The 103,237-nt window shown below is 38.9% G+C and overlaps 1 protein-coding gene across 6 annotated transcripts; it reads right to left on the bottom strand.

The window, feature by feature from the left end:
- Positions 1–3,371: 3,371 nt before the first annotated feature.
- Positions 3,372–96,645, bottom strand: kcnip3b (Kv channel interacting protein 3b, calsenilin). 6 transcript variants are annotated; one of them, XM_041788373.1, is made up of 11 exons: positions 96,555–96,645; positions 91,493–91,573; positions 82,262–82,354; positions 43,797–43,971; positions 36,525–36,527; positions 10,275–10,399; positions 10,101–10,170; positions 9,369–9,547; positions 7,088–7,192; positions 6,916–6,978; positions 3,372–4,644 (listed from the first exon to the last, which is right to left on the bottom strand). In XM_041788373.1, the coding sequence occupies exons 2-11, from the start codon at positions 91,517–91,519 to the stop codon at positions 4,597–4,599; spliced, it is 888 nt and encodes a 295-aa protein (XP_041644307.1). In that variant the 5' UTR covers positions 91,520–91,573; positions 96,555–96,645; the 3' UTR covers positions 3,372–4,596. The 6 variants fall into 6 exon arrangements, with proteins under 6 accessions (XP_041644307.1, XP_041644311.1, XP_041644313.1 ...); XM_041788377.1 differs by lacking the exons at positions 36,525–36,527; positions 43,797–43,971; positions 82,262–82,354; positions 91,493–91,573; positions 96,555–96,645 and adding exons at positions 11,771–11,773; positions 29,936–30,057; XM_041788379.1 differs by lacking the exons at positions 36,525–36,527; positions 43,797–43,971; positions 82,262–82,354; positions 91,493–91,573; positions 96,555–96,645 and adding exons at positions 11,771–11,773; positions 24,183–24,475.
- Positions 96,646–103,237: the final 6,592 nt, after the last annotated feature.

Consider the following 103,237-nt stretch of genomic DNA (forward strand, 5'->3'; position numbering starts at 1 on the left):
GTGGCTTTTACAGGATTATAAACGGGGTCTGTTTTCTCACATTCCACTCATTGTAGCGTCAGGGTCAGTATCAACAACACTGCCATCTAACGGGTATTATCCACACTGTTTTCATTGCCCTACATTTACACTTTGGCTCTGGTAGTCAGCTGACATAACCCTGTGGCCACAAGGTTTGATAACAGTAATACACCAGCAAGTTTCCCCCCAAAAAATATACACATATAAAAATATACAAGGAAGGACCATTTGCTGGAGGAATAATTCATTCATAACTTTAATTTTAAAATATAGTGTTAAATTCCCTTTAACATCATCTTCCTGGATAACCCAGTTTTTGTTCTTTGTAGAGGACATAGTTTGTAGGGCAGATTACCATGCAGATTAATCATAACATTACCTAAATTGAAAGGACAATACTTTATTATGAAAGCTGTTGTTTAAAACAAATTGGTCACTTGGGAGCAAGGGGACTTCCAAAACAAGCTGATACTAAAGCCCTGTTAGCTAGGCTACCAGTAAAGTGGTTGGCATGGCAGGTTATCAAACACAATCTAGTTCACTATTGGCACGCATGGAGCAGCAGTAACAGTTGTTAAAATCTGATGTTAAAATCTGCTTGTGTCATTTCTTTATACATGGAAGCAGTATAACATGAGATATGTGCAAATATGCAAGTCACTTTATATTGTACACTTGAACAAGAAGACACCTGAGCTTGATTTAGTGTTCTATAATATTCCCCTGAGGTTCTGTATGAGACATTGTGCAATGGTTCATTTAGAGTTACATGTGCAAAAGATGAAGGCCCATATTTATGAAAATAAAATAACCCTGAAATCTCTTCAAGGAATATGTTATCTACACTGGTTAGTTACACTACTTTTATTCTGTTTGTAGGTATTCAGTGAAAATAGACCAGCCATTGCAGATATTTATTGGTTATGTGGAACAGGCCTGCTCTATCAGATAACTTTTTAATAACCTTTTCAGCAAAAATTAATCTTCTCAGAGTAAGTCATCTACAAGAAACATTTAAAGATATACATCAAGATGACATCATAAAAAAGCTCACAACATCAGGAGAGTTGCAACAAGACAGATGACTTCAGATTGTTGACTTAGAAGAAAGTGCAACTCTCACTTGAGAATTTTATTACACTAGGAAATTATAAATAAATGTCAGCTGTTGAAGTAGAGCTTTTGAGTTATTTGTTACAAATGTAAATGAAAATAAATTGTATAACAACTTTTGCAATAATTTTCACAATTTATGCATTGTTTGATTTTTCAGTGATAGATGCGACCAGGACCTAGAGCCCAAAGTGATTCTTTCACCGCATTTGTTTTGTGCAAAATTTTTAATATTCAAAATTGTTTCAGATTAGCTGCTAATCTTTTGATTTGTGCAATAGGGAAGCATGAGACCTGCTGCATGACAAAAAAAAAATCACTTGTTTCTGGAAAAGTCATTTACATTCATTTTTGTACAAAAATATCAACCTGTAACAGAATCTGTGAGACAGATGAAGGAGAGAAAAGGTGAGCCATTCCTTCCTGTATTATAGTGAAGTATAGGTACCTTAAAATTGTACATGTGTACCAGGGGCTGGATGGAAGTAAAAATTCTGTGGGGGCTAAGTTAGAGTTGGGGTTAACAGGGTAATTTTGTACATTTTGAAATGTACATTCTCAACAGCATGGGCAGTATAATTTAAAAAAATAAATCTTATTTCTTTGTCTCTCTGGCATATATGAGTCTCCACAGACAGTCTAAGGATGGTTAAGGTTTTAAGAAACCTGAGTTAAATAATGCAAAATCCCTTCTGCTTATTTCAACTTTTTCTAGCTTTCACTAATCATATCAACTCCACCTGATCAGTTACTGAACTTAGACTGACTACATCTGATACAGCAGCCTGAAAATTCTAGTTAAAGCAACAGCTGCTATTTGTTAACATCATCATCATATTGTCATCATAATCAGGCCTCCATGTTTACCTGCCTTCTTCAGATCTGCACCTTTACCTTCATGATGACATCACCATCACATCCACTCCTGATTGGACTGACATAATCAAATAATATAAAATTCCTGCAACAAGTAAATAAAAATGCACTTGAAAAGTTACAAAGAATAGTTTTAAGACACTAACTTCTGTGCAGAAGAATTTTAGCTCTACTAAGCATATTGTTATGCTTATTTTTAACATGTCTGTTTTATCAATAAGATCTAAAATGCAGGGCTTATACTTGAAGTAAATTATCTAGGGTCTTTTCTGACATTGAAAAGATTTTTGTGAAAATGGATATGTAAGGTGTATTTATTTATCCCACCTATTCACCATTTTGCTAAAAAGAGCTATAACAAAAAAGGCATTTTTTTCCAGTAAAAAATAAATTCCAGAAAACTACAGTACACACCCAAATCTAAAGTTATTATACCTTAATACCCAGTGGTAACCTGACAGGCTGGTAAACTGTAGTTCTTCAAGTGTCCTCTAGAGGCTGGCTGCAGAAGCCCTAGAAGTACAAACACACTCTATGTTAAAATGCCCATTTTGCAAAAGAAATAAATGTATTTACAACCTGGTTCCAAAAATGATTGTGGGTGGAAAGGTTCATGCCTTCATGTGTGCACACAGTGTAGGGAGTGATTTAAAGAAGCTTCCACTTTTGTGTAAATAAAGTTAATGATTTCTGCATTATTAGGGACATGGCTGACTTGCTGCAAGCTGATATGGTGTAGCTGTTCGTCAGCAGGCTAAAGATCCTCCTTCACATGACCTCTTTGTGTCGTTACTAGGCTAAAGTAAGGTTACTTTGAAACAGCGTTTTCAGTGTGGAGGCTGCCTCAGACTGGACTCAAAAGGCCTCTTCAAACAGCTAACATCCCTCAGGCTTCATATGATATTTTCTGCAGTCTATAATTACAATTTACAATCGCCACTTTGTAACATTTTACATTTTTTTCCTTATTCCATAAAATGTTTACACATAGTAATCCACCAGTTCATTGTTTTTGTTATATCTATAGAGATCTTTCAATCTACAGTTTGAAAACACTGTGGAGCTTTTTTAGGGGCTTGGATCCTTCTCACACATCGTGTTTATCAAACCAACTGTGTTGGATAAAGAGGACAAAAACAACCTAAAGAAAAGTGCTGAAGCACTTAGTTCATATATAATCAAGTTTCACACTTCACATTTGCTGACAGAACATCCTTATTTTAGCATGTCTCTGTTTCCCCACTGATCAACACCAGTTCACATTTCCTGTTTATTCCACCAGTTTGCTGCCTCATCATGTCAACTCAGGAGGGAAATGTAGTGAATGGTGGCATTAAAACAAAAAAAAAAGACAAATCACAGCTGTTGACAGTATCTTTAATTAAACCCACATCACAAAGGTCCAACTGTACTGTTCATAATACTGTGGCACTTAGAGTCGGCATGCTCACAGATACTAGAAAACCAAATAAAAAGCTTTAGTGCAGCATAAGAACACGTTTAACAGTCCTTGTGTTTTTTTCACAGTACTGTATGACTCATTTGTCCCAACCTGACCCATTGAACATAATCTTTTATCTCCTTAAATACAAAACAAAGAAAAATAATAATGATACATAATATTTTGATGTAGAACTGCTATTGAATATGGAGATTTCTAAAACAAATATTCAGTTCTGGTCCTATTTCATCACCCAGTGCAGCACAGATGAGACCAATACAATGTAGGATATATATAGAACTATTAACTATACATATATACATACACACATGTGTGTATCAGGTGCAGGTATCTACAGTGCCTTTACTCTAGGCGCATATTATACATAGTCATAAAACTGTAGTGCAAGCTAATTCCACATCACATATCTGATGACAAACATGCTTTATTTCATTTCTCTTTTTATGTGTGCCTCGTGATGCTCGTTGCTCATTTCATCCAGTGCTTTACAAACTCTTGAGGAAACAGCCCATCTGTATGTGAGTGTCCAGGTGTTTTTCCACCAAGTGACCAGGTTTGGTTTAGTACCTGATAAATCTTGATCTTTCTTGAGTTTCCACAGCCAACCCTAGTGAGTCTAACTACAACATTTAGGCTCAGATACAGACAGTTCCCCAAAAGAAGCGTGCCAAAAGTCTAGGATGATACAGATCAGTTATTTTGGAATCTTTCCGAACTTTAGACAGTGGAAATGCAAATAATGGCTATAGTATAAAAAATAAACAAAACCAGATCACTTGATGGAATCTAGCTTTAGTGCTCAGGTCAGTGGATAATTGTAATCTTCCTTATTCCTGATATTGAAAACACAAGGAGCTCTTCTGTTTCTTCATGCTGGAAACAAAACACACACGGATAGACAGGGATTTTAACCAGGAAGCTCTTCTTCTGTCTGCAGCAGTCTTTTTGAATCCAAAAGCAACATACAGCTAAATGAGTGCAGCAAGGAACAGAAAAATATCTAGTTCCTGTACTTTTACAGTAGCTACATTATGTGCAGGGGTGTCATGTGTGTGTGGGGTGTGGTGTTTGTGTGTATTGATGTGAGATAATGGAAAGAAAGTAACTGAGAGCGTCTTCATTTGTTATATGACGTTCTCAAACAGCTGCATGGAGTTCATGATGTTCTCGTCCTGGAATGAAAAAGAGGAAGAACATTTATCAGCATATCTGAATGGGTTTCTATTTTACTGTTAGATAAAACACAAGTGTTTTAATCAAGGGGCTACAATATGTCAGGTCTAATACAATAGTCTCATTATTTGTAATGAGTAATATGAATTTTCTGCATATTCTTGTTTTAATTTACTGGATACTAGTTTTACATTACCTCTGTGCGATTTGCTTTGGGATGTTTTTCAGATTTCGAATCTGTATGTGCTGTTTTCTCACCTGTTTTTTTTTTAATTTGAGATTAACTTTATTGTCAATATATGAGTTAACACGCAAAGACACTGAATTTGTGCAAAGCTATCATTGTTTATAAAAGACTAATCAAGAGAGCCATGGGCTGCTGCACCACTTGCTTCATGAGAGAAAATAACCATAGTTGTGGTAGGTGTCCATTTGAATCTGTGCTCTCTTTGCTAGTTTGCGACAGTCAAGAGTCAAGAATCTTTTTTTTTTTTTTTTTTAAGATTTATTTCTGGGCTTTATTGGAGATTTGACGGTGGATGGATTCAGAAACTAGGGAGAAAGAGCGTGGGAAATGACATGCAGCAATGGAGCCACTCCAGTTTAACATTTTGTCATTTATGAACATGTGTGGTGCTTAAAAATCTGCACTTACATGAAAGTTGCCAAGTTCTGTCTTATTTTTGTATAACTGTATTTAATGTTTTTTTCAGTTTTCATTGAAGAACAAGATTGAACTGTTTTAAAAAGTTTTTTTTGTGCTTTTATGAGTAATGTTAGAACAGCTGCAGAAGTTCCAGCACCTGTGTTGCCCAATGTTTGAGTATTCAGAAAATCAAACTCTTATCACAGAACATCTCAAAGTCAGTGCTTACTCATCATGTTTCAACCCAAATGTGAGTAAGAGCTCCACAAATGTTTACATAACAACTGAATACACCACCAGTAACCTCACATTGATGATTCTACATTCTTATAAAGTCAGGATAACTAAAAATCACTGCCTGGGTGTTGTATTCCATTGCAAGGGATAGGACTGCCAACACTGAAAGTACAGTGGTGGGTCAAGAAGAGAGGCTGGTGTGGTTTCTGTGATAGTGAGTTTTTTAAGAATCTTAAAAGCTGAGGACGAGGCCTAAAGGTCTTAATTTTTTAACTCAAAAGTTTGATGAAAATCCCTGAAAGCAGTCTTGAGACAAAGTGTTAACAAGCATGGCAAGGACAGGACAGACAACCTGAAAGCACATTTCCTCTGGCCTCGGCTATCGCTAGCATGGACAAAATAATAACATTACAATCCCAACACTCTGGCAAAAGCTCAGAGGTAAAACTAAAATAAGCTTCCACAACTTCTTCCAACACTTTCACTGTAGCTCAGAAATGTCAGTTATAATTTTACAAGCTGCGAAAACATGTTTGTGTTTGTTAGCTAATGCCAGGAGGAGACATGCTCTCATCACAGTTTTAAATGACATCAGGTGAATATGGATGGTAGGATCATACTTATCCGAACTCAAAGAAGAAAAAAACTGCAAAAAAATGTCTTAAATACATTTTAAAAATATAACTTCATTTCATGGTTTCACAAAACAACAATGCCTCTTTATGCTAACTTAACAAACATGACCATCACTATCAGAGTCAGAAATCACCAAAAATCTGCAGTTTAGACTTGTATTTGAAATGTATGTTTCGAGCTTTACTGTCTTCATCTGAATGGAATGGTTGTTGTTTAAAACTGAAAATCAACAAAAACACTTTGGTTATTATTATAACTGCAATTTCTGCCACCATTAGTAGAACAACCTATGCCTCTAAAAGATCAAAAACTGAAGCTCTTTCTTATTCTTTCTCTATTGTCTGACTCGTTTTCTAAACTCATGTGAATATGTAACGATTGTAATGACTGATTAAAAAAGGAAATGACGTGTAATCTTTAATGATATGACTGCATTTGTGTAACACCAAAATGATCATGACATTATTAAAGGTGGAAGGAAATAAAGAAAGAGATTACATTTAAATAAAAGTTCATTTTTAAAAAGGAAATTACAATAAGAAGTCATTTTGATGTTATTCACAGAGATAACAGGAAATGAGCTGATGACTGAGTCATATTTTACCGTATCTGACAGATAGTCATTAAACAATGACTACATGTTGCCACTGCCACTTAGCCCTGACCTGTTGTTCTCCATTTGTGTTGCTCAGTAACTACGAATGACTCTATTTATAACAGCCTGTATGTGTGATACGGGTTAAAAAGTCACCTTCTGACAGGTCTCAATGAACTCTTCAATAGTCACCACACCATCACGGTTTTTATCCATTTTCTGTACAAAATCAGAGAGACAGAAATAAGTCATTACTTAGAGAACTGTGATATTTGATGTTTTGTGTAGGAATGTGTTTGCGTGTTCTTTCATTTTTATGCATAACAACCTGGAAGAACTTGTCCACGTGTTCATAGGGAGCTTCATCTCGCACACAGGGGTATGTGTACCTCCCCATCATGTCATAGATGGACTTCATGATGGCCAGCATCTCCTGAACACAAGAGGGCAGAAAAGAAAGATTTCAAACTTGTTTTTATTTAGTTCATAGATGTTAAACTTAACCCAGCATTTATATGGAGCATGATACACTCAAACATTACTATCAAATAAACAAACACATTTTTATTTTCATGCCAAATTTTGTATTGTGTCTAGCCTGGAGCTTTTGTTGTCCTTTCTCCCTGTGTTTTTGTTAGTCTATGCTGTCAACAATAAAAAGGATGCATTGCAGGACTAAATGAGCAATATCACATGAAAGGAAGTGAGTTAATCTTCAGGGCGTTATGTCCAAATAAACCAAAATATTTTTGCAGACATGATGTTTTCACTTTATTTGACCAATTAGTGAAAAGCATTTTAACACAGTGTTTAGTACTGTGCTGCCTCTCATGTCTACTTGTCTCTAAGCAGACTAGCAGCTGAAAACACTTCTGCTAATGGCTGTTAATCCTCAAACAGTGCTGAAAGTGTGCCAAAGCATTACGATTAGGTGAAAACTAAAGCATTTATCCTAAACCTACAGCCAGTGTTAAATAACAAGAGCAACACTGAGTTGTGATATCGTCAATAACACAAGACAGTTGAACAACAATTCTTACAATCACAATACATTTCTGGTGGTTGTAACCGGCCATGTAGAGAGGGCTGACACCAAATAGCCAGTAACATCCTGGGCTCGACATCATCCCCACCATTCAAGTCTTTCACCATGACAACCAAATTTACAGAGGACTTTACACCTACTAGCAGGTACGTATTCAAGTTTTAACTTTAGCCTATGATAAAACTATCTCAGCTGCTGCAACACTTGAAATGTTAGTAGAGCATTAACTCCAACACAATTTAAAACTTGGGTTCAATCTGGGGTATGTTTGAACTTACAAGGAGCTGTAACCCATAGCAGCTACTTAGTGTAATGTAAATCCTTTTAATTCTCACTAATCTACCCTCAGTGCCCCATCATGACAAAATGAAAACAGTGTTTTAGATTTATTTTTGCAAATTTATTAAAGATAAAAACCTGAAGTATCACATTTACATAAGTATTCAGACCCTTTGCAAACACTTGAAATTTAGCTCATTTCTCTTGATCGTTGCCTAGATATTTCTACACCATGATTGGAGTCCACCTGTGGTAAATTAAATTGATTGGACATGATTTGGAAAGGGTTACATCTCTCTTTGGAAGGCCTCAATGCATATCAGAGCAAAAACCAAGCCATTAGGTCAAAGAACTGCATGCAAAGTTCAGAGACAGGATTGTTGCAAGGCACAGATCTGGGGAAGGCTACAAAAAATCTGTTGCACTGGAGGTGATCCCAAGAGCAAAGTGGCCTCCATAATTCTCAAATGAAAGAACTTTGGCACAACCAGGTCTTCAAGAACTGGCTGCTCAGACAAACTGAGAGGTGACCAAGAACCTGGTGATCACCCTGACTGAGCTCCAGAGATCCTGTGTGGAGATGAGACAAAGATCCAGAAGGACAACCATCACTGCTGCCCTCCACCGATCTGGGCTTATGGCAGAGTGGCTAGGTGGAAGCCTCCCATCAGTGCAAAACACATGGCTTTCACATGGAGTTTTTTTGCCTCTCCAAGTAAGCTTTTATGTGTATCATGTGTTGTGCAGACAGTTCCATTGACTTCCAGGCTTTGTTTTGCTCTGATATGCATTGTCAGCTGTGCCTTAAATAGAGAGGTGTGTGCCTTTCCAAATCATGACCAATCAATGTATTTTACCCCAGGTAAACTCCATTCAAGGTGTAGAAACATCTCAGCTAAGACTGGAAGAAATGGGAGGAAGCTCAGCTAAATTTCAAGTTGGTCTGAAACCTTATGTTAATGTGATATTTAAGTTCCTTTATAAATTTAATACATTTAAAAACATTTCTAAACTCCTGTTTTCCCTTTTTCATGATGGGGCACTGAGTGTAGATTAATGAGAATAAAAAAACATGTTTTTAGACTGTAGTATCAGGCTGCAACATTGGTAAAAGTGTAGCAGGTCTGAATACTTTCTGAATTCACTGTAAGAACAACATGTTTAGTTATTACATCCTTCTTCTTTTATTACCAGCATTCATGCTTCTTGTTCAATCAGATAACTATTGTTGAATGAACTGTTAAATAACATGGCCTTGATTTCAACTAACTTATCCATAACAAACCTCTTTGGTGATATAGCCGTCCTTATTAATGTCATACAGGTTAAAGGCCCAGTTAAGTTTCTCAGTGACTGAACCTCTGAGCAACACCGACAGGCCGATGACAAAGTCCTCAAAGCGGATCGACCCGTTTCTGTCGATGTCGAATGCATTGAAGAGGAAGTGAGCGTAGGTGGTTGCATCTGTGGACAAAAGGAGTCAAGGACAGAGTTTGAGTGCATTCCATTTTTTTTTTGCAAAGAACTTAAAAGGAAATAATTGGTATGGGTAGGAGGGTTACATCTTAACTTATTTAAAATAAATAGATCCTAGCAGGAGGTTGATCATACCTGCTGCTCATGGGATAATAAGCCTCACAATCTAGTAGCAGAAATTTCCCTTATTGGTGCTTTACATTAATACTATGCTTTAAAGGTGGTGGTTACTTTTAATTTACTAAATTAAAAAAGAAAAACTTGCTTTGAATTTGGATGCTTTTGTTTCTTGCAAGAATTTAGTCCTTTGTATCTAACAGCCAGACAAAAATCAACCAGTGGAAATAAGAATCTAGCACAATGACAGGGCGAAGAAAGTGGAAAATTTTAATTTAACCTGGAAAAAATGCTATTATGGTCAAAATATTATAAATCATCTGTCTTCCTTAACAAAAACAAATCAAACCTTTCCCAACTGACATTTTTTATTCATACACCCAAAAGATATCACAAGAACAGAGAAATTACTCTAACGTCTAACCTCCTTGGGGGAAGAACTGAGAATAGATGGACTTGAATGTCTCCTCATCAACCATTCCACTGGGACACTCCTGCTCCAGAGAGGAGGAAAAGACATACATTAGAAGAATTAATCAGGTCTACTTAAAGCATATTGATGGCAAAGACTAAAAAACACCTCAGCTACGAGACATACGTTTTTGAAGCCCCGGTAGAGAGACTGGAGCTCCTTCCTGGTGAATTTGGTCTGAGCCTGCAGCTGGTCCAGCCCCTCCGGCTGATGACGCACCGTCGATAGCTCCAAATCACTGTCGCTGCTATCTGTGGGAGAAAGAGAGAGACAGAAATGGAAGGATGGGAGGACAGACAGGAAGATAGAAAGAGCACAGAGAAAAAAGAGAGAGAAGGGGTGTTGAGGGGTAAAGATGAGGAGGGAAGAGAGGGAGGATGGGAGCAGACATTGAGTGTGTGGATGCAGGTAAACATTCAGGGAGGGATCCATTTATTAAAAAGGCAGGTGGGAAGAGCAAGCAAGTTTAGAAAAAAATCAGGCCAAATCAAGGATAAAAAAGAAGAGAAGGTACTTTCTTTATGGCGGAAATGTCACCAAACATGTAGTGCTATGATATGTTAATGTTACAATTATAAAAAGCCAAGTAGAAAAACCAGAATTTAAAAAAATTCAAGCCTTTCCCCTAGAAAGTGACCATTGCAGCATAATTGGTTACAAGTTTACACACAATAAGAGAAAGCACTGCACATCTGGGTAAAAGAAAAACATAAAAAATTTAAAAGAGGAGGGAAGTTTTTCTTTTAGATAGTACTGTAACCATACTCACCATCTTTAGAGAGAGAAAAGAGCAGAGGAGGAGGAAGAGGAGGAGGAGGAAGAGGAGGGTGTTAATACAAAGATGGAGTGAAAGAGTAAATGGAGAACAGTGAGAGTGACAGCAAGAGGAAGAAAAAAAAACAAAGAAGAGTCAGATCAATCACTGAGAGGCTTAAATATGATGAAGCACTGAGGGTTGAAGAGGAAAAAGACTCAAGTTATATTATGATTCAACATCCAGCAGAGCACTGAAATATGATATGCTGTGAAAGGGAGTTTCTTTAGGCTTCATTTAAACATTGAGACAGTTCAGTGGCTATTAGGTGAGAACAGTGTTCAGCACATGAATCATCCCATTAAAAAAAATAAGGTCAATTTTTCCATATTTAAACATAAATATCTATCTATCTATCTATCTATCTATCTATCTATCTATCTATCTATCTATCTATATCCCTCAACAGTCACAATCAAATTCTTTCAGGGTTCATTTTGACCTTGAATATTTTCTACATGAAATTTCTTCAACCTAGCTTTTAAAAGAGCTGAAAATTAAATCACAGTTGCAAATAGTTGACCTTGAGTTGATATATATTCTTCTCCAGAATTTCCTGAAGATCTTTCCCTTAGAAGAATTTCTATCAATTCAATTTTTCTCTTTGCACCATTCATATGATATCATATTTATGGTTATACGAACTCCCCACTTTAAGAGCTCCCATAAAACTGGTACAGTTTGACACCTTCTAACATTTCTAAATGTATTTTATCTATTTGATCACAAATTTTAAAAACTTTTCAATTCAATTAAAATGTCCCCTGTAAGGAAATGTTAGAAAAGTACTTATATTTTATTTTTACACCATCTATTTGTTATGTCCCCCATGGCCTTTCAATAAAAGTATACCTAGAATATTACTTATAAAATTAGCAAAAAAAAAAAAAAATCAAAAATTGTTGCCACTAACCTAAACATCTACATAAGCTTTTCAATCAGGTGAAATCAATGGCTTTTTGGTAATGTTGTGTTTTTTAATAAATTCCAGATTATTTATGAAGATATCAGTATTTTGACCTGTTCCTTGGTATCCCATAATCCATTACACTAATAACTCTCTCCCTTATAAAATACTGAACTGATCTTTAAGTGACTTCATAAACCAGAAGTGACATTTTAAAGGCCTTTAAAACTGCAGGAGCAAAAAGACACCAATGTCTTTTACGATTATATTCCAGTCATTTAAATCAAGATATTGTTGTCATCCAGGTTAAATAGTCAACCTGTTACATTAAATAATGACAGAAAACAAGAACTAGTGAAAATTATGTTTGCTGTGTCAAAAAACATACATGACATACTATCTCATGCATGCAGTGTGATCTCCTGTTATTCACCACATGCAGAATAATGGCCATTAAAAAACATAAAACATGTCATACTTAACCCTGTTACTTTTTTTTTGACTATACAGGATTGATTGCTATTGTTTTGACACTTAGATTGAAATCCATAATTATTTACATTAGTTATTAAATGTGATTATTTTACCACATTCATATGTTAAATGTTATGAGGTAAAGTCCCGTGTGGGTGTGGCTGTTCACATGCAATTATGCATGTGCATATGAAAAGCATGCCACCACCTAAAAACAATAAAGTATGAGACTCAGCTTTTCCTGACTTGTCAGACTTGGATAAACAAATATGGCCACCTTTGATCATAAAAAAGTCAGCTTCATGAATAAATTCACATTATTTTAATTAACAAAAAATATCCATTTGCACAGAAAGTAGACCTGTAGTTCCACAAGTTAGCATAGAGCTTTGTTTAATTTATCTTGACAGTCACGGCCAGTTACTGTATGTGTTTTTTAATTAATGTTGTTCAGACAGTTAAGGCGGAGAAAAAGGTTAGTCTTGCTCACCTAGCTAACTCATGTTTGTTACCTTTTAGGCGTAATGGTGTATTGTTTGTTCCATTAACTTCAGTACCGCCTTCCAATCAGGTGAAATCATAAGCTTTACCTCTCATCCAATCAACTGTCACCATTGTATGAAGCAGGAGCTTTCAGCGTCCCAAGACAACTATGCTAGCTTGCCTACTAGCTTCCATATTAGGCATAAGTTTGTTCATTTAAGTTACCTTAAGTCAAATCTGAACAATAGATTAAAACAAACAAGCAAACAAAATCAACCCTGTTAAATCTGCTTAGCAAATTAAGAGAAGCTTATTTATTTTGTAGGCATCTAGATGCCTTCTAGGATGTTTAGTAAGATATTTTATGGAGCCTAGCAGACTTAAAGGCAGATACAGACATGGTAGGGACATGTTTTTATCTTCCAGGCTGCTTATACACACTAGCTGCCAGGCAGCCCATTGGTTGCCTCGCTAACTGTAAGGCAGCTAGGCATAGTTTCTGCCTCTCAGGCTGCTCACATACTGTATACATGTACTTGCTACCGGCCAGGCAGCGGATAACTGTGGATAACTGTAAGGCAGATATAGTTAGCACTTGCCTTTCAGGCTGCCTAAGCATACTGGCTACCTGCATGGCAGCACCTTTCAGTTATCCACAAAACCCCATTGAGCACAATGGCAATTCAGTTAAATGTCATCAGGACAATGCCGTGCTTTGGGTCAGATATGTCAACCACATGTTACCTCTTTTACTTCTCTTTGCCAATACATATTTATTAGTATAACAACTTGTCAGTTTAGACAGTAACTGATATACTAACCTAACAGACTAATGTAATCTGGTGATTTAGACAAATGTTTGCAGCACAATGTTCCATGATGTCAGAATCTTTATATTTACATTGCTATATTAAATTCTAGGTAAGATATATTGACCGCATGTTATCACCTTTATACCACATATTAAATTGGTTTTATATTAGGAGCTTGGCAATTGAGACAGCAACCCAGTACCAACACCAAACAGTTACTGGTTGTAAATGTCAGCAAGCATTGAGATGTTAACCTAGCTTACTCGTTACTAGTTAGCTAGTGATTTAGTAAAATGTCATCATCATAATGTTGTGAAGATTCACGTGCTTTTAGATTAACATTTTTTTAACATTAATGATCATGTTCTATTCAAGACATGAGGACTACATATTACCACCTCTACACTACACTTAAAATTGTCTATACACAGCATTAGTGAGCTAACATTAGCTTGTCAAGACAACACGAAGCGGTTACTGGGTTTGCCGGTCAATGTAAGCAGCACGTCAACCTAGCTAACACATGTTAGCTAATGAATCAGTAACATTTGTTAGCATAATTTCGTATAATGTCAGATTTTACATTTACAGCATTATTTTACTTTATCATATTATAGTTGAGCAATATCAGCTAAATTTGGCCACTTTTATACTATACTTGAAAATAAGCTAACATTAGCATAGATATGCTAACTCAGCTAACTGATATTGATCAATGCTGTTTAATACATCAGTTGTCTATCCAAACTCCTCATCCTTTCAACATCAAGTCACAGCATTAAGTCATGGCTCTGTTATCGTTTAATCTGACACAGTGACCATCAGAACAAACAAAAAGATCATGTAGTCTGTCCTCGGTATTAATAAGTTTATAGTAGCCTTGTCACTGCACTACACAGCTAGTGGATGGTAATACAGACAGGAATACCACAGACCACATTTTGGCTATTATACAGTACAAAACGGGTAATATAATAGTAAGCTAACATTAGCTGTCAGTTCAGATAATAGCACAACACCACAACAGAAGCTACTGGATATAAGGACTATATCTTTGCATACAGGTCTTATACAAAAACAGTTAATGGGTCATAAAGGTCTAATTTGAGTTTAGTAGATAGTTTAAGACATCCTTGTGCTATTTAAACACATCATCAAAATATGGAGGCCTATTTTTGCATCGCTTACAGAATAATAAGCACATGGACTCTGATGATAACACACTACTGAATACTTTCAGCCTTTTTCTTTGATGTAAAATATTTTTTTCTCAGCTTATAAATTAATACTACCACTGAATTCCTGATATAAAATGTGTTAAGGGGTACCTTCTATGTTTGTCTCGTCTTTTGAGGAACCTTGATATCTACTTCTCGAAGTATGCTACCATGTGTAGAAAAACTATAAAGATTAACTAATGAACAAGAGAACTTAGCTTCAGCCTCTTCTCTACATGTCACCATCCTCATCGTCACCCTCTAACAGTCGCCTCACCTGTCTCTGTGATGTCAATCAGGCCCAGCAGGTGCATCAGTTTGAGGAACATGATCACCAGGCAGACGATGCCAACTGTCTGGAGTCCCTCTGTCTCCCACCTCACACTCATCTTCCCCTCTTCTTCTACCTTTTCCTCCACGATCTGTTTCTTTAATTACCCCTTTCTACTACATTATTGTGCACATTATCTGCACACTTTTCCTACAATCCATCTGTCTCTTTCAGGCTCACTCTCTCTCTCTGTCCCTCTGTATCCCTTCCTGACTCAGAAACAGTGTCACTCAGCCGTCACTCATTTTCTGTTACTTCATTTAGCCCTTCCCTTCAGCCTTTTTTAATTGACTGTCTCCCTCCCCTCATTCTCTCTCTCCTAATGGATCTTTCAGGATATTCTCCACAAGTATAAGCCGGGTCTGATGGTCCAACTCTTTTATTAAACTCAAGCAGAGAATAATATTGCCTAAAAAAGCACCCCTACAGTGACAGAGATGAAGAAAATAACCTTGCAGAAAAATCGGGACAGCCATGAAGCGGATGTCAAACATTATCCTTATATCACATATTTCCCCATAAACACTTGCATAAACCTATAGTTTCTAATCATAGAAGACAGTAAATACCTGATCTACAAATGAATAAGAAAACAAATATTTTATTTATTGGTGAATGTGATATAAATAAGATGAGTTTCCTTTAATAATCAGAGGGGGTGGTGACAAAGGTCAACAGGTGTCCTGAATCTCATTTTCCCACTCAGCTCTGTGATCCACTTTCTAATTGCGCCGCTGTCTCTCCTGGGGTCCATAACACAGATTTAATACTGTGTCACACACTCATAATCTTGGAATAAAGTGAAAGAGTGAGCACAAGCTCCCTCTAGTGGACACCAGGGGAACTACAAAACAAGGGACAGGAGATATAGCTCTGTTAGAATTTGAACAGGTAACCTCTTTCTTCATGTATTGTTCTTATTACTCTCTGACCTCTGAAATGATCCTTTTAGTCTATGTGGAAGACTCAGTGCATTGACATTTTCACAATCCTAAATCAAAGCATGTTTGATTTAGGATTGTGAAAATGTTCTTTTATGTACAGACATGTTGATGTTGATTATTAAGGGTTTGCATTACTAAAATCAATGTAACACACTTGTTCATTACCAGTTTATATTATAGAAGTTTTTCATTGTTAAATGGTCTTTTATCGCCATGATTTTTAAGATTGAGGACCCTCTGAAATGAAAGATGACTCTTGATTAGTATAACTTTAATTATATCTTCAATACATTACTTAATATATGATTATGAAAACAGAGAATTTAAATAAAGATTGATTTCACCTATTAAAATGGAAAGTTTTTTTTAACTTCAGCTTGTCTGACTGGTCTTAAATTTCAGAGTCTTGTGGTAAATTATTGACTCTCAACTGACACTGAGTCATGAACAACAGTTTTACTCCCTAGGACTGGCCTCAATAAAGTCCACTCTTTAGTGAGAGTAAGTGGGCTCAGAATATGCTTCAAATTAATCGCTGTTTGCTAAAGTGAACTGCTTTTAAGACATTTTTTAACTTTAGGAGACTTACAATTTACAATTTATTTCATCTGGTTTATTGCCTGGACACTACGAGGAGTGTTTAAAAAACAAAAGCTATATACAGTATGTATGTATGTAAGGATGGATGTAAGGATGGATGATGGGTAAACTCTTCTGATAAATCATCTGTCTGACAAATGTGGAAATTTACCAATAAAGTGAACAAGTGAAACTTTTCATTCACTCATCATCTCATAACAATGTCGTCATGAACTCAACACTAAAATCTATTCTACACTGGAGTAAAAATACCAAATATTGTGGTATCGGACTACCTCAGAATAGGGCTTGTACTTCTCTTTGGACAAGGCTACTTTTGGGATCAGGTGTCAGTCTAAAATAGGACAAAGCTGGACTGAACCCAAAATCCACATCAGATAAGAGGAAGACTGAAACAACAAGCAAAGGCCAGTGGGTTCATTAACCTGGATTTTACTTATGAGGAGAAATGCAGGTTCACAACACACACATACTCACAAAGATAGAGCAGGTTGTTCAATGTGTTTCTTTCTTGAGTGGTGATGAAATAAATAATGCATCAAATGAGCTCCCAGACATTATTGGTCCGCTGATTGATAAAGGACATCTAATGCACTGCTGATGCTAAAAGTGGAAAATGTGTAAACACAGTGTCAAAGACGACCTCCAGATGTGTTTCAGAATATATAAAACATCTGTTATCCTGTATACAACATGCAAATACAAGTACATTTATTGGAAATTTGTCTATATGCAAAACATCAACTATTTCACTAAGAGTGTAGTAAAGAGGGGTTGTTTTCAAACAGTAAGTCACATTTGAGCAGAACAGAATGATACCGATGCAAACTGCAGTTCCTCAATGCGCCACTTGAGGCTGGATCTGTGGGTGGGTCAAGCTGTTGAAAGACCTGAGCATTATGAAGTGGGAAAAATATTGATATTCATCAATTTTATGTCAGTTTTTTGATTGAGGACATTTTTGACAGTTAACAGCTCAAAAGAAACTTTATGCTACTAAATCCTGAGTGTTAAGAGAGATACAAAGATACAACTGTAGAGTCAGCTACTATGTCTGCAGAATTTGTCCAAGAAAAGCTTTTCTACAGGTTCACTGTACTACATCATTTCATATCATATTTTATAGTTTTGTACTGTATCGCATCGTGTTGTATGGTACCGTTTTATATTGTTTTTTATTGTTTCTTGTCCTACTGTATCACACTGTAAACTATTGTATCATATTGAATTGTGCTGTATCGTAGTGTACTGAACCCCATATCGTACTGAATTGTTTCCTAACGTATTGTATCATATCGTTTTGTATCATTTTGTATTATATCATATCCTATTACATCTTATCCTATCGTTTCCATCAGCCTGGTTTGGTTCAGTACAGTATGCCACAGTTTGTTTGAGTAATCCCTGATCTTGTGCATGTTTATTGCAGCCAATATCAGTCCTAGATAGGACTGCTCTTAAAAACAAGTTAATCTTAGGTGACAGTGATGATGTAAAATTTAAAACAATAAATTTATAACGAAGCTGAAGTCATACAGAGACACCCACTGACAATACAGAAAAAATATACTTGAAAGACTCGACAAAATGCTCCAGATTTTGGCTCTTACACTTGTAGTGATAGGAATTTGCCACTTCATAGAGATCTACATCATGTGGCTTAACTCAGTAAGCCTGTCTTTTTGCAACCTAAAGGTTCTTAATTTGAAACCATTTTGGATTTTAATGTTGCTTTCACAAAAGAAAGATTCTCAGATGGGTTTTTTGTTGTTAAAAAAGAGCCATCTCTCAGAGTTGACTTGTTCAAGTGGACACATCACTACTCACTGATCATTCTTTGACTAAAACTTAGTCGTCATTGCAATCTAACTAGTATCCTCTGAAATTTATTTGCTGAATAGTGATCACCATTTAGGCATGTTTTGACAAAATGAAGTAGAAGGGCTGGTCATCTCAATTTGCGTTTGTCCAATATTACCGCTGTAACATAGTAAATTAAAGGGGACATATTTTACCCCTTTAAGACAAGTTTAAACTGCTCTCAGAGGTCCCCAAAACATGCCCGTGAAGTCTGTCGCTGAAAAAACACTCCAGTATTGGATTTTTGTATGTCTAAGAGCCCTCTGTTTCAGCCCTGCTGAGGGAGAGATGTTTCTGTGTCTGTGGATTTAAATGTTACTGAGCTGTCTGACTCCGCCCCTGACCACACCCCTTTCAGGAAATGGATGTGGCTTAATGGGTGGAGGAGGATCAGGAGAGGAGGGAGGAACTTTCCTCCAAGGGAGGGCCAACCAAACCTGGGGGCGGTGCTAACTCCTCACATGACATCATTGGGTAAAATCTGAGAACGGCTTGGTGCTGACCAGTGAGGCCAACATTTAAAGTGAGAGCTGCAAAATGCAAAGAAGAGGAATCATTTGAAAAATGATAGAACTTTACCCAAACCTTCTGGAGAAATAATGCAGAATATTGTATGAGTAACTGGACCAGGGGACAGGTGGAGCAGCAATAAAGGAGTTTTGGCTGTCCATCTCTGATTGCAACCTCTAGGATTAATTTTTTCACATCCAGCCCAATATAGTAGATGTGTATAAGTATGTTGGCAGTGACGGCATGAAGTTAAAAACGCACTGATCTATTTTTATACGTAAAGGGAGCATAAATAACTCCAATCTGTAGGGTCTGATGGGTACGCTTGATACCCCAACAGAAGTGTGCCAAAAAGTGGAATGGTACGACATAATTATTTTGGTATTTTTTCCCAATTTTTGGCAAAGGAAATGCAAATAATTGTGCACCAGACTAAGCTGAACCAGAAGGCATGGTGGAAATACAGCTATACAATATACCATACTGTACCATACTATCTCTATCAAGGCTTTTAAACCATATCACACCTTATCCTATCAGGCATATTTGGAGAAAGAAAAACAGTAATGTGGGCAGGATTTTAACTACTATCCATGGTAGATAAAGTGTATTTTAATTTAATCGTATCATATCATACCATGTTGTGCCATATCATCCCAGTGGGAGATGCTGAAATCATAAAGCAATCATCATGAAGTCACATGAAGAGAATTTTGGAGGCCACTGTGGGACGGCCAGTGTCCTTCAGGGTCCTGGAGGAGTTCTCCAGTCTCCATATTTAGGTGGCCTCAGAGAAAGCCTGTTCGATAGCACATGTATAATTAATGTGAAGTAATGCTAGACCGGGGTGTGGGCGCTGCCACAGTGGGCAGAAGAAAAGATGGGGGGACGGGGGGCGGGGGGGTCTTATTGTAGGAGCTGCAGAATGGAGAAAATGAGATGAGTGATAAATTATGAAACAATATTCCTGGTGTTTTTGCTGAATTTATTACTTCTAATGCTGAGCCATACGAGAAGCACTAATGTGCCGACTGGAGCCTTCCTGCTGTAATTGTCTTGGCACCCTGATGGGCAGGGCACTCTCACTGGCTGGACTTCAGCCCAAAAACTCTGATCAAAGGCCGCTGCATCATTCAGAGAGCAGATCTGATGGCTCTTTTACAGTCCCAAATGTACACAGTCGAGTGGCCGATCAAGATTTTTATGGAAAATCTCTTAGTAGGCAAAATAAAGCATCCCATTAACCTTTCCCCACTGCGACGCCAGCACCCGCACATAGATTTAATGATTCTCATAAGTTATACTGTGTTTCAAATATTTAAAAAATTATGTATGAAACTGGAGCTATAGTTAAGAGCTGTATAGTTTATTCTGGCAGGCAATGAAGAGAGAGTTAGGATGGAGGACGTAGCAATAATGTCAGAGCTGGGACAGTGAGATTAAAAGGTCATAAACACTTCTCAACCTATTCATTTATCAACATCCTTATTAATGTAAAGGTGCTCATGTAAGCAAAAACTTGAAAATTACAACATCCATCTCTGTTTTATTCATCATTACTTTGTGTTTTAATTATGCAACGTTTAATATAAAAAAACATTTCAAGAATGATTTTGGCCTATCATTATCATGAAAACAAGATAAGTGATATAAATGATTACTGTGCTGTGTGCCATGTTGTGCTCCTTTTATCCATAGGTTGTACTGTGCTTGATAAATGTTTCAGCATTGTGTAGTTGTAAACTCATTATTATTCATATTGACTGTACCCATGATTTTTTGCCATAGTCCAGCAGCCCTGTAGAGGAAGCACTTATACAAACAAGCAAAACTAATGTATATTTTTTTTTTATAAAACCTGCTTCATGATGCATAAAACTTTAAGCAAAATAAACCAGAATAAAAACTGATTGCATTTTTTGCATTGTTGTCATCAAACACAGTGTTGTACATCTATGCATTTTATTGTGGTGTTCAGCTTTTTCTGCTCTCTTTTTCTCCCCTTTTGGAGAGGCGCCACCAGAAGAAGACAAAATGTTCCATTAAACCCCTGTCAGCTGTGTTTACAAGGACAGCTTATGTCCAAACAAGAATTCTGGCGTTAGCAGGCTCTTAAACTAAAAACTTAGATGTCAACTGTGCATTAGTTAAGATAAAAAGGCCTGCATTTTATACTAGTTTGATAAGATAATTAGAGGGGGTTTGGAGAGAGCCTGAAACTATAGGGCTGAATCATTTTGAAAAAGGTGACCATGCCATAGCATTTCTTTCTGTGATATATTGTGCGATTGAATGAAAAGTACAGAAGGTTATTCCAAATAAACAAAATATAGACAACAAATATAGGAATCCTGCAATCGCAATTCAATTATTTTTTCTTTTAAGACTTTTTTCTTCATTTTAAGCCCAGACGATATAAGAAAGAATATGATGAGATGTGCAATACTATTTTAAAACACTATGACATTGATATCAGTGTGATAGAGTAATGTAACAGACTTGGTACTAGCTCCAGCTGTAGATATTTGCAGCATGTTTCTACGAATAAATCAAGCATTTTCTACCACTTAACTTACATCAGTTGCTCTAAGCTTCACTCAGTTTCATTGTTCTAGGTAAAAATGGTGTTATAGAGCATACATATGCTGAGTTAGAAAGCTTGCTTGTTAGTCTAAAATACATTTCCTATTTAATGCAATACATGTATAACTTAGCAATGTGTTTATTGCAAAAGCTCATATCTCACTAACTTTGAAATTGCAATTTATCATGGAGCCCAATCAGAAACTCAACATGCATCTTTAGGTAAAGATGTGCAATAAGAAACTTTAAAGGGATATTACAGTATTTTTGAAGTTCAATTGTAAAAAGGTACTTGGCAATCGTGTCATTAGCCTCCAGTGATTTTAGTGTGCATTGCTCCTTTGAACAGGTGCGCTGGGGTAAGCTAGGCTATACAATACCACAGACAGGTACAATTTCTCTGCCAAATTTAGTGAGTCTTAAGTAAAAATGGGCCAAAAAACAATGATGGCTAAAATACATGCTTTATAGAAACATTTAGAAGTATTTTATTTTCCCCCTGAAAGACTCAACATTGCTTTTCTAGGCCCATTTCTACCTAAAACTTGCTATATTACATGGAGAAACTGTACCCATCTGTAGTGCTGAATAGCATAGCTTCATCCATCATATGCTGTTTAAAGGGGCAAAGCACACTGAGGTTTATACCAATACGATTGCCATATACTTTATACAACCCAACTTCAAAAATACTGAAATATCCCTTTAAGAGATACTCTTGACAACCCTTACACTGCATCTCAAACCTTGTCCTTTCCTCTCCACATAGCTTTTCAAAGCAGAACAATTAAAATATGTTCATATAAACATCAAATTATGGTTTGTAACAAATGACAACATAGTTGTTAGTTTTAATTAAATACAATTATATTTATCAGTGTTTTTGTCATCCAGCAGCAGCTCACTTTCTAATTTTTTTTAAAGATTTGAGGGGATTTTTTCTGCCATTATCCGGCAGCACAGCCAAAGAGAGACATAAAACATGGAGAGAGGGAGAGTGGGGGAAGATGTGCACCAAACAGCACCAGGATCACGACTCAAACCCGCTACCAGTCAAGTACTGTAGCTTTTTTCCATGAGCACCTGCTCTACCAGCTGAGCTACAACAGTGACCAGTGGCTCTTCTTAAAGAGATAATGAATTATTACTTTGTTTCCCTATCATTATACTGTATTAAACACTTTCATTAGAGAAGTTGATGAATACTTGTATAATCAATTCATCCTCCTATTGCAGTGTGTTATAAAACATCAAAATATTCCTGCAGTTTTAGTTAGGTTAATGTTATACCCGGAATTCAGTAAAGTCTAAAGCGTCCAATAAAACAAGAATAATTCCGCTGCTGTAGTACTGAGCTGCAGGTTTCTGTTAGGCAGTAGAGGGGCCTCAGAGAGGCCCTTACCTTCAAATGAGGACATGGGCTCCAAGATGCCAAACTGCTTCAGCACTGCCATGAAAAGGATGATGACCACACCAATGGCAAACAGCTCCATGCCCTGGATCCCCATGACTGCAGGGCAGGAGAGCCCGCTGAGGGCCGACCCTGCACAAGAAGGCCTCGTCCCGGTGAGAGACCACAAGGAAGCCCAGGTTGGCCCTGGGAAAGCTAACCCAGGAGAGTCCCAACAAGTGTTTTTTTATGTGGAGCTGGTCAGGGATCAGTCTGATTGATAACAGTCTTCATGAGTTTGTTATCCAGGCCCAGGAGGCAGCATGAGAGCCGACGAGCTGGACAAAGGCTGCTCTAATGTCAACACCGATGCTGAAGTGAAGGATAGATTTTGGCCGACATATATGGAAAACCTCCCTCTCTAAACCCATGAGGGAAAACGGGGGTTGTGTCACCGGCCATTTATTACTGCGCATTAAAACAAGACGTTTAGAGTCACTTTCTTCCCGCTCTGCTCACACATTCAGCAGCTCAGACTGATAAAGACACAAGTTACTGCTCACCCTCTTAAACCAAACAGCTATTATCAGTCCTTACGTCATAGTTTACACTCAGGGATCACATTTTGGTTTTAGAGGAAGACGTCCTTAGGGGAAAGCAAAGAATGTGGTGCAGCCTCGGTGTCCATTTTCAGGATTTTGCTTCCATTAGGACAGGGAAAGTCTGGTCGAATGCAGCTGACTTCTAAAGACACAGAACCTCAGAGAACATAAACCAAAATGTCGATATCCTCTCATCTTTCATGCTATGAAACAGCAAAGCCAAATGACCAATTATTGATAAATTACCTCATTAAAGGGGCTGACAACAAGTAGTTTTGGACATCTCAGCTCGAAAACAAAAACATGTTTTTCCTGCAAGCCACAAGCAACTTGACTAACTTAGGTGGCAGTCACTTACAATAGTTAGAAGACAATGATCATTTAAAATAGACTTGTCAGTCAAGAGTAAAAAGAAAACTTTCAAGCATGGAGCAAAGCTGCAAGAAAAATGTCCAAAATGTCAAAAGAAATCACAGATGAGACTTGTTTCTCCACCTTTCTTCTTACTTCTGAAATTTCTCTCAGAACGCTGTAATCCTTCAGCACCAAACTCCATTCAACAAAGACCTCTTTAAGAAATGTGGTTTTGGGTTGACGTCCGATCTGATTCAGTCCACTTCTCTATTTGTCCACATCGAGCTCCAGATATGGAAGAGTTCGGCTCTGTAAAGAAAGCACTCGACAGCAGTGGTGTCCAGGGAGGGAAGTCCTGAGAAAGTGAGTGGAGCTGTGGGGAATGAAACCTCCTCCCCCCTGGTGTCTACCTCCTCCGCACATACTTTCCCATCACTCCACTCTCTCTCTCTGCAGCTTCCTCAATTTATCTGTTGCTGTACTGAGGCACAACTTTTCCTCTCAGTGCTCACAGTGGCTGAAGTTTAAAACTGAGGTACCCTGTCCTCAGCAAACCTTTCACCTTTTTTATCCTTATCATGGTCTCTCTTTGCGCCTCTGCACTCCTCCTCTTTCTTGGTCAGCTCATCTGATTCGCCTTCTCTCTTTCTGATCCTCTTCCCTCTCTTGTCTTTGTTGCTCTTTAACTTTGACCAATCACAGACTTTCTATATCCTCCTTCACTGGAAATCATGCTGTCACTCTCCTGCTCCAAAGTGCATCCACTTAATTTACCACATCTACTTCCTGAGGATTTTCTTAACCAAGGCGAGGTAAAGAAATGCTTGATCACAGACTGTGGCACAAGAGACACATCCATAAAATGGATATAAACACCCAGTGAAACGCCTGGTTTATGAAAAAATGCCTTATTCCATCTCAGTAAAAGCTCATGTGATGATTCTTTGGGTTTGCATTAATTTGTTTGCTTCTGCAAAGTGTTGCTTCTGCAAAGCAGTGCCTCCAGATCCCTCTGGATGTCCGAGGAGCTCGGACATCAGAGGAATCTCGAAGTAGAGCCACTGCTCCTTTGCACTGAAAAGAGCCAGTTGAGGTGGTTCCAGCTTCTGATCAGGATGCCTCCTGGTCGCCTCCCTGTGTAGGTCTTCCAGGGACATCCAAATGGGAGGAGATCCTGGGGCAGACCCAGACGTGTTTCAGTACATATAAAACATCTGTAATCCTGTGCACTACATGCAAATGGAAGTACACTTATTTGAAATTTGTCTATATTCAAAATGTCAACTATGTAACTAAAAGTGTAGTAAATAGGGGTTGTTTTTAAACAGTAAGTCACATTTGAGCAGAACAGAATGATACCGATGCAAACTGCAGTTCCTCAATGCGCCACTTGAGGCTGGATCTGTGGGTGGGTCAAGCTGTTGAAAGATCTGAGCATTTTGAAGTGGGAAAAATATTGATATTCATCAATTTTATGTCAGTTTTTTGATTGAGGACATTTTTGACAGGTAACAGCTCAAAAGAAACTTTATGCTACTAAATCCTGAGTGTTAAGAGAGATACAAAGATACAACTGTAGAGTCAGCTACTATGTCTGCAGAATTTGTCCAAGAAAAGCTTTTCTATAGGTTCACTGTACTACATTGTTTCATATCATATTTTATAGTTTTGTACTGTAACGCATCATATCGTACTGTGACATCATGAGGGGAAAATCTGAGAACAGTTTGTTTCAGCACACATTTTCTGAAAGGTGGAGAAAGGGGAGAGGGAGGATTTTTCTGGTACTTGAGGGGATTGTGGACGGGCCAGGGGCACATATTTTTGTGAACTCACTAGAGGGATCATAAATCCCATCTTGCCTGGGTACGCTTCAGAATCCTTCAGTAGGAACTGGAAAACTGGGGAGAGGGAGTCTGGGATGACTTGCTTCACCTGCTGCCACAGCGACCTGATCCAGAAGAAGATGGATTACTTATGTGCAGAAAACTACCACTATAGAGGGAAATATTTCTTTGCTGATGGTTTACTGTGATTGTCATGATTGCATAAAGGCATCAGCGTGATTTCAGTCAGTTTAATAACAGCTAAAAAAAAACTGCTTGAAGTAGCTTGAAATACTGCTATGTATATGTATATATTGCATTTGGCATCATGGCTGTTTTGTTTTGTTTTGTTTCTATATAATGTAGCAATCATGCCTTGAATTGCAATGATCAATACATGACATGGTGAGGTTAGATTATAATCCCACCTCAGGTTTACTTACTTCAGCTGCACAAAATCACTTTTATACTTTCCTTGTGAAAGTTATGCATATATCATTTGCAATTTCTAACATTAATAAATAAATAGATTTAAATGATCAATATTCAGGAAAAATTAGAAAATCATTAAAGATACTTTAATTATCTGTATCTACATCAGTATGTGTGTCACTACTGATGTTTGTATCAGTAGCTTTACTGGTCAATCACCATGTTGGTTGGTTTGTTGATAATGAGTAACAGAATAAGTACTTGTTACCTTCATAGCAGAGCCTGCTCGTCTTTTTCATTATTATTTTAAAAGTCTGGTATCAGGAACCTTCTAACAAATGGCTCAAGGCCAAGGTCTACACTTTTTTTAGTCTTTCATAATGGCATAATGTCAGACTACACGACAAAAGCCTTTCCTGTCTTGATGATCAGAGTTGCAATGCTACAAGTGGGATTTTGACCAATCATCACAGCTGTGGTGACATTTTTTTTTTTTTTTTTTTTTTTGCTCTTTTTGCAACTTTGCATGAGTTCATAGTTCATCAGGGAGGCAGGTCAATAACGGCTACAACAGAAGCGCTGAGTTTAACGGTAGCGGTCTCTGAAACAAAGAAAAACAAAGATTGTGGGCTTTTTCCTATCAAGAAGAGGACGATATGACTAGACTATCCCTCGCATAGAACTTGGGGTTCAAATGTAACATCATGAAAATTCATCCTAATTAACATAGCTAAAAAGCATTATGTATGTGACTTAATGGTCAGGGTCAGGAGACAAATGAATGGTATCATGTCAGGATGTCTAACTAGATGGAGGATGAAAGGAAAACCTTGACACGCTAGTCATGTCACATGATTGATCAAGTCACAACACAAGAGCTTTCATTGAGCCAATGTTCATATTTAGGCCCACCTGTCAATGATGGGTGGCAATGAGGCAGTTGTGTCAAAATCTGGCAAAAATCATGTAGTCTGATCGGCCATTATTACATACACAGCTCCAGAGTCTGATATCAGGAGGCGCTGTAGTTTGCAGAACTGGGATGAGGCCAATTTACCACATTTACATAAAAATCAGGAGTATGCTTTGCTCTTGTTTGTTTTCAAAGATTCATTATTGGGCTTTTTAAAGCCTTTACTTATAGAGGATACAGTGGATAGAGTCAGAATTAGGGATGAGGAAGAGGGGAAACCTAACTGTAGGCCATCTGCACCCTTTATAATTTACTTCTGTTTGCTTTTTCAAACTGCTGACAGTGTTAGAGTGAAGACTGAATATTAATGTGTGATTATATTACCGATGCTTTAAAAACCTTAATGATTCCTGGAAGTGTGCAACAGTTGTCAACAGACAACATGGAAACATATCATTAGTGTGTGAGAGCAGGAGCATGTATATAAATGTAGTTGTGTTTAGAAGTAGAGAGAGGATAACTGATGACTCTGCATTTGCTAATGCATCAAGATAAGACAGGGAACAAAGATGTGAGTGTGTGTGTTAATGCATTGACTTGGTTGGAGGCTCACAGATGGGAGGCTGGAGTGAGATAGATCGATATGTTTGTGGTGAGGTGGTGGTGATGGAGCAATCCCCTCCTCCTCCTCCACTTTTTACACTTTACTAGAAAAATCCAAATAATTTATCAATAATAAATGCTAAATCTATTCTTAGTTTGCACTTCATGAGTCTCTGGTGTCTATATTTACAACAGAGAATCACCCTGAAGGTCAAATTTACAATTCAGATAGGACTTTGTGAAGAAGAGTGGATCAGATGACAGGCTAACAAAACTCACACACATACACTACATGTAGGATTGTGTACATACAGGAGCTATATGAGAAAGGTTTTGGGTCTATTTATGTGCATTTAAGTTTTGTTCTCCTTTATATTGATGCTGGTGTCAAGAGTTTGTGGGGATCACTTGATGTCTGGGTGTGTTTGTGTGGTTGTTCCTCTGAGCAGGCCATTAGGACACTAACAGGTTTTTAAAAGGTAGGCTTGGCTCTGCCTGCTGACACAACAGTCAGTAAAAAGGGAGAGAGGACTGTTTCCTTTCAGTCAGACACATCGTCAGCAAATATCACCTCAAGCCTTCACCACAGCTGGAGAGAAGAGACGCGGACACGACACTAAGCCGTGCAAAGATGCAATACGAGAAGAAGACAGCTATGTATTTTGTAGTTTTGAAATATAATACTCTCTCTGTGTAAAAACGTACTTCTTTACTGTCCAAAATTGGTCATAACAAAGATTACAGGGACTTTCAATGTTAAGCAGAGGGTTTATCCGTTTAAAAAGCAAATCACATCATATTTGCAATACTAGAAAAGCACTCAAAGAGCAAAGACCTCTGCCATTAGCCCTATCTCCCAATAGTAAAGAATCCTTTAAAAAATTCCTGGATCCAGACAATGATCTGGATCACTCCCAAAATGTAATCAGTTCTTCCATATGCCATTTCTGAAATTTCCTGAAAATTTCATCAAAATCCGTCCATAACTTTTTGAGTTATGTTGCTAACAAACGAACAAACAAACAGATTAACAAACTAACTAACAAACCGTGCCGATCCCATTACCTCCTTGGCGGAGGTAAAAATCATGCTTGAATGTTTGCATAATGTGCATAAAATCTCTGCCTTCTTTACAAAATGCATGACTTACAGATGACTTATCATACTCTCTTCCATCCTTTAACACAATTGCCTGGTTTTCAACTGGTGGTTTGGGACCTGAAAATGGGTTGTGAAAATTTCGTTTTAGTGGGTTGGAAAAAGATCTGTGGTAAAAAGTGTACGATTTGCTTTTCAGAGGATATTTCTCCATCTCTTTGTTCCATCAAATCTTTTGTTCCATCTCAAGTACCCATTTTACCTGAGAAACATGTTAAGACTCAAATTTGACGTACTTCTTCTTTAGAGTTTCACATACAGAGGGAGGACTACAAAAAAAGAATTGGTTTGACTTATTTCATGTTTTGAGGGTTGGTAGATACTCCAGATACCCAAATATACACACATAGTGTTTTTTCATGATATTGCCTCTTAAAAGTTGCAGATTAAAGACAATTAAGTATACAACTCAGGGGTGCGCCGGTAGTCAAGTGGTTGAAGTGTGCACCATATACGCAGGTGGCCCGGGTTTGAATCCAGCCTTTGGCACTATTTGTCTCTGTCTACATGTCTCTCCCCGCTCTCTTCCCTGTTTCTGAGTCTACTATCCACTGTCCTCCTCTATCTAATACAAGCACAAAGGCCCAAAAATAAATCTTTAAAAAAAAAAAAAAAAAAACCAAGTAAATAACTCAAAATTCAAGCACTCCCAAACTTCATTTCTATACAGTTTATGTGTAAAAGGTTTTATGGCAAACATATTTTATGACAATAAGTGATGTGTTCAGACAGATGAATAGATAGATAATTTATTAATCCAGAGGTAAATCCTACATGAAAAAGGATTAATCATGAAATCATTTGTCACAGACTTGTACTGCAAAAATTCTCACAAATTACTCAATAAGCACCAGAAATGTGACCAAACACACGAACACAAGGGGAATAATGTTACAAAGTGAGAGAAAGATGGACTGTGAGGGAGAGAAAGGATTAAATAAAGAGAACAATGATGAAATAATGGTATTTCCTACCTGAGCGATGGTATCTAGCAGCACTGTGGCCGCAGTGAGTGAGACAGCTGGGCCGAGACAGACGCCTCCTGGCCTCCACAGAAAGCGCTGCCATCACAGCTCCCATAATGCAACTGAGTTATCCGACAACAAGGCTAACAAACTGTTCTGAAATGCTTCAGATACGGCCACCAACCCCAGACAAAAATACCAAACCTTAACTCTAAAGACTCTTAAACACTAGAAAACAATGATCAATCCAGCAAATTTAAAATGCAGAGCAGCCAAGTTTAAACTTTAACTCCTGAAATCTCAGCTCAGCCTGGAGAAGTGAAGCTTTGAAATTGACTCTGTCGAACTACTTGGCACTGTGGAAAAGGTGACAGATGATAGAGTTTCTCTGTGTGTGTGTGTTCGATGTGTGTTTTTGATGCCACATTTGAAAATCTGTTTGAGTTTGGGACAGCACGTGGCATTGAGAGAGAGAGAGAGGGAGAGATAAAAAAGAAAAAGGGATCAAACGGCACAGCAGAGCTGCTGACCTTTCACATCACACACTTCCCTCGCCTCCATGTTTCTTTTTTATTTGTCTGTCTGCCTCCCTTCCTCTCCTCTGATCGTTCTACACAAAGACACACAACTCCTCCTATGCTGTAGTGTCATTCTCATATCTATTTAATTCATATTTAGTTATAATTGCACAAAAACTTAACTGTGATATGTGGCTGTAAGGATGTGCAAACTCCATAATGTCATAATACTGTACTTCAGAGCAACTTAAGTGAAACCTTGTCCAATGCAGTTTCTATACTCCTCCTGTAACATAGCCCCTGCCCTTTCAATGGGTTTACCAAGGAAGAGATGCGTAGTTTTATTTTTAATTTAGCGAAACCCAGATCAGCCTACAACTTTTTAGCACGATTGCAGCCCAAGCCGACAGTCATGGGGCTCAGTCGGCCCAATGAACAACAACAATGAAGGACATGTCTGAAACACCTCACAACATCTGGACAGAAAAACATGTTTGATTCTTGTCCTGCCCTCTAAGATTTGTTCTGTGACGTCAGTGCTGTTGGCGTGTCACAGGCACAATTGTGAACCAACAGGCAAAGTGAAAGAAGGATGATGAAATGAGACAGAGGAGAGAGCTCTGACAACAACACCCGCCTTAATGATGCGTTTAGAGGGACTACTAGGATGCCACTGACTGAAAAAGAAATGTTGGAAACTGATGCACTAACCCAGTGAGTAACTGCTGTTAGCATTAGCATCAAACTTGTTTATAATCTATCATAATGTTTAATAGACAAACAGATAGGGCCTTTCTGTGCCGAGTTTGCATGTTCTCCCTGTGCACACGTGGGTCCTCTCTGGGTACTCTGGCTTCCTCCCACCACTAAAATCATGCTCATTCAGTTAACTGGTGACTCTAAAAAATTGGCTGTGAGTATGAGCGTGCCTGCTTGTCTGTCTCTATGTGTCAGCCCTGCAATTGACTGGTGACCAGTCCAGGGTGTACCCCGGGGTTATAGAAAATGGATGGATAAAGTAAATACGGTATGCTTTTTTACAGTTTTCTTTCCATGTGTGGCTTAGCCCTGACCAAAGTACTGAGTAATGAGTTGCTACTTTTGGCTACTCAAGGGGTTTGAGCAGTAAAATATGATCTTTCCTTAATGTGCAATAACAACAAGAGAGCATGAATCTCCAAACAAGTTGTTTATAATAAGGTGTGACTTAACCCAAAGTAAATTGCAACAGTTGTTTTGGGATGAAATGAGACAGCCACATGTCTGTATGTGCTACTGACTGTCATGTGTAATCTTACTAGTATCATTTGCAGCATGTCTGTGTGTCCGTCTCGATTTGCACGCCACACTCCGATTGTCCTGGAGACCTCCCAGACTTCTTGGGCAAACTGGTTCAAAACTGGTGGCATGAAAATAATGGTACAGATTTTCTATAAAATCTCAAAATGTTGAGCCAAGTCATCATTCAGGGTTTTCTGCTACAAAGATCAGCAAAATCATGATCCTCTGTAAATGTAAGCTGTGGTAACTGCGATATTCTATTTTTAACCTGAATAACATCCACTCTAATCAATGCAACAACTTATTCATTTATCTATTTATGTTATAGTACAAAGTCTTCTTAAAAATGTCAACCGGTTTTCTAAAAACAGAATACAAATGGGTTAAAAGTGGGGAAAATGGGTTAACTGAAGCAAAATGGGCAGAAAAGGAGGTGAAAAGGGTTCAAAAAGTGGCCAACTGGATTGAATCTTCCAAAATGAGCCAAAAAAAGTGGTGAAATAGGGTGCAAAACTTGTTAAAAGTAGGAAAAACAGGGTTAAGAGAGGCCAAAAAAAAAGAGTTTAAATGGGTTAAAAAGTGGCAAAATGTTAGCCAGGATAGCACAAATGCTACTCATCCAACACACACTCACTGATATCATCAATAAATCACAACTTGGAGGGCTCATTTTCTGGGTTTGTAGGAGGCCCTGACAAATCTGAGGGCAGGTCTGCTTCCATGTATGAGAAAATGTTAACAAGATGTCAAAATTCATGATAGATAGGCTTAGTATTTGATCCTTGTCATGCCTCCCTCAACTCTCTTTGTGCTATTAATAAGTCTACAAAATGCCAATGTCAAATGCCAAAAGAAAAAGAAATGAAAATAAAAGTCAGTTGCAACGCAGAGAGGTGCAGTCGTTTCTACAGCAGCCTTGCAATCACTCATGTGACCACTAGAGGGCACTGAACATCAAACACACTGCAGAGCGATGCTGAGCTCCATTCACAATCACAGATAAAAGAGAAGGAAATGAAACATGAGAGAAGGGATCAAATTCATAGGACTCCTCCAGGATGAGCTAACTCAGCAGCAAACTGAGAGGTGGACACTGCTCTGTTTTTGCACGTCATCAATTTCTGTGAATCACAGGGAAATGATTAATGAGGAGCAACTAATGAATTAAAAACAAACAGAAAAAAATGAAACAAGTGTTTTTCAGCATTATGTAATTATCTGTAAATCTATGACATTTATTTATGCTCACAAGTGAAAATCTGCATATAATTCTTCATGTATGTGTGTATAGCTCAGAGCCATCTGATCAAACACTGAGCCTCCAGATCACTGGCTATTCCCTCTTTTCCTTTCACCGCCTGCCTGTTCTCTGACATCACTCTCAGGGGACTGAAGATGAAAACTTTTCCTCCTCTTTAGGCTCATAAAGTTCCCTCTCCACACTTGAAAATAATACCACATGCAGCCTCTGCACCAAAACTTTAATATAAAGCTGGTCATTAGGGAGGAAAGATGGCAGCTCCTTCAGTATTTTCTTACTCCTCGCCTCATCAGCTCCTTGATACGTTCCAATTAAAACCAAACTCAGCCTCAATTCCATGTGAGATAATCCTCTTTTTATAAATCCACCTCAGCTGGGCAGGTTCAAAGTCAACCTCAGCTGTGCAATTAAAACAGAGATCTCTTATTAAAAGCTCATCTCTCACCCTTCTCTGGATGTTGATTTATTTCTTTATTTTCACTTTAGCCAGCATTCAAAAATCTCTGTACAGGCAGAGTTAGGTCAGATAATAGATGTGGGAATGAGCATGTTGCTGCCATGTGTGCCCTCCTACATCCCATGCAAGCTACACTGCATGGCAGTGCTCAGCATTGCACAGTCGCTGTCCCCACTGCATCCATTAAATATTTAAACATAGAATCCATCAAAGTTCAAAGACGATGGCACGTTGTTCTTTTTTGTTTTATTAATACCTCCTGCAGGATAAAACAACTCACAGCATCATCTCTCACACACTGAGATGTTTGGGTTTTCAGCAAAAAAGTAGTCAAAGATGTCTGATCATCCTGTCAGACAGAGCAGCATAAGCAGATGTTTCTCAGACTCAAGCTGTCTCATCAGCTCCAGTGGGCATTATGGTCATCAGTGTCTACATATCCACTCATGCTTTACATTAAACGAACCTACTTCTCTCAGCGATGACGATGACTGACTTAACAATAGCAGTAGCACTGGTGTGTGGTCACAGCATCCTTAGTGCTGTCAGTATTTTATTTGTTTCTTGCAGTCTGTGGATGGGGGAAACCTGAAGTCTTACTTGAGCATGACTTTACTGAAAATTCTAACCGGTAACTGGTTAGAAGCAAAACTGGCTTCCAAAACAAAGCAGGAGGGATTGTTTAGCCTCGGCAGGGAACATGTTCCCTCAAGTTTCCTGCTGTCTCTCTGGAAGAGGATGAGCAAGAGAACGGAAAGACAAAAATGCAGGAATTAATAGACAGAATGGGACTGATGATCAGCACATGAATACAAAGAGACAAGGGGAATGAGTGTGAATGAAGGGACGGGATGTACAGAGGGGCACATAGAGTGCTGATTCAGAGGTCTGATGACGTCTGGTTTGTGTGTCTTGTGTATGAAAGGACACAGGAGGAGGACAGAGGATAAACTTACATCTAATCAATGGAGAACTGAAGGACACTATGTAGAATAAACAAGGACAGACTGGTGAAAAGACCTTAGAACAAGTGGAGAAAAAAAATCTGAACTTGAAAATTATGCAATTTCAGTGACACCAACAAGTCCTTCAGGTCAACAATTAAAAGGCACATGAAACAAAGAACAGAGAGGAGAGAGAGGAGACACAGGAGGGGAGAGATTTCTGACCACTGAATCAGTAGAGGCAGAGACATGGGTGAGGATATGCAGCTACAATATTTTGGATGTCAGCCAACAGATATGACAAAAAGATAGTTGTCTGAAGTCGGCATAGATCATAAATATACCTGTGGACAATATTTAGAGACTGGCAGTCAGCAGTGCTACTCAGCAGAACAATCAGCTGAAAGAACTGACTCTTAATGGATTGAGTCAAATGATCCAGGTCACAAAAAGAGCTTAAACTCCCATCACTGTAGCTGACGGCGACATTTATTATTTACAGTAACTGCAAGTTGTATTTGTTTGTTAGATAGTGAGAATAATTTTGTCTTTGTATCTGAGCAAGAGATACATCTGAAATGCATATGATGGGACTTTTTAAAGGAAATGTTTTGATGTTTGTCACAGTCTGTCTTGATTTGAGTATGAGAACTCATGCAGTGTGTGACCATAGGATGGTAGTAAGAGCAGCACACTGACTTTTGGTCATGATCAACGTTCCAGATGAAAATATCATTAGAGGGATATCAGAAGCAGAAGGGGAGAAATCCCCACCGGGCCTGCCGCACCCCATCTGCACCCTAATTATTAATGTTGTAGTACTTGAAAATGGTCTTGGGACCAGACTTGGGATTTTCCATCAAGACCAGTTGAGGTCTTAAGCAACCACACCTGTATTTGTTTACTCATGTTGGTGAGCTCAGAATTTTTGAGTATATTGTTACTGAATTTTGTTCAGGCTGGGCATGTGATGTAAATTTCAGTTGAACTGTTTCTGATCAATTAATGTTGTAATCTGACTTAAAACAGCTGCTGTCAGGTCACTGATTGTTACACCTCCTTGGAAATCTATTGAAGCGCCTTATGGGTCAGACTGCAAAAACTCAGATCAGATCTTATTTCTAGTCAGAAATACCTCTTAACACTTATTCTAGGCCTCATTACCCTGACAAATCTAGATAAACATCTAATTTTCAGATATTTAAAACAACTGCAGACTTGTCAGTGGCTTTCAGTACAAACAAGGATTTGAGATTTTTGCATTGTGCTGCTTTGAAAACAGATGTGCAGACACCTTTGTTTTGCTGTCAAATTTATTTAAAAGCAAACTAAAATTAAAGAGAGGGTGCTCTTTCACTGTTCAACCTTGTGGTTATTTAAAAAAAAAAAGATTTTCATAGTTTTGGTCTTGTCTGAGTCTCAGCTTGTCTCTGTTTTGGTATTGACTCTGTCAAAGTTTTGGTCTTGTCTTGGTCTGGGGTCACTCTGGTCTCAAGCATGTCTTAGTCTCAGATAGTGTGCTCTTTACTGCTACACTGCTGATAATACTGAATACTGCACTAAGGATCACTGCCTCAAAGGCACTAAAGACACTTTTGTACAATGCTGTGGCCTTTCAGCAACAATCTTATGTCATAATACATATTTTTCAAACATTTATCATACAGGTGAAATGGCACCGTTAACCTCTACAATGACAAAAAGCGTATCTTCTGTTTTTTTTCTTCTTTTGCCAGTATTTATTCTTTCAAAATGAATCAGTAATGTTAACTTTCTGCGCTGAGTTTTGTAAACACAGATCACTTATTAGAAGTATTTTCATTTCATGCTGTCAGTGTAGGTTCTCATTCACCCAGGTGATGGTAATCCAAACCCTGGTCCTGGTAGGGGGTAACTAGACTTTCCTGAGGTTCTTGAAGACATTTTGCTACTCCTCCAAAGAGTTTCTCCAGCTCTGAATGTGACTGAGGAGGCAAAACATCTTCAAGAACCTCAAGTCCAGTTGCATTTTATGCCATTTTTGCTCTCCTACATTATCTAACACCCTGATATATACCTACTATGTATTGGTGTCTATATTAATCTTCAGGTTTTCTTTACTTACAACCAATGCCATTTAACAAGCCCACACTCTGACCATCTGCTTGAGAAAAAAAGACAAAATACCTTGGGTAATTGTTCCTGTGATGAAGCCAAAGAAGCAGCGCAGCAGCTTTGTAATCTCCTTCTCGCACTCTGCTCTGCATGCATTCATGCTCCAAACTTTTACCACCTTAACCTCCGGGGTACGAACAGCATCAGAAGAAAAAGAAGAAAAAACCCTGCTGGTTTTAAAGGTCAAAGCATTCCTTGAATCAGGTGAAAAACCTGGGCAGGTTTCATGTCAAACAGGAGGAAAGATGCTCCAGTGTCCAAGTGAATGTGAAAACTTAACGATGAAAAAACACTCCCTCTCTCCTGGGAGATGTTCCCTTGTTCTCCTGTTGTCTGATTCTCTTTAAAAACTCTCTAAAGCTCCTTTTTAAACTTCACTCTGCTCACAGGTGATGTTCCCTCCCTCCCCTCTTTTCTCCTCCTCTCCTCTCCCTCCTATCCTCTGTCCTTTGTCCTCTCAAAGGAGGTGATCTGAATCGCATGATGTTGGGTCCGTCCTGAAGCTTCATGTGACTGACCGACAATGACAAACCACAACACACACACACACACACACACACACACACCCTCTGACTCTCCTCCTGTTTCAGCCGTCATGAGAAAAAAGCTCCACATTCAAACTCCCCAGTGAAGTTCACCTCACCCAGTCAGAAGTCATACGGACAAACGCTGATGCAGAAATATCGGACCGTTCAATGTCTCACTTCCTTCATCTCCTCTCTCTAATCCCACTCATGTTACAATCTTAATATTACCCTCTCTCTCATCCCCCTGTCTTTGTCTCTCAGTTTCTCCCCTCATGGCCTCATTATTGGGGTTGAAGATAGTTTTAATTCAGAGATTAAACTTTGTGCTAGGAGTAAAATCTCACTTGTAATAAAAAACGTATCTACATTTAAAAGAAAAAGAGTGTGGCTGATGTTTGACAGCTTTTACATTTATAGATAAAAACTGATTGGGCTCATTTATAGTGCTGTTTCAAGGGGAGATATTTATGCAAGTAAGACATTTGGCCTTCACTATGAACATCCCAGAGGGGACAAAGTGATCCCGCTCAGTGCCAACTACAGAGGTAGTAGCAGAGGCATAACAGAGGCATCACGGGATGAGCGAAATCCAGCATTGCTTTGTGTTTCTGGATGTCTGACTGTGCTCTGCTGTGCAGTGCTCTCTCGTGCTCCTGCAAAGCTGTAATGTAGAGTGAATTAACAGACAAGCAGCAATTATATTCTCTATATTCATTTTTCATTGTTTCTCTCCCCCATCCTCTTCAATTCAATTACAAGAACAATATTAATAAGAAGGAATCTCACTGTTGATCAGGGGGATTTTGTTGAGCAAAACATAGGGCTTGCCTATGAAAGGCATCTTCATTTTCACTTATTTATAAAGTTTCATAGTGTTAATTAAGCTCTTGTGGATTCTTCTGAGTGCTTCGATTGTACAATTCCAATTCAAAAAAGTTGGGGCACTGTGTAAATTGTAAATAAAAACAGAATACAATGAATCCCAAATCTCATAAACCCTTATGTTACTCACCTTATAAACATCATATCAGATGTTGCTACTGAGAAATTTTACCATTTCATGAAAAATTTAAGCTCATTCAAAAAAAGTAGGGCCATGTGTACCATTGTGAAGCGTCTCCTCTTCTTTTAACAACAGTCTGTAAATGTATGGGAATTGGGGAGAAAAGTTGCTGGAATTTTGGAAGAGGAATGTTGTCCCATTCTTGGCTGATGTAGGTTTTAGAAACTCAACAGTCCTAGGTCTTTGTTAGTTGGTTTTTAATTCAATGATGTAGCAAAGGTTTTATTGGTTAAAGGTCTGGACTGCAGGCAGGCCAGTCCAGCACTCTCCTACTGCCAGACCATGCTGTTGTGATGGATGCGGTATGGGGTTTTGGCATTTTCTGCCAAAATAGTCAAGGCCTTCTCTGAAAGAGACGTTGTCTGGATGGCAGCATATGTTTTTCCTAAAACCTCTGTACACTTTCCAGCATTGATAGAGTCTTTCTAGATGTGTAGCTGCCCAGACAGAAGGTGCTAATGCAACCCCATACCATCAGAGCTGTAGTCTGAACTGTGCACTGAAAACAAACTTGATGGTCCCTCTCCTCTTTAGTCCGCAGGACACAGTGTCCATAGTTCTTATAGAGAATTTCAAATCTTGATTCATCTGACCACAGAACAGTTTTCCATTTTGCCTCAGTCTATTTCAAATGGCTTTGGCCCAGAGAAGATGTCTTTGTTTCTCGACCATGTTCACATATGACTTCCTTGCAGGAAACAACTTTAACTTAAATATGTGGATGGTACAGCCAACTGTGATAACAGATAATGATTTCTGGAAGTGTTCCTGAGCCTAGGCAGTGATTTACAGAACAGAATCATGTCTGTTTTTAATGCAGTGCCACCTGAGGGCCCGAAATTCACCAGCATCCAATATTGACCTTTGTCTTGTCCCTTGCTCACAGAGATTTCTCCAGATTCTCAGAATCTTCTGATAATATTATGTACTATGGATGGTTAGAAGAATTTTACATTGAGGAAAATGTTTCTGATGTTCCACAATTTTTAGATGTAGCTTGTTGCATATTGGTGAAACAATGCTCTTCTTAACTTCGGAGATCTCTGCCTCTCTAAAATGATCCTTTTATACCCACTGACCTGTTCCTACTCAATTTAAAATGGGAAAAATGCTCTTCCAGTTGTTTTTATTTGTACCACTTACTTTTCCAGCCTTTTGTTGCCCTGTGCCTATACGTTTTGGACATTTGTTGCTACCATCAAATTCAAATGAGCTAACATTTTCATGAACTCGTAAAATGTCTCAGTAACAACATTTAATATGTCATTTATGTTCTGTTGTGAATAAAATATGGGTTTATGAGATTTGACAATCAATGTATTCTGCTTTATTTACATTTTACACAGCGCCCCAAATTTTTTGGAATCAGGATTGTACATGATACATGAGAAAGGGATCTTGAGGGTGTCATTCATTGGAGGAACATGATGAATCTAGACAGCATCTTTAGTGTTAGGAGCTGATTTGCCTTTAAAGCATGATTGATTTCTTTAGACTGAACTGTAACAGCCCTACTAATGTCCTCTGTGTGAAAGTTGCTCTGGTTCTGTTGTCACCATCCTGTTATTTCACCCCAAAACCATTTCTTTCAACAAATCTGGAACCAAGACAGGATATCAAAATATCAGGGGCAATCGTAACTCCTTGAGTCGCACTGAAACTGAGTAGCTGTTATGAAGGGTTCATGCTCATTAGTAGAAATATTGAACATGTAAAATCTTTGTAAATGTCCCACGTCAAAAGTTACTTCTATCCATCCATCCATTCTCTTCTGCTCATCCAGTGTAGAGTCATTGTGGCAGCAAGCTGAGCAATTTGACCGAGACATCCCTCTACCCTCCTGGGGGATCCTGAGGTGTTCCTCCAACAATCCCTCCAGGGAGCTCTGGGTCTACCCCAAGGTCTCCTCTAGGTCTGCCAGAAAGACCTACAAATGGAGGCGACCAGCAGGCGTTTGTATCAGATGCCCAAACCACCTCGTCTGGCTCTTTTTGAGGCGAAAGATCAGCAGCTCTACTCCAAGCTCCCTCTTGATGCCTGAACTCCTCACCTTATCTGTAAAGCTGAGCCTTTAAAATTTAACAAAGTCGTCTCTTGTTGCCACCTGGGGCCGCCAAAGTGAAAGGTTGCCTGGTTAAGGCTGTGAGGAAAAGTGAGGTAGCACTTTTGAGGTTTTGCCAGGGGAGAAAGATGAGAGGCAAACCTGATACAGGTTGTGTGTTTGCTATAAAACTGGACTATGTGATAGATGTGACAGGCCAGAGCTCCTGTTTAAATGGTGAATGAGGCTGAAAAAGACCAGTCACAAAAATCCATCTCATTTAGTTTAATGGAATCTCTCTGAAGTCTGGTATAATGTTTGCTCCTCACCTTACATGACCTGTACACAAACACATCAAGTGTTCTTAGATTAAATACAGATTTCTTTCCCCTGTATTCTGTTATACACAATGAGATTCAAGAAGTGAGTAGGACAGGGAAAGAAATAAGAAGGTCAAGAGGAAAAGTAGAAAACCAGGAGTTCTTCTTATTTAACTACTTTGTGCATCCTTGTGTCATTTCTTCTGGACTGATCCTGAAATCATTCTCATAACGAAGGATCTTCCAATTCCTTAAATGTATCTGGAGGAGCTCAGACTGAGGAAACACTCCTGTTTCCTCTATGGAGTCTTTTAACCAATAACACAATATGACTGGGAGGAGACATGAGGAGCAATGTGAGTGAGGGACACAAAGATTTACTAAAACAGGGAAACAGTCAATGACTATAGGAGAAGACATACATTTGTCAGAGGTAAAGATAGCAGAAGGATTCTGGTTCAGAGAAGGAAAAACTGAGAGAGGATAAAAGCAATGACGAAGCAGCAAAAGGGTCAAATAAATGGTTCAGGTCAAGAAAGGTAGGGAAGGACCAGAATAGGTGGCTAAGGTGACATGATTGAAAAGTTGGAGATGATAGAGAAAATGCAGGGACAGGGGTAACTGGAAGGTAAAGGAAGGGAGATGTCAAGTAAAAGTTGAGCTGCAACCTTCATTGTTGAAAATGAAGGTAACACAGAGGTGCAAAAGTATCCAAAAAGTATTCCAATGTGGCCCCATTTCAACATTGGCCATTCTACAGCAAATAAAGGGTATCCTCCTGGTACAACAATGGTTAGCTTTAGTATTTATAAAAAATGTAAAAGGGTTAAGCTTTTATAACTCATCTATTTTGATAATACTGGGGTTGAGAGTTTGGCATGAATTTGCATAATAGTGGCAATGTCAAGTTTACTGACAAGTTCATTGCCATTGTTTGCTAGAAGGCAGCAGGCCCTCCTTTTGCCTGTTTCTTGATAAAAAAAAATGTGGTTGAAAAAACTTCTGAGGTAACATTTAATATGGCATAGGTTCAATGAGCTTATGTGAGACTACACGCGTGTTATACAGTCTGTTGCAACAACAGAAAGGAGCATTAACTTTAAGCTACAGAAAGATCAAGAAAAAAAAACTAGGACAATATGAAAGAAAATCAGCTGGTAGCAAAACATAAGAAGAAATGCAGTAGGAGACCAAAAGAAATAAAATAAAGTGAGAGCTAGAGAACATCAGATCAAGTAACAGAGAGGAGAGCGGGCATATAAGGGATTAAAGACATCAGAAAGAAACACTGCTGACTTGAGAGTCAGCACAAGAGGACGGTAGATGGTAATGACATAAAGGTAAGAAAGTTGGGAAGGAAATAAGGAGTTGGAGATCTAAAAGAATGAAGAAGGAAGGACAAAAAGAAGTACTGAAGGACACGCATATGAAGTAAAGGAAAAAGAGTTATCAAAAGAGACAAGGTGTTTGGAATTGCTGGAGGAGAAAAGAAAGCTGGAGCAAAACTAAGCTTAACCACAGCTTTAATAGAAGTTTTATCATACAAATTAGAAATGTATAACTAGTTAGTAAAAATATGAGAAAATGTGAAAAACAGATTGAAACTAACTGTTGAAGTTAGTGGTTTCAAGCACACTCCTGTATTCACTGTACATAAAGATAAGTGACAAACCAAAGGTATACCTCACATGTCTTTGATTAACCTTTCCCAAACTTACCCTAACCCTGTACACTGCAGTCTAATTCAAGACCTGAAAATCTTCTGAGGCCATCAAAAATCCCTTGCAAAACTACAACACAAGACTTAAATATTTAACTTTTACTGACCATATTTTTGTTTTGTAAACAGGGAATTTCCAAGCAAATGCTTGCTTTAGAGACATTATAATTACTCAGAGCGCGTTTGTAAGGAAGTACAATCACCGCCATTTATTTCAATTTAATCAGACATCAGTCACCTAAATTTCCTTTACTAATTTCATTTCTGTAAATAAACTTTTTTGTCTAGCAAACCATTCCCAAGTAGCATTAAAGATTTTGCAGACACTGATAAATTTGTAAAATCAGGAAGCAAGCATTGTAATAGAATGTTTAACACTAGCTGATCTAACACCAGTTCAACCATGACACTAAAGAGATAAAAGATAAAAAGGTGACATCAGTGAAAACTTCCAGCAGTGTTTTGTTTTATTTGATAGTGTAATTTATGATCATTCAAAATGTGATTTAATCTTTTTAAACTCATATGATTTTTAGCAATGTCTTATATGATGTATCCTGAGCCCCGAGTCAAACTAGAAGTATTTCCTGACCCAACAAATCACTAATAACAATATCAATAATAACTGATAACAAATCAGTTTATCAGTAAATAAAAATGCACACAGTCGATAAATAATGGCAGTATTTTGTCGGTAAAAAGTGTCCATTAGGATTTAAGCTGGATACAGTATCAACAGACTGCAGCTTGTTCCTAATGAGCAGGTATTTGTTATCATCAGGTTTCTCACAGAGACAAAACAATACTACTTATATTAATAGAATATTCATTAGAATGAATACTCAGAATTATACTCAGCAGTTAAAGCTGATCAGCTGATGTTGCCATTAAAAATGGTTTCCTTAAATCTCTCCATGCATCTCTGAAGAGAAACATCAGGGACTTACAAAAACAGGACATGATATGCATGAATGTAACTCAGTCAGTTTTTGTTTTGCATCTGTTATATTGATACGTTATGATTTAATGATGCTTATACTCAATGGGTGTGAGTGATAGTCAATAAAGGGAGAATATATAGTATTTGAAAATGACGTCTTCAACACAGGGGTTGAGAGACTAGGATGTACCCTGACAGCTGTCATCACCGTCTGTCCCTGAATGTGTAGATTGATGCTGCACAGTCACAGCGGGACCACTGGGTGGAGCTCTGGGACCAAGACCAGGCACAAACCAGGCCTGACACTGCATGCATGTATATTTGCACTTTTTAAAGGGAAACTTGATTAAAGACAAGCCCAGAGGATGAAGGTGGATGTATCAGAGTATTTCAGGTCAGTGAATGGATAATTGACAGTTCCTAGAAGATGTAGACGTTTGATAAACGAGTGTTTGGACTGAATGATCTCCAGGTGCTTGACCCTGAGGTCAATGAGCCAGGAGAGCCCACAGGGAGCACAAGAGGCCGATGAGGTCTCAGCAGTCAATCCGGGGATCAATTCGAACTCTGTTAGTCACACTTGTTCTGCATTCACAACCTCATCCGTTTCACCAAGACATGACAAACTAACCCCCCCTCTGTACCTTTGTCCTGTGGCTGAGTGCTGGCGATGATCCATTTCACCAAGCAGCACTTCATCAGAGCTTTTCGAGAGAACCGTGGCTTCTGCCACTTCCCAGAATCCTTCACTCTGCCTGGTGCGGGCTCCACGCCGTTAGCATCCCCCAGCAGGCTGCCATCGACCACCTTACCATCCGCCTGCAGGGAGGAAGGGAGAGAGGGAGAGGACAGGGGGAGAGAAAGTTCAGGTCAATATGGAAATGAAACAAAGCAGGCGGAGATCTTTAAATAAAGCAGGAGATTATGTGTGTGCCTGGAAAATATTATTAGCCTCTGATCTAAAGGGTTTTCAGGAACACTTTGAAGAGGTTCAGAGAGAGTTCAGTCTTTTGTGTTTCACAAGTTTTTATTCTTTCTGAGTTTCTGAAAAGTTTGTGCTGAAATCAAGTTTCTGCTGTTTTTTCTCTCTAAACGGACGCGTGTGCTTTTGACTAATATTCAAGCTGAATCTGATGGCAAAAAAGAGATGGGTGTATCAAGCAGTCTGACTGAAGAAACAAAGTTAAAATACATACATTTCAGGTACAACTGTCATACTCTACCTCATTTATTATATTTAAAGGTGGTGCTTATTTTGAACACACAATATCAGATTGTTTGGTAGAACAGATGAAAACATTTACAGTTTGTATGATGAAGTGAAATTTACAAGTTGCCTCTTCATGTTATACAACAGCTGGTTTTGACCAAGCAATGTGATTGGACAAGAGGGCTTCCATTAGTGACAATACAGACGAATCCGATGGCTGATTTGTGTCTGCCTTCCATAACTGTGGCTTGAAAATGGTTTGGATTGAAAATGTTAGACAGCCACAGACAAAGCTACCTTAGTCAGATGATCCTAACTTTATGTAAATTTAGCAAGTTATTGTCATTTACCTTTGTCTAAAATCTGTTTCAGAATTACAGAAAAAACCATATACCACACATTTGGGATCGAGCACTGTCTATTACAATGATAGTTCATTCACTAGCTTAGCATTTATCTTATTAAATAAACAGCTGAAGTCAATCTTCACAGACTAGTAATGTTAATAAATATCTCTTATTACATACAGAACTTTGAAAAGTATTTGCCCCTTTGCGGATCTTTAATTTTTTTTGCATTTTTGTCATACTTGAATGTTTCAGATCATCAAACAAATTTTAATTTTAAACAACCAGAGTAAAAAAAAATGTTGTTTTTAAATGATGATTTCATTTATTAAGGGAAAAAATGCATTCAACCCTGCCTGGCCTTATGTGAAAAAGTCACTAACCCCTAAACTTAAACCTTATGGCAAGCATTTTTCATAACAGGCAATGAGTCTTTCACATCACTGTGGAGGAACGTCACCCACTCTTCCTTGCAGAATTGTCTTAATTCAGGCAAAATGGACTGTTTTTGAGCATTAGCAGCCTTTTTAAGGTCATGCCGCAGCACCTCATCAGATTCAAGTCTGGACTTTGACTAGGCCACTCAAAAACCTTCACTTTGTTTTTAAGCCATTCGGAGGTGGATTTGCTGGTGTGTTCTGCATTATCCTGCTGCATAACCAGAATGATCTGCCGCAAGCAGACCATCTGATGCTCTGTTGGAGGAGCTATCTTTAGATCCACAAAAAAATCCCACCTCTGGACATTCAGTGTTCACTGGGATGAGAGAAAACAACCTTTGGTCAGTAGTGTCAGGCTGTCTCTGCATGCTGTGTGTTTACCTGCATTAGTAGGCCGTCTCATTAGTCCACAGAATGTTTTCAGGATCATTAAGATATTTTTTGTCAATTACTAGATGAGCCTTTGTGTTGTTTTGGTCAGCAGTGGTTTCGGCCATGAACCTCTCCTGTAGATACCATTTTTGTCCAGTCTCTTTCTCATTGGTGAATCATGAAGACTGACCTCAACTGAAACAAATGAGGCCTGCAGGTCTTCAGACGTCATTCTAGGCTCTTTTGTGACCTGCTGGATGAGTCTTCCATACGTTCTTGAAGTAATTTTGGTCAGCCAGCTACTCCTGGGGAAAATTTACCACAGTTTCAAGTTTTCTCTGTTTGACTCCTTTTCACAGTAGGCCAGATAAGTTTTGAGGGCTTTTTCCCTTAAATAAATAAATACATCATTTAAAAACTGCATTTTGAATTAATTCAGGTTATCTTTGTAAATTATAAAAATTTGTTTGAGGATCTGAAACATTTAAGTGCAACAAATATGCAAAAATATAAGAAATTATATAAGAAACTCCTGCTCCCATTGAGATGGGTGAGGAACAAGGAAAAAGGGAGATGACAAGGCTTCAGGAGTGTAGAGCAGGAGTATTCTCTTGATTTTCTTTGACTTTTCTTGACATAGCTTGGTTACAAAGTAAAGATAGTTGTGCATCAATAACAACTATATCCGTTTTTGAAATATTATGAGCTTACTTGTGTTAACACAGGAAAAACTATCGGAATCCCAGACTTCCATTCCTCTTCAAAATAAAAGCCCCAGATGTCATAAATCTACAAGGGGAGACTGAAATTCAATACAAGAACCGAAAATTAGATTTTTATCAGATGCCATGTGGACAGTGAGTATGAGATGCTGCTGTTGATTTTTACTTTTTTTTTTACCACCATTTTCTGCTTGTCAAACTGTGGAACCCAAGCAAAACCATACTACAGACAGAGATGCTATGGATGCTGTCATTGCTGTGATTATCTTTAGCAGCTTTGTGCCCATGACCAAATCACAGCAGTGGCAATATTCGGTAGGCTACAACATCACATCCTCTCATGATATTGCTGAATTTTACCTCACTTACTTACCTACCAACAAGAATTATGCTATACAACTTTCGTTCAATCACTCCTGTGATAAATTTATGTCATTTGGGATCTGCAGCCAAGGCTCTAATAAATCACTGTTCCTTTGAAGTCAAGTTCCCTTCAACCTTGTGAAGACTACAAGAACTTTTCCACATCTGTCTTTTGTATTAAAGATAAACAAGCAGGATTTGTTGCCTTCTGTCTTTCAAAGTTGACTTTCTCAAACGGCTCGACAAGTAACAGAGACCAGAAGGCAGCAGCTGGCAAAGAGCAGAGATAGTGAGACCAAAGCAGTAAATGTTAGATAGAAAATGTTGTTTTTTAATAACCTCTGCCAAGGAGGTTATGTGATCGGGTGGGTTTGTTTGGTTGTTTGTTAGTTTGTCTGTTAGTTTGTTAGCAACATAACTCAAAAAGTCATGGACGGATTTTCATGAAATTTTCAGGAGATGTCAGAAATGGCATAAGGAAGAACTGATTCGATTTTGGGACTGATCCCGATCACCGTCTGCATCCAGGAATTTTTTAAAGGATTCTGTACTATTGGGAGGTCTGCGCTGTTACCACTTTACACCAGGAGATGGCGGACATGAGTAACTTATCCAAAGTTTTGGAGTTGATAGAGTTTGAAAGATGCACGCCTGGTTGAGGAGACGAGTCAGAGCGTAACAGAGAGAAAGACAGCGTATTGTAGCGAGAATATTCACAATGCTGGGAAGAATAGAGGAATATTCACCCACTGCCATGACTTTCACTTGTAGTGAAGCCAATGCTTTGCCTCACCGTGTCTCCACCCCATTGGGGAGGGAGTAATCGGCATATTAGATTTTGGGAGTGATCTGGATCACCGTCTGGATCCAGGATTGTTTTTAAAGGATTCTTCACTATTGGGAGATAGGGCTAATGGTGGAGGTCTGCACTCTGAGTGCTTTTCTAGTTATTATTATGTTGGACAACACAAAATAAGCATACCAACAACCATACACAACCTTGCTGGTGTTGAATTTGAAATTAAACCAACCCTAAGGCTTCATCCTGCCTGCTGTGGCCTCTCTGAGAAGCAAGAGCTGGAGATGACACTAACATGGTCCCTTTTTTTCAGAACTGATTTAAGCACTGTTATTGGCAGAGAGTCCAACCACCTCCTCTCAAAATCTGAGGCCCTTAACCATCCCAAACACCGGGAAATACAGACAGAGACACAAATCCATGAGTCACAAGTGATGGTTCAAATGCATATTTTCTTAAAAGTCTTTGAGGATCTATGGAGCACTTTGGCTACTAAATGTTTCACCATGTTCACCAGATACAAGGCAGCTACGTCTGATGCTGTTTGGAGTCACAGTGAGTTGTGAGAGCTTCTTCAGTGAATAAAGCTGCCTCCTACAAGCCACAATGCTGAAAAATGAGAGCAGAACTAAAGGCAGGAGGAAGCATATAAAACAGAATAACACAGAAGTGGTGTATGTTGCAACAGAGTCTGCTATATGTTATGTTTTAGCCTTTTTTATCAGTGTCACCTTTAGTTCATCACAACCACATTAACAAAAGAGCACAGAAGACCATCCTGATGAACAGAAAACATCATCAAGCAGCTTCATTATGAGCACAGAGATAATTTTACTAGAGCACTTAACAGTCCATGGACTTGCGCCAGTCGCAGGATATAAATGCCACCACCCCCTCCTACTCACTGGCAATCAATTTCCTGAATAATTCCTGCTGCGTTCACAGATCAGCTCACCCTAACTTCATGTGGAAAAATACACTAGAGGGCTAACAGGAAAAGTCTGTGGAAAATTTAGCTGTAAGCATTCACACATTGAGCTCACCAGGAGAAAATGTTGAAGTTTTTAGGAGCTCAATGCGTGCAGGAATAGGGTTTATCTCATCATGCTACCTTGATCAACTGATTACAAACATGCACTCAAGTTTTAAAGTAACCTCTCAAACTTAACTCCCTAATCCTCTCTGCTGTTTTTAGAGTATTATTCATTGTGGATTTGCTGTGATTATGCTCATCTGTGTCCATAATGAGTAGACAAGTGTCCAGACTCCAGAATTTTCAATTAATTAATTTCAAAAAACAAAACAAAACAGGATTTTAAAAAGACATGCAAATTAATCATACAGCTGTCCACAGTGGCTTTGTATGTTTGATGAAAACACATGCCAAAAATTCTCTATGCTCCTAGTTTTTCTTATTTTATCCACCTCAAAGATCAGCATCATCCGAGATCTTTTAATTAGTGAGCAGTCTGCCCTCACTGTCTTCTTCCCCTGTGCCTGTCTGCCTCTAGTGAGATACACACTCAAGAAGGACAACCATCACTGCAGCCCTCCACTGATCTGGGCTTTATGGCCCAGATTGGTGGAGGGCTGCAGTGATGGTTGTCCTTCTGGTTCTTGGGCACCCCTGTTCTTAGGGCCCTTCTCTCCCAATTGCTAGGTTAGGCCAGACGACCAGCTCTTGGAAGAGTCCTGGTTCTGCCAGACTTCGTCCATTTCAGAATCATGGAGGCCACTGTGCTCTTGGGAACCTTCGGTGCTGCGGATTTTTCTGAAGCCTTCCCCAGATCTGTGCCTCGCAACACTCCTGTCTCTGAGCTCAGTTCCTTTGACCTCATGAATTGCTTTGCTTTGATTTGCATTGTCAGCTGTGAGGCCTGCTATAGAGACGTGTGCCTTTCCAAATCATGTCCAATCAGTTTAATTTATCACAGGTGAACTCCAATCAAGGTGTAGAAACATCTCAGCAAGATCATGTAAAATAGGAGGAACCAGAGCTAGTTTTTAGTGTTTTTGCAAAGGATCTGAACACTTATGTAAATGTGATATTTCAGTTTTTTATTAATAAAAAAAAATCCAAATTGTCCAAAAGTCTTCTTTTTTTACTGTGTTGGGAGACTGAGTGTAGATTAATGAGAATAAAATAATCATTTTTCAATTGTAGCATCAGGCTGCTACATAACAAAATTGAAAATAGTAAAGTAAATAGTGAATACTTTCTGAATGCATTGTATACAACCAACAGAGTTCCCTATCTGCTGATACCAATATTCATCTTTTTAAGCTAGCATCTGCAGATGCTAGTATCATCCTGGCGAAACTGTGTATCCCTAAAATCTTCTTAATAAATCTACCGATGCGCAATCCTTTTCGCTTTAATATAAATCTATGTTTCAAAATCTTGTATAAAGTTCTGATGCCATTCAGAGACCCATTCCCTACTATTCTTTTATATCATTAGATGAACCTCTAATGCAATCCTTCTCAAATTAAGCCTGCAATTAATCTGGTTAATTTTAAATTGATTAACTCCACCATTTTTAAACATAAAGAAGTCATGATATCTTCTAATTACCAGAGATACAGATTGATTAAATTAAGATTATTAGACTTTAGTATAACTTTTCTTACCTCTGTTTATAGTTCACTATTGTTACAGAGTCTACATTAGGGGAAATTAGTCCATGTGGAAAAGGGACAGAATGTAAACACCATGCTGCAACATGTAGCCTCGTCCGTTAGTGCACCCAGGGGAACAACCACCTTTTTCATTCTTAAATAAAAGAAAAAACGGTGACTCTCAACTAAAACCCCATTCTGGGTTCTGAAATCGCTTGTCAGACAGTAAACAATGCAGAAGCGGGAGCAGAAGTCGTGGCTTTTGTCATTAACTGCTGGCTACATCAGCATCTTTAAAAGATGGCTGTTTATCCAAGAGGCAGCAACATCAGAACCCTCCAAACCCTGCTGGATCGCTGACGATCCCAAGCAGGAGCACACATGTACTTCACTATATCTCAGCAGGTATAAGAGGATCTCTATGGAGTAAAGTGCGATCTGAAACTTACTTTTTTTTTTGCCAATCTACAGATGGATCCTGACATTAACATCCCTTCAAGAAAATTTTTTTTTAAAGATTTATTTTGGGCTTTTGGTGTCTTTATTGATAGAGGGAACAGGGACGAGAGAGTGGGGAGAGACAAGCAGGAAAGGGCCACAGGCCGGATTCCAGTCCACGCCGCCCACATACACAGGGGACCCCTTAAACCACTAGGCCATCTGTGCCCCTTAAGAACATTTTTAATTCAGGTGCAAAGCATGGTTTTTATTTACAGCCACATAGCTAAACCCATGATGATCTGACTTTTTATCAACATTTTTCCACAGAAAAATTCAGCAGTTTTGCTATCGGTCCTCCATTTTGAAACAGGAAATAAAAGACAATAACTTCCTGTCAGTCGATCATGATGCACCTTTTTCTTCTTCTATTGTTTTCTCGGCAGTATCGATTAATCAAGGCCAGCCAGAGATCAACAGAAGACAAGATAGTTATCCAGCATCTTGGAAAGAAAAGAAAAACAGTCCTCTACAGCCCAATGATGAAAAGTTGAAGTCTGCCCTCCTAAAATCGGATTAATTCGCATTTCACACAGGAATAACACATGTGCGCAAAATATGAATTAGTATAATGATAAATTATACATATGAGAGTTACAGTTTCTGTTGTGTATTTCTTAAAAAGTTATTTTTTCTTCTGATTGCCAAGGCCTGTGGGGACTAAATACAGGTGTAAAAAAGTTGTGATCAGTGTTTATCTAGGTGTGATTTCTATAAGATTAAATTTCCATTTTTTTCTTTTACTTGATCTTTCTGACTATATAACTTTTGATAAATTAATATGACATGCTTGCACCACACATGCTCTGAGAGTCCTGGGTGTCCTAAAAAAATAGATATCTATAACTTGATTGTGTGATTCTACAGGCATTTTTTAAATAAAAAATACAGGTGGACCAAAACTAGCAAAAAATGGCTTGGGGTTCCAAGGGGTTAAGACAACAGCTGATATGATTTCAGACTGCTGTAGGGGCTCTATTTTGCAAATATAGTCCCTCTGTTTGTTTGTGTTGTAAATTCTGATGTTCCTTTTTATGTGTTTAAAATTCATCCATTAATCAGCCACTTTTTCTGCAATTATCAGATGTTTGAACAGCTTTATTTGAATGTGTAACTCACTTTATGAGGCCTATCAGCCAACAGAACCATCATGTATTTGCTTCACTCGCCATATGGTGTGTAAAACGTCTATAAAGATGGATCACAACATCTTGGCTGCTACATAGAAGTCCTTTCACTGAGTGAATACAGAAACAGAAGAGTGGTTTCAAAGAAATACTGGGGTTGACTTATATACAGAAAAGACGCTGGATAGCTGAGAGTTTACTGGGTATTATTGACAGCTTTAAAGATAAAAAAAAATCTTGACACCAACTTTCCAGGAAATCAGAGTGGAGGTGAGATTACTTTAATATTCCTGAATTAATCACATCTTTGAAATTTCCTCTCCCTCAGACGAATTAAAAGCCTGTTTCTCTTCATTTTCATATTCAGCTCCAATTCATCATCCTGACTCTTATTATGCAAGTGTGATCCTCTCTGGTTCATTCATATTCAGCATTTATCTGCCTCTATCACAGAGAATAAACTTGACATCGAAGTTTTTTCTCCCTAATATGTTTCTCAATTCCTTTCCCCTCATATCTCCACATCATTTCAGTGATGATTTAGTCGGTCTTTTTCTTGAATTCCCAAGAAGCTCCATTAAGCTGCTCCTGCTGGGCACATGTAAACCACACACACACATATAGGGAAAACTCACGCTCATACATGTGTACTCTGGAGCGAGTGTGGGGAGGAAGATGAAAGAGGTGAACGCAGAACAAACAGCAGCTCTGTTTACTCTGTGGGGAGGAGAGGAAAGCAAAGGATGACAGAGGGAGGAGAGGGGGAGGGGGGGGGGGTGGGAGCTTTCTCTCACATACACACACATTGGGGATTTTAAACGCCGATTTAATCCCATGGGAGTCTGCCCATGAAAATCCTTCACTTTAAGGTGGTGAGAAAGAATTAGAGAGAGAAAATAAAGAGAGGGAGTGGAAAAAAAGAAAAAGATGTGAGGAGAACAAGGTCCTTCTCGTGTTCCTGGAAGAACTGAAGTCAATTAGCATAATGAATACTGGCCTATCTGAGGAGGAGAGCAGGAGGACAGCCAGAGGACGGATGGATGGAGGAGATGGAGATAGAAAAGCTCTTTGTGGAGGAATACATTTATAAAGCTTTTTCTGCTGGCTTCCACATGAAGAGACTAAAAAGAGGAGCAAAAGGTGAGAGAGGAAGGGCAGGAAAGATGAGGAAGACTGCAAGGAGGCGAAGAAACATGTGCATAGAAACAGGCTTATACTATAATACTGAAACAGAAATAGGTACTGGAAACTCTTCCACTCATCTTAATACCTATTTATTCACAAATCACTGTTGGCACTGCAGAGAGGAGTTTAAGATGAGGGAACGAGCTCAGCAGTGACTCCTGTCTTCTTCTGTGACATAAATTAGAGGAAAGAGTTGTTTTTCTGTGTGGCTTTTCCGTAGAAAAGACACAAATTGGAAAGATGAGAGTCCTGAGACAAACAGATGCAGCGGAAACACAAGAATATTCAGCGCTGCTTTAGTGGCATGGACCGCTGGACTACTCAGGCATGCCCACAATTATAACACACACAAAGACAAACACACACATGTACACACACCGAGTTTTAGCCAGTATTTTTTTTTCTATCATAACGCATCAGCTAGCTTTGTCCTGGGGCAGCACTTCCCTCTTAATGTCTACTCAAGATCCTCTGAAGCACACAAACGCACTATATGGCAGAGTATACTGTCTAACCATTCACTCAAAGTAAACACAGAGCAGTGAAGCGGAGCGCATGGCTATACTCTCATGATAAATTATTAAAAATCAGTGGCTGTGTTTTGGTTGTGTGTTGTTTTACATGAAGTGTGAACGGTGTCCTCTTTACATGAAGTCTTCTCGCTGTTGGTCTGCTGCACACCACACAAACAGAGAGTAAAAGGACTTTACAAAACAAAAGACGCCCTGGATCAGTAGGTAGTCTGTCACAATCAGAAGGTTGTGGGTTTGATCCCCAGCGCTAGCAGTCCCATGTTGATGTGTCCTTGGGCAAGACACTTAACCAGAATTTGCTCCCACTGCTTCGTCTGGCATGTAAATACAGTGCTGTGAAAAACTATTTGCCCCCTTTCTGATTCCTGAGTTTTTTACATATTTATCTTACTTCAGTGTTTCAGATCATGAAACCATTTTTTTTATTTCACAAAGACAACCCAAGTAAATAAAGTAATTGTTAAATCATGAGTTAAATGTGATTAACCACCACTTTTGGAAAGCTGAGTTCAATTTCAGTGGCCACTCCCAGGCATGACAACCGCCAGATTTGTTGAATCAAGAAATCAGTTAAATAGAAGCTGTCAGACAAAGTGAAGTAGGCAACAAGATCTCAAAAAGAAACGCATCATGCCACGATTCAAATAAATTCAAGAACAAATGAGAAACAAAGTTATTGAACTCTATCAGTCTGGAGAAGGTTACAAAGACATTTCCAAGGCTTTGGGACTCCAGCAAACCACAGTCAGAGCCATTATCCACAAATGGAGAAAACTGGGAACAGTGGTGAACCTTCCCAGGTGTGGTCAGCCAACCCAGGAGGTTACAAAAGAACCCAGAACAACATCTGAAGACCTGTAGGCCAAACTGGCCTCAGTTAAGGTCAGAGTTCATGAATCAGCCACAAGAAAGACACTGGGCAAAAATGGCATCATGGGAGAGTTCCAAGGCCAAAACCACTGCTGACCAAAAAGAACACAAAGTCTCACATTTGCCAAAAAACATCTTGATGATCCCCAAGACTTTTGGAGAAATATTCTGTGGACTGACGAGACAAAAGTTGAACTTTCTGGAAGGTGTGCAACCTGTTGCAACTGGAGTAAAAATAACACAGCATTTGGTAAAAAGAACATCATGCCAGCAGTCAAACATGGTGGTGGCAGTGTGATGGTCTAGGGCTGCTTTGCTGCTTCAGGACCTGGACTACTTGCTGTGATCGACGGAACAATGAATTCTGCTGTCTACAGAAAATCCTGAAGGCGAATGTTTGGCTGTCAGTTCATGACCTCAAGCTTAAATATACCAGCAAGTCCACCTCTGAATGTAGGGCTGCGACAACAAATAGATAAAATCGATAAAAATCGATAATTAAAAGTGTTGGCAACTAATTTATGTATTGATTCGTTGTGTCGCGTGATTATGGTGTCACTTGGCGTGGCGTGGAGTTGTTTACGTCACACACAGACGGCTGATAAACTTCACTTTCACTTGGTTTAGTACTTCTTTGATTATAATCTGATGATCAGAGAAAAATTAAGTAGATATATTCATCATCAGCCAAAGACCAGCTCTTATAACTGGGCTGGGCCAAATGATCAGGATTTCTAAAGAGAGGCTGATCTGATTTCCCACACAAACCAAGAACAGTTTTCATTCCTACGCTGAAGACACGCAGCTTTACTTTAAGGTAAGAAATCAAAAACTGGTTGTAACCAACGAACTCAAACTGAACAGCAGCAAAACAGAGCTCGTGGTTATGGCCCCCAAACCACTGCTTAGGAAGGTTGGATATCTCATACTTAACGTGGGCAGTAGTCCCATCTGCCCATCCTCTGAGGTCTGAAACATGGACATCATCTTGGACTCCACCCTCTCCTTCCAGTCCCACGACAAATCTGTGGCCAAAACTGCTTTTCTCCACTTCAAAAATATCTCCACACTTGGACCATCGCAGAACCCTCATCCATGCATCCATCTCCTCCTGTTTGGATTACTGAAACACAGTCCTGTCTGGGGTACCCAACAAAGCCCTGGTCAGGCTCCAGTACATCCAAAACTCTGATGCTAGGGTCCTCACCTGCTCTAAGCCCTGGCAGGACATCATCCCTACCCTCATCCACCTCAACTAGCTTCCAGTTAAGTTATAAATCAAATACAAAATAATTCTTCTCACCTCCAAATTCCTTCATGCCTTGGAAAGTGATCCTACATGTGATCATGATAATCATCATTATAGTAGTATCTATCTTGATGACATTTTATGGCATAAACTGCACTAAGAATGGCTTTCTAACTGAAGAAATTGACAAATAAGATGCACATAATTAAAGCACATGTAGGTATGCATGAGGAAGGGGTTGATCCATCAGCTTCAGGCTGCTGGAGGAGAGCTTCTCTGCTGGGACGGTGGTCCACAGTATAAGGAGAATGAATTATTTTGGCTACTCTGTGAGGCAGATGGTATCTGGGCATGAGCAAAGACAAGAAACTAGGAGAGACAAACCAAACTAATTAAATACAGAGCGGCCCCAGCCCAATCATTGAGACTGGTGGACAAACTCAGAAATGCAGAAGAGGAAGAGGCTGAGCAGCACTCCCAGCTATACAACAACTTTTACAAAGATAAAGGCGTGATACTCTCACTGAGATTAAACTCAAATACGATCAGTTCAACAAACTCTCACATCAAACAAAATTCAATATTTACCTCAGGGAAAAGCTGACAATTCTGTGGAAGCAGTGAAATATGTTGGAGCCTAAGGGAAAACCATCAGAGTAACACAGAAAACTGAACTTAACTCTATCAAACTCTTCTCCTATTCTGATTTTATTTTATTTGAATTTTTACAGTTTTTATCCACACAAGCCTGTGTTTTTCTTTTCTTTTCTTATACATATTTTTTATCCTCAGCCCTCTGTCCTTCCTCGTCCTCCTGCCCCAGAGTAAAAAGGCTGCCTTTGAAGGTAGTCACTGTAGCGTGTATGCCATGTGGTTATTTGGGTAAGCTTCACTCACACAATCACACTTTAATGTAACTCGACAGCACTGTCAGTAAAAGCTGCCTCCTCAAAAATAGACAACAAAAATAAGTGAGGCAGAAGATGTGACAAGAAGTTTCTGACAGAATCAAAGTGAGGAATTTGTCCTGTCCCGGAAACACATCTTTACAGTCTTGCACTCCTGAAAACGTCTTGAAAAATTCAGCGAGATGCTGCCCCTGAAATCTTCCTGGGTTGCACTTTATAACGCATGTCCCTGACAGCGTGGTATTTTCCCCATTGGAGAGGTCAGGGTGGGGTCTGAGGAAGCAAGACACCATTCAAAAAAGGGGCCGCAGTCAGTGTGATCTTCACTACATATCCAAGATGGGGGCTGCAGCAACAAAGTCTGCTAGTTTTAGCTTTTGTATCGGTGTGTACTTGGACTATTCACAGAGTAAATTCACAGTAAACAACACACTGAAAAAGTGTGAAGCACTTTCATTCTGTGCCTGAAGATAAACCTTGCTCACTGTGTATTTCTAAATCATCACCTGCTGTGTTCGCACATCAGCTCACCATGAAATCTGGTAGAGGGCTGGCAGAAAAAGAAAGTCTGCAAATTTTTGGCTGTTTGCTTTCACACACGCAGCTCAGCCTGAAAATATTGGAAATTTTTTGGAGTTTTGTACACAGCTTTGGTTCCCCAGCCTTCTCTACAATTATCTTTATGATAAATGTAGTAATCTTTTAAATCATTCAAATGATATACTCTTAGAGGACTGATGTAAGTCCACGAAACTTTCTAAAGGAAATGGTTATAGGTACAGATTTCTCTTAGAATTAATAGCAGACACTTGGAGATCAAACTTTTTCTTGTGGCATCCAAAGAAATCCTCACAGTTCATGTATGTCATTCACTTTGAGGCCAACACCTGATTAAAGTTGAAGGGCAGTGTTAAATATTTCATTCTGTTTACATTTAAGCATCACTTTCACTTAAAACCCTGTGATGGTGTTTTTACACATGCAATGTTTTGAGTATACTCGATATATCGCCCAGCCCTATACATGTGTGTCTGGGAGGCCACTGGTTAATCAGTATTCCTGGCTACCATTACACAATGAAGACAAAGGAACACTCAAAGCAACTCAGAAAAAAGGTTTTTGAAAACTGTAAGTCAGGAGATGGATACAAAAAAAATGTATAAGGCACTGAACGTGCCCTTGGACTCCAGTTAAATTCATCATCAAGAAATTAAATGAATATGGCACATGTACAAATCTGCCTAAATCAGGCCGTCCTCACAAACTGAGTGACCGTGCAAGAGGGAGACTAGTGAGAGAGGCCACCAAGACACCAACGTATGACTACTCTGAAGGAGTTACAAGCTTCAGCAGCTGAGATGGGAGAGACTCTGCATGCAACTGTTGCCCGAGTTCTTCACCAGTCAAAGCTTTATGGGAGAGTGGCAAAGGGAAAGAAAACCCAGATAACATCTTGACTTGAGTTTGCCAAAAGGCATGCAGGAGACTCCGTGGTCAAGAGGAAGAAAGTTCTTTGGTCTGATGAGAACAAAATGGTGCATTTCGGCCATCAGACAAGTGGCTGTTTGGCAAACGCAAAACACTGCACATCGCCACAAACACACCATCCCCACCCAGGGGATAAAGGGGCGGAGTCAGACAGCCGCAGACACAGAAACAGTTCTTTCTGAGCAGGGCTGAAACAGAGGGGGTTTTAGACATGCAAAAATCCAATACTGGAGTGTTTTTTTTCAGCAACAGACTTCACAAGCATGTTTTTTGGGACCTCTGAGAGCAGTTTAAACTTGTCTTAAAGGGCTAAAATATGTGACCTTATACACTTTATAGACTGTTTCATGCACCTATGCAGCTGACTGAAACTAGTATTGGACATTGTTTGACTACCTTTCTGTATTCTATGAAAGTTTGCTATCAATAAAATGCACAGTCTGTTTCTGCCTTCTTTTCTTTTGTCATATCAGATGAACAAGAACGTCAAAAGAGGCAGAGGAAGAGGCAGAGCAATGAAGAGAGGGAAAGAGAGAGAGAGATATCGTCTTTAATGTCATATTAGCAGATGGGTGTTTCCATTAATAAGTTATATGTGATTCACATTAAACCAGGCCACCACTGAGATACAGCAGGCCCCCCTCGCTCTCTCTCGCCCCCTCCATCTCCCTGTCTCTTTCTCTCTCATGTTCTGCTAAAAGCTCACATGTACAAAGACCTTTTTCTCGTCGTGACTCAAAACTCATCTGTTCTGCCTGGCTGCTTGTTCAAGGTCAAACTGTGTTAAACATTCGACTCAAGGGGAAATCCCTGCAGTCACAGACGATGATAAAAAAACTTTCTGTCACTGTAACCTTTCTTTCTCATGACAGTGCTTTTTTCCCTCCAAATTTAAGCCAAGTAGGAAACAGGCAACTCAACCCTGGTGGGGGTAACTTTGTCAAAAGACAAAAAAGAGAAAAAAGACAGGAAACAGCAAGCTAAAGTGAGAGAGTTTGTTGTTGTGCATTCAGAGAAAACATGTCACTTTTTCACAGATTTCTTTATCATCAACAACCTACAGAGCATTTCCACACTTTTTATTTCTAATTTGTGTGGAAAACAAAATGCAGGAAAAAACAACACATGCGAGACTACACATGTTTCAGCGACACATTTAGAGATGAGAGCGTTCTGTACAGAGATATAAAAGAGGACACAAGTAAACACTATAAATACATCAAGGCCACAGTACAAACATGAAAATACACAGACACCCAAATGTTTCTACATTTACATCTTTCACACTGTAACAACCACCCACACACCATCCTGCAGCTCAGTCATATCATATGCAGAACTTTAAATCATTCAAACAAGTCTAAACCCATAAACACAGAAAGCCCTAGTTCCTTTATTTGCAGTGGCGTATGCTGCACTTCAGTAGGAGTAATGCCCTGTAAGGGCAGTCTTGATGGTGATTTGGTTTTTAGCCTAAAATGACCAGCAGAAGTGTGAGATCAACACAAGAACAGACAAATCATGTTTTTCTATTAGTTAAAACAGCTACAGCCTTGGCAACAACACCAACTGACTTGTATACAGATTATGCTGCAAGTATGATGACATGGACTGTTCAAAACTGGGACATATGTGTGTTTTATGAAAACTTGAAGGGCTTTTATTATTGGGGGCTCCAGGGCTCTACAAGTCTTTTATCTATTATTATAAATATAAATGTTAAAGTGAATGTAAGGACTGCTCAACTATAATAGCTGTAACTAGTTTCCTTTTATCATTATTGCTAGTACTACAATCATTTGTCTACATGGTTGTTCCAGTAATACCATACACACTGTTACCATTATACCATATGACAACAACAGTCTGCTGCTGTGGGCCAGCCAGTTTACAGCTGCTTCAACTACCAACATCACCCTTACAACATTATTGTTAATAAAAATGTTTAAGTGGACCTGAGAAAGGTTACTTCAACTTTCAACTTACTGTCTTTCTGCATCTCCCTCCTCTCTTTTTCTGTGTCTTCCTCTTCTGTCTTTTTGCCTCTTCTTCCATTCTTTCCTGCACTTCCTTCTTCTCTTTCTCGCTGTATCTCCCTCTACTCTCTTACTGTATCTCTCTCTTCTCTTTTGTTTCTGCATTTCCCTCTTCTAGTTTTTTCCTGAATTCCCCCTTCTCTTTTTTTCAGCATCTATGTCTACTCTCTTCCTGCATCTTCCTACTGTTCCTCCCTCCCTCTTCTCTTCCTTTTGTGCATCTCCCTCCTCTCTTTTTCAGCATCTTCCTCTTCTGTCTTTCTGCCTCTTCTTCTATTGTTTTCTGCACTTCCCTCATCTGTTTCTATCGGCATATCCCTCTACTCTCTTGTGTCTGCATTTCCCTCTTTTCTTTCTTTCCTGAGTTTCACTCTTCTCTTTTTTTCTACATCTGTCTATTCTCCTTCTGCACCTCCCTCTCTTTTTCTGCGTCTTCCTCTTGTTTTTATTTACTGCATCTCCCTCTTTTTTGCACCTGTTGCACACTTGGACAAAAACAGGGACTTCCAGGTGTGCATGGGTTTGTTTAATAAACTTTTGACTGTAAATACAAGAACACAAGAACATCAGCTTAGCGTGGCATCATACCAGCGGGCATCTCGGTCTACTGAACAATGCATGCGCAACTTTTCATCAGCAAGACCAGTCAGTTGCCCCAAACAGTGCCTATGTAATCTTTACTCGCTTTTACCACAAATAATCCTTCTAAAACTCTACTAGTGTTTTGTGCATGAATATATCAGGTTAGAACTGAACTACGTAATTTACAAATTAATATAAAAAATATATATATTAAAGGGGGTGTTCCTGAGTCTATTTAAATGCACAAAAGTGTCCATGAACATGCTTCTCATTCCTATGGGTCCTCCACATCTTCCTCTTGTTTTTCTTTCTGCACCTCCCTCTATCCCCTTAAACACCCTATACAACTTCAACAGATGGATGCTCAATATGATTCTGGTTTTGCTCACAGTTTTCACTAGGGGTCAACTGACTACCGGCCTAACTGATTATCTAGGCCGATATTTGGCCGACTATCAATACCGTAATTTTACTTTACCGATAATCGATAAAGTTGATTAATGAAATGGTGCACTACTTTGGTTCCACTGTAAAGTGTGTCTTCCCCTCTGGCCCCTTTGTGCTGTTTTTCATGTTTATGGTTTTCAGTCTCACAAATCACTAATGATCCATATGTGTTGATCCTGAAACCCAATATTGGTCGACCTCTAGTTAAAATGAAGTCTGAAGTTTCTTCAGAAAATGTTGGCTATGAACTGGCACAGTATAAATGAGTTCTGATCAGCTGACTGAAATTCAGACTGAATCATTTTAAGCATGCTTGCTATAGCTGTCATACTTGAAATTTGCCACTGAAGGAGCTAACTACTAACTGCTGTAGTATTCACCAAGTGTGCAGCAGTATAAAATTTTCAATGGATAGAAATAGAGACATGTTTTCAATGATCTTTTACAAAAATGTACATAAACTATAAGCCTTCATTTCTTCAATGAGCTCTTTACCTTCCTGCATTTTAGCATCAGCTGTTCAACACAGATTCATAAAACTCCAGGGATCCTCAGTGCTAGCCTATATTTATCAAACCCAACTGAATCCACTTGGAAGGGAAACAAAGTAAAACACATAAACATGTCAACACACCATTGCATGCAAAAGAAAGAACATCATACATTTAATCAGCTGTTCATATAGTTATCTGTTGTTTCTCTCCATGCTGGATGTCAACACAAATCTGTCCTTCATCCCTCCATCACCTTACCTCTTCATTTCTTCATATCTATTTTACTGTCACTCACTCCTACTCAATCCTTTCTCTTCCTACACACACAGCTCACACTCCTCCTCTCTCACCATAATGTCATCTGTCACCAGGCTGCTGTCCAAGTGGAGCACAAATACCAACTGGGAGCTTCACTTAAGGGACGCACGCTAAGCCTGTGAGAATGAAAATGTCTGTGTGTTACTGCGATTGTGAGTATTTGCATGTGTAAAGAAATAAAAGAGCAGGCATGAGGAGGAGGAGCATGGTGACAGGGGGCTGACAGCACAAAGAGAGAGATACAGTAAATACTTAATAAAAGCCTCGCACATAAATACAACCAGCAGGGAATTCCTGCAGTGGAGCTGAGCTGAGAGCTGGTTTCAAATCTCTGCTGAGCTGAGCAGCAGCATGAACACAACACAAAAAGACTACTCATTTATGTTATCATTGTGTATGAATCACACCTGGAATAAGAAAACGACTGGCAGCACAAAAAGGAAAAGCTTGACCTTTTATTTCCACATAAAGTAGCTAATAAAATGTTTGGAAAAGGACGCAAGCTAACTAGGAAATAGTCTTCATAAAACACTTCATGTTTGGCTGAAAAAAGTTGCCACCAGCAGCAAATGTCCTGCAAACAAAGGAGACAGCATTAAAATCAAGCTGCCAAGCTAAAAAAAGACTAGTGAAGGTCTAATTGGTTAGGTGGTTAAATTGTCCGTGACTTTACAATAGGAGATTGCTTTTTGATTCATCTCATTTCCAACCAGCCAGTCAGTGTTCTCCTCTTGAACTCTGACAGTAATACTTCCCAAGGATTAACCAAAATCCTGATTCCTATTCCCAAGCAGCCAGCAGCCGTTTCAATGGCTTAGCTTTACCAAATTGTTACTCCAGCAGTGGAGAATCTACCCTCCCCCGACTGTTATACAAGTTATACTGTGTGTCATAATCTCGATCTTATGCAACACAAATTGTTTCCCTGTTATGCTTTTGCTTTAATGACTGACTCAACAGTGTAGTGACAATTTTAGCATCTATTTTACCTTTGGATAAAAATGCTCACTTAAGCCATTTTTACCCTTTAAAGTTTAAGTCTACATTCAATCAGTAAGAACCCCAAAATATTTTATTGAATCAAAAGTTCTTATATTTTAGTCTTTACTTTTAGTCCAAACTGTTTCTGTCTGAAAACCACCTCAATTAGCTAAACTGTTAAATCAATGTGAAAGACCGTTAATGCACAATCAATAATTATATTGTTTTTAAATAGACTGATGTGAATAATGATATATCTTGAACAAAGAACTTTTAAGTGTAGTGAAGTACTTTCCGATCATTGATACCCTTTCAATACCCCTAATGATCCTATATTGATAAATTCAATTATTTTCTTTTATTTGTTGGAAAGATGGAGCAACATCATATATCAAAACTGTAGCCTGTTGCATCAGGTATACACTTTAAGTTTTGGTGTAAAGTCCAAACTAACCTCTACGTTGAAACTATATAAGTTGTATCCTAAGTTGCGTCATTGTTTGGTTGCACCATGGAGAGGCAGGTTCATCTTAAGTAGCAGAGTATCACGTCTAAACTGACCATAATATTGTCACAGACATGACACTTTCTCTTCATCTGACCAATCACTGAAAATACTTTTTAAGACTTCGAGTGTTACAGTACTGCCTCTTGTGTATGACTGTCTGAGAACAAATGTCTGAAAATGATTTCTGCTACCTGGCATTAATCATCAAACTGCAACAAAAGTGTAAGCAAAATATGCTGAAAGCCAGAGTGTAATAACAATAGTGACAGCGAGTGGTGAGGTTGACAATAATATGAGGTGATCTATAGATATTTTGTTTCAAAGTGACAGAAATTATCTCCACTTATGAGAAATGAAAGCCTAAGTCCAAAGAAAGTCTTTTCTGAAGAATGTCACTGATAACAGTTTATCACTCTGCATTAAGATTTATCACTGGTGATCCTTTTAACACACATCATTTATATCATTTTATACAGTAAGGCCGGCTGGTCTTCTCTACAGATGAGACTAAATTATCATTGGCACCTTTTTATTTATAAAGCCCTTTTAGAAGAATTACCACCTTACCTCACTGAGCTTCTCCATCTCTCTTTTAATAGTCAACGTCACACACGCTCCTCTGGTCAGCTGCTTCTGCATGTTCCACGAGTCAGGTCTGAACTGGGAAAGACTTCCCTTTTTCCTATTCTGCTCCTGACTCGTGGAACAGGCTACAGGAGCTGCTCAAGATCACTGAGCTTTTACCTTTTGGGCTTTTTAGAAATGTTATTTTAAACCTCCAACCTTATGTTTGTAATTGTTTTATGTGTGAACTTTATTGTCATTTCATCGTCACTAGACTGATGATTTTAATGCCCTTTTGTCAGTCTCTCCTCTGTTTCTATTGTTTTGCATTCTCTGATTTTTTTCTGTAATTGACTCGACATCATTGTAAATGAGGGTCCCCCTCAATGATTTTGAAATCCTATTTCCTGTGTTTTCCTTAGTTTTCTTACCTTTTAAAATTAGCACAGATACAACCAAATTTACTGACGACCCTACACCTTATAAGTATAATTTTAAAGTTGTAATTTTAGCCTGTCCTCTAACTATCTCAACTGATGCTACACATTTAATGTTAGTAGAGTTTTAAACTCTATTGTAAGAGAGGACTTACATTCAAACTATTGCATTTACATCAGCTGGCTTCTGGACAGTGTCACATGCAGATGTCTATCAGATGATAATATTAACAGCCAAAATTATGCATTATATACTGTGTTACCCAAAATATATGCTTCAGGAATCCTTAATACAAACTCAAAGTAATTTTCTATAATCTACTTCTTATTCAGTGCTGTGGTTGTTTATCTACATAGGCAGCACATGGCTAATTTAGATGCGTGAATATTCATATTATCAACATGGATGACGTCAAACAAAGTTTAATTATGTAGGAATTTTGTACTGAAAATTCGAGGAAAGAGAAGGATTTTGAGTTTGTCATTGATGCAGGCAATAAAGAAGCCAAAACAAAGGGAACTACACAGTGGAGCGGCATAAACACTGAGCTGTAGTGGACTTCAAAGCATGGGCAACTCTACCTATGACCAGGTCTCTGATTATGTGGGACTGTATTCAGCACAGAATCACATCCAGTGTTGGGGTAATGCATAACAAAGTAATCTGTTAGAGTACTCAGATTACTTTTTTGTTGTAATGAGTAGCGTGTAAGTTTTACAATTCAAGTAATCCTGTTATTAGTTACATTTTCCTAAAAGTAATCCGTTACTGAAAGAAAAATCCCAAATTTCTTCTCCCCTCCTAGGCTTCAAAAAGAGAGAAAGAAAAAAAGGAATCTCCGTGAGGCATCTGCTCTGTTTGTCCTTCTTTCTTCTTGTAGTCATGTCGGCACGTAGCGCCATGCCAGCGGAAGGTAAACATTCTGTGCCATTATGCGTGCATTGTTAGCTTGTTGAGCGAAATGAGGACAGTAGGCCACTGTGGAATTATCTCCATTATGACAGATTTCTGGATAAAAGGGACATAACAGCATCATGGTGAAATGTAAGTTTAAAAGCTCCATTTGCTTTCTTTGAATCAGCTGTGCAGCCGTTCCAATTACGCGCTGTTATTATGCACAGCATGCAAGTAATTCTGTCTGCCTCTGCTCAGCTTGTTGTCACATTGTGAGCATGTTGAAGAGCTGTAAACATTTTCCTGTCTGTTAGTGGCGTTATCAGGCTGCAGAGATACAGATCATGGGCTGTAAAGTACGCTGTACATTGGCATTAGAGACTGCACATTCAAATGCAGACGTGTGGTCATTATCTGTAGTTTTTACAACCGGCGAGTGGAATGAATGGCTAAAGAGTTTTAATATTTAGCAACGCAAAGTACTCTAACGCATTAGTTTTTGAAGTACGTAACACAGTAATGTAACAAACTACTTTTCTCAGTATGTGACGCAGTAATCTTATGAGTAAGTTTCAAAAGTAACACTACCCAACACCGATCACATCTTACATCGTTCGGGTCGAAGGCAAAAGCACCAGCTCACTTGCCCGTCTGGAAGTATTAGCTTTCTGGCTAATCAGCAGAAGCAGGGAACGTAATTAATGGTGTTTTCCATTTAACTGTAGAACTCAGAAATTCCGAGTACACATCATCAAAAATGCCTCCTGAACTTGGAATTCCTACTTGGAACGTTGGAGCAAGTTCAGTTCCCTCAGTAGTAGTAAATGGAACGCATTCAACATGGACGCGATATCATCCTCGGCTCCAACATTTGAGCTCTGAGGTAAATGGAACAGCATTTATCAGCAAGCGGAGGACAGCATTGTGTTCACAATGGACTTTTCTCTTTCTACATGACAACACCAAATAAACTATGATGGTTGGAATTTATTGTCTTCTGGGCGATTGCAGTTGAGTTCATCCTTTTATAAGGACTAATATTGAAAAATTGACAATGAGACTCAGTTTTCAGTTGTAATGTGGAGTTTTAATGTGGTATCTAGTTAAAGCAACATTGGTTAGTCATTTGTTTGGACAATTTGTTGGTGTTTAAAGTGGAGGATGGACAGTATTCTGCTGTTAAAAGCTGCATAGTTATGGTAGCAGCTACTGTGCTAACTTAGAGCTAACAGAGCTAACTGCTGTTGTCGTTTATGTGTGTAACTGTTGGCATAAGTTTTAGCAAGCACAGGATGGAACCAACAGAGACTGTGTACAGCAGGTGTATTCTTTTAAGTTCCTTGGGACCCACATAGCTGAGGACCTCTCCTGGACTGCAAACACAACTGCAGTAGTTAAAAAGGCCCAACAAAGACTTCACTTCCTAAGGGTGATGAGGATGAACCACATGGAGGAGAGGCTGCTAGTGGCCTCCTACCGCAGCACTATTGAGAGCGTCCTCACCTATGGCATCATGGCCTGGTACGCTAACTGTTCAGAGGCAGACAAAAAAAAACCTGCAGAGGGTTGTAAAAACTGCCCAAAAGATCACTGGCTGTCCCTTGCCCTCACTGGATGACATCGCCAGCAAGCGGTGTCTGAGGAGAGTGAGGCAGATTGCTCCTGACCCCACACACCCAGCACAGCACCTGTTCAACCTCCTGCCCTCCGGTAGGAGTTACAGGTCTCTCAAAAGCAGGACCTACCAACTAAAAAACAGCTTCTTTCCCTGGGCTATAAGAATCATGAATGTGTCCTAAAATTAATGTTTAACTGTGTATTGCATTTTATCGTTGACTGAATGATTTTATACTATTTATTATACTTATTATTCATTCTACTTGCTATTGCACTGGCCAGAGAATTTCTGCAATTTCATTTTATACCTGATGTGCAATGACAATAAAGCCTTCTTATCTTATCATATGTTGTGCAACTGGCTACATGTGTGCAAGAAACAGCTCACAATTTCCATTATATTTGTTTAAAAAAATAAAAGAATGTCTTTCCACAGACATTTCCAAGGTTCGGTCATGTGTAATAAGTATAAATGAGACGGCTGTAACAGCAGGGCAACAAGAGCTCAGGTTTACTGTGGGGCTCGGTTTCTACTGTCTGAGACTCGGTTGGCTCTAGCTTTAGTGCAGACATAAGGGTGTATTGCTGTTTGGGTTTTGTGTGTTTTATTGCTGTTAAATGCAGGTTATCAGTCATAGATAGCAATCTAAAGTATAAGCCTGTTAGTTGTATGAAAGGGACGGAATTCTGGGGGACTGCTAGCCATTTTGGCCAGGGACAAAGGAGTCTAGCATAAACTCTGGTTTTACTTTGAGCATAGCTGATGAATATATTTCAATATTTTTTACAACAGTTTGAGCAAGAGTCTCACCAAAGACTTAATTTACAAACACCTTGTAGTCATTTTACTGAGCCAACCTGCAACATGTGACAGTGCCAATGTTACCTCGTTTAGTTGGCTAATTAGCTTTTATCCCGCCCATCTCAACACAGATTTTGACACTGGATTACTATTTTTAATTAAATAGACTTGGAGAATCCAACCATGGCTGCCTTGAGCAGATGGAGATGATCATTGTTCCTGCAGCAGCCGATCTATGCATGTGCATACTACTTTCAGCAACAGCTGGAGTGGACAGAGTTGGTTCAACCAGAAGACAATTGATGGTATTGTATTTTGTTCTAATTTCATGCACAATGCTGGCTGCTTGTGAATGGAAATACATTTTTTACGTTTAGTGGCTCACCTCTTTCATAAAAAAACTTCTCATCAACAAAAATATAACATTTGTACAGCTCTTATTATCAAAGATTTATTTTTAGCTTGTTATTGCTCCTCTCCCTCATGAAAAAAAGGTTGCTGACAAACATTTTTCTGTGACGGCAAACCTACAATAAGAGAAGATGTTCATCACTGGCAAGGCAAGTCTATTGTCAATAAAAACACTGCTCCACTGATCCTGGATGCTGGTTAAATAGTTGCACTGATCATTTCTGGACTCGTACCATCCTCTAAGCAGCACAACTGTAACCTTCACTAAGAGGTTGATAGAAAATATCGACTGCTGTGATGTGGCTGTGCAGAGTGCAGCTCTTTAACATGAAGCTGCAGCATCCTGAAGACAATCTGCACGCAGGCTGACGGTCTAGAGACGTTACTATTTGTGTCTTGACTGCTTGAGCCTCTCAGTATGGCTGTCAGTGTGAATCAGTGTCTGGGGGAGGATGGCACTTCCATATGGACTGCATGCTGGTAGTGTGTGTGTGTATGTGCAAGAGCTAGGGGGAAAGAGTATTATATTGATGTGTGAGCCTTCATGTGGAGAAAGAATTAATACTCTGGGGAGGGTCTGAGCGATAGAGGAGCCACGTTTCAATTATCAGCTCCTCCTCCTCGCTTCTTCTTCACACTCACACACACACTCTCATCAGTCCATGTCAAACACATCTGGCCGCTCTATTCAATCCTGTCATTCCTCTTTGAATGGGTCAATATGGACATCTATACGTAACACAGATGTTGTGTATGAACATGGCAACATTAATTGATCTGGGGTTGACATTAAACAGCAGCATCTTTTCAAATCACTCTATTTTTTATACTCTGAAGGTCGATATCATTCTGTGCATCGCTCATTACTGTCATGTTAGTGCTTTGTGTGTAGAGTGAATTTCTTTAATCACACAGTTCATTAAGGCTTCGGTGAGAAACTTTGACTGAATCTATGGCTCCCCCTGTGGTAAAAGTGGATGTATTATCTCTGCTCATTATTCATGTGCATGTTTAACAAATTATTTCTGACAAAACCTCTCATCCTGCTGTCATGTAACAGCTGAGTGTGTAACTTATTGTGGCTACTTGCAGGGAAAATTGTAACAAAAGCAGTTCCTTCTGCTAACGATAAATATATTATGTGATATGACCTTGTGGTAATGTTTACCAGGGGACAGCTGGCTAAACTCTTAAATTCAGATTCCTTTGAAGTTCAGGCCCAAAAAAATCTGTCTGTTAAACTAATAATCAACTTTTTTCCAGTTCATGCCCACATTCCTGGTCAAAAGCTCTGTCTAAACTGCAACACAACTACCTGCCACTAGTAGCCACTGCAGTCGTTCTTAATGACTGCTGCCTTGCTGCCACAGTGCTCTTCAATCCAACATAAACAACCACCAGTAGCACTGATAGCATCTTGTCAGAGCAGTAAAGTTCAAGACTGTTTTGATCTAAAAAACTGGGATAAAGTTGTCCAAAAGCTGGGTCAGGTTTTACTCACATATAACCAAAGCACTAAGTGATGATATTGAGTTTAACAATGTGGCTGTTAACCTGTAAAGAGGATAAAAGGCTTCTGGTGCAAGAAATGCTACCATTAGCCGCATTCTGCAAACCAAACTTGCATCGCTACAGTGTGACTGGGGTTTTTTCTTTGCAGTGTGAAGATGGTTTATAGTGTGTTCATTTGTCCTTAGACTAGTCAGGCAATTTAATTTTGCGTTTATTAGAGGGGAAATAAAGACACAGGCCTAAGAACATCACTAATGTTTACAGGTATTCACTTAGAATTATTGTCTCTGCTAAGTATACAAGTGTTACACAGCAAACATGCAGGGGAGGTGTCTGTGGTAGTGTGATTGCTAGAAATTTTACAAGCAAGTGTAAAAATAAAGCCCAGACACCTTAACCTTAGACCAACAAAATCCATTTAGCTTATCTTTAAGCTGAGGTCAGACTTCATATTTTCATCATGATTATAGCCTGACCCATCAACCCCAAAAATCTGCTGTTTCTTCTCTTGTAGCCATGGTGAACGACAATCAAAAACACATCTGAGACATGTCACGACCTCTAGAGGTTTAGCATGTTGCATTTTTGACCAATAGGAGCGCAGAGCGCCCTGCATGTGCAGCAGTCACATGTGTAACCAAACCACATGGCAAAGCGATAAAAGAATGATGAAGCTGGTGCTGAGAGCTGGAACAATGAGACAGAGGGGAAGTTTGTCAGGCTCTTGCAACAACATCCCTACCTTCGTAATGTGTCACAGAGGGACGACCATGATGGAGAAATGTTGGCGAGACATGGTTGGCACACTTCAGTAACCCAGTGAGCCACTGCCATCAGCATTACCATCATCATTTCATTCATCATAATACTTGGACAGACAAACAAATACAGTAGTACAATAAAATAAAGGGTAGTCTGTCATGTGTCTTGGTTAAATCAAGGCACAAATATATGGCTCTGCTGCCATCTAACCTGACACAGTGATCATTGTAACAAACAAAAAAAGGTGTGGTCTGACCTTAGCTTTGGGTAAGAGTGGACAGCTGTGCAAAGTTTGAAGAAAATCCCAAAAAGTGTTCTTGAGATACAAAAATGATCCTGACTGAAAGAAGGACAGACAACTTGAGAACATAATAGCTTTGACCTCAGTATAGAATGAATAAATCTTATATCTGATGGTTTTCTTTTACTTTTTTGTCACTCCAAGGTATCATCATTAAGCTCAGTGTGTTTCATAGCCAGTTAAAAACCCCTCTCTGGGGCTTTTAGCCGATAAAGAAACTGTTCATTTTGACCAATTTTCCATATCACAGTTATATTACAAAGATAAATACGCCTCAGTTTTACAGCCAAAATCCTGAAATAATTAAACCAGAGAGAGATAAAGTTGTGTTACTGCAGTACTTTGGAGAGAAAGTGTCCTCTGTGTTTGGTGCTGAAGTTGGATCAGAGGTGTATTTGCTCATCCCTGTTCCCACATTAAAGTATTCAGTTACCAGACCTGTTCAATTATTCACATCAACCAATCACTCCACCTATTGAACAGGTGGCTCCCTCAGACACTGTATCACATGCAGCACAATGTGTGTGTATGGATGCAACTGTGCGTGTGTTGTCGTCAGCCTGTCTGCTGTGCTGCCACTGATCTGTGTGCAGGATGACTCTGTTTGTGTGTCTGCTTTGATTGACATGCAACTCTGTGGAAAACTGCAACATCAGACTGAGCCTCTTAAAGAAGAAGTTCAATGTGAAATACTCAGATTTGTTATGCAAGCTCTGAAGTCACAGTGAAACAGCTTTAAAGCATCTTTATCTTCAGCACAGTTATGAGATAAGGGTTATGTAAAGAGAGGGGCTGCTCTTGGCCAGTCTTGCCATCCAAAAATGCAACATTACAGATGTGTTTGATTGTTGTTTCTTTTTCAGCAACTTTATAAAACTTAATTAATCTGTCTTTACTTGTATAGCACTAATTCACAACAAATGTTATCTCAAAGTACTTTACAGAATACAAAATTTATGTTGAACTGCCATTTACCCCAACTGTGGGCTTGGAAAGCAGGACAGAAGGAAATAGAGGCAAACAAGCAAGGCAACAACATCTAATACAACCTCATGGCTAAAGTGCCAATATTAAATATGAATGTTTATGAACAGGAACTGTTCATAAACATTTGTAAACTTCCTGAACAGCCTTGTTGTCTGTGATTCACAGGGACCGTGTGGAGATTTCCAATCACATTCAGTTTGGACTGTCAGGTCAGGTATGGGGCACATGTCCGGACAGCACTAGGGCTGGGCAATTAATCACAAATTAGATTAAATCGCAATATGGTCTGCTGCAAAATTCAGATTGCAGACAGTGCAATATTTCTTCAACCTGATATGTGTCAGAATACCAGATACATTTGTTTTTGCAGATGTTTCATGCCCTACACCATATGCAAGCATTCAAGTTTCTTTTGTGGATTTTTTTTTTTAAATCCTGCTTTTCTTCTTCATGTGTGCTTTTTTTCAAAACAAGAATAACAGAGAAACAATCATCCCCTTCAAAAATAGCAATTTATATCAAATTAGCCGTATGAAACAAAATCGTGTTTAGAATTTTTTTTTTTTTTAATTATTTATCCTTAGTTGAATATATCTAATATGGTGCTGGTTACAATAAAGAATGATTTATTGCTTGTGTTTGTTTAACGGCACATTCAAAGAGGAACCTAAAAATAATAGCACATTAAATCGCAATCGCAATATTGGGAAAATAATTGTAATTAGATTATTTTTGCAAATTGTTCGGCCCTAGACAGCACTTCGCCACATTGACCTTGGCCCTGTACTACTCTGGCCTACTGATGGGCATCCTCCTGGTATGTGCCAGACCCATACCCCATTACTCCAGGTATCCTCCCAGCTGTCCCATCCAGGATGCGTGGGGCCCGGGAAGGCACACCGGGTGCCAGTTCAAAGTGCGGCTTTCAGGTAGCTGATCCTTCATCCTCGCTCTCCTGAGTACAGCCTTGCCAACATAACCCAAAGATGCACCAAGGAGAAATCATCACAAAGAAGTCCAGAAGGGTGTAGGACGAAAGACTCTGACTTTTGACCGTATGCTCAGATCGCCACACTGTCTTGCTCAGGGAAGCTTTCGCCCTGTGTGCAAGTCCAAGTCTGCGGTTGAGCTTAGCCTCACAGTCAGCAGACAGATGGAGTACAGACACAGATTTGATGGCAGCAGCCAAGGCATCCCCAAATGTCTGGATCTTTGTTTTGGCCCAGAAGACATGCATTCCCGAAGCTTCCTTTGGAAGGGCCTCGTACCTCTAGCACTCCACCCAACACCTCAATTCCAACAACAGTTGGTATACTATACCTTTAGTGGTGATCATAAAGAAGTAGGGGTAGGGTTAAATGATAGGGGCAAGTGGTGTACTGGGATTGACCCCAAGGATAAAGCAATTAGCATCAAGCATTTTTGGACAAGACAAAAAAGGAAAAAGGTAAAGAAAGAGGGACAAGTGGCCAAGATATAAGAAGGCTTTTTGGCAATAAATAAATAAATAAATAAATTTCAGTCCTTATAACACACTTTAAAGTTTAGTGAACAAGGATAAAAAAAAAAGACTCCAGCTGACATGGGTCTGTTTCTCGGGCCAAAAACTCCTAAAACTTATTTGTACATAAGACCGATCTTTAAAGTCGATGTATCGGTTGTAAACGTTGGCAGAAATTTCATACCTGCCGATACCAACAATGAACTTTTTAAGCAGACATCTGCTGATACTGTCATCATGATGACAATATTGTGCTTCCCTATAAAAAAAAATTAAAAAGGCAATTGATAGTTAATATAGTGGGTAAAAACGAGTACATGTGTAGAAGTTAGGGAGTCATGTGTGGCAGAAAAGAGTACTATAAAATCAAAAGAAGACACACACATCCCTTGGTGGGTGCTGGATCAAAGACGAACAAGCTTAACCAAACATGAAAATCCTCACACCAAGAAGCTCCCTTTGTAAGATTTATTTAGCAGCAAGTGACGTTTGGAGCCGACATGCTCCTTCTCAGACTTCAGGCAGTCAGAGGAAGATCATGTTGGCTCTAAACGTCAATAATCACTAATTAAAACCTTTGAAGGGAGCTTCTTGTTGTGCAGAATGTATTTTCTTAACATTATTTTTTGTTATAGGAGGAGCACCATGATATCCTGCTATAATGCCTGCAATAATTGATATATTGTGAGAAAATCACATAATTATACACAATGATATCTGCATTATTCACTCAGTTTGGTGTCGGTTTCACCTTTTATCTCTATCTCCTACTTTTCACTGTCCTCCAACGTTATCCTGACATCTTCTTTTTCTTTGGCCAGCTAACTTTAGTTGCTGTTGACTTCAGTGACATCCTAAGCACAGTGAGGAGTCATGAAGTGGTGATGCAGGGAGTCAAATTTGCTGAGAAATTTAATTTCTCAGAGAGATAGTTAAATAAATCAGGACAACAATATTTCAATCCATCATTTCTCTGTAATAATACATTAATAACTATCATACAATAGCTATGATAGAACTAATCAGAACAGGTGAGTGGTACAGGTGCTCTGTAAGGCCAGTCCTTTATCTTGTGTTGGATCACAGTTCAGTGTCTTCTCACATGTTTCCATACTGATAGAGCTTCAGGGCTGCTTTTATGTTTTACACACAATAAGTTACAGAGAGCTTAGTTGGAAATGTGAGATGGGTTCAAGGATAAGACAGCCAGTAAAGAAGACATCCTATACTGTTGTTGTGTCAATAACACAATCACACACCTGTGTAAATCCACGTGTCAACCACATCAACACCTGACACATCCTGTAACACTCGAAGAATGAACTACACGTGATCACACTTGCACTTCTGTGACAGCAGGCTATGAGGTTACACAATCAAAATCGTATTGTTTAAAACTGGTCATGTATGAAAAATTGAGGGGAAGCTTCATGAAAGGTTTTAAAACTACATGGAAACTGGGGTTATCATATTACAAATAGTGGTTTGAGGCGTCAGCTGATTATGTCCGTGTGCCCCATGTACTGAGGCTGTTACAGGACTTCTCACAGAAATATGGAGTAATCACCCTGTGGGAAAAAAGTAGCCGGATAAGAGGGGCCTCCCCTGGGTCATTAAGCAAAATGAGGCATACGTGATAAGAGAGCGTCTGGGGTTCTAGCCCCTGGAAATTCTGAACATGGAACGTTTAATTTCCTGTAATCTGGGGAATATTCAAACAAAAATTTTAATTGAGTTAAGGATTAAAGTTGAGCTACTTCATGCAAGAAGCTCACATTGACACAGGATTTGATCTGTCATTTTAACATGGTCATTTTAATAAAAAACAATAACACAATATGATGAATAGAGACCGGCACTGCTCACCCTGCCAACCTCCTTGTTCTGAGTTGAGGAATCTGTTGATTTGAAAAAGCCACTCTATGTTACCAAACAGTAAACTGAAGTTTTGGTTACATTCATGAATTTCTCATGAGGGAGAAATGATGTCAAAAGTGCCCATCCTGGTTCAGACTGCAAGCTACTCGCAAAGCATTCTGGGATTTAAGTTTACTGCATTATTTGGCAATCTTTTGTGTCCTTGGCAAAAATGAACAAGTTGTGGCGCGCCGGTAGTCGAGTGGTTAAGGCGCATGCCATGTACGCAGGCGACCCGGGTTCGAATCCGGCCCGTGGCACTATTTCCTGCATGTCTCTCCCCGCTCTCTCCCCTGTTTCCGACTCTATCCCCTGTCCTATACTATCGAATAAAGGCCAAAAATAAATCTTAAAAAAAAAAAAAAATGAACAAGTTGTATCTGGTGGTTCTGTCATGATGGCCACCATGATTGTCCCTTTACAATTATAAAAATTAAGAATTTCTCAGGCTTTGAAAACTATTGGAAAAATCTGAGCTAATGTAAGAGTTCAACGAAAATATATACAGTATATTATAGGAGTTTTAATGATATAAATTCACTGAACAGCTTATCTTAACACTGTCTGTTGATGTCTGTTGAGCCGATGTCACTGCCTTCATCGAAAATTAACAGCTAGCTAAATGCTGTTTTCGTTTATTGTGAGGTAAATCGGTCAGCCATAGTGGCCTACGGATCATTTAAGGCATAACAGAGATTTCTGCTCGGACCATAGCTCACCGTAAGGTCAGGGGGCAGGCTAGTTGCTGGAGTGCTTGTCTTTTTTTGTTTTTCTTTACTACAACCAGACAAAGCAGGATCAAACACCTTTCCTGCTGAAAGTGTGTTTTAATTTATATTTCACTTGCCTTTAGTCCTGGATGATTTAAAGAAGCAGACTGTGGTGTCGTCTCTCTCTCAAAGCAGCGACAGTTCATCCCTCATGTCTGTTAGTGTTGTGATGCTAAAGTTTAGTAATGCATCTGACGACAGACAGGCTCTATTCCTGCCAAGTCTGACACAATAAAAGTCTCTAATGCTAATCATCACTGAAGACTTTTATTATTATTAAATTAGAGATTTTTAACCCTAAATTGTCAGTCTGTCATGACATAAATGTGACTGTTTCTCTGGTGGCTTATTAAAGAAAGCTGTAACATAGCAGTCAGAGGATTCCTCCAGTCTGGTCGTAGGTTTTTTTTAAACTGAAACTAAATGGATTTATACGGATTTTCTGTAGGGCAAAAATTAACAGGAATATTCAACATGACACCACAGTTCAGATGGTGGCAGTCTGAAATCAATTAGTCTTTCCTTCTGAAGAACGTTCCTCACTGAGGGGAACTGTCAGATGCCATGAAAATATTTGGTCAACATCTCTTAACAGCGGTACGCTGTGAATGCCTATTGTTGTCAACTCCAACGCTCAGCTCCTTTTCCATGTGTGATCCCTCAGTGTCTACTCATGATTTCTTACTCTGTCTACTGTCCTGTCTTCTAAATTAGGGACAAAAATGCACATTAGATTCTATAAAAGCTAAAGAAAAGAGCTTTACTGCTCCATTTTCTATCTCCTTAAAGCCCCAGAAACAATTAGACAATATTTTTCAAAAGGCGCAGAGAGAATAGCTCCCCACAATCCCCCGTGGGAGCAAAATGTGTTACAAATAGCAAAAGTGCTACAAACCAAATAACAATCGCATGAATAAAATTAAAATGAATAAAATATTTTCTTATACAATCATACTATACTGTATATGTCACTGGAGAGCAGGATAAACTCAAGCAAACAATATCAAGATGATCATTTCTGTTCACTTTGGCAACCTGAAATCATTTTTCTTTGCACTTTTAATTCTAATCTAGAAACCCAACTATTTCCCTATAAGACACGATCATGAGTATTTTGTTAGCTAAAATAAAGCATGCTTAGGATGCAAGTCAAACGAGTCAACGTATCAGCAAAAGTTTGTACAAACAAATTGTGAACATCCCAAGAATCTGAGCAAATTTATCCAGAGCAGACCTTTTCAAACATGTAGCACAGAGCGGGAGATTATCATCAGTCATGATCTCAGCTACTGAAGACACTACCTGGTTTAAGAAAGAGAGGATACATGGGTAGAACAAGCAAAATGAAGATGTTGGTTTTCCTTGCAGAGACTGTTTTTACATTGACATGAATGCGTGCAGCTTTAACATCAGCAAGCAGAAGCTAACACAAAATTAAACCACTACATTCAGTCACAGCATCGTCAGCATAAATCATACTGTAAATTATTCCAGGCAATAACCTGCTCTGTTCACACACAAGCTCGGTTGGACAACGCAAGATTATATTCAAATGCCTTGGAAGATAAAAGTCTGTTCAACCGATACCGACCTTTTTGTTTTCATATTTGTCTCTTGGGTAAAGCCTTGACAAGTTCAGGACTGCACTACATGTGCAAAAGTAGTTTAAAACTCTTTTAGTTAGTAGATTGTAGCTTCAAGGGGCAGCCAATAGTCAATAACAACTGCTGTCATAAGGGACCTTGCATTAAGTTTTACACTGGGGTCATAGAAATGCATTTAGGAAAAACACACAGGACTGATTTTTGACTGTTTGATGCAGGACAATCAGATCACGTACCACCAGACTCATGAACAGTTTCTTCCCAAAAGCCATCCACTCTCTAAATCAGCAACACACACCATAGACACCAGCATTAAAATCCAAGATGTGTGCAATGCAATACTGTTTTTAAATTTTCTCTTTTTTAAAATATTGTATACTCATGCACTTGTATACTGATGCACTTTTTTTATTCTAATGCACTTTTACAGTACCTCAAGTTTTTTAATGATGATTGAGTGTGTCTGTCTGGTCTGTTGAATATGTTTCTGAGAGTGTACTTTGAATGTTCTTTTTAGTTTACTGCTGGGAGGGGCATGTGCAATTTTGTTGTATTTATGCAATGACAATAAAGGTTTCTATTCTATTCTATTCTATTCTATTCTATTCTATTCTCTTGTATGCTCAACTGCAGTAACATGGCAGAGCAACAGTGTGGCCTCAGGAGTTTTGTCTTCTTCAAAGTCTTCAAAGTTTAGGACAAATATTCAGCTCTTTGCACAGAGGAATAAGATAAAGTTTCAGCTTCAAAGACAACACTTGTTGGTATCATTAATTCAAAAATACTTTCCTTAAGCAAGTCCATTCAAGTCTTAAACAAAGCAGTGTATAAAAGCCTTTGTCAAAGAAGAATAACAATCTGATTCATTATAAAAGAATATGTTAGAGCTCTCTGGCAGAGATCTCTAAGAATGACTCAGAATGAGAGGACAAAAACGAACGCTATCGATCAAACTCATTCTTCTGCTAAAAACACACTGAAATGAGTCACACTGTAAACCCTCAGACACCCTGATGCCTCACAGCAGGATCTCATTCAAACACCTGCATGTCAATAACAGAGAGAGAAAAGAGAAAAAAACTAAATGTAGAAGAGCGCTGCTGCAGTCGAACACAGACGTAAAACTGCTGAGAGTAATGTGATTCATGGTTGACATTTATGAGAGGAGAGAAACACTAAAAAACAACTCAAGTCTGAGCCTACCTGATGAACAGAAAATTAATGATGGTTCTTTTTAAATGTTGGATCGATCGTTTAAGTCAAATTACAAGCAAAAAAATCAATTATCGCTCAGTTCTAGCTTCTAAAGAGTCAACATTCACTGCTTTCCTTTGTCTTGATAGTTAACGGCACATGTAACTTTTCATTCAAATATTTAACAGTAAATTGACAGTGCTTGTACAGTGATTTATAATCTTCTGACCACTCAAAGTACTTTTACACTACATGCCACATCTACCCCTTCAGATACACTCTTACACAATGGTGGCACTGGATGCTACGTCGAGTGGCCATCAGTATTAACTAAAACCCATCAACATGCATTGCTGCTGGCAGGGCCACGCTGAACAATATGGGGTTAAATATCTTGCCCAAGGACACTTCAACATGATCACTTAACTGCCAACTCTCTGACTAAGAGAAGACTGAATCTTCCACTGACTTCCACTAAATGTCATACAAATGGTGTTTATACACATGAAGAAAACCTGGGAAATTTCCAGAATTTTTCTAGGTAAGCTTTTCTGTATAGATGAACTTAATTTTTGGTCTGGCTTTAGCCGCACTCTCCCTTTGCAAAAGTCACATTAAGCCAAACTGAGTACATGCAAGAATGGAGCAGACTTTATATAAATCTATATAACGTGACTGGTGAGTGAGTGGTGCATTGAGGCTGTTAACATGCAGGTAGAAAAATCTAATTACTGCATTAGTCTAACTAAAGCTGGGCTTTTACAATCCATATAAACATGTTAGCCTGACTGAAATCTACTGAATTGAATTTCTCTAAGATGAAATAACAAACCTAGATAGGTTGATTTAAGAGTAATTTTCACCTTAAACAGACTGGACTGACATTTGGCGTATGCGCCACCGTCTCCATGCCAGGCTTCCACCCAAAAGTTGAAGCTCAAAGTTGTAGGCAAACATTGGCTAAAAGCTTCAGCCTATTCCTTCACAATGTGGAAAGATGAAAAGAAAAAGAGTTTATTTTAACTTATTGATCACTCAAGGGGTCATACAGAGTTCTTCAGCTGTGTTCCCTCTGTCTCCTGAAGGAACACTATCCAACAAATACTTATATTAGTGACTGTTTTATTCACCTGTAGCTTAAAAACTTCTACCTGACAGCCTCTCTCTTTCTCTCTGCCTCAGTGAACTATATTTCCAGCAGCAAAGACGTCTTTTATCCTCTAATTATATATTTACATCAATATTACCTGGAAAGTGATAAATCTGACCACAGCTTAATCCTCTAGATCACTCACTCACTCGTTGAGCTTTTATCATTGAAGATAAGGCTATTACAAGAATATTAAATGAATTATAGGCCAATACTAATGTACCACGTACGCGCCCTAGTCCACACATGCACAATAATTAGAGACAGCAGGAGCACGCACACACACACAGGCAGCTAGAGGCTTTAAGTTTAAAGTGAAGAAGAAAATAGAAATGTCCGTTTTTAACCTGAAATGTTTCAAAGCTGTCCCTCTTCTGCTGAAGAGAAAAAGCTTTTTTGTGTGTATGTTTGTGTGTGTATGTGCTGCACAGAGTCTGTCTGAGCAGCTCCATCCTCGCTGCCCTACGGAGCTGTTTTTCACTTCACACACGTCATGAAATGGCATGAAACTGCTCACATATGTGTGTCTAGAACTAGAAAATAATACAGCAAATCATTACTCTGCTAATTCTGGGCCTCAGCTTGTCCTGGGCTCTTTATAGATCTGGGGCCCCTGGGTAATTGTACGGATGCCTTAATCCAGTTCAGTTAACAAGCTAAACAGGGATAATAGCAGCTATCATAACGGAGTCAGACATTCTCTCCTTACTAAATCGATTTGCTCGCTGTGCTTGTACACTAGGAAAAGGCAATAGTCTGGTTAGGTACCTGAACTGAGGGGCCTTGAGGTTAAGGCGCCCCATGTACACCGATGGCCCAGGTTCAAGTCCAGCCTATGGCTCCTTCGCATGTCCCTCCCCCACTCTCTCACCCCTGTTTGTGGACTCTATCCACTGTCCTCTTCTATAAATAAAGGCATAAAATGCCCCAAAAACATATATTAAAGAAAAATGTGTCCTAGCTGAGCTATAACTGTGGATAAACTTTACTGTGCATAGAAATATACTGACTGTTGTGTAGCAAGTTAATCAGGAAAGAAATCAGGGAAAGCCTGTCCAAAACTTAAAAAAAAAAAATCTTTTCAGGAATAAATGTGAAAAAAGCCTTAGACATCACTTTAGACCTTGGTAAATATTGAAAAGCCTTTTCACCATGTATGACAAAGACATTTAAACATTTATGGATCAAGCTGAAAAAAATGAAGAAAAATATCTATTGAGTTTGTGAACTTAGATTTCTAAGTATGTTGTTATATATATATATTTGTTTTCAAGATGTCCCCAACAGCTGTGGGAGCTTTTGGCGGACATTTTTCACAATTTGCTGACAATCTGCACACTTCATGATTTATTGATTCCTCATGTAACAAACCACAGATTGCGTTTTTCTGCAGCTTTTCAATAGTATAATTGGCATTTTAAAGAACCAGATGTACCACAATGAATCAAAGATGGGAACAATAAACGCACATGCATCATTAAAACGTCAGGGTGCAGACCTGACTGATTATGATGGTGTGATTGACTGATGGATTTTCTGACGGGTGTATTGACCCATTAAGTGATCTATGGTGAGTCTCATTGGTACTCTTCCTCATTGTCATTACTCTTACTTTCATCTGCTTGCAGAAGTGAGAGCCATCCATTTAGAGGTTTGTGTGTTTCTGAGTGTGTAGGAGGAGATTATTTCTCCTCTGTCAGTGACCTCCTGCTTGCATCTGTGCGTGTATAAATAAGACAACTTAGATATGTTTGCAGCCTTATTTCACCCACTGCAAGCAAGTCAAAGCAGTTGCATTCTTCCTTTAGAATTTCGTATTTTGCATCAGCAGTATCAGGTTTTCCCTCATTTCCAGCCGTTCATCATTGAAGGGGAAACTCGCCCAGGAACAAATTACCCTGGGAGCATTAATGAGCAGAGCCTTCAAGGTGTTAGAAGTCACTTCAGGGAGGCTGGCCTTTCACTTTCCAGTCTATTACCTCCGATTTAGACTCAGATTGTGTTTTGAGCCAAACAAACAGAAGCTGAGTTACAAACACAATCTCCCTCCTCTTCATAGGATTTGGAGATTTAAGGCAGACTGCGCGGATTTTACAGTAACCAGACTGTATTTAGAGATTTTCCAGTCACGCGTGAATCACTCGGAGCCAAACGACGAGGTCTCGAACATAAAGTGGGAAATAATCTCGCGGATTAGGAAGAGAAACACGTGTAAAATTGGCGAAGTGAAGGGGAGGAGAAGACATGATGCGAAGTGACACTTTGCTGGAAACCGTCTGCAGAGACGCGTCTCTCTCCAGCTCAGCCTCCAACAGAGCTGCTATTACATAACTTCACTTCTAAACTCTGCTTTCGGCAAAATCATTTAAAAAGTGGGTGCAAATGAGCCTCTAGTGGTTGTGGGGGATTTTTTTTTTCATAGCATCAATTTGGCCAACAAGTAGCACGGAGACCGGATCCACGCTGTTGATTTAACTTGGGTGGCTGTTTTTGTTTCTTCCACGCGCGTAAAAACAGAAATCATCATTCGTAACTACCGAGATCACGTATGAAAGGATAGGAAGAAAAAGCATAAAATGTGTGTCTTACCTGCATGTTTATGTGTGTGGTGACGGCGACACTGATGGCTGTTTCTGTGTCCTCTCTGCGCGGACTCTCAACCTCTGACTGGCGCTCCTCTGCCTGCGAAGGAATGCGCACACACCCCGACACACAGGCATGGACGCGGGGAGAGAGATGAAGAGGGGGTGGGGTAGGGGTGGAGTGAGAGGAGAGTAGACCTTTATCTTTTACAGTGTAAAGATGTGAGCATAAAATTAACAGGTTAGATTAGTATGTGGCATAGATTGATCTGAAAATCAAAAATATTTTAAAATAATAAGCTTCCCTTCAGGCTGTGCGGACACCGGATGTGTAAAAACCACAATCAAAGCTCACCTAACGAGCAGTAAGAAAATAACTGTAGTGAAATAAGTTGTAAACCATCTACCTGGATATACAGTGCTTAACAAATTTATTAGACCACCTGTCATATTTGTCTCAGAGACCATCCAGCATCATGAAGTGCTTTAACGCAGACTGTCATTTTCAGTGAATTCTCCACGTTTCACCATTTTGACCAGGAATGAGGAATTTCAAACTGAATTCACCCAAATTTTAGCCGGCTCACTGGGCTTCTCTGAGAAGTCAGAAATGAATCAAGCATAACATTCAACCACTAAAACTAAAATTTCTGTTCAGGAATGCAAGTAAATAACTATAATCTGACATATTAACCAAGAAATAATAATGTGCTTTATTTTGTTTTCAGTTTTTTTGTAAATCAGTAAATTTGAAAATTCATGGATAACAATAATAATTATATTTTAGCATTAAAAATATCATTTGGGTTAAAGAGCTTCTACCTATTGGTGTATTAACCATTGCAGAAACATAAAAATGATTTTGGTAATTACCAATGCTGTTAATTTAGAGCAGCTGTGGCATAAACCTTACTTTGGTTAGGGTTAGGGTAGTCTAACAAATGCATTAAGCAATGTATGTAAAAAACTTTCTGACTTTAAATATTTTCTAGGTACATAAGCACTACACATGTGGCTTTGTTGTGCATGTTGGGTAAGTCTTTTTTCTGTACTTTCGCTGTTAGAATTTGGTACAGTACTGTGCAGAACTTTAATAACCTTGCAAAGCAGGTGGATACACCAGTTTCCTTGTTTTTCACTGGCCCAAATCCATCTGGCATGTCAGGTTAGGACTTTAAGGCATGTTTGGGACAAAAACTGAGGCTAAAGTAAGGTGTGTAGGGAGGAGGATTGACACATCCCTGTTCATGCTCAGGATGTCCCTATGGGAGCATGGAAAAATAATCTGTTAATGAAAAAAGCTTTGCACCACCTTCAGGGCTGAGTCGGGGCAGGGCAGGTCACCTATGGTGACATGGCTCTGGCAAAAAAATGCAATTGTTTGACCTTGGTTGGGTCTCTTCAACAAAATACAGTCAATTTAATGAAAATATGTGATGTAAAATAAGTGATTGCATAAATGTTCTCTCTGTGTGGATAGGTCTCTATCAGGCTTGCACATTTGGACACTGAAATTTTACTCCATTCTTTGCAAAACTGCTCAAGCTCTGTCATGTGATAAGAGGATCAGGTGTGAACAGCTGTTTTCAATTCCAGCCACAAATTCTCTATTGGTTTGAGGTCTGAGCTTTGACTCAGCCACTCCAAAGCATTCACCTTGTTGTCAAACCATTGTCAAACTTGTTGTTTAACCATTTTCAAGTAGCTTTTGCAGTATTTCTCTAGTCATTGCCTTTGCTGGAAAATAAATCCTCTCCAAAGCTGAGTTTTTTTGCTGACTGAATAAGACTGTCCTTCAGGATTTACCTATATTTTGCCATATTCTACCCTCATTTTACCCTCCTTTACAGGCCTTCCAGGGCTGGCTGCTGAGAAAGATCCCCACAGCATGATGCTGCTACCATGGTGCTTCACAGTGGGGATGGTGTGTTTGTGGAGTGTTTGGTGTCTGCCAGACAGCGTCCTGTCTGATGGCCAGAAACCCCCATTTTGAACTCATCAGACCAAAGAACTTTCCATGTAGTCTCACACATGCCTTTTGGTGAACTCTAGTTAAGATTTAATATGTTTTCTTTCTCTTTGCCACTCTTCCATAAAGCTTTGACTGGTGAAGAACCTGGTCAAAAGTTGTTGTAAGCAGTCTCTCCCATCTCAGCGGCTGAAGCTTGTAACTCCTTTAGAGTAGTCGTGAGCACTTGCTGGCCTCTTTCACTACTTTCCTTCTTGCACGATCACTCAGTTTGTGAGGACAGCCTCATCTGGGCAGATTTACACATGTGCTATATGCCTTCCATTTTTTGATGATGGGTTTAACTGAACTCTCAGGAATGTTCGGTGCCTTGGACATGTTTTGTACCCATCCCCTAACTTATACTTTTCAACAACATTTTCTCTGAAATTCTTGGAGTGTCCTTTTGTCTTCATGGTGTAATGGTATAACCTTGCAAAGCAGATGGATATGCCTGTTTCCTTGTTTTTCACTGGTGAATCCATCTTGCAAAGCTCCCATCTGAACCATTTGGGCCCAATTAGAAAGTGACAGGACCAATCAGCGGCGAGGGGCAGTACTTTCAGGCACAGTAGAGTCGTGACGTAAACAAGCAGCAGCAAGAGCTGGTGCAGTTATGGAGGAAGAGATTAGTGTGGATGCTGCTAAAGCGCCAGTTTTATCAGAACTTGATTTCTTCAGAAGAACAAAGAACAGCAGTGAGTTGTTTTCTTCTCAAAAACGAAAAAAGTCGAGTACTTACATGTCTGTAGTCGCCATGTTTCGCATTATTCATCAGTAGCTGCGCACACGCAGCTTGATAGTGTTTACGTCACGAGTTTTGTTGCTCTGATTGGCCCATAGAGATGTGACAGACAGAACCTTTACCTAATCATAATCCGAGTTTTTTTTTTTTAAGCCTCTGCCTTTTCTGAAATGTTTCCTATTAAAGCTTTCCCAGATGGAAGAGTGAAACAAATCCATCTGGCGTGTCAGGTTAGTAATGGTAGCCAGGAATACTGATAAACCAGTGACTGGACCTTCCACACACAGGTGTCCTTATACTACAACCACCTGAAATACATTCACTGCATAATTGTTAGACTACTAGCACCAGTTGGCTGGACCTCTGTTGAAGTGGGCCAGCCCCTTAAAGAAGGGGCTGGATATTTATGCAGTCACTTATTTCACCTTACATAATTTTTATTCAATTCACATTGCTTAGTAGAAATCTGTTTTCACTTTGACATTTAAGTTTGTTTTTTTTTGTCAAAAAAGCCAAATTATGTTGGTGGTAAGACAATATTGTTTTATAAGCTCACCCACCTGTGGTATTTGAAAAATAAGGAAATGTTAAGGTGCAATAAACTGCACTTTCTGAAGTGTTCACTTGAGGCTGGCTGCAGAAGAAGAAAAAAAATGCTGATTAGTTCAACACTGAACACTAAAAAGGATAATAGTCATCAACCTAACTTGGTAGCCAAATCTGTGTTCTTGCTGATAGCTTAAAGCTTCTCAGAGCATCGGTAAATTCTTTATGACACCTGGAGGGAATTATGCATGCAGTAATTTTAATGCACTTGTATCTGCCTGTCCACATTTAATCTCACATACTAGAGGACACATCCGCCAATAATGAGTCATCAGATTTAAGCTTAAGCTCTATAAGCAGACTTGAATGCACAAATTTTTTATTTTTTCTTAGTTCTCTGTGGTCACGAAATGGTAATATCTGGACTAAAATATATAGAAACAAGCTTAGCTTTATCCCGTCAGCGTGAGTAATGACAACATGGCAGGCTGAGGTCTGTCCCATCACAGTAACCAGTGTATTTATGTTTTAGAAATCACCAGAAAATGATCTTTCATCGTGAGAAAACAAGTTATGATATCTCAGAATAATGAGATAAACTGGTTCATAAATCTGTAAACCAGCTATGTCATACCAAGATATACTAGTACATAAGTCAAAATCTAAAAAAATACTAAAAATAATTTGTAACTTTGGGACAACCAAAATGATTTATTATGGGAAAATACCTAACATCTGTAAACCTGCTGCTGAAGGCAGGAAGTACTGTAAATCAACAGTTGGGCCAACTTTAACATAGATAAATATGTGATATAGCAATGCATATGTATGCCAAAGTTAGGAATTAATGTCTGTAGATGATCAGTGACAATAATGTTGAATAAAGGCAGCTGATGCTGAAGAACCTTTTTCAACCAATTCATAAACCATATGCTGTGCAACCTGTTGGATTAAGGGACAGGGCATTAAGCTAACCTGCAGACATTTTTGGTTTTGATTTTGATTTTGATTTTGAAATCAAAAAAGAAGTGGAAAACTTATTTGCTAAAACAAGCTTTTCTTAGTCTTTGGCATCTGAATATTGTAAAAAAAAATCAGCAGTCAACATCTATACCAGATAAATTATCAACTGCAATGAGATGCATTTAAGACTTAAAAAGCCTGTTTTTCTTAACTTCTATCTAGCTTGCATACTTGGAGGAGATCTCAACTCTGGGGTAAAATCTGCAGTTTATCAACAGCTTTAGAAGTCTTTAGAAAGGGCATATTAGTAAAAGATTCTTGAATAATTTATTCAAGTAAATCAACATCAGATTAATAAATTTAACCTATTAACCAGGAGATAATGATGAACTTTTTTATTCATTCAAGCCTTTATATCTGTTTCTTCCCCCAGTGATCAATGTGGTCAATTACAGCATTACATGTTAAGAGAGGGGAAGTCCCAATGTGTGTCTTTATGTCCTGCATTTGATTACAGTGATTGTCGTTAGAGTGAGTGGTGCAGAAATGCAATTACAGCCCTGGCGGAGAATCTTTGCACCAGGCTAGGAACTGAATCAATTTAGGTGACCTTGGCTCTCGGTGAAGCTGCTCGGAGCAAAGAGAGAGAGAGAGAGAGAGAGAGAGAGAGAGAGAGAGAGAGAGAGACTGTTGCAAAGATGCTAACAGCAGTTGCAGCAGGTCAAGCGTCCTCACACATGGAGTTTGTTGCATAATGAACAGTAAGAAATGTAAATAGCCTGCAGAATAATGAACGAGGAAAGGCCATCTGTCTCATAAGACTTGCATTTTATTAGCAACCATGGTGGAAGAAAGGTTTTCATATGTTTCTAGAACGTGCAGTTTACTTGTTCATACATTCACAGGGGGTTAACTTTAAAGAAAGCCTGCTGTAAATTCTGTACTTTCACAAGTGGAGAGAGAATTGAACTTATCAATGATGCTGGATGTATGTAAGATTTTCACCCAAGGGGTTCTGATATACCACAATATACAGTATGTATGCTAAAAATATCAATAAAGACAGCCCTTGAACAGTTCATCTGTACTCCCTATATAAGAAATACACATCATGAGGAGAAAATAGATTTTTTTTGTGTCATTTATCATTAAGTTTATGAACCAAAAACAGCCATGCTTGTGATTGTATGCTTTAATCGTGCCATTATGGTGCTTTATTTTGAAGGAACAAGCTTTGTTAACGAGGTATTATGACAATCTAGTTCTTAAAAGGTGATGCCTTGTCATTACATGAAATCTAAATATAACTCTGAAATGATTAATTTTGGTATGTGTCCTCACTATGCCTTTCACATCCTTATAGGATAATGCATGACCCAGAGTTGATTCAACACACATGCAATTCTATAACCAAACTATCTTAAACCCACCACACTGTCTGTGCATACAAATCTCTCAGTTTAATTGAACAGGAGGATTAAATGCCTCAGGAGGTGCAGATAAAGTAGCGAACAGTCTAATGCCTTGTGTTTACTGTTGGTAAAGCCTCTGGTACAATAAGAGCAAAGACAAACAATACTCTCACGCTGAGATTTAAAGTTTATTCCCCAGCTCACTACAATAGGATAAAAATAACAATCCCACCTCAAGGATAATTTTCTTCAAGGGTATTTTTATGTCATAAGCCTTTTTTTTCCCCACATGCACTAAGCTACCGAATTTTCCAGGGCTGCGTGTGTGAACATAAATGGGTAAACTTTTCACCCTGACATTATTCAGACTTTTCCCTGGCAGCCCATGAGTAAAATGTCAACAAGAAGTCGAGGTGAGCTGGTTTGTGAAGGTAATATTCAGAAATATTCATCACAAGTGTGTGTGTGTGTGGGGGGGGGTGGTGGTGGTGGTGGGGCATCTTTGCTGCTACGTCTGGAACTGTTTGGATCTTTATCCGTGATAAAGCTGCGCCGCTGCTTCATATTGCTTTCTGCATTCCAGCTTCTTTTCCACTTGTTTGTTGATACTTAAAATGAATCAAACTACATGTAGCACTGATATTAAGGAGCAACTGTCATCATAAAGTTGGACTTTGTTACAACCCAGTAAGATTTAAGGTTATGCTGTCATAAAGCTTTTTTGAAATTCTCAAAAGAGCCTTGATGAAATGGCCTACAGTTTCTTTAACCTTTGACCATCTCTGCCAGTAACACGTGCTGTTCTCACAGATGCTACTGTCAAACACACACAAATCTTGTGATTCATAATTTTTCTATCATTTATGGGGGTTTTTTTTTGCAAAAGGTGTGGCTCTTTCTACCCCCCTGGAGTGTTTGTGTGTGACTGAGTGTGTGTGTCTGTGTAATTTGGAGCTGATAGAGGTGCTGATGCTGATTGGCTGTTTAAAGAAAGTGCTGCTGCCTGATTGGATGCAGCCATACATCTCAGATTTTAAATCTCCACTGCTGTAGCCTGCTCACCTTTTACAAGCCACTTTCAACTAAGCCAGCATTTGAATCACTGTTTTTGTACCATTAGGGCTGTGTGAATGTTGTCAACTTGTGTATTAAGAGATTTGTTCATTTTTAAAATATATATTATTTGGGCTTTTTGCACCTTTATTTATAGAGGACAGTGGATAGAGTCAGAAACAGGGATGAGAATGCCGGAAAGACATGTGGGAAAGTAGCCACAGGATAGATCAAATCCGGGCTGCCCATGTACATGGGGCACGCCTTAAACCACTTGGCCATTTGTGCCCCAGAGATTTAGTACATTATTGGTGGATTCTGATTATTAGTTTTCTCATAACTTTTGTGAATAAACCATTTTGTAATACTGAACTAGTGGCAGCATTTCAGGACTGAGTAGCCTCTTTTTGTTTTTCCTTATGTCAAAGACAAACTGCTGTTTTAAAACAATCTGACTTGTATCACTGGCTTTCTTGGAGGTGGAGAAAATGGGGACTATATACACTTTGTTATGTCTAGGTTCCCTTAGACTGGGGACATATCACAAACTCCTGCAATAAGAGAAAATATCTGGGGTGGGCTGCATGTATGAATGCAAACAGTTTTTAACCACAGACTTACCAAGAATATTCCTTGTAAGCCCTCTTGTAGGGTTTCTGCATGAAGTGAAGTCTGGTTGAGTCCTTGTATAAATGCAGCAGATAATATGCAGAAGAATTAAATGAAAGAATTAAATATTGAGGGGGATGACATTTGTACCATGCAACTAGTGAGTGACCTGTGGGATATTAATGTATGCAGAGAAGCTGCTCAGCTCTTTCCTCTTTTTAAGTCTTCTTAAGCCTGGTTTATATCTGTGCACTGAATCTTCACCATAGCTATGCCAGAAATACCATCCCTACCTATTATACTTTAGGGTTGGTGAATCAGCATCATTCTGCGACACTCTAAGTGATACTCAGCTGTACAATTTTTCTGCCAGTTCCTGGTCCTGCCATTATATTTTCAGCTTGTTTATGTAAAGGAAACCACTGAAACTGAGCATATTATGTTGGAGTTGCCAATTATTAAGCAGCATCTGATTACGCTGGAGTTACTGCAACAATAAAAGGAATGAAAATATCAGGGGACATGGAAAGTATGGTCCCTGAATCAGCTGAGGGGGAATTTTATGCATTTGTTTGTCCACTGAGAGACATATGGATGAAAGAATGCATGCTGGAGGCTAGCATGTAGATCTGTTGTAAGTAATCTTCATCTAGAGTTCACACAGTATGCTTGTAGGCATTCAGAGACTGGCATACATCAAGCATTATCCAAGCGGACCAATCACAGGGCTTGCAGTCTGCATTGTTTAGAGGTGTTGCACTTCATGGAGGTGCACATCTGCTACATGCATAGGCCTCTGTGTTGGGGTCAGGGACTTATGTGTATGCTATGGCGTATTTGATGTGGAGGCATATATCCCCACATTTTTCACTTCTGACAGTGCGTTGCTTCTTTTGTAAGGTTAAAATCTGATCAGGGAACTCGGGCCAAGACAGGGGCTAGCTGTTCTGAAATCTTTTTTACATTTTTAGATGTGCATTTGTAAAAACGGCTATAGATGAAATTTTTAGGGTTGTTTTTCTTTTTAACTTGAGTGTTACTTTGAGATTTGTACTTTACTACACTTTCAGAGAAAATGTCCTATTAAATGCCTTGCTTTTCAGTGACAGCAGTAGTTCTTTTGTGAATGATTGGGAAAATGATCATGTTGATTGTAGATACGATGTGAAAGACTCTAAGAGAAGGTGGTCACGGTCACAAAGAGATGATAACAGTTGTTCTCTAAGTTCTTTATCGCTAAATTGACTTCAAACAAAGTGGATTTCTTTTAATCTCAAATCTGTCAGCATCCTTGTCCGTGTCTCACATGTTATCTCAATCTCTATCTGCCTCGCTGTTCTCTCTCATCTTGTTTTCCACTTTATCCCTGCCTCGGTCACACACAAACACACAGTAACACACACTAGCTGTCAAACACTTGGTATGTTCACAGCTGACACTGTGCAAATGATCCCATTCTCTCTCAGTGGGTGAGCATCATTTAGAGGCCACTGAAGATGCACAGCACATTAATGTGTGAGTGATGGAGAGAGGAGATTTGCACCTAGGATTGCAAACAAACTTTGCAAAAACAATCTTTTCTAGTCTTCCCTGTTTTCTGCCTTGGTTTTTACCCACAATCCCCAGTTCAATATCTTATTCTTTCTCTAAGCCTTCATCCTAACCATGCAAACACACTCGCACATTAAGTATTCGATTTGTCTTTCTCACAGTGAGAAAGGATAACAGTTATCAGAGGGAACGGCTCAGTAGGACAAACAATCAGTCAAAGGGTCAGCTCTATCTGAACTCCAGCCGCTCACACAGAATAAACATGGTGGAGAAAACAGCTCTGGTTGAACATCGTCTGCATCTGATCCAGGAGGGACATCAGAAGATGGGTGAGTCACTGGCGTTATTTACCTGCAGCTGGTTCTCCCCCAAGGACATCCACCGGGCTGTCTGTGCAGCAAAGGAGCGATAGCATCAGGAGAGCTGGAAACACTGAGGGAGGACAGGGAGATATGTTAAAGCAGGAATCACAGGGGACAGGGGAAACAAAGACAGGAGAACAGGAGCAGGTGTGTGTTAACATGTGTGTGGGTGGAAAAATTACTCTAGTCAACATCAGCACACTGTGTTTACAATAAATATGCTAACAGATATAAAGCTGCAAACAGTTGCCATATGAAAACAAGAGATATAAGACAGAATTAGAATCATGGTTTGTATGCTTTATAAGTTGAAACAGCGTAGTGTTACAGGTTTTGTCTTAGATAGGAATATTGCTCACTTAAAAAGTTAATCTCTGGCTTGCATGAGAGAAAATACAGAATGAGCCTGAGCCAAAAATCAAAGGACAAACTGAAGTCACTTTGATAATAAGTAGAGAGGAGTTCAGGGGATCCCGCTGCAGAATTACAATATTCAGATAAGGTCGAGGATGACTTCAATTAAATCTTTTAAGTACAGCAAGAAAGGATCCACACAAAAAGAACAAAAGGAATACAGCCGGAAATATCCAGGGATACTTCTGTCTGTTCAGTACAAGATTTAAGGCAAAGCAGGTTTAAGCACTGTTCATACACAGAGCAGTCCAAGGTGCTGTACAGAGTTAAAAACAGAACATTCGAACCATTAAGAGATTAGAAAGACTTCAAAATAAAATACAAGATAAGAAGAACTAAATAAAATGACATTCAAATATTAGATCAATAAAAAAATACATGAACTAGAAGAGATGAGTATAAGAAGCTAAGAGAAGTTCAAACTTCTGGGAAAGCAGCTTACAAATGCAGAAAGCCTCAGTTTTTATAGTTTGTTGCACAGAAGAGGAGTGTAGAAACTCAAATCTGCCTCACCTTGCTTAGTTCTGATTCTGGGAATGGTAAGCAAACCCATCCCAGAAGACCTGAGGGGTCTGGATGCTCTTAGGGGACCAGACTACCTGAAGGGATACAGGGCCCTTTCTTACTAAACTAGTATATTGGCTCTTGACCACAGCGCCAGAGAAGAAAACAAGCGTACAGCTTGATAACTGGACCATGAAAACTTTAACTTCATAAAAAGCACCCAACAAAAGGACGACATCAAGTAAACACACTACATGTGTGTTAATGTGTGTGTGTGTGTGTGTGTGAGAGAGAGAGAAGGCGGAGAAAGAGAAACTTACAGCAGTAAAAAAACAATTTTCATGCAGCTTGTCATTTTCTTTGAAAAAAATGTTCTCAAGTACATTTCCTCATCCACTGAATAGGTACATTTGATGCATTTTATTTTTTTCATTCCCCTGTCATGTATTTCATAAGCAAATGCTGTACTTTTTATGCCACTGCAATTGCCCAAAAGCTTTTACTTTACTTTAAGGTCACAACTTTCCTCGTCATGCAGCTCAACATAATAGATTTTTCTTACTCGGGTACAAAATCTCCTTTTTTTATAATCTGAGGAAATTCTCCAGCTTTGACCATTACATGACTACAGAAACCATTCACTTGCCAAAATTGCAACCCCTTATTGTTAATGGAGTCTGGTGGCCCCAGAAAGGTCAGCTTCACAAAACCGTACTTCTGTACAGTGATGCTTCCTGTATCATTGCTCAACACTTGAATACACAATCTGAGCATGTTAGTGACAAAAAGAATCACTTTACTATGCACACCTGATCAGGTTAATTTGCCTTTAGGCCTACTTGGAAAATGTGAATTTATTTGTGTCACTATTGTTGACTGTTGAAGCAATGCACCAGAGAAAACAAGGTTTAACTGAAGCCAAGGATAAAAGATAACTAACCTATTCAACTCATGTGATGACAAAACATCTGACTTGACCTTATTAACCAAAAATCTTTCAATCATGACTTCAGTCCTTTAAATGAACTTCTGTACAGCTTATAAAGTATGTATGAGGCAAATAACACTAGCTTTATGTTTGACTTTAAAAACAGAAAAACAAAAATATTTTTATGCAAATTAAGTTGCTCATCACCAAAAGGTTTAATGTGACAAGCAGGAAAAATCCAAGGATGTATGAGATAAACAAAACAGAAAAATAGAACAAATGGGTTGTTTTTGTATTCTGTCTCTTACTTGCCTCCAAGAGTTTCTCATTGTCTTTAATCTATGTGATTTAGCTGACGCCATGCAGCAATTTTCTACAGTGATTAACACAATACTCTGTTATTACCATCTACAGATTGAAGAGCATCTTCAGCAGCAGAACCAAGTATTAGTATGTTTGTAGTGACTCTTTCTTATTAAAAACTCAATCAGTTTCCAGCTGTCACCAGAGTCATATTATCAGTTTTATGGCATCCAATTCAATTATTATTTAAAGGAGAAATCAAAGTAACTTAATGAGTTTAAAATGAATATCAGCCTGGCAAATTAATGCTTCCAAAGTCAGCATTAGCAAATCTTGCAGCATCAAGTGTTTTTCTACAACCCCAAGGCCTCAACAGAAAAAATAACATAAGGCCAACAAGCTGGAAAAACACTCAAATCTCCTCTGCTAAATAACATCTTTTAAACAAGGCTCATTTGTCTATTGTACATTTGACTGCTTTTGTTCAAATGAGTTAAATTACAGGCTTAAGGTTGTCATTTTGTCTTTTGCACATCAGCTAGACAGATCCCTCCCTCTGCAGATTAGCCACGGCTTTGTACACTTCCTTCTTTTTTTCTACTGTAAAATAATGTGCATGAATCTTTGCCGCTCCTGTCGACTTAAAGCCCATCTCTATGAAAGAAGGAGAGGTGGAAGAAGGAGGTGTATGTGTGTGTGGATGGGGGGGGGGGGGGGGTTGATCATCAAAGCAATGTTAAATCCTGTCTGCTGCCGACTGAAGACGAGAGCGGAGATTCCCAAAGAAAAGAGGCTCACAGTTGGGATAATCCAGACGGTAATTTGCTTTCACCTTTTGGAAGGAGCAGAAAAAGCACACACATAGAGCACATGCATACACACACACATGCAACAGCAGCAGCTCGAGAGTAATTCAGCGCTCAGAAGGATTTCATGTCTCTATGGAGAAGAATGTCTATTTTTAGCAGGGATATAAATAGATCTTTGCGTAGCTCCACTGCTTGCATTCATGTCGCAGCCTTTACTGTATATTAAGATTTCTCATCTCTCTGTAGAGAGATGCACACATCATGCACACATCTGCTCTCCCCTGGATCGTGTATGTTATAGAGGCATGAACAGTTTGCTGGCTTGAGCTGCCATTTGTCTCAGTGACATTAGTGCTGAGATGTGGATCTCTCAGCAGTGACACAAGAGGAACGGGAAAAGTGTAATTGGTAAGAGGTCATCACATTTATCAACACACTTTCCACACAGGCCTCCTCGGACCAATAAATGCACCAAACACATCAAGATAACAATCCACTTCCCTCTGTGGGGGATACTGTATCACAGAGATGGATAGTGTTGTCTACTGAGAACAAAACTAAGATGTTTCTCTTCTGATGTGTTAAATTGAAATTACTAGCAGGTCTACTAAAACAGCAAAAGGGAGGCAGTTGATAAGCACTCACTTCATAACCCGGCTTTAAAAAGTGGACACGACAGAGCTGAGGGACTTCGATGACTTATCCTGGTTGCAGGGCGGAGGTGAGGCAGGGAGCAACTTTGTAGCCGTGGAAACAGTTGCTAAGTAGCGAAACAACGGCATCCCTGGATAACGAGGGACAAAGATGCCATTGTGGCCGGAGGCGAAGTGAAGGAAAGGAAGGAGATGTGCAGAATTTTATATTACGGTTAGGAGGAAAACCTAGTGAATAACTGAGGTGGTGAGCTAACAGTGTGCCTCACAGCGGCTAACACAGCCCTGATGTTTTTTTTTTGTTGTTTTTTTTTAACCTCAGCCACATTGTCACTTCTCTACAGCTCATGCATTTCTAAGAAGCTGTCAGGACTTGTAACTCTCCATCAGTTGCCCTCAGACTTTTCCACAAGTCACCTGATTTCACCCACCTGCTCTTCTGTCTCTCATTCCCACCTCACCCTCCACAGTTTTCCATCAGCCCATTTCTCCCTAGCAAGATCGTTAATGGTTCAGCCTGTACTCTCATCTGCTTTCATGTCACTTCTCCATTTCTTTGACTGTTAAGGATACGGCGGAAAAAAATATTAATTTTTCCCCTATTTGGAAAAAAAAACAAACGTTTTGTAAGCTGTTTGCACAGCAAATTCAAGTGAATGTATTCTATTAATATTATGTTAAAATGCTGATGTGTGCACTCTGTTTAACACCAGTTAGTATATCCTAAGTATACCCTTAGCTTTTTCTAGCGAGCCTTAACATATCCCTGTGGATCCCCTTTTACCTTAAATTTCATGGTTGATTTATTTGAGAAGTATAATCTAAACTAGTAGAGGAAAATGTGTGCAAATTTGATATAATACATGTCAGACCATGTCAATAAAATGACCATTTTAGTAACATAATCATTTAAGTGTATAAAATGTAAAGTATAATATGGAATTAAGAGGGACTGATAAATGAAGAAAGTCAAAACAGCTAGGTAGATGGACATACAACTTAACCTATTTATTATTAGTATTTGCTTATTTATTTCACTTAACAGTGCCTCAGCAGTTTATTGTTTCAGCTACTGGTAGATTTTTTAAGAGAGCACAAGCTGCCTTGGTTGAAGGGGAAAAAAACATCACTTAAAAACCTACTGGGTTATCTGAAAACATGCTCTGTTGGAAACCTGAAAAAGGTGCTCATTAAAAGTCTTCTCAACAACAGAACAAGTTCTATTAGATACGTCTAAGCAACAAGGTCTTTATAGCTTTCTTTCCTCAAAGCAGGCAGAGATAAGCTGCACTTTGTCACCACGCTGGGTACCACTCAGGTTAACAGATTCAAAAACACAGATGTGAGTATGAATGTAAATAACAGTTTGGAGTTACTTAAAAAATGATAGTTAAGCTTTTGATATACTGTTGAAATATCAGCATTGGTTGATGGTCCCACCTGGACCACTTATATTCAGGTGTGATTCTCCCAGGTGCAGCATGCCGCTACTTCATCTCAGCACTGTCTTCCTCCCTCTTTTCCCATGCACATCACCCCTTCACCTCCCTCGCAGCCGCGAAATCTGAGTGACAGAAAACAGGGACAAAGAGGACATCCCATTAATATGCTAATCCATGTGGGGATGACTTCGACACGCAGAGCAGAGTCGGAAGTACATGTGTGCTAACTGTGAGAGATGCTGTGTGGAATCAAAGCTCAGAGAAAAAAAGAAAAGAGAAGGAAGAGGGTGATATGAATGTATTGTAGAGCGAGAGCTGTGGCTTTGTGCCTATGATGAGTTCGCAGAAAGGGAATCCCCACATCCTATCAGCATAAGAAACAACTCAGTGCCTGGAATTCATTGCAATAGAATGAATGGTTTCTGAAATATTCTATGCTGGTGGATCTTGCTGCATGTGCGACTAATGTGTCCTTTCCATGTGCAGCCCTGCTCGCTCAGTGCTGCCATCAATAATCCATGCAGCCTGCTTGTAAAGAGACAGCAGAGCGCTGAGGGTTTACGTAAGAGAGTGCCAGGTCTGAAAATCAGACTGTGATTGACCCTCCAGGCCCTAAATGACTGACATGAGGACAGCAAACCACAATAGCATGGACCTAGATCTGTTGACAGAGGAAAAACAAGCAGCATATGTATTGCACATTCTTGAAGAGAAATATGCTTTAAGTGAAATATGCTTTTAGTGCAAATCTGGCATATGCTGTGAAATATTTCCTGCACAAGCTGTTTGTTTTGTTCCTGATAAGGCCGCCGGCGGTTTGGAATGGGTTTTGAAAGATGTCGCCTGCTTCTCCTCAGCCTCACTGACCCGGGGGGATGAGCGAGAACAACCTGCTCTTTACTCTGTCTCAGTAAATGTACCACGCTCAGAAGAGTCCCCTGCCTCACAGAGAAAGACAGCCAGTGAAAGAGTTTCATTCTACCTTATCTCCCTGGCCAAACTCCCCTGCCTCCAGAAAGCAATTTAAAGGCCAGACAGACAGACAGATAGAAAGACAGACAGACATGAGGAGAGAGACAGTCAGAGGTGGAGGACTGCAGCCTCGTGATAACACTGGAGGGAGAGATCAGGTTCACAGGCCACACCTCAGCCAAGTTTAAGTACGGTAAGCATGCATTTAAATATGAAAGGATTAAGTGCAAATTACATTTAAATCAGAACAGGTGAACAAATTGACTAAAATAACATAAAAGGATGACTAAATTTACCTGCGTCATAAAACAAAACTGTGAAGTACTTTCAGGTTTGGCATTCCTAATTTTCCTTTCCTGCCTTCTCAACATCTACAGGAGTCCTTGCTAACTCAAAGGGCATCTAAGGGAAAGATAGCCTCAGCAATTTACAATCAAACCTAGATCAATGTGATTAGTCAGACTTTACATCAAAACTTTCCTGGGAGGAGGTGGGCAGATGTTAAAGGGTTATTATATATACGTAGCAACATCTCGTCTTGCACACGTTCTCTTTAAGGTTATATATGGTCCATTCCTGCAAATCAAGATTATCCAAAAAGTAGGAACGTGTAGAAGAGAAAAATGTGACAGGTGTTCAAGCTCACACTGTCATTGAAGCCACATATTTTTCCTCCACCCAAGGTTATACCATCTTTGGTGCTGGTATTCTAATGTGATGTCTTCCATCATGGCTGCACTTAACATTCTATCCATTTGTTGCCATTTTCAGGACCCCAGACAAATCAAATTATCAAAAAAAAACAACAAATTGTTAATGTTACTTCTTTACTAGCTAGATGCTACATACTACTTCACTGGACCTCTTTCAACCCTCCCACTATCTCTCAGCTGCTGAAAGATACAACATTCTTTTGCTGATTTTTTTATGGCAAGCTTTTCTCCCTTACTTTACAAACTTAACAGTTTTGCAAGACTAAGCTATTTAACATTCATTGACATCCTTTTCACAACCAAAACAACAGGACACATATCTGAACAAATCTATATTTTGGGCCACCTCTGAAGCCCCAAATATAAAACACATTAACATGATTATTCAATAAGCCTTTTCAGTCTTGGATGCTCCTCTTTTAACAGTTATGGTTTTGTTTAAAATGCCAAATCCTGTGTTAGGTCTCAATTAAATATAGTATATTAATAAATATTCAATAAATATAAATATATTTATAAAATATTGAATATAATTTCTTGATTGCTGTTTAGCATTCCCATTTTTCTTTCTTCACTCTGTCTTTAATGTGTTTTTAGGTTGTTGTTATTATTGTATTGTCATTGGATAAAAAACCTACACATTCTACATTAAATGATATTGTGAATAAACAAAATCTGAAAAAAAAGGAAGGAATAAAACACTAAAATTAAACTAGAATATGATGAAACTAAGCATACTGCACACACATCAGTTAGTTTTTCTGATGTCAAACTCGGGTTAAAAAACGTAATCCCAATCGTTACTTTGCCCCAGGTTTTCATTATAAAAAGGTAGTCAGTCTGGCCAAGTATCGTGTGACGTCAGGCCTTTTTATGGGCACATTTCGAATTAAAACGACATTTCTGGTAAAAGCTTGCATTAGCTAATAAGTTTGAAGTTGGTGAGTCGAAATTATATCTTATCATTTGTGTACAATATGTTTCACGTTAAACGACACTGAAGATTCATTTACTACTGTGCGTTGATAGCCAACATGAGCAGATCTTCCTTTCTTACCTCACTGTTTGTTCTAGTGAAATCGTTACCTGATAAAAGAGACCGGTGTGCTTAATTAGCTAACGTAATGGCAGCAATTTGTCCGTTATTGCTGTTCGGCACATAAGCTAACATGCTTGCTAGCAAGCTAACGCAACTGATGCTACATGAGCTAAAAGTGATGTAAACAGATGACATAATGTTAGTTTGGCAAAATTTCTACTGAAAATAGACCACTCCTGTATTCTCAAAAACTATTTTAAAGCCCCTCGTAACGCTCTGAAATACTCTACTGGTAAAAATAATAATAATAATTTAGAAAAAGTATTTTTCATGTCTAGTTTGCAAAACAATGGAAATAATTTTCAAAAATGCCATCACAATTAACCACCTTAAAATGTAAAACATAGTGTTAAAACCTAAATATGCCGTTTCCCATGGTTTTATAAAAATGTTGCTTTGAGGGGAGTAATTCTAGCACTTCAGGATCTTGTTAGCACAAAAACATCATACTTATCGGTCCATTTAACTCACAAAGAACTCATGCAGCCACACTAAATGTGGTGAAGAACAGTACATTACACATTTAAAGTGCCTTTTGGAAAGATGGAAGTAATTCAGTGTAAGTACCAATATAGCACTTTGTTTTTCTTTCCACCTCCACCAATTTAATTCACTCTAGAAATAATACAGTCTTATTTGTTTATATTGTTTATACTCTGTTGTTTCTTTAGTATCTTTGTCTTAATGCCTCTGTGTTTGTTATGTAAAGCTCTTCAGATTACATAGCTGAGAGGGTGCATACAAATAGACCTGTCTTCCCCCCTTGTTATTATGTAACACCTGCTTGTGTTACCACTGCTTGAATGAGTAGATTAAAAAGAAAACTAATGCCACGGATGATGAAGAGAATGGAAAGTAATTGCCACTTTTAGATTAGATGTGAGTTATACTGTCAAAACTTGCTATGTTTTGGATCATATACAATAAGAACTAATTGGAAAAAGCACAAAAAAGGACATTTTCATTGCTACAAAGTTTGCCCCAGCTAAGCTACGCACTTGTTTCAAACTTTATGAAGTTTTGATGCAAAGGCATTTCATCTGACTGGCCTTATTGTGTCTAAATCTGCCCTGAGCATTAAGTATAACTCATAATTACAGCTCTGACACCACTCATCTTTCTGGAATTGCAGTCTAAAATTGAGGCCGATTTAGAAGCGGAAACCCCAATAACAGAATGCGTCTTTGCTCTGTTCCAGGAAGTAATTAATTCTAACCTGGGAGGCATTGGCTAATTAAATACTGAGGCAGCTTAAATGGCTGTGCCGTCTTTCTGCTTTATCGGTCACTTCCTGAGATGACGGTCCCATCTTCATTCTCTGCTCTGCATCTGAAGAAGTGCACTCTAAAGCTCAACCAGATTAACCCACAGCTGCAGATCATTTCGTTTTAGACATAAAATATAGGCTTGAAGCACAAAAAGTAATCTCCATGTAGACTATAGCTCTGTGTGGACATATTACATTTAATAACACACAGGTGATGTTAGATGTGAGTCAGCATATATTTTACCTATAAGATATTTGCTAGTGAACTCATTATATCTGTATTTTTTTACAATAATAGATGAAATGTAACATCTGAAGTCATTTTAAAAGCATCTCTCAACCCACCTTTCTGTATGATTACATGCAGCAGGGATATTCTAATCATTGTTCTAAGGTTCTGTGTCTACAGGTAGGACTCACAACCTTAGTTTCAGAGTGATTCCCACCAGCATTTATTGTTCCTAGATTACAAAAGATGACTTGTGCTTTCCTTGGTAGTATCCATAGTGTCGTTCTTGAATAGCTATGTGGGCTTCATATTTCCTTCCTTCAAGGAAATATCACCAACATGAAAACGGTGTAAAGGAATTCTGTCTTGACATAGGCAGGAAAGTTTAACCTTAAAAAGATTAGTTGGATTGGTTTCTCTTCCACAATTATCAGAAGTCCCGCCCCTTCTTTGTTTTTATTGGCCTGTGAGGGAGAAGTGACATTGATGAACTCAGCATGCTTCCAAAAGTAGAGTGGTTTCCAACTGAGTGCTGTGAGCACTACAACCTAAACAGCTGACCCTGAGGGTGTTTTTTCCACTGGACCGCTGCCAGTGCAACAAAGAATAAAAAAATGAATTGGCATTTGTGGACACAGGCCCTAAAAGTGGACTTTTGAAATACAATGTCAACATATCAATCCCAGAATTTTTTGAAGTTGGAATAACATCTTGGTAATACAGTTCATGACTGATTTACTCTTGCATGTACACGCTGCAATCAGACTAGAATAGTTCAAGTGCTCTGCACATGCTCAAAAGACTGTGGGCCAGGACTTGACCTGGAAGTTAAATAGCATAAATACCAAGAGTAGCAGGAATCACATTGTTCTCTGCCTTTAGTTATCACCGTGAAATAAAGGTACATCTAATTTGTACTAGAAGTAAGCCATAGGGTGCTATATGAAATGGACAGAGCTATAGTTTGTTGGTGTGTTTGTTTACCATTCTGCCAGCTGCCTGCTAACTTTTTAGTAAAATCCACAGGATGGTCCACAGTAACAAGCTGAAAGCGGGCACAACACCAGTTACCGTAGTGAAGGTGGATGTGCCCTCATCGATAAACTGCTTCTCAGGCTGTGCATGTATACAGGTACAAGGACAGTAGTCCAGTCAAATATCCTATTTGAGCTAGCACAGTAACTTGTCTTTACGTTGCATGCAAATGTACTGACAGTGTTTTGACCCCACTTTGGGAACCACTGATTTAGTCAAGACAAACAGACACAGGTTTTAGGAATTATGAAATACATTTATCTAATGTGTTTGGAATAAATAATAAATCCCCTAAAATACAATCCTCTTTTCCTGTTCCATGGAAACAAGCTCGGAGTCCAAGCCTTTACAACAGATGAATATGATCTAACAGAAAAGTCTGGGATTATTGTGACAGACAGTCAGGTTATAATCTGCTCTGTCTACTCTTTGATGCTTTTAGCCCTGATTCACCCAAACCTTAAGAGGAAAAAGTCTGGTTTAAGACATTTGAAATCAGTAAATGCCTGTTTAGGGAGAAAACAAACTGCAAAATAGACAAAGCGGTGTTGAAATGTTCTAAAAGCTGAGGTATCCTTCATTCTCCCTCCAGACACGAAACAAACAGCATTAAACTTTAAACTCCTGTCACATTATGTGACTTTTAAAACTCTGCTCTCTGTACAGTTTGGTTTAGTCAGAGCCAGATGTGGCTGCCAGTCAGATTAAAGCTTTGTGAGGATTATAACTGTCTGATTTCACACTACCTTCACCACTAAAAGCACACTGGATGCTGGCATGGAGGTTCATGTCTCTGGTGTTTCTGTCTGCATGCTGCGTTAATGCTTTGAATATTCAGCAGTTTTGTTTTGGGCTCACTGACCTGCAGACTCTAATGACCGCTGCCACAAAATCCCTGCATGTGCTTTGGTTGAATAAGTGAAAACAACAGCAGTGACATGTCCTTGACACAGTCCTGTCCCTCTAAAGAGATTATAAGTGCTGAGGATCTGATGGGTGAGGTCCATAACGTAGACCATAAATAAATCCACATCCACACTGATTTATTCTGAGGGGAAGATGCCACATAAAAACTGGAGGTTAATTTTATCAAAGTATTTTACTAATATGACCTGACATGGGAGCCCCCTTACTTATTCAAAGAATAAAAATAATAGAACAAGAGCACCACCTAGTGGCCATGCTTGGTTCTTACAGCCACTCTTTGCTTGTTGCTTTATGCCCTGGAAAAAAAAAACCCTCAATGAACCCAGAATGCTTCAGAAAAATACTGTACATTTTTTCTCCATGTCTATCCCTGCTTTGATCACTCCTAGTTTAGTCTGTAAAAAATGTAAAGCACTTAAAAAATATTTATAATATAAAA

The sequence above is a fragment of the Cheilinus undulatus genome, linkage group 5 (assembly GCF_018320785.1).
Source record: "Cheilinus undulatus linkage group 5, ASM1832078v1, whole genome shotgun sequence".
Classification (NCBI taxonomy): Eukaryota; Metazoa; Chordata; class Actinopteri; order Labriformes; family Labridae; genus Cheilinus; species Cheilinus undulatus.

Excerpts from the sequence above, each read along its gene's own strand:
- kcnip3b (XM_041788373.1), bottom strand. The coding sequence starts at position 91,519 with ATGTCCTTGGGGGAGAACCAGCTGCAG. Across the intron at positions 82,355-91,492 it reads TGGGGGAGAACCAGCTGCAG|GCAGAGGAGCGCCAGTCAGA; the intron begins GTAAATAACGCC and ends ATTCCTTCGCAG. Across the intron at positions 9,548-10,100 it reads TCAGTTCTTCCCCCAAGGAG|ATGCAACCACCTACGCTCAC; the intron begins GTTAGACGTTAG and ends TTTTGTCCACAG.